The sequence below is a fragment of the Pseudophryne corroboree genome, chromosome 5 (genome assembly GCF_028390025.1).
Source record: "Pseudophryne corroboree isolate aPseCor3 chromosome 5, aPseCor3.hap2, whole genome shotgun sequence".
NCBI lineage: Eukaryota > Metazoa > Chordata > Amphibia > Anura > Myobatrachidae > Pseudophryne > Pseudophryne corroboree.
The window spans coordinates 212007344-212151522 of NC_086448.1; the positions used below are offsets into that span (position 1 = coordinate 212007344).

The 144179-nt window shown below is 45.5% G+C and overlaps 1 protein-coding gene and 1 non-coding gene across 2 annotated transcripts; both read right to left on the bottom strand.

Annotated features, from left to right (window-relative positions):
• Positions 1–3050: 3050 nt before the first annotated feature.
• KIF5B (kinesin family member 5B) lies at positions 3051–112710 on the bottom strand. Its single transcript, XM_063922078.1, has 26 exons — positions 112339–112710; positions 76957–77044; positions 73529–73602; positions 73337–73441; positions 65298–65346; positions 62281–62336; positions 62109–62196; positions 55650–55774; positions 54696–54800; positions 54322–54467; positions 53704–53852; positions 52060–52241; positions 31892–31960; positions 25491–25697; positions 24851–24994; positions 23054–23242; positions 22586–22703; positions 20029–20090; positions 11514–11623; positions 11082–11183; positions 10780–10840; positions 10620–10691; positions 10196–10300; positions 9890–10106; positions 8530–8662; positions 3051–5791 (listed from the first exon to the last, which is right to left on the bottom strand). Exons 1-26 carry the CDS (start codon positions 112462–112464, stop codon positions 5785–5787), a joined length of 2889 nt encoding a protein of 962 aa, XP_063778148.1. The 5' UTR covers positions 112465–112710; the 3' UTR covers positions 3051–5784.
• LOC134931186 (U2 spliceosomal RNA) lies at positions 16205–16395 on the bottom strand. Its single transcript, XR_010179024.1, has one exon. It is a non-coding gene; the product is annotated as a U2 spliceosomal RNA (small nuclear RNA).
• Positions 112711–144179: the final 31469 nt, after the last annotated feature.

Below are 144179 nucleotides of genomic sequence, written 5' to 3' on the forward strand. Positions count from 1 at the left end.
TGAGAGGAAAGAGTGTCACAAATGTCTAAGGAGTGAAGTATTCTGAGTAGACTAGGGTGGTCAAAGCACCAGAGGGGTGAAGTAGCTGGAGTAATTTAGAGGTAGCTGGTGACAGCAGTTTTTCTTTGAAAATTGGGGTGCATATTGTAAGTGGGAGGGGAAGGTGTCAAAAGAGAGAAAGATGAAGAGGTGCATAAAATAGAAGAAAGTGCTGAAGGGGGAGGGCTAGGCGGAGTTGCTAGGTCATCAGATTAAAGGAACATGTAGAGGTGGAAGAGGATGAGTGTACAAACTTAATTTCCAATAACAGCAGAGCACATATGAAGGATGTAAAGTAGGACTGCTTGGCAAGAGAATGTGGTAATATACCAGGAAAAATATGTAGTGCATGAAGTCAATGTTCTAGTAGGTGTGACCGGACGGTCCCGTACGAAAGCCCTCACCGCTTTCGCGTCCTGTCCCCAGTACACAGAATGGATGTTTAGGTCACACGGGACCTGGCCACATAGGGGATTCCCGCTTACCGTCAGTAACCACCTGTTACTGACTCCACCCACTGCACCGTGGGCGGGTTTATGCTGCCACCACCGAACTAACCTGCCGTGGCGTTTGGAACCACGGTTCTGCTCTGTATGTGCAGACACGCTGCCTTACCACACCCGTGTGGTGTTGACCAATCCCCACTAGTCGCTTGACTAGGCCTCTACCGGTAGCTGGCGGAAGGCGGAATTTGGAGACGTTGGGTGCTCCCTGGACAGCCGGAGACAGGGCTATTGTTGGCATAGCCCTGCAGGTCACAAGATGAAGTGGTCGTCTTTAGGCAGAAGATCTTTATTTGCCAATATACCGGCTTCCAAAAGGCTCAGCAATACAGCAAGATGTTACAGCAGAATCAAAATGGTATAATACCCTCTGGATGCTCGCAGGCCTCCTTTTTATATCAATTTTCCACACAGTACAACAGGGGGTCATGTCCCCCCTGAGTCCTTTCTATCCAATCAGGATATCTTACAAAATACAAATAAATTACATTTCAAAAGGATATAAGTGCATATAACAATTTCCTCCTTCCTGTCACACAGACGTTTGGTATCAGTTTAACATTCACTATTGATAAAGTTATCACATCGCTCCAAAATACAAATGTTTCTGTCTCATTCTCATCTCCATGCAAACCCAGTGTTTGGGATTACAACAGGAAAGGCTGCCACACAAAAACAGTCTTCCTTCCACCTTCGTTTGTATTTCAAAGATGTTTCGCCACCAAAAGGCCGGCTAATTGACACTTACTTGTACATAGCAAGTCTGGAGCTAGGACAATTACCATACGACTTCCTATGTAAAAAAAATAAAAAAAAATAAAAGTGTCTCAACTATTTTCAAGGCCTTTTTAGAAACATAATACTAGTGATGAGCAGATTCGGTTTTACTCGGTTCTCAAAACGGCATCTTATTGGCTATCCAAAACACGTGACATCCGTGAGCCAATAAGATGCCATTTTGAGAACCGAGTAAAACCGAATCCGCTCATCACTACAAAATACCTTGTGCTTTTCTCATAAGTGCCCTGTTCATGCAGTTCATCATTCTCCAACTGTGCAGTGATATAACATATGACACATTATTAAAACATTTTAAATACCCGGTGCCTAGCACCCACAATACATTTAAAGATGGCGCCTAGCTCCAGTGCACAGTTTAAGAGTGGCGTCAAGCGCCCATTGTCCTCCTAATGGCGCCGGGCACTAGGGGGTAACCCCTTCAGTGCCACGGCCGCCATTGTCCATGTGGCCACCAGGGCTGTCTGGCCACAGTAGGACTTCTAGAAATGGCTTTTTGATCCACGGGGTTGGATATCTGTTATCAGAGGAGGAGTAGTGATTGAATCTGCCCCATCTTGGCTGCAGAAAAAGTAGAGTTGTAGAATGAGCCTAATCTGGGCTTGACTGGCAAGAGATGGGGAAGAGGAGAGGTTCAAATGAGGCTTGGAACAGAAACAATATCATTTAGGAGCCATTTGGTGCAGAGAGAATTAAGAGCAAGTGTTGGTGGGTGTATCAGGCAGTGTGAGCGAAGGATAGAAGGCTGTGGTTAGAGCTCGAAGACAGACTAGGAAATAGAAAAGTGAGAAAAAAAACAAGGCTGAAGGAATGTTGGTGGTGGAAACATATCTCAGTGTGATAGACAATACAAAGAAGTGTGGGAGAAGAGTTTAGAAGTATCGCTACTGGAAGCGCAGACAATGGTGGTGAAGTCACGGAGGACGACATAGCCAGGCAAAATAATCATGGAATTGTGGGTCAGAGACAGGGGTGGCACAAAAGCACAACAGGATGGAGGTGTTGAGTGGAAAAATTCTAATGAATAGGACTTAAAAACACACTAGTAAGAAATTGAGGGAAAGGTACAAGGCTGCACAGAGGTGCACTTGATTGCACTTATTTTGTATCAGTGTGGCAGCAGTCCCACAACTGCTACTTCCACTAATTTAATGTATGTCTGTCTGTGTTCCCATCTGCCTCCATACATACCCATGTCACATACAGCTTGACTCTCTGGTAACTGTCTCCTGTAGTATACCAGGCATATGCAGGATTTTCTTGGGGTGTAAAGAAAAAAAAAGAAGAAAAAAAGGGGGGGGCGTTCAATATTTACATATTAGCTAGTGATATTGGCCCCAAATGTTCATAGTGTAGGGGTGGTCTATTAGGGTGGTTTCTGAGTACTAAGAACACCCCCCCCCCTCTTTCCCCCACTACGTGAGCGCACCAGTGCAACGGATTAAGCGCAAGCTCAATATATCCTTCAAAGAGGACACGCTTCAATTAAATGTGGTCACCTTAGAAACAGCTAATATTAAAACAAGTCTGCAAGAACCCCATTTTCTTTATTGTTCTTAACAACGGTCACATTATGAAATGCCTACAGCCATTGACTTTTCCGTGCCACCATATTCCTCTTTTACCTGAGCAGCAACCTGAGATTGGGTTGCCAAACTACACAACCTACAAGACACTAGAATAACTAATTATCCAGACCACAAAGTATGCTTGATTTGAAGTTTTTGTTGTTTTATTTTAAACACAAATACATTTACAGCATGCAGAAAGTTTGACTTCAATGGCATTTTAACCGTCCCAATGTTAAGGTGTATAAATGTATTGGAATTCATCCGCTGAAACTTCTTACTGGTACACCGTATTAATGACAGACGATGTGCAGTAATAGTCAATAGTTTTTAAATAATGCAAATAATTTAGTTGATCACCATGAATAAATAGATTTTTAACACATATATCGGATGTACTGTTTTACCATTTCCCATACAAAATGTGCCAGGAAAATACATGGAAATGAAAGACAAACTAAAAAGGAGGTTGTCATGTAGAAAAAGTTTCCCAAACAAAATGATATTCTAACAGACTAAAAGCAGTTTCCAATTCTGCTTGTTGCAGGGGAAAATAAAAACAAATTATGCTATTCCATAGTGTAGGCTTAAGGATGTTTATTTCAACCATTCAGATTCATGACAGAGCAAAAAAATAAATCCTGGTATCATGAAGTTTTGTTTAAATATTGAACATACAAATATAGAAGACAGCAACAGAGGCACAAAGGAAAATATTCTGCTTCCTGCTAGTGTGATGTGCACTGGAAGGTCCCTGTATTAGAGTGCACCTGTCGCGTACACACAGTAAGAATATAGCGCATCAATGCACTCAGAACACAGGAAACCACCACTGAGGCACTTGCTCCTATTACATTGACAGATGCTCATTTTCTATACATTGGTTCTAGTCCACAAAACGCTTGCTCCTGTAGGTCTATTATAGCTATCTCGTCATTTCGCTCTCTGTCCGAGACAAGCAGCTGGACATATATAAAAAACAAAACCAGGGAGGGAATTAGTGTTAAGTGTGTCTTACAGCGGGTCATAATGACCACTAAAGTGTTTAACTTGTCATCCCTTGTGACTGTCAAGCTAGTTACATAGTAAAACGCAGCTATGGAGTGTATCATGTGAATGAGAGGCATCCTATTATAAATCAGCAGATAACTGCAACACTGGTGGAACGCACAGACATATGACAGAGACATTCTAACACTTAGAAGCGCAGTAAAAGCAGATGCAGGCTATTACGCCTTATTTAGATTCATTTACTGCAATAGAGACTAGTTCATGCAATTACTTAAATAAAGTGACCATCTAAGGCTTACATTACACGTAGGAGACTGGCTCCTACTGTCTTTTATGAGTTGTGTGCACCATAAATTGAGGTCATTATAGCAATCCTTATAAGCCCCCTTTAAAGTGAACCCATTGCCATCTCTCAGCGGAGGCGGCCATATTGTGGGTTGAGCTAATATTCAAGAGACTGCAGTCTATCAATTCACTGGGAACTAGTCACACCATTGAGGTACATGCTCATGAATATGGCTTCAGCCCACAACATGTAAGTGATGGGCGAGTGGTTACAAGTACGTTTCAGTTCTCCAAGCTCTAGTTTTTGCGTTCTGGGAAAAAAAAAAAAATGTACATGAATAGAAAACCCATCACAATCAAAAGTAGAATGCCTAATCATTTAGGAGGTAGAGTGTCAGACTAATGACATTTTAAACAGCAAAAATATGAATCTTTTCAAGGCTTAGCTCATACTTTCCAATGAGCCTTTCCAAACCCAATGTATACTGGCAAAGTGCCTCAATAGATAATGGAAGCCAGTTTACGTTGACTTGCTGAATAATTCTAAGGTCTCAATTGTGAATTATGGAAAAGGCAGTATGATTTTCAACACGCACTGCATATAAATATATTATCATTCCATTAAACCATCTTTTCAAGGAATGTATAATCTTTAGTTGAAACGGACATTTAAAAGTGGTATAATGACAACTGAAACATCAAAAAGAAAAAAAAAAAACTATGCTACAGCCAGTGCAAGCTCTGTTTTACAGTAAAATGATTAAATAGGCAATGACGATGCCATACACATTTATTAACAGAATGAAGCAGAATGTTTTCACAGCAGTAGAGTTGTGATACATTAGTGCTTGTGAACAGGACAGTCTCCATGTTTCTTAACAGAGATCCCATTATTACCATCATACATAAAGGTTTGCTCCTGTATCTTGTACTATACATTATTTAAACAGACAGCCACTCAGTAGCAGATATAATAGAGTAGCCTCCGACATCCGTACTGAAATCTTCCGTTTGGTAAGAAAGACTTCCGATTAGTGGCAGGTATTAGAATGCACTCTTTTTAGTAGCTAGACACTGTACAAACTACAGTGTTGTAGCTTAGCATTGACGTTACATGAAGTCACTTCAGAGATCAATGTACTGCCCTTGTATAATGAAGCAGTAGTCGGTTATCGTATTTCAAAAGATTAACCTGGAAGTGTATTAAACTGTTAAAGTTTGTTCCATGTCCCCAAGACAAAGATTTACATAAATGTAACTAGGTTCTACTTGACCAGTAACGTACATTCAACTTGGCACAGAGCAGACTAAATTGAAGACATGGATAACAAACTGTGCAATAGATGGAGCTAGATCTTAAATTACATTTAATTTGCAAATACATCAAAAGTGAACTCTAGTTTTGCTGCAAATAAGAAATTGCCAAAAAAAAAAAAATTTCAAGGGCATAATGAGGAGCTGTACAGGCCAGATATAAATTACAATTTGAAAAACAATCCTACAATCCCCGAAAGATAAGTGAATCCCAATAATGACCACCACTTGACATGTCTCATTCAGAGCGGTACTGCAATGATACTTCAGCAGCTGAAACACAGGGAAAAAAAATACATTAAAAAATCATCCTTTATACACTGATCTACACAAAATATACCAGCCGTGTAATGTAATCCTTTTCTGTGCCGCATATGATGTTGGAAGAGAGGACCTTTTATCTTTAAAGTACTTTTTTTTTATTTTTTACATAAAGGTTTTTGTGGCAGAGATGCCAATAGCGAAGGGGCAAGTGTCTATTTTTGTCTTCCATCTCATGTGTGCAGCAACAGGCACCCCAGTAATCTGCAGATGTGTATACGTCTAGTTAGGCCAAACAGGAGCTACAGATGTGTCCTCATACATCTTGCCTCAATACACCACGTAGTAAGAGATGCATGGCGAGAGTGAGTCGACAGGTCCTGTGCTACTCAATTAGCGTTGGGCGTCTTTTGACGAAAATGTGTCTTATTCACATCACTGTGAATAGGAAGCACAAGCAGCTTATGCCGATTAAAATCATAAGCCGCATATCTGTAGTCCGTGTGCGTCTGCATACAAAATGCTACATTACAGTGTTTTCTAGGAAAAAACTGTAAAGTACCATTTCGTATGCAGTTACAGCCACAGATGCACACAGACTATAGACATGCCACATACTTTAACCAGCATAAGATGCTTGTGTGCCATATAGCTTCATTCTGCGAATAAGACGCATTTTAATGGTAAAAAGTATATCTAAAGAGGCTCTGCGCCACCTAGGCACGCCATGGAATGGTGAGACTAGAAGGGCTGTTTAACGTGCAGGGAGGCTGGGAGGCTAGATGTAAGTGGACACATCTGTACATGCAGATTACATCACATTAAAAAAAAACCTTAAGCTAAGAAAGCTACTATAACAATAACAAGTATTTATCCAAGATTTGGCCACTGAGGCTAATTAACCCTCAGATGCCCACAAAACAATATTAAACAAATCATATCCTGAATGAACACACTATGGGAGCAAGATACAAGTTGGGAGCAAGGCAAAACATGCAAGTAACTGTGCACCTGGACAAACCATGTTACACTGCAAGCGGTGCACATACATTGTTTTTTTTTCCCCATGCAGGATAGATACTGGCTGCCACTGCTTGTAGCTAGCAAATGCTGGACAGCTCTAGGTTTACACCGCGGCTTACATCTGAGCTAGCACACACCCCTCACAAATCGAAATCTCTGCACATTTTACATCTGCCCACCTGGTGACCAGCATGGCTTTTCCCAGGTGTTACTTGCTTTTATTTTACTCCCAACTGAGCATCAGCCCCTATACAGTACATCAGTGATGCTTTTGCTACTATAGGAGAGATGCATCTAACCTTCTAAAGAGGACAGGTGAAGAAATTGCTCCACTTCTAGAACTCATCTTATAGAATGTACTTGATAAATGACAGCTAGAAGCAGGCTGGTTGCTATGGACAACTTCTGGACTCGTCCTCTTTAGATGATTTCATACATCCCCTTCATACTCAAAATGCATGTGGATAGGTTGAGTGGGAACATTTATTTCCGGTGCTTAAACTATTTTGATTTGTTGACACCTTTATTAAAGTGTCTTACTCACTATTCCTTAGGTGGGGTATGCATCAGGATTATGTGTAATCCAGCCAATGTACCAATATATCGTACAGCCATACACACTGTACGATCTGGTGTGCAACCGTGCGTTATGGCAGTACATCCCACATTCACCTGCATGCGTTCAGCAGCACGGTCAATCCATCTGACACGTGTCCGTAGCAGTTTTTCTTCTTGCCTGATACATAGCTTTGAAAGATACATTTACATACAATTGTAATTTGTACTATGTTGCCATATGTATATCTATTAGTGTCCATGTAACTGTATACATCAGCTTTATTACTGTATCCAAGATTTTGCTCTTCAAAATTGGAATGTGTCCTCCCCCGTGATCAGCACCCTGCACAAAGTAATCCTATAGTGAACACTATGGGGTATATTTACTAGAAGCTGATTTTAAAATCGATCAAAATTTATGTTGTTAAATGGGCTAAAACACACATTTAGGGGGATATCCAATTAACATCGGGTCGTTTTTCAGACTTTTTTCCGATGTTTCACAGATTATTATTTTTTATTTATTTATTTTTATTTATTTTTACAGGCTATCCAGATGGATCGCATGTAAAAAAAACAAAAAAAAAAAAAAAACATTCTCACGAAAACACACAGGTTTAGTGAAACCTGTGTTTTTTCGTGTGAAACAACCCTGTTTTCGGACGAAAACGGTCTGTTTCCAGGGATTCTGTTTCACCTGCCGGAGGCCGCGGCTTATCGAGGCTAATTAGCTAGCCCCCGGCAGGACAATTAGCCCCGGTAATTTACCGGGGCTAATCGGATATCCCCCTTACTAACCGTCAATTTTATAAAACTAATTTTTAAATGTTAGTAAAGGTGTTTTAGCCCTGTAACACATTGATTTAGATAAAAAACGGAAAAAAAAGACCTTTGGTAAACATACCCCTATGTATTTATAAATTTATATAGGTGTGTATAGCTTAAGATAGGTAGATTAAGATAAGCATTAGTGCCCTCCATTCTTACCAAGGAACAGCCGTGTCCCCCAATATGGATGAAAGAAATTTGCTTTAAATACTTTATTTGTAAAACCAATTATATAAAATCCTAAAAATGTATCACATTTATTTTGAAAGGATACAGACCAAATATAATATAACCTTAAAATGTGAAATTATTCTGCATATAGGGAGTGAAAAAAAGCTTACATCTTGTCTGGTTTCCCACTTCCACCACGAATAGGTACTGGCTGACTATTCTGAGGGAACACAGTCCCCCCACGGATTGCATTTGGGTGTGTCGGCGAGGCAGCTGGGTGCTGACCAGGACGGATAGGTTTAGCTATTGCAAAGAAGAAGAAAGAAAAAAAAGTTTTGTTATGTGACAACTGGGATTAATATTTACAAAAGATCACGCAAACCGAAAACTTAGTAATATACATGTTTGTCACAATATTCTACTTTACTGTTTACCTACCCATATTAGGGGACTTGCACGAAATCTGTGCTACAGATAAAGGGACCTATACATCCAGAAGTATTAGGGGAAGGGAAAGAACACTCTAACCGCCCACCATTCCCCTTCCGCAGCTGCTCCACCCCAACTCTGCAGCTCCAGCTCTGAGATGACAATGCTAGTCTTCAGCTTCTGCCGCCGGCAGCAGCTGCCACCCTGCTGCTGGGAGAGCTGCTGCTGAGGCGAGTAGAATCAGTCCCCACACTGTCCACAAGAAGTCTCCAAGTCTGCCTCTGCTGCAGGAGTGCAGGTTGGGGCTGTGCTGCTACCACACGGTGGTGCGGAGGGAAAGGGCACTCAGTGGGGACAGCCAGTGGGGCAATCCTGCCAAGAGGGAGAGGAAAGCTTTATCCGGCCCTGCAGACATCAGCAAACAATTGTGGCAATTCTCTTCACCTCTGATGCCAGGGTCAGGCGATTAACAAAAACCAACATGTTGGGCAATCTTGATTCCACGATTCAGAACCAAAAAATTATCAGGACCTGCAAGTCAGTCATTTTTAACATGTTTTACTTTGCCGATGACACATCAAATGGCCGATCATTGAGGCATGGAAAATTTAAGAGTGTGAATCCATAAAATCTAGAAGTTTACTAATCATTAATGACCAGGCAAAATCGAAAGACCACTAACCGAACTTAAAATTCTGGTCCTACTAGAGATCAAAGACTCAAAACAAGAAGGGGGAGGGAAAGGAGTATAATTAGTCTTGCACCTACAGAACGCCACATCACTGGCCAGAAGTCTGACGCATCCACTGCTTGAACAACCAAAGAGTAGTAACTCATTGTTGTCAAATTAAATTTACCACTTCATACCTGGTGGTGGTTCTAGGGTCATACACAATAAAAAGAGGAAAGTTCCACAGCTCCACTGTTATGGCATTATTGACAAAAAACACTTTTATGGTGTAGCAGCTATAAATTAATGGAAATGCTGGCTTTGGGTAAACAATACATTCATTCATATGCTGTTACAACCTATAAAGTGGAGTCTACATTCTAAGTAATTAAACAAAATTAGAAAACTTTTCCTATCTACAATGGACTTACCAATCTGTGCAGAATGTCCTCTCCTAGCCATGTTCTTGGATCTCACAGCTTCTTTAATGCGATCAACCTCCTGCTGATAGCGTTTCCTATCACGAGATGCGTTTTCTTTGGCTTCTTTTAGAGCAGACTCTAAGGCTTTAACTCGCTCAGCTGTAGCTCTTAGTCGTTTTTCCAGCTTTGGAAGCTCGCACCGCAGATCTGCATTATCCCGTACCAACTACAGAGGAAATATTATGTTCATTTATGTACTTGCATACACCTTACATAAAACAGTGGATAACAACCACAGGTGGTGTCCCTACATACCTGCTTATGGACCTTTGTGAGCTGCTCAAGGTTATTCTCTAGAAAGTTTATCTTCTGCTTCTGAGCCGCACTGCCGCCAGTGTCATCAGAGTCCATTTCTGCACTCTAGAAAACATACCAAGCTGAGTCATAGGGGCAGTCAAAGATAAAGACTAGTTCCACATACACACAGTGCGACGGCAGATATTGATTATATTGTGTCCAGAGGCATGAAATCCAATATAGCCAATATCGACCCTGCTTGCACACACTATTTTTCCTTGTGATGCGGATTCCTCAGGCCCGTGCATCAGCATCGCAAGGTGTATACGCACGGTGCAATATGCACTGTGTTTTCTACCGATATGGACTATATAGTCCATATCGGTAGAAATATCCACCATGTGTAGGTCCCTTAAGACTAAGAAATATACAAAGTGGTTACCTTTTTAACTCTAGTAGTCAAATCTTGAACAAACAGCTTCCTGAGATTGTGCAAGGTCTGGAGCTCCTTAGCCTAAAATTATAGGTAGTTTAACATGAATTTGAGGTAAAATTGTGCTGTAAGAGAATGCAATACTATAAATCAGCAATGCTATGCTTACCACTGTCTCTTCCAGTCCCTTCAGATCCTGCCGTGCTTGTTCTCTTCTATCCTGCATTACCCTAGAGAAATATTGTAAAACATTAGGGAATGTAACAATCACAACAGTCTGAATGCAGGCCACGCTTCAACTACATCATGCAGACCAATAGCTGTTCTTCCTGGAGTAGATGACAAGTCTACACTGTATCTAGCCAATGTTTTCAGTACACAGATTTGGAGCTACATTGTTTCCCAAACAAAACCTCTTCTCAATCCTCAGACTATAGTAAGCACCTTTCCTGTTGCACATCAAGTACTTACGTGAGGTCATGCAGTTTTCTGCTTTTTTCCTGATCAGCATATTTTAACTTTTCATGCTCTACTCTCAGTCGCTCCTGCTCAAGCATCATCTTCTGACTTTGGCTGCAAGAAGCAAAACAAGATAAATAACCCACTCCGCCATTGTTTTGATACTACCAGAGATATAGTTTACCCACCCAACAGCTTATTACAAACTAAGTAAGAATATCTATACTATATGTGGTGTTAGGTCACCACAGAGCAATGTTAATGGTTTACAGTTTAAATAAGGGATGAATTCTATTTAGACAGCCGACAAATTTAGACATGAATCATAATAAAGAATTGTTTGTGTTTCCATTTTCACTAAAGTCATGCCCGGCTTAACAATCACCTGCAAAACTACACCCCTACTTAAACACAGAGGTGAGGTATTACAGTTAATTAACTTACTCTTGAAGCTCTGTGATCAGCTTCTCCTTAGCGTCAATCTCATCCCGCAGACTGCTCAGCTGCTTCTGGTGGGTCTCCCGATGACTCTGAATCTGCTGTTCAACAGCATGCTACATAACAAAAACATTTCTCTCATTTACCATTACAGATTACTGATAAAGAACATTAAAATTCCAATTTATCTAAAGCAATAAAGATTCTAGATATAAAAATATATAGATCTACACACAGATAGATAGATAGATACATTATATATATATATATATATATATATATATACACATATACACACATATATATACAATACATATACACACACACATACATATACATACATACACACACACACTGTGTGTATATCTAACTATATCTATCTATCTATATCTATTACACACACATACCATTAGGTCAATATATATATATTCGGACACTGACAATATTTGTGTGATTTTAACAGTTTACAAAAAAACATTCAAGTCCAGTTATATAATGAGTATGGTTTTAAAGGGCAGATTACCAACTGTAATGTAAGGCACAGATCTGGGCTATTCCTTTGTTATGTTTTTATTTATTAAGTAGGCAAAAGTTCTGGAGTTAATTCCAATTGTGGAATTTGCATTTGGTATTTGTTAAGGTGAACCTACAATATACGGTCAAAGGAGAACTCAAAGCAAGTGAAAAAGGCCATCCTTGGGCTGCAAAAATACAAAACATCAGAAAGATTGCAGGAATCTTATGAGTGTCTAAATCAACAGTTTGGTAAATTCTGAGGGATACAGTCATTAGGTTGACCACTATTGGTTGACATGCACTAGGTCAACATTGTTTTTTTTTTTGTTTTTTTTTCATACTTTACGATCCACGTGGACTACAATTGGGAATAGTAACCTGTGCCGAGCACAGCAAGGCACCTTGCCTGTAGCATGGCGCACTAATTAGGGTTCCCCATCACTTTACAAAGAAAACTACATCTCCCCCCCAAAAAAAGCAACAACAACTCGTGTCGACCTTGTCTGTGTCGACCTAGTGACCAAGTCGACCCATAGTGATCGACCTAATGACTGTCGACCTAAGTGTGGTCGACCTAATGACCCATACCCCATTCTGAGATGTCCACGGATGACAACAGTGGTGGATGATCACAATAACTCCCAGTGTAAAGAAAACCCCCTTCACACTATCCAGCCAAGTGAAAAATAGGGATTTTTGTTTACTTACCGTAAAATCTCTTTCTCTGATTCCATCTGGGGGACACTGCGCACTTACTAATGGGTTAGAGTGTGTGGGATTGGGAGTTTGGCACAGAACATAATAAAAAAAAACTAACTCCTCCCCGCTCTAACCCCTCCCATCTCCTTCCTGCTCAGCAGATTACCTCAGTTAACGTTTAGCAAAGCCGGAAGAGGCAGAACAGAATATATATACGGGAGGGATCGCAGTGTCCCCCAGATGGAATCAGAGAAAGAGATTTTACGGTAAGTAAACAAAAATCCCTATTTCTCTTTCATCCATCTGGGGGACGCTGCGCACTTACTAATGGGATTTCCCAAAGCAAGCTAATTAGAGGAGGGAGACACAGACGACATAGCAGTCTGCAAACTTTGATGCCTAACAGAGGCAGTCTCCAAACCAAAAGTATGAAAAACGGAAGAATTTCGTGAAGGTATGTACGGACGACTAGGTCGTCGCTCTACGCAGTTGCTCGACGAATACACCACTGTGAACAGCCCAAGAGGCTCCAACAGGTCGAGTCGAATGAGCCCCTAAGGAATCAGGAACAGGCAACGCCTTGAAATCTAAGCCTGCTGAATAGCAGAATTAACCCAGCACATCACCCTGTTCTTATTGGCCAGCCAGCCACGCTTGGGTGCAGCAAACAAACCCAACAAGGTAAGAGTTAAGGTTTGAACAACAACCAATAAGGCCAATTACCGACCCGCCCCGGACAAGCCTGGGACGACACAAGAAGCCCAATGTGCTTAAGGAGAGGAAAAACCAATACAACTTGTGGTTTGTAAGTAAAACCACCCTAACTGCATAAACCAAAACACTGTAAGAGAAAAGAAACCGCAACTCAACCAGAGTCCAGAGGCCGGAAAGGAGAAACAGGAGCCATTCTGGAAAGTAAATTCTAGAGCAGAACCCAGTCTGCTAAGATAAGAAGACAAAGTAGTTCTGACAACTGTGTTGTAGAAAAGATAAGAGGCGGAAAGGACTAAGAACTCCAGCTGAGTGACCGTTAAATACACACAAACGATGACAAGTGTTCTGGCACTGTGATTGGTTAGAGAGCCAGAAACGTAGTAGGGCTTGATGACATTGTTTTCCACAATCACGCCGTCAGTGGCAGAATAGACAAAATCCCGGTGATGACGTAAAGGTTGGGAGTGGAGAGCTGGCCGAAAAGGTACCCTGTAAGGAGCCCTGGTCACTCTGGGCCATAACATTGCAGAACAGAGTCAACAGGCAAATCCGAAGCGGATTAGGAAAACCGAAAGAGCCACTGGTCAAATGCGTTGAGGTACTCACTAGATGTTGCCAGAGGCAGAATAAATATGCTAGATGAAAGTGACAAGGAGCTGACACTGCGTCTACGATTGCCACAAGAGGATTCCCGAAACGATCACAGTACCAATGAAGCCCTGAGGTTTATGTCGGCTAGTTATAGACACACCAAAGCCAGAAATCCCTGTTGATTTCACATACTTTAAGGAAGAACAGCCTGAAGATTCAGGAAATCTGCTTCCCAGTTGCCCATTCTGGAACTGGAGATGACAGACACTGCCGGGATCCAAAATTCCGCCCTCTGCATGTGTTCGATACTGTTCCGATGTCTCTCCAGCTACAAGTGTCACAGAACAATTGATATAGGTCACAGTGGATAGACCCTGTAGAAGACATTGAGCTGGAGTCAAGGCGTTGTAGATCGCCCGTAGATTGGAAGTGATATTTCCACTTCGGACATCAGTTTCATAGAAAACGCCAGAGTTGAAACCAAAAAACCGTAATGTCTGAAACTTTTGACTGTGGTTATGACCCTCCATGTCGAGACAGAATGAAGTCCTATAAGTTAGATCTGGATTGTGTAGCCCAACGAAAAGATCGACCAATGAAAATATCTTGGTATTTTAATAGAGAAACTAAACTGCTGTTTACGTAAACTCAATCCTGCCTGAGATTAATAACATTTAATCTGAGATTGAAGAAACCAGGCAGGAGACCGGGGGAATGGAGCCACCTATAAAATCAACACTGTCCTGCAGAGGAAGTGTATGTCTGACCCCTGAGTCTATTCTGGTCAGTAAATCCTGCACTCCGCCAACATTCGAGATACCAGGTATCGAAAAGAATACCCATGAATAACATCTTCTGCGAAGGAAGAAATCCAGAACTAAGGTCCGTTGTAGAAAAAAAGTGCATGAGACAGCTGTTTTTTTTTTTTTTTTTTTTAACAACTGACCCAAAATGGTAGCGATGCCCAGATGACGGAAAAAGGATTGGACTGAATACTCCTGTTAGATAGCGAACAGATTGCAATGATTAGAGCCCGTCTAAGATGGGCACTAAAGATTCTTGCTTGGTACGTGTTCCCCAAGATTCAGAATATATGTTCGTGATACAAATTCAGTACATCCAACGGATCAGTGGACTCTGAGAAAGCTGGTGTCCTCCCCACTGGGAACCAGACTGTCCGACTCCGTGGCCCCTGCAGAGGGCACATTGGAAGTCCGTGTTCTAGGCATACAAATGCCTCCCAAAAGAATACCCATTTTTCTGACATAGGTTAAAATACCCATTTCTCAGCTATTATCCTCAGGATGAGAACCCACGACCTGTTATACCGCAGGCATACACCTTACTGATAGAGTTATTTGCTCCCGCCTGCAAAGTACGCTTTAATTTGGAAGCAGAATTTTACGATTCGCAACCAAAATGAATAGAAGGGTGTCATAGCCAGGGAAAAGATGAAATAATAAATAGATAGGGAATAGAGCTTGAGAGACCAAAACAGTCAATGGATAATTTGAAAAGGATCAGCTGCCCCAAGAATGGATAACTTGCATAATGCAACCGGTTTAAAGATTCATGCATAAGCCCGGAGAGGGCGTAGGAATATTCCTGTCAGAATGAATACTAATATAATAACGGCCTCACCGTTGTCTATCTGTGGTGACTGTTAAGGTCACATACTGTACTTTAGTAAAGACAGTTGCCTTAGGCTCTCCCATGATGGATGCGTCCACTAATTATTAGTGGAACCTTCATTAGATCAGTGTCTTCATCAGCGAAAGGATAAAGAAATACTGTCTCTAATACTGAGAACACCGAAATTGAACCGAAAACAGTATGTATTAGAGACAGACACATTTCCCTGGAAATATAAACTATTTCATCAGGTGTGTAGTCAGACTTCCATCAACATTCTCTCACGTGAAGGAAGAGGTGGAAACCAAGAAATTCAGTAGATTATTTCTTATTTCTATCCTGAAGGATCCTCACTGACAGGATTTATCTCACCATTTTCTGTAGATGAAGCCTCAAAAACGCCTCTGAAGTAAAGGAGCTATATTGTCTGTCAAAGACCAGACTTCTCGCTGCACAGTATGAACTGATTAAGGAGCTTTGTTCAGCCATTTGGCAAATCATAAGTACATAGTGTACAAGAAATAGAAATAGTCTGTCCTTGTTTTGAAAGGTGCACCGGTCCCGGAGGTACTGCAATACAGAGTCAATGCGTGGAGTGGACGGAGCAATCTCTTCTTCCATTTTTCTGTTCTAAACATATATTTAATACATGGCCCCCACATAGGGAACGTATCAGATATTAAACTGATAAGAACAGATACTACACTTGATCCTAGCCAAAAGGTCAAGTAGTGATCTTTTTACCAAGACTAGCGGCTAAGTAGTAAACAGAGTACCAGACCCATTACATTGACATATTGTAAGGAAAAATATACTCAAAGAATACCGGTATTTGTGGACAGGTCCTGGAACCCCCATCCCTGCAAGTGCAGGGAATATATATATATATATATATATATATATATATATATATACACACACATATATAACTTCACACAGTTAGGGGCATACACTGAACTGGGGGGAGGCAGGTTCAGGGGAAATTTAAGGAAAATATTTCCTCACAGAAGGGGTAGTGAACAAGTGGAACAGCCTCCCATGAGAGGTGGCAGAGGCCAAGACTGTAGAGCAATTTAAACCTGCTTGGTATATTCATATACTTCTATGTAAACAAGCTCATGGCTTCAGTGCTGTGAGGCAGCAATGCTAACCACTACTCCATCTGTATTATTCTGGATTGAGATGTGTCTGGCCCAGAGGCATAAACTGATCCCTGGAACCTCCCGGCTGCTCTGCAACTGGTGTCCTGGAGCATGGGGTACCTGTGTCCGTGCTACCTTTAGGAAGTCTGGAGCCACATTGTGCAATTTAATGTATATGGGAATCAAACCTGTGTTTAGTCTATCTTACTAATACACAGCATTAGCCCACAAAGCTATTGGAGCTCCTGTGTAGTAAACTACTGAACTTGTCGTTCCTTTAGGAGATTTGCCGTTTACAACCATGGAATATACAATGCCACAATCATAGCACACAATGATGTCTCATAACTCTGTGCTGTGGTCCAGCTCTACAGACTGAGCTATAACGCTCCTTTTATAACATGATGTAAACAACTGTTGTCAATTTAGAATAGCACAACACTAGTTAAGAAAAAATCCCCGCCTGTGTAATAAACAGGGTGAGGTAAAAATAACTCTATTACAGTGAGATTACCGAAATATATGTACTAAAGGATCACTAAAGAGCACTAAAGAATCCCTTAGAATAAACGAGCTCCAGAGCATATGAAAGGGCTGTGTTATACTTGCTGTTTTTGCTGCTCTCCGCCTGTACTAACAGGGTGAGACGCTGTGTTATGTGCAGCGCAGTATCCCCCGCTGACCTGACGGATGGTCTCTTGCAGAGATAGAAGATGGCGCCTATAGCTGAGTCCTGCCCCCACAGAGTGAGGACGGCGGCGGTAAGACGCTGTTGGGCGGGAGAACGGGGCGCGAACACAACATCCTCCTGCGTCCCGCCGCGGTACAGCCTCCCCACCCCCGCAACTGAGCTCCGTAAAATCATTGAAATGACTACCGCTGCTGTCTGACAAGACGCGGCTTCCATGAAATGAGAGGCGGAAGCGGGACTGAACCGCTCCGTCCGCTCTGAGCAGGGAGGGGGGTCCGCATACACCAGCGCTGCACAATAATAAATACAATTATTATAAATACCATATATGCAATAACAGCCCAACGCTGCCCAGGCAGGTTGTGGCTGTCTTACCAGTACAGTGCCTCCTAGGAAATCCATCCTGCATCAAGTAAGCCCCAGTGACTAAGAGTATGGTGGCTTCTTAGAGGCTCTGGGGAGTGGGAGACACATAACTAACTAACCCCACTCCTAGTATACGTGTCTCCTGTAAACAGGGACTAAGCACACATAAGTAAAATCAAAATAAACAACAGAAACCTAACTAAAATCTACACTGAAGGAATCTGTGCCTGTACTCCTCAGGCACAAAACTAAAACTGAGGTAATCTGCTGAGCAGGAAGGAGATGGGAGGGGTTAGAGGGGGGAGGAGTTAGTTTTTTTTATAGGTTCTGTGCCAAACTCCCAATCCCACACACTCTAACCCATTAGTAAGTGCGCAGTGTCCCCCAGATGGATGAAAGAGAAACAGTCTCCAGGAGGTAGGGATCTTTTTAAAACAAGTCTACCAGAATGAGAAGACTTCACAAGAGCAAATACAGATGGTTCAGCATAAAGTACAAACCAAGGCCAGATTACACTTTGCCAAAAAACATCTAAAAAAAAAGCCAGCCCAGTTCTGGAACAGCATTCTATGGACAGATGAAACCAAGAACAACCTGTACTACAATAAATCGGAAGAGAAAAAAAAAAAAAAAGGTTTGGAATGGCTCACTGTAAAACATGGTGGAGGCAGTGCGATGGTATGGCCATGCATGATCCCAATGGCACAAGGTCACTAGTGTTTGATGTGACAAGATAGCAACCAGATGAATGTATGGATCAAGTGTATAGGAACATACTATTTACTCATTCAGCCAAATTCACTAAAGTGGATTGCACAGCCCATCACAGTACAGATAGACAATGACACAAAACATACCACAAAAGCAAGCCAGGAGGTTTTGTTGTTGTTGGGGTTTTCTTTTTAAAGGAAAGTTAAATATTTTGCAATGGTTAGGTCAATTACCTTATCTAAACCCGATCAAGCAAAACTAAAAGCATGAACAAACAACAGCTGAAGACAGCTGCAGTCAAGGCCTGGCAAAGCATAACAAAAAACGAAACCCAGCATTTGGTGATGTCCATGGGTTCCAGGCTTTAGGGAGCCACAGCCCACAAATAATTCTTGACAAAGTATTAAAAATGAATGTTTTATTTTATGATTTTGTTAATCTGTCCAATTCGAGTCCCTGAAAATATGGAACTGAATAAAAAATGGATCCAATTCTTAAACGTTTCATTTGTTCAAACCCCTTGAATTAAAGCTGAAAGTCTGCACTTCAATTGGCTCTCCATTGTTTAATTTCATTGTGGTGGTGGTGGTGGTGTACAGAGCCAAAATTCTGAAAACTGTGTTTGTGTCCAAATATATATGGACCTAACTGCACATATACACACAAAATATACAACAAAACCGCTTTCAGGGGCACATTTTCTACATTTGCCAAAACTTTGCACCACTGCAACTATTCCACTTATTAGTGTTCTAGTAATACTCAAGTAAGAGGTGGGTCATGACATGACTGGGCTGTTCCGCACAGTAATGCGGAGACATGAGATAAATTGACAATGTTTGCTGAAACACCCTTTTTATTCATTTACACCACGTTCACACTGCACAAAAAGCCAGTTATCGACCCAGTATTTTGCCGGGTCAACACAGGTCACTGCTGAATTCCCGGGTCGCCTGACCCGGTAATTCATCCCGGGAATAAAGAAGGGTTATTCCCAGGTCAGGCGCAGTGTGATCGGGTTACCCGGGTCAATGCGACCCGGCACCTGTTCACAGCATAGAGAGAGGCGGCGCGGAGATGTCATCTCCAGCGCCGCCTCTGGCCCCGTACCTGGAGGGCAACCTGACCCAGCATGTTGCCGCGTCAGGAAGCCACCCCGTTCACATTGCTCAGGTGCAATGCTGGGTCACACCCGGGAAGCACCCGTATCCAATTCCCGGGTGTGACCTGGCAATGTGAACAGGGTAAAACGTATAGTCTCATGCCTAGATTGACCTTTTACTGGCATATGCTTTTTGGTTAAAACAAAAAACAAAAAAACAGGCGTTACAGACATTGAGTTAGCACTGATGTAGGTAGACACATTTGTCAAGTTAATATCTGCATTTTTATAATATTCCTATGACACCATGTTAAATGTGATAATTTAAAACAATATATAACCTACATCAGCACATACCTTAACTTCATTAGCAGTTTGCACTTTATTTAAATGTTCCTTCTCCATTTCATGTACTTTTTCTGTGAAAAGAATACAACAAAAAAAAGTTACAGGTTTACCAATAATGTACATATACTTTAATTTGCCATTATAATAATATCACAGTGATTAAAACCATAATTAATAAAATATAATTTACACTTGTGTTTACTCGTGGACTTTTTAGATCTTGTTTGGCCAGTAATATTCATCAGCTCAGATGAAGCCGCTTACAGTAACAGCCTTTTACATTGCGAGTAACAGAAAGAACACGTAGTGGGGAGCAGTTCCACCAGAGAGACAGAGGTGTCCAACAGCAATTAAGTTATGACTGCTCAAAAAGTGAAAGCAAATGTCTAATTGGTTTCCATGAAAAAGACAGCACATTACATTACTGGAGCTACACGGCTGCGAAATCCAGTCTGACTCCACCATAGTAATGTATGTACTAACTATATCTACATTATGTTCTATCACTTAACCACTTCATGAGTGGATGGTTCCCCTCTTCACTGGGGTATAAGAGGGTGTAGCCAGTTTAGCATTTAAGTAATTATTTCTAAGTGAACCTTCTATAGCTCCACTCCTTGGGTGCTCAGAGGAGTAGTGCCTTTTTAACAGAGCTGCACCTGGCAGCATGTACGTTCACGCAATTTATTTTTAACTGCAACAGAAGCTCCAGTCATTGCGTTAATACGGTCTCCAGGATGCAAAGAGCGTGTTGAGAAGGTACCATTCAGATTGCCACCCTGCTCACTACAGAACAGTCTTCTGAACAGCATTCATGTTTTGCAATGGAACCTGGGAGGAGTTGCTAAACCACAGACCACTTATACTTTGGTAGTCTTTTCTCACAGAGAGGAGTCCACTAATAAGGGCCCCATACACTAGAACGATAATGCCTGATTTCAACTAATTTCGGACATTCAAGCCGATATATTGGGTGAAATCAGGCATTTTGGATGCGTTTCCGATCCGCGTTCCCATGAGGGTCGGATCGGCTCCCCTAGATCGTTAGTGCTGCACTTGTGATATGTCGGTTCCCGCAGGCATGGCTGGGATCACATACGATATATCGCATGCAAAATGTACCAAACCGTATGGAATCGTATGGAACCACTCACGGGAAGCTCCCGGGAGAGTTCAAGGTAAATCGCCTCAGACTTCAGCCTCAGACATATCGTTGTAGTGTATGGGGCCCTTTAGATACAAAGGGACGTGACATCTCCAGCTGACTCTTGCTTATCTCTGCAGTAGGGCAGTATTACAGTGTGGGGAGGTTTCTTTCCGAAGTGGCTGGTCAAACTAGGCTAAATCTTTCAGGAAAAAAGGTCCCTGAGGATTGGGCAATGAGAAGCTCTATTCCGCACCCCCTCAGAAGCATAAATGAATAAGTCTGTTTATCTGAGGGTCCTTGGGCTCAGTAATGACTCTTTGTGAGAAGCCAGACTGATCACAAAGTGTAACAAGATCAGCCCAGGGTCTTGTTAAAATTTCCTAGGATTCTAGAGTCTGTACTCCCCAGAAAGCACTCTGATACATCATAGTCCTGCAAGGAAACAGACTCCGAGTACTCCTTTAATAAAGTGATGGCGGTTACGGCTCATTTAGACACGAAGGCTTCTGCATGCTTTGTTGACTAATCCACCAGACAAGATGTGGATGCTCTAGCATGCGCTGCGTGACAAGACAATGGAAGAGTCAGAGGTACCCGACAATATGCTTCCATCAAGTTGTTCATGGACAAAACCTGAATGCAAGCTTATGGTAAGCCAGCACTCTGCAGGCCCTTTTTCCTGCTGCTAAAAGCAGATGCAGCTAAATGGAAATCTTGACCAGATGTGGATGTCCCAATAATGTAGTTGTCCAAAACTGCCACTATATCACTAAAGTTAAATGCTGCAACCCTTAAAGATTGCACACATAGGTTTTGTCCTTCTGCAGTGTAGGTAAAGCAAAAGGTCATAAAAAAAGCCACATTCTGCCCATTGTGGAGGACAGTTTAGAGGAAAACCAGCATGGCCGACCCATTTGTAAAAGGTCAAAATCAGGTTCCGTGTCTTAGCAACTATAAGCTCCGGTGTACAACAAGCCAATTAGTGCTGGTAATGCAGTAGCACCGTTACACAGTACGGTCACATAAGCTGCAATGTGATAGAGCATATATAGCTGCAGTGTAACAGCAATTTGGTTTTTACACTTTCTACAATGTGAGGACATAAAGAGGATGTAATTGGGTTCCTTAGGCTGATCTATGGTGAATGCAAAAAACACCCAAACACAACCTTAAATATAAAATGCACATAGATTGGGTAAACTTCGATTACAACATTGTGCATCGCAGTCAATTTTGCAGAGAACACGAATCATAATAACTGTGGCCATTAGTGCTCAAAATTCACCACCTTTCAAAAATGAAAGTCAGATGCAACTCACTGTTTGCATAACACAATGAGCAGGTTCTCTAGACCTTCTGATCTGTTTAGATGGTTATGACTTAATTAGATGATAAAAATATAACAGTATAAAACACCACCTTGTGCTCGCAGCTTGACAAGCTCTTCATTCAGAGAATCTGCAGACTCCTCCATCTGCCGCTTCTTATGCTCCAAATTCTGAACATATTCTGTCAGTGACTTGATCTTTGCTTCATACTTTAAGGAAAAAAAATTGCAATCTATAAAACGCTCCATGTACTATACCAGAGGTTCCCAAACGCAGTCCTCAAGACACCCCAACGGGTCCTGGTTTTAAATGCATCCATGCTTGGCCACAGGTGACTTAATTAGCACCTTAGTCAATTTGATTTAACCATCTGTGCCGAGCCATGGATATACCTAAAACCTGGACTGTTGGGCTGCCTTGAGGACCGTGTTTGGGAACCTCTGTACTATACTATATTTCCTTATAAACCTCCTACAAGGTTTAGATCAGAGTGCTTAAAAAACCAAAAAACAAATACATAATAATGCCCTGGGTTTGCCATATCAGAGTGCGGATTTACCTGAGAGATACGTAGCTGGCATGCAGCAAGTTCCTTCTCGTTCTCATCCATTTTCTTATTACTCTCGGTCTGGGTGCTCTCCAGCTGCTTGCAGCGTTTCACCACGGACTTCACCTCAGACTTCATTTTACTGATATACAGTCGGGCAACTGTAAATTCCTCGTCAATCATGCCACTCACTTCAGGTTGCTATTGGATGAGAAAATGAATAGGTTTTATATATTTTGATCAGGGTGGACCATTACAACATAATTCAGCGGTTGTGAATTTCCAAAGTGAAACAAACAATATTTAGTATTGTGCCACAGCTGTACAACTGTTACCAATTTATTTATTATTATCACTTATGCAGACGCCTACCTGCCTCGGTCATCTAGTGGTATAACTAAAATGCTGTTCTTTAGCTCCCAGGCTTTACTTTAGAGTTAAACTTATCACTCAAATATGCTCAAACCCAATACAATACCCAACACAGTTTCTTTAAATCATCATTGTTTGCAGCATCCTATTGCTGTCTGCATGACTGTATGTATCATGCAGCAATGTGGCATATACAGTTTAGCAATTTTCTCTCATAGTTCTGTGGCCATGGGTTCGAGAACAACCAGGGCCCCCTCTCTGCTAGGCGCTTAGAAGTTCTCCCCCTGTTTGTGTAGAGGCGGGTGATGAGAATGATTACATATACTTTGTAAAGTATTTGGCAATATGCACTAAACAAATAACACTGGAAATAAAATAAATATTTTAGACTCAATTGGCCTTTAGAGAACATATAATACCCCTTTCACACTGCAGCAATAACCACGGTTATTGATGGATTAACTAGGGTCGCGGCTCGGTGTGAAAAGGTCCCTGAAAAATAACCCAGGTCCAGTGACCACAGAATACAAGCTGGGTAGCAAGCAGGGTCTCAGGAAGGATCCGTGTTAACGGGGCAGTGTGAAGGAGTAGCTTGGGTCATGAGAACCCAGGTCCCGTTTATAGCATAGGGAGAGCCGGATCACTCGCAGAACCTGTGTGCCGTGTAAAAGGCACTGACCTGGGAATAACCTGGGTCAAAAGATGCGGTGTAAACTGGGTATCTATGAATGGCTGTATTTCCATATGCAAATATATTCAGAAAGAAGAAATAAACCTCTTATATTAACTAGCACAACTCTCAGTCAAAGGAAACCCGAATCACACCAGCAAAAATTACTAATGTAAGACATATTCCATAGTGCTGTACAATAGGGGAAATTAAACAGATACAGTTTTGTGTAGGCAAGCATACTGGAGGTCATGGAGATAGAGAGATCTCCAATAAGCCTACGTGCATAAGAGTAACGCATTCATTCATTCATAGCTCTTTGTAAATAAAAACATGTTTACACTTTATGGCAAACTCATTTCAGAACAAGTGGAAAGCCTTTAATTTTGAAAGAAGTAAATGACTTTGTAAAGAGGAAATAAGAACTTGAGTGCTTAATATATATCAGCAAGTCACTATTAAAATTACAAATGCCAAAACATTTCCGAGCGCTTTATTAATAGATGAGCCACAATGCTGCAGACTGACTGTAATAGCAGATTTAAGGAACAATTCCAGTACAAGCACAATAGCAAAATGTGTGCCATTACAGATCTTGCAGACAGGAGATGGAAAGTAGTCATGCTTGAATTATTAATGAACACATATATATATATATATATATATATATATATATATATATATATATATATATATATATATTTATTTTTCCTACATACACACACAGAATTTTTTTCACAAATACTAATGTAAAAAGTGGGCATTACCTTTGAATCGTTATTTCCTACTGCAATCCCGATCTCCGTGAGATCTTTCAATAATGAGGTCATCATCTCTGTGGTTCTTTTCTTTTGGTGGTTGTTCATTTCTTTCAGTTTCTGGAGTTCAGAGTCAATGCTGGATAAATAGGCCTAAAAAAAACCCAAAAATAAATAAATCACTGGAATGTAAACAAAAGCTTGCCCTTTGAATAGATTAGCATGCGCCTAAAAAAAATTCTTAACCCCTTTAAAAGTGAGCAGATAAGAATGCATGTTAAGTAAAAGCTTAATCCTGACCATACCCCAGTGTAATCCCTGTGCCCCCTATGGGATGAAGAAGAAATTAAACATTATTTGCACTTTCATCAGACAAATGACATGACTCATATTTAATTACTGCTGTATGTGCTGCTGTTGTAATATTTGGTTGATGTCAAGCTAAGTACACAGCACCAACTTCTGGATATCAGGAGGCACTGCAATCAATTTTTATAGTAGACTCAAGTGCATATATTGTTGTCTTTAAACTTTCAAAAGAAACCAGCGGTCATCTTCGCCAGGTTGGATGAATAGAGACGAACTGAACAGTGAATTTCTAATTTTATAGTGATCATGTTTTAGCTGATACAGATAGCATCCCTCTCACCGATTTCTGGCTGAGCTCTTCACTCAGAAGCTCAAACTCTTTAGCTTTGTCTTCCACTTCCTGTGACTTCTGATCATAGTTGACAGCCAGTTCCTCCAGAGCTTGCAGCACTTCTTTCACCTCCTCTTTAGAGGCGTCATTTTCAGCCTGCAGGCGGTTTAACTCTGCCTGCATGTTATCTTGGTCCCGTCTTGTGGAAGCCAATAGCTGAAAGTTTTGAAAAATGCATTAAAAGTGACTTGACAATCAATACTAGTTTTACGGTCTATCTGTAACAATACAATTGTGTTCCTTGCGTTGGTGGTGGGTGCCAACAAATCAGACTCTGGCTGGCCCACCAAAGATGCCAGAAACTTGAGGAGGGATACTATGCTTTGCATTAAAAAAGTCTATATAAATAAGTAGTAATAGTTATGAGCGGGATTATAATCAAAACAAAAGACTTGTACGTCAAATTGCCAAATGAGTGAAAGTAAGTAAGTGTGTGTGTGTGTGTGTGTGTGTGTGTGTGTGTGTGTGTGTGTGTGTGTATGTGTGTATGTATATCCTTTTTAACATTACACTTTTCTCACAGATAAAGTTTACTCATGTTCTTTTCAATTCCAAATTCTGAAGTTTAGAGCTACAAGCTCCATATTAAACATTCTTAAATGAGTAATACCTAATAATAAGAATTTACTTACCGATAATTCTATTTCTCGGAGTCCGTAGTGGATGCTGGGGTTCCTGAAAGGACCATGGGGAATAGCGGCTCCGCAGGAGACAGGGCACAAAAAAGTAAAGCTTTACTAGGTCAGGTGGTGTGCACTGGCTCCTCCCCCTATGACCCTCCTCCAGACTCCAGTTAGGTACTGTGCCCGGACGAGCATACACAATAAGGGAGGCATTTTGAATCCCGGGTAAGACTCATACCAGCCACACCAATCACACCGTACAACTTGTGATCTAAACCCAGTTAACAGTATGACAACAGAAAGGGCCTCTTAAAGATGGCTCCTTAACAATAACCCGAATTAGTTAACAATAACTATGTACAAGTATTGCAGATAATCCGCACTTGGGATGGGCGCCCAGCATCCACTACGGACTCCGAGAAATAGAATTATCGGTAAGTAAATTCTTATTTTCTCTATCGTCCTAAGTGGATGCTGGGGTTCCTGAAAGGACCATGGGGATTATACCAAAGCTCCCAAACGGGCGGGAGAGTGCGGATGACTCTGCAGCACCGAATGAGAGAACTCCAGGTCCTCCTTTGCCAGGGTATCAAATTTGTAAAATTTTACAAACGTGTTCTCCCCCGACCACGTAGCTGCTCGGCAGAGTTGTAATGCCGAGACCCCTCGGGCAGCCGCCCAAGATGAGCCCACCTTCCTTGTGGAGTGGGCTTTTACAGTTTTAGGCTGTGGCAGGCCTGCCACAGAATGTGCAAGTTGAATTGTGTTACAAATCCAACGAGCAATCGACTGCTTAGAAGCAGGTGCGCCCAACTTGTTGGGTGCATACAATATAAACAGCGAGTCAGATTTTCTGACTCCAGCCGTCCTTGCAATGTATATTTTTTAAGGCTCTGACAACGTCCAACAACTTGGAGTCCTCCAAGTCGCTAGTGGCCGCAGGCACCACAATAGGTTGGTTCAGATGAAATGCTGATACCACTTTAGGGAGAAAATGCGGACGAGTCCGCAGTTCTGCCCTATCCGAATGGAAGATTAGATAAGGACTTTTATAAGATAAAGCCGCCAATTCAGATACTCTCCTGGCAGAGGCCAGGGCTAGTAACATAGTCACTTTCAATGTGAGATATTTCAAATCCACCTTTTTCAATGGTTCAAACCAATGGGATTTGAGGAAATCTAAAACTACATTTAGATCCCACGGTGCCACCGGAGGCACCACAGGAGGCTGTATATGCAGTACTCCCTTGACAAAAGTCTGGACCTCAGGGACAGAGGCCAATTCTTTTTGGAAGAATATTGACAGGGCCGAAATTTGAACCTTAATGGATCCCAATTTGAGACCCATAGATAATCCTGATTGCAGGAAATGTAGGAAACGACCCAGTTGGAATTCCTCCGTCGGAACCCTCCGATCCTCGCACCACGCTACATATTTTCGCCAAATGCGGTGATAATGTTTCACGGTGACTTCCTTCCGTGCCTTAATCAAGGTAGGAATGACTTCTTCTGGAATGCCTTTCCCTTTTAGGATCTGGCGTTCAACCGCCATGCCGTCAAACGCAGCCGCGGTAAGTCTTGAAAAAGACAGGGACCCTGCTGTAGCAGGTCCCTTCTCAGAGGTAGAGGCCACGGTTCGTCCGTGAGCATCTCTTGAAGTTCCGGATACCAAGTCCTTCTCGGCCAATCCGGAACCACTAGTATTGTTCTTACTCTTCTTTGCCGTATGATCTTCAATACCTTTGGTATGAGCGGCAGAGGAGGAAACACATACACTGACTGGTACACCCAAGGAGTTACCAGTGCGTCCACAGCTATTGCCTGTGGATCTCTTGACCTGGCGCAATATTTGTCCAGTTTCTTGTTGAGGCGAGACGCCATCATGTCTACAATTGGTCTTTCCCAACGGTCTATTAACATGTTGAAGACTTCTGGATGTAGACCCCACTCTCCCGGATGAAGATCGTGTCTGCTGAGGAAGTCTGCTTCCCAGTTGTCCACGCCCGGGATGAACACTGCTGACAGTGCTATCACGTGATTCTCCGCCCAGCGAAGAATCTTGGCAGCTTCTGCCATTGCACTCCTGCTTCTTGTGCCGCCCTGCCTGTTTACATGGGCGACCGCCGTGATGTTGTCCGACTGAATCAACACCGGCTTTCCTTGCAGGAGAAGTTCCGCCTGGCTTAGAGCATTGTAGATTGCTCTTAGTTCCAGAATGTTTATGTGAAGAGACTTTTCCAGACTCGTCCATACTCCCTGGAAGTTTCTTCCTTGTGTGACTGCTCCCCAGCCTCTCAGGCTGGCGTCCGTGGTCACCAGGATCCAATCCTGAATGCCGAATCTGCGGCCTTCTAATAGGTGAGCCTTCTGCAACCACCACAGAAGTGACACCCTTGTCTTTGGTGACAGGGTTATTCGCAGGTGCATCTGCAGATGCGACCCTGACCATTTGTCCAACAGATCCCTTTGGAATATTCTTGCATGGAATCTGCCGAATGGAATTGCTTCGTAAGAAGCCACCATTTTTCCCAGGACTCTTGTGCATTGATGTACTGACACTTTTCCTGGTTTTAGGAGGTTCCTGACCAGATCGGATAACTCCTTGGCTTTTTCCTCTGGAAGGAAAACCTTTTTCTGAACCGTGTCCAGAATCATTCCTAGGAACAGCAGACGAGTTGTCGGGATTAAATGGGATTTTGGAATATTCAGAATCCACCCGTGTTGTCTTAGCACCTCTTGAGATAGTGCTAAAGCTGTCTCCAGCTGTTCTCTGGACCTTGCCCTTATTAGGAGATCGTCCAAGTATGGGATAACTAATACGCCTTTTCTTCGAAGAAGAATCATCATCTCGGCCATTACCTTGGTAAAGACCCGAGGCGCCGTGGACAATCCGAACGGCAGCGTCTGAAACTGATAGTGACAGTTTTGAACAATGAACCTGAGGTACCCCTGGTGTGCGGGGTAAATCGGAACGTGTAGATACGCATCCTTGATGTCCAAGGATACCATAAAGTCCCCTTCTTCCAGGTTCGCTATCACTGCTCTGAGTGACTCCATCTTGAACTTGAACTTTTTTATGTAGAGGTTCAAGGACTTCAGATTTAGAATAGGCCTTACCGAGCCATCCGGCTTCGGTACCACAAATAGAGTGGAATAATACCCCTTTCCTTGTTGTAATAGGGGTACTTTGACTATCACCTGCTGAGCGTACAGCTTGTGAATGGCTTCCAACACCCTCTCCCTTTCGGAAGAGACGGTTGGTAAGGCAGACTTCAGGAAACGATGAGGAGGATCCGTCTCTAATTCCAACCTGTACCCCTGAGATATTATCTGCAGGATCCAGGGGTCTACCTGCGAGTGAGCCCACTGCGCGCTGTAATTTTTGAGACGGCCCCCCACTGTCCCCGAGTCCGCTTGAGAGGCCCCAGCGTCATGCTGAGGTTTTTGCAGGAGCCGGGGAGGGCTTCTGTTCCTGGGAAGGAGCTGCCTGTTGGTGTCTCTTCCCTCTTCCTCTGCCTCGTGGCAGGTACGACAAGCCCTTTGCTCTCTTATTTTTGTAGGAGCGAAAAGGCTGCGGTTGAAAGGTCGGTGCCTTTCTCTGTTGGGGAGTGACTTGAGGTAAAAAAGTGGATTTCCCGGCAGTAGCCGTGGCCACCAAGTCTGATAGACCAACTCCAAATAACTCCTCCCCTTTATACGGCAAAACCTCCATGTGACGTTTTGAATCCGCATCGCCTGTCCACTGTCGTGTCCATAAGGCTCTTCTGGCTGAAATGGACATAGCACTCACCCGAGATGCCAGTGTGCAAATATCCCTCTGTGCATCACGCATATAGATAAATGCATCCTTTATTTGTTCTAACGACAGTAAAACATTGTCCCTATCTAGGGTATCAATATTTTCAATCAGGGATTCTGACCAAACTACTCCAGCACTGCACATCCAGGCAGTTGCTATAGCTGGTCGTAGTATAACACCTGCATGTGTGTATATATTCTTTTGAATAACTTCCATCTTTCTATCTGATGGATCCTTAAGTGCGGCCGTCTCAGGAGAGGGTAACGCCACTTGTTTGGATAAGCGTGTGAGCGCCTTGTCCACCTTAGGGGGTGTTTCCCAGCGCGCCCTAACCTCTGGCGGGAAAGGGTATAATGCCAATAACTTTTTTGAAATTATCAACTTTTTATCAGGAGCAACCCACGCTTCATCACACACGTCATTTAATTCTTCTGATTCAGGAAAAACTGTTTGTAGTTTTTTCACACCATACATAATACCCTGTTTTACGGTATCTGTAGTATCAGCTAAATGTAACGTCTCCTTCATTGCCAAAATCATATAACGTGTGGCCCTACTGGAAAATACGTTTGAATTTCTACCGTCGTCACTGGAATCAGTGCCCGTGTCTGGGTCTGTGTCGACCGACTGAGGCAAAGGGCGTTTTACAGCCCCTGACGGTGTTTGAGGCGCCTGGACAGGCATTAATTGATTGTCCGGCCGCCTCATGTCCTCAACTGACTGTTTAAGGGAAGATAAACCATCACGTAATTCCACAAATAAAGGCATCCATTCTGGTGTCGACCCCCTGGGGGGTGACATCTGCATATTTGGCAATTGCTCCGCCTCCACACCAATATCGTCCTCATACATGTCGACACCACGTACCGACACACACCGCAAACTCACAGGGAATGCTCTAATGAAGACAGGACCCACTAGCCCTTTTGGGGAGACAGAGGGAGAGTCTGCCAGCACACACCACAAAGCGCTATATATACAAGGGATATCCTTATATTAAGTGCTCCCTTATAGCTGCTTTAATATATATATATATAGCCATTAATGTGCCCCCCCTCTCTGTTTTACCCTGTTTCTGTAGTGCAGTGCAGGGGAGAGACCTGGGAGCCGTTCTGACCAGCGGAGCTGTGACAGAAAATGGCGCCGTGTGCTGAGGAGATAGGCCCCGCCCCTTTTTCGGCGGGTTCTTCTCCCGCTATTTTTCCAGTCAGGCAGGGGTTAAATATCTCCATATAGCCCCTATGGGCTATATGTGAGGTATTTTTAGCCTTGTATAAGGTTTATATTTGCCTCTCAGAGCGCCCCCCCCCAGCGCTCTGCACCCTCAGTGACTGCCCAGTGAAGTGTGCTGAGAGGAAAATGGCGCACAGCTGCAGTGCTGTGCGCTACCTTATGAAGACTGAGGAGTCTTCAGCCGCCGGTTTCCGGACCTCTTCACGCTTCAGCATCTGCAAGGGGGTCGGCGGCGCGGCTCCGGGACCGGACTCCACGGCTGGGCCTGTGTTCGATCCCTCTGGAGCTAATGGTGTCCAGTAGCCAAGCAGCAAATCCACTCTGCATGCAGGTGAGTTTACTACTTTCCCCCTAAGTCCCACGTTGCAGTGATCCTGTTGCCAGCAGGACTCACTGTAAAGAAAAAAACCTAAACTAAACTTTCTCTAAGCAGCTCTTTAGGAGAGCCACCTAGATTGCACCCTTCTCGTTCGGGCACAAAATCTAACTGGAGTCTGGAGGAGGGTCATAGGGGGAGGAGCCAGTGCACACCACCTGACCTAGTAAAGCTTTACTTTTTTGTGCCCTGTCTCCTGCGGAGCCGCTATTCCCCATGGTCCTTTCAGGAACCCCAGCATCCACTTAGGACGATAGAGAAAAGCAGATTTTATAATCATGAAAGTTAGTGTCATACGTCTTTATACTGAGGCACTTACCTCTTCTTGATCCAACATTTGCTGCTTCAATTTTTCTACTAGCTGACTCTGTTGATTGATCTCTTCATCCTGGTAAATATAAAAGTTATTATGTTGAGCTTTACAAACTAATTATGACACAAACTAGGATCCTTCCTTAAAAAACAACATAAAAACAGCCTATTGTGTAAGCCAAACCTGCACGCATTGGTAGCCAGCTTGAAAACACATTACACTCTACAGTATGCATAAGCATTGCCATCCCAGTACTGCTAACAAGCCTAAAGAGTTTTGGAAAGCCTTTCAATTTCTTTAAAATATTGATGTGTGCCCATCACTAATTTCTAGAAACAGTGTTGCTCTAAAACTGTATAGACGTTTAAGCGCCTCTCACATCATATAGGTAAAAATTGAAAAGAATGTGAGACAAGACAATGCATCTATAAAATAAGAGTCAGGGCTTGATTCAACTATCTTGCCCCGTGAATGTGGGCGAGTAAGTGCAGCTATATACCACACTTACAGTGGCCTCTAGGGTTATCAGTGAGTCCAGGGTGAGATTGGGCCTTGAAGGGACAAAGTTCTGCTGAAATGGTCAGCGTATCTACACTGGTGCAATGGCAACTTACCTGTAATTGAATTTAGCCTTAAGTGAGAATGACAAGAGGTGCCCATTACAGACAAACTCAAATTAGACACATTTTCCTATTACCATGAAATAAACTATCCACCACTAAACTAGGCCATTATCTACAGCAGGGGTGGGTAACCTTTTTTCTACCAAGGGCCATTTGGATATTTATAAAATCCTTCGGGGGCCATACAAAAATTCTCAACCTAAAAAATTACCCTGCCCCCCAGTAGGTCTGCCCCTTAGAGGTACTGTGCCAAAACAATGGGTGTGGCCAATTAAAATGGGACGTGCCTCCAACAGTGCAGTGCCAGGTATGCAAATGCCCCCCACAGTGCCAGGTATACAAATCCCCCCCCCCAGTGTCAGGTATACAAATCCCCCCCCCCACACACACAGTGTCAGGTATACAAATGCACGCCCACCCCCCAGTGTCAGGTATACAAATGCCAACCCCCCCACAGTGCCAGGTACACAAATGCCCCCCAACCCCACTGTGCTGCTTACCGCTGCTGCTCCATCCGGCAGCGTGTCAGGGGGTCAGGACAGGGAGGAGAGCGCGGCTATGTTGGACGGCGACGGTCTGTAGGACTTCAAACCAGCCGCCGGTTCGTGAGCCAATCAGGCGGACCGGCAGCGGCGGCTCTTGATTGGCTCACGAACAGGCGGCTGGTTTGAAGTCCTACAGACCGTCGCCGTCCAACATAGCTGCGCTCTCCTCCCTGTCCTGACAGCTGAAATACGCTGCCGCCGGACTGAGCAGAGGCGTGTCTCACCGACACAAGCAGGTGGGCCGGAGCAAACTGCTTTGCGGGCCTTATACGGCCCGCGGGCCGGAGGTTCCCCACCCCTGACCTAGAGGAAAACAGCAGCTTACTTATTTTCTATGGCTGCTTTACTTATAAACAAATGTTACTGTATATCGCGCCGACTGTGAACAGCAGCTTTAGTGTACCAAAAAAAGGACTCCTCACAGGTCCCCAAATAGTAGACAAAACAAAATATGTATGGTCACCAATGCGCTAATCACACATGTTCTTAACAGATCAAAATATCTTACATCAAATGATATGTTAGAAATATTCAGTCTCTATTCCAATATTCCTCCCGAGATGGTCAGGGCACCGTGCAGAAGGGGATATTTGATAAGGAATAATCCTCTTATCCTCCCATATGTAGCTCCACCACAGGAATAGATGTGACCTTTAAAATTTCCAAAGATAAGCAAAAATAGTGCAAGTACAGTCGAATGCAAAGTTAAATTGATGTTTTAATAAATTTGCACACACAAAAAACAAATAGATAGACAGCATGTAACCACTATTGTGGGTTAGGACATTTGCCAGGCATTCGTGAAGTTACCCTCCCAGGTCTCAGATGGGATGATGTGGATCAATGGTCCGGATACACTGAACCCACTTGCAGGAAACGGTCACCGCCAGGAATAGTCCCAAGAACACCAGTCACCACGCCACGCATGATGCCTCTGATGATGCCTCTGATGAAGGACTGAGGTCCGAAAAGCTTTAGGCGTGGTGACTGGTGTTCTTGGGACTATTCCTGGCGGTGACAGTTTCCTGCAAGTGGGTTCAGTGTATCCGGACCATTGATCCACATCATCCCATCTGAGACCTGGGAGGGTAACTTCACGAATGCCTGGCAAATGTCCTAACCCACAATAGTGGTTACATGCTGTCTATCTATTTGTTTTTTGTGAGTGCAAATTTATTAAAACATCAATTTAACTTTGCATTCGACTGTACTTGCACTATTTTTGCTTATCTTTGGAAATTTAAAGGTAACATCTATTCCTGTGGTGGAGCTACATATGGGAGGATAAGAGGATTATTCCTTATCAAATATCCCCTTCTGCACGGTGCCCTGACCATCTCGGGAGGAATATTGGAATAGAGACTGAATATTTCTAACATATCATTTGATGTAAGATATTTTGATCTGTTAAGAACATGTGTGATTAGCGCATTGGTGACCATACATATTTTGTTATGGCTGCTTTACTGGCTGGATGAAAATAAGAATTTACTCATCGGTAATTCTATTTCTCGTAGTCCGTAGTGGATGCTGGGAACTCCGTAAGGACCATGGGGAATAGACGGGCTCCGCAGGAGACTGGGCACTCTAAAAGAAAGATTAGGTACTATCTGGTGTGCACTGGCTCCTCCCTCTATGCCCCTCCTCCAGACCTCAGTTAAGGAAACTGTGCCCGGAAGAGCTGACACAACAAGGAAAGGATTTGGAATCCAGGGTAAGACTCATACCAGCCACACCAATCACACCGTACAACTTGTGATAACCATACCCAGTTAACAGTATGAACAACTGAGCCTCAGTAAAAGATGGCTCATAACAATAACCCTTTTTAAGCAATAACTATATACATGTATTGCAGAGAGTCCGCACTTGGGACGGGCGCCCAGCATCCACTACGGACTACGAGAAATAGAATTACCGGTGAGTAAATTCTTATTTTCTCTGACGTCCTAGTGGATGCTGGGAACTCCGTAAGGACCATGGGGATTATACCAAAGCTCCCAAACGGGCGGGAGAGTGCGGATGACTCTGCAGCACTGCATGAGCAAACTCAAGGTCCTCCTCAGCCAGGGTATCAACCTGTAGAACTTAGCAAAACGTGTTTGACCCCGACCAAGTAGCAGCTCGGCAAAGCTGTAAAGCCGAGACCCCTCGGGCAGCCGCCCAAGAAGAGCCCACCTTCCTTGTGGAATGGGCTTTCACCGATTTTTGATGCAGCAATCCAGCCGCAGAGTGAACCAGCTGAATCGTGCTATAGATCCAGCGAATAATAGTCTGCTTCGAAGCAGGAGCGCCAACCTTGTTGGCTGCATACAGAATAAACAGCGAGTCAGACTTTCTGACTCCCGCCGTTCTGGAAACATAAATTTTCAAAGCCCGGACTACGTCCAGCAACTTGGAATCCTCCAAGTCCCTAGTAGCCGCAGGCACCACAATAGGCTGGTTCAAATGAAACGATGATACCACCCTAGGAAGAAATTGGGGACGAGTCCTCAATTCTGCCCTGTCCATATGGAAGATCAGATAAGGGTTTTTACATGACAAAACCGCCAATACTGACACACGCCTAGCCAAAGCTAAGGCCAATAGCATGACCACTTTCCACGTGAGATATTTTAGCTCCATGGTCTTAAGTGGCTCAAACCAGTGGGATTTCAGTAAATCCAACACAACGTTAAGATCCCAAGGTGCCACCGGTGGCACAAAAGGAGGCTGAATATGCAGCACCCCCGGAACAACGTCTGAACTTCAGGCAGTGAAGCCAGTTCATTTTTAGAGAAAATGTATAGGGCCGAAATCTTGACCTTTATGGATCCTAATTTTAGGCCCATAGTCACTCCTGACTGTAGGAAGTGCAGGAATCGACCCCGCTGGAATTTCTCTGTAGGGCCTTCCTGGCCTCACACCAAGCAACCTATTTTCGCCATATACAGTGAAAAAGTCTTGCTGTCACGTCTTTCCTAGCCTTTATCAGCATAGGAATAACTGCATCCGGAATGCCCTTTTCCGCTAGGATCCGGCGTTCAACCGCCATGCCGTCAAATGCAGCCGCGGTAAGTCTTGGAACAGACAGGGCCCCTGTTGCAACAGGTCCTGTCTGAGAGGCAGAAGCCCTGAGTCCTCTGAGAGCATTTCCTGCAGCTCCGGGTACCGAGTCCTTCTTGGCCAATTCGGAGCAAAGATTATTGTTTTCACTCCTCCTTTTATTACAATTCTCAGTCCTTGGGTATGAGAGGAATAGGAGGGAATACATAGACCGACTGGAACACCCACGGTGTTACTAGTGCGACCACAGCTATCACTTGAGGGTCCCTTGACCCGGCGTAAAACCTTTTTTAGCTTTTATTGAGGTGGGATGCCATCTAGTCCACCTTAGGCAGTTCCCATCAATTTGCAAACTGCGTGAAGACTTCCTGATGAAGTCCCCACTTTCCCAGGTGGAGGTCGTGCCTGCTGAGGAAGTCTGCTTCCCAGTTGTCCACTCCCGGAATGAACACTGCTGACAGTGCGCTTACTTGATTCTCCGCCCAGCGAAGAATTCTGGTGGCTTCTACCCTCGCCACCCTGCTCCTTGTGCCGCCTTGGCGGTTTACATGAACCCCTGCGGTCTGACTGGATCAGAACCGGTTGGTCGCGAAGCAGGATCTCCGCTTGACTTAGGGCGTTGTATATGGCCCTTAGTTCCAGGATATTGGTGTGAAGGCAAGTCTGTTGACTTAACCACCGACCTTGGAAATTTCTTCCCTGTGTAACTGCCCCCCACCCTCGGAGGCTTGCATCCGTGGTCACCAGGATCCAGTCCTGAATGCCGAATCTGCGGCCCTCGAGAAGGTGAGCCCTCTGCAGCCACCACAGGAGAGACAGCCTGGCCCTGGGGGATAGGGTGATTAACCGATGCCTCTGAATAGGTGATCCGGACCACTTGTCCAGTAAGTCCCATTGGAAGGTCCTCGCATGGAACCTGCCTAAGGGGATGGCCTCGTATGATGCCACCATCCTTCTCAGGACTCGAGTGCAGTGATGCACTGACACCTGTTTTGGTTTTAATAGATTCCTGACCAGTGTCATGAGCTCCTGAGCTCTCTCTATCGGGAGATAAACCCTTTTCTGGTCTGTGTCTAGGATCGTGCCATGGAGAGGCAGATGAGCTGTAGGAACCAACTGCAACTTTGGAATATATAGAATCCAGCCGTGTTGCCGTTACACTTCCAGAGAAAGTGATACGCTGTTCAGCAACTGCTCTCTTGATCTCGCTTTTATGAGGAGATCGTCCAAGTACGTGATAATAGTGAAACCTTGCTTCCGCAGGAGCACAATCATATCCGTCATTACCATGGTGAATATTCTCGGGGCCGTGGAGAGACCAAACGGCAACATCTGAAATTGGTAATGACAATCCCGTACCGCAATTCTGAGGTACGCCTAATGAGGTGGATAAATGGGGACCTGAAGGTATGCATCCCTTATGTCCCGATTCACAAGAAAGTCTCCCCCTTTTTAGGCTTGCACTGACCGCTCTTAGCGATTCCATCTTGAACTTGAACCTTCTCAGGTATATGTTCAGGGATGTTTAATTCAATATGGGTCTGACCGAACCGTCTGGTTTCGGGATTACAACATGGTCGAATAATAACACCCTCTTGTTGGAGGGGACCCTTGACCACCACCTGTTAAAGATACAATTTGTGGGGGCGTGGCCACGGCAGCAACGGAGTAGGGAGCGGATCTCGGGAGCTCCCCGAATAAACCCATCCTTTCAAAATCCTGACCCCTCTGGTGTCCCTGCCCGGGCTACATACCTCCCTCATACTGCTGGGCGCCAGCGGGCATCCTTTCTTGCGGTCTCCGGGACTCGTGGGACGGCGCCGGCTGACTTCCGGCCCTGCGGCCTGGGCCTCCTCCGGATCCCCGGCCTCAATTTCGGCGCCCTCGGCCGCGGAACGCCCGGAGCTCGGGCGGCGGGCTGTCACTGCCAACAAGCACCCTGGGACGACTGGGAGGTGGAAGCTGCCTCTCCTCTCCCTGACAGGCTGCGGCCCGGAGCCCTAACACCCGGAGAAGCATAGGAAGCAGGTACTCCTGGGGAAGGGACACTGCGGCCATTTCGGGAGAAGCTATACAGAAGGCCCCACTGCTCTGGGCTGACCTCCATGCTTGGAAGGGCTGCATTCATATGTTGTGCCCTGTGAACTGTCTCTGCACACAGGGTCTTTACTGCATACAGACCTCTCCTATTATTACTCTCCTAATGACTATGCTAATACCCACCTGAGATTGGAGACAAAGTCAGCTATTTACATTGCACGGCCCTTCCATTATATCACACAGGAGCTGCACATAGATTGGATCTGACTACACTGCTGTGCTGCACTAATATCCTACAGTGTACTGCGTACCATTATCCTACTTTGTTACTCTGACATACAAACCGGACACGGTTGGTTCCCGCCACTGATTATACGCAACCTTGCTGCAGCCGCCTTCTAATTACAATCCTATACTGTAGCCCTACTGTGGGGTGAGTGTGACTGCTCCTGTCCAATATGGTTAAGGGCGGCCAGAGTGCGGCCGCGGCCAAACTAGAAAGATTTACCAGACAACCCAATCCCAGGGCTGCACCGGCTCCTTCTCATGAAGCCTCTCCAACACACTCGACCTCCCCTCCCGAGTCAGCGGTTAATTCCCCTGAGGCAGCGGGGGCGCCGTCTATTCAACAAGTGCTGGAGGCTATAGCTGGCAGTGAACAACGTCTCTCCGATAAGATGGAGAAGGTGCAGTGCGATCTCTCCTTGCTCCGCCAAGATGTTCAACGTATCCGAGAGAGTGTGGGTGAGGCGGAAACACGGGTCTCCAATCTGGAAGATTTATGTGGCCCCCTTAAGCAGTCCGTATCCACGGTGACCCAGCAGGTTTCCTCCCTTCAGACCAAGCTCTTAGACATGGAGGGACGGCTGCGTAGAAACAACGTCAGATTTGTAGGCCTGCCTGAAAGAGAAGAGGGTTCGCAGCTGGAGGACTTCCTCGAATCCTGGCTTAAGGAGATGTATGGCGCTGAGTCCTTTACGGCCCATTTCACGGTGGAGCGAGCACATAGGATACCATCTCGGCCGCTACCTCCTGGTGCCCCTCCTCGCACCTTCATCGCTAAATTCCTGCACTATAAGGACCGTGACTCGGTTCTCCGCTTGGGTCGCACGAAGGGCCCGTTGGTCCGCAATGGAGTCAAGGTATCGGCCTTCCCGGACTTTGCCGCAGACGTCCAGAAGGACCGAGCCTAGTTTATGCCCATTAAACGACGGCTGCGAGACCTCAACATTTCATACTCCATGTTGTTTCCCTCAAGGCTCCGGGTTGTGGCGGATGGGGAGACCAAGTTTTTTAACTCCCCTAGAGAGGCGGCCCAATGGTTGGACAGATTTGCACCGGGTGCTCGGCAACTGGCTCCAGACTGATCTCCTATGTGGAAAAGCCCGGGGCCTGGTCTACCGGAGGCTTGATCACAGTTCGGGGAGCCCCCCTTCTTTGCATTGGTGGCTCAAGACTTTTACGTCCAAGTGGTGTTGGTTAGAGAGGGTTAGAGGTTCAGCTGAGAATCTAGGCCTTCCTAGCGCTTGGTAGTTTGGGTTGATTGTTCGGGATATAAGTATACCGGAGTTCGGGGTGGTGTACGGGGAGGGAATGGTTAATTGGGAAGCTGCTAGTTGCGCCTCCTTCTGCTGTTTTTGGGGGGGGGGGGTTTTCTTTAGTTTGTTATTTTTCTTATTTAAGTATTTTCTGAGGCAAGGATGTTTCATATTTCAGATGCTATGGCTTACAACGCAGGGCTCATATACGTCATGTTTTGCTGGTATTGATAATGCTTATTCTCAAGATGTATTTTGGGAGAGGTCCATCCGGGAGGTGTATAGAGCTTATAGGGGGCCATGATTAATCTGAAAATTCTGGCATGGAATGTTCGAGGTCTGAATAACAAAATCAAACGTTCTTTGATTCTAAATATGATTAAGAAATATGACCCGGATATTGCATGCCTCAGTGAGACCCACTTGGAGGGACATAGGTTGCTGTCCTTACGACGGGCCTGGGTGGGCTGGGCTTACCATGCCTCTCACTCCTCCTTTTCTAGGGGTGTCTCCGTTCTGATTAAAAAGACAGTGCAATTCGAGTTGTTATCGATTAAAACTGACCCGTATGGAAGATATGTATTTATAGAATGTAAGCTGAACTCCCAGCCCTATTACATTTTAGCGGTGTATGTCCCCCCTCCTTTCTCATATACTATGCTGCAACAAGCTGCGTCCATCATAGCTCCTTCCCCTACCACCCCAGTGATTTGCTTGGGAGATTTTAATAACGTCCTGGATTTGTCTATGGACCGATGGCACTCCCCACAGGCTGCGCTGGTGGGAGGTGGTCCTACCAAGTTTGCGGATTTTTTGAATAGTTTGCAGTGGGTAGATGTGTGGCGGCTTCGTCACCCTGCGGTCCGTCAGTTCTCCTGTTTTTCCAGCACTCACGGCTCCTTCTCCAGGATTGACCTGATGTTGGTGTCCCCCGCCCTCGTCCCTGGGATTATTGACGTCCACTACGAGGCTCGAGGGGTCTCTGACCACTCCCCTCTGATGAGGACTCTTGCTGTGGAAAGTCAGAGGGGGCACTCATATTGGAAACTGCACCCCTCTTGGCTGACCCAGCTGGGGGACTGCGGTGACTTGGAGACTCAGTGGGAGGGTTACTTTAACGACAATGTAGGGTCTGCCCCGGGTACAGTAGTCTGGGATTCGTTTAAGGCGTTCTTGAGAGGTTCATATATTGGACGAATAGCGGCTCATAAAATGTCCTCTAGGGAGAGAGAACAGGCCCTTGAAAGGGACGCTAGGGACCTAGAGTCCCAATATCTGTCTGACGGCGCCCCCGCGACAAAGACACGATGGCTGGTGGCTCAGTCAGCTTGGTTGGCCCACCTGTCTGATAAAAACTCTCGTTCCCTCCTTTTTAAAGCTACTAATATATATATGCAGGCTGATAGGACGGGGGGCCTCCTGGCCCGTCTTATACATTACGATCGTCCTGGGACCACGATCACCCAAATGTCCGGGGCGGATGGCTCTCTTGTCGACACCACACCGGACATTGCGCTGTTATTCCGATCTTACTTCTCTGAGGTTTATAATTCACAGTTGCAGTGCTCTATTCAGATCTTTCATATTACATGGGGGGTGTTCCGCTGCCCGCACTCTCCTCTGAAGCCTGTGAGCTGCTGGAGGCGCCTTTGACGCTCGAAGAGGTGACTGCGGCCATTGGTATGTCCCCTAATGGCAAGGCTCCGGGATGTGACGGAATTCCCTCCGAGGTATACAAAAATGTTGATTTCTTTGGCCCCAGGCTTCATGCCCTGTACTTAGATATATTTGCCAATAACGAACTCCCTCCCTCCATGTCAGAGGCAGTTATAATAGTGATCCCAAAACCCGGTAAGGACCCTAGATCTCCGGACTCCTATAGACCGATATCCCCGATTCCCACCGATGCTAAGATCCTGGCAAAGATATTGGCAGTACGGCTCAACACAGTGATAACCTCCCTCATTCACCCGGACCAGACCGGCTTCATGCCAGGAAAGTCCACGTCTATCAATTTACGTAGACTGCATACCATTTTACAACTCCCACACGACTCCCCTTCTGTCTCGGCTGTGGTCTCGTTAGACGCGGCCAAGGCCTTTGACAGCATTGAATGGGCTTATTTATGGGAGGTGATGGCTTGTATGGGCTTTGGACCCAATTTTATAAAATGGATTAAACTACTGTATCAACATCCGAGTGCCAGGATCTTGGTGAATGGTTATGTATCCCCATCTTTTCAATTGACCCGAGGTACTAGACAGGGCTGCCCCCTGTCCCCTACGCTGTTTGCCTTGGCCATCGAGCCCCTGGCCTGCTTGATAAGATCGCACCCAGATATTGTGGGAATTTGTACAGGTACACGTGAGGATAGAATAGCTCTTTATGCCGATGACATGTTGTTGTTTTTGCAGGATTACACCAAGTCAATGCCCACCCTGTTGCGTGTGATAGAGAACTTTGGAGATCATTCGGGTTTTAGAATTAACTGGCCTAAATCATACATTATGCCAGTCATAGGCCCCCCTCCTACTGCTTCCAAAATCCCCCTGCCATTATGTTGGACGGTACAATTTAAGTTCCTTGGAATCCAAATAACTAACGACCCTTCTGATTTTGTCCCTCTGAATCTGGACCCGACCATGCAGTGGGTCACGGGCAAATCCAAGACTTGGTGTAAGCTTCCACTGACGGTGTCTGGCAGGGTTAATCTCATTAAAATGATTATACTGCCCAAACTCTTATATATTATTCTCCAGTCCCCGGTGTATATTTATCCAATATTCTTTAGGAAATTGAATAGCGTTCTGTCCTCACTGATCTGGGCTAATAAACGACCTAGGATACAGCTAAATACCCTTACCAGACAGCGATCTGACGGCGGCCTGGCTCTACCTAACTTTCAGATGTATTACTTCGCTGCTCAGCTGACTCATATCGCTGTATGGGCACAAAACTCTGGGGCTGACTCTTTGCATTGTGAGTTTATTCGTTGTTACTTTCCCTACCTCTCTCCTATGCAGGTGTTACTGAGTGGGAGCATAGCTAGGTTTCTTCCCCCTATCATTTTTCAGGCCCTAAAGATTTGGCGGGCCCTGAGAGACCTCTTGAGGTACGATGGCCTGGACCCGGATACCCCCTTGTGGTATTCTGACTGGCTTCCTGAATTGCATGCACTTGAGGGGCGGGAGGTATGGGCCCCTAGATCGGTGATTTCTATCTCTCAACTTTATCTAGATAATGCACTTAAATCCTTTCAACAACTGAGAGATGAGTTTGACCTACCCAATTCTTACTTCTTCAGATACCTCCAGCTTCGTCACGCCCTCCAGTCCCAATTTGCTGAATCACCCCCACGAATCCTCCCATTCCCCCATCAAGACTTTTGTGACCACTTTGGGTCGGGCTAAGATGGTCTCCCTTGCGTATGGATATCTTCTTACCAAGCTCCATACGGACCCTATGACACGTCTCCGTGGAAAGTGGGAGGAGGATTTGGGTCTAATAACTGAGGAGGACTGGGTCCTCGCTTTGGAATACCCTGCCAAGGTTACCAAGTCCCTTAGATATCAGCAGATTCAATTCTTCATTTTACACAGAACATATATGACTCCAGCTAGGCTGGCTACGTTTGGGACGGGCAGATCTGGCCTTTGTCCTAAGTGTGGGGGGGCGGTGGGAACATTCTGGCATCTAGTGTGGGACTGCCCGAGGTTGAGGGTGTTCTGGTCGGGGGTCGGGTCAATTCTGGAGAGTACGGGAGTGCCTGGCGGACTGCTTACCCCACAATTCTGTATTTTGGGAATGGGATGCTTTGCTCCTGTGTCTGTTTCAACGGGTCTCTATGCTCTAAATGTATGTGCCTTGGCTAAGGTTTGCATTGCAAGGATGTGGATGGCCCCTAAAGGCCCGTTAATATCTGCACTTAAGACCTTAATTAACGACACAATAATTAAGGAAAGATATGTTTATATGAAACAAAACGCATCAGCTAAGTTTGAAAGGGTTTGGTCTCCATGGCTAGACTCCTCCCATTCTCATCTGGTTCCCCAAATATAGTGGGCACTGAAGTGCAAGCATATCAATAAATTACTATAACTGATGTATACTGAGATGTTGGCGGTTGGGCCCTGCGTGTCCACCTACTTATGTGTATGACTAATGGAGTCCTGAATCGGATGGCTCCTTCTCACTCTGCCTCCCCCCCCCCCCCCTTTTTTTGTTTTTTTTTGTTTGTTTGTTTGTTATTTTTCTTACTGTTTAGGTTACGGGTGTAAATATAAAAGGTAATGAAGACTAATATAGTTGGCTACGGTTTTTGCAGACCCTAAAAGGTCTGAACAATGGGAAATCCTTGTGTATTTCTTTTTGAAGTTGTACTGATATCTCATTGTTGTAAGCTTCGTTTAAAACATGGCTTTGATTCAAGATGATTGGTTGTACTGTTTGTGCTATGACAATGCTCTGCAATGTCTGTACCTTATTCTCCAGACTACTGAATAAAAATTACTTTATTAAAAAAAAAAAAGATACAATTTGTGAATTGCAGTTAACACTGGATCCCTCTCTTGGGGGGAAGCCCGCAGGGCCGTCGGTGAGGGGGCATCTTCTCACAGTCCAGCTTGTATCCCTGAGACACAATATCTATTGCCCAGGGATCGAACAGGGAGTGAACCCACTTGTGGCTGAACTTACGAAGGCGTGTCCCCACCGGGCCTAGCTCCGCCTGTGGAGCCCCAGCGACATTGGTGGATTTTTGTAGGGGCCGGGGAGGACTTCTGTTCCTGGGAACTAGCTGCCCGGCTCTGACAAAAAAGGACGCACCTCAGACTTTCTTGATTCATTATTCGAAAGGCTGCATTTAATAATGTCGTGCTTTCTTAGGCTGTGCAGGAATATAAGGCAAACTAGCAGAATTACCAGCTATAGCTGTGGAGACCAGGCCCGAGAACCCTTCTCCACACAATCCTCAGCCTACCATATGCCTCTTAAGTCGGCATCATCTGTCCAATGCATATTCTACAGGACACGTCAAGCAGAGATCGACATAGCTTTGACTCTAGGACCCAGTATATCATGTCTCTTTGGGCATGCTTTATAACTATATATCTATCACTTAAGACAGCATCTTTAAATAAGAATTTACTTACCGATAATTCTATTTCTCGGAGTCCGTAGTGGATGCTGGGGTTCCTGAAAGGACCATGGGGAATAGCGGCTCCGCAGGAGACAGGGCACAAAAAGTAAAGCTTTAGGATCAGGTGGTGTGCACTGGCTCCTCCCCCTATGACCCTCCTCCAAGCCAGTTAGGTACTGTGCCCGGACGAGCGTACACAATAAGGGAGGAATTTTGAATCCCGGGTAAGACTCATACCAGCCACACCAATCACACCGTACAACTTGTGATCTAAACCCAGTTAACAGTATGATAACAGCGGAGCCTCTGAAAAGATGGCTCACAACAATAATAACCCGATTTTTGTAACTATGTACAAGTATTGCAGATAATCCGCACTTGGGATGGGCGCCCAGCATCCACTACGGACTCCGAGAAATAGAATTATCGGTAAGTAAATTCTTATTTTCTCTATCGTCCTAGTGGATGCTGGGGTTCCTGAAAGGACCATGGGGATTATACCAAAGCTCCCAAACGGGCGGGAGAGTGCGGATGACTCTGCAGCACCGAATGAGAGAACTCCAGGTCCTCTTTTGCCAGGATATCAAATTTGTAGAATTTTACAAACGTGTTCTCCCCTGACCACGTAGCTGCTCGGCAGAGTTGTAATGCCGAGACCTCTCGGGCAGCCGCCCAAGATGAGCCCACCTTCCTTGTGGAATGGGCCTTAACCGATTTAGACTGTGGCAGGCCTGCCTCAGAATGTGCAAGTTGAATTGTGTTACAAATCCAACGAGCAATCGACTGCTTAGAAGCAGGCGCACCCAACTTGTTGGGTGCATACAGTATAAACAGCGAGTCAGATTTTCTGACTCCAGCTGTCCTGGAATATATTTTCAGGGCCCTGACAACTTCTAGCAACTTGGAGTCCTCCAAGTCCCTAGTAGGGGCAAGGCACCACAATAAGCTGGTTCAGGTGAAACACTGACACCACCTTAGGGAGAGAACTGGGGACGAGTCCGCAGCTCTGCCCTGTCCGAATGGACAAACAGATATGGGCTTTTTTGAGAAAAAACCACCAATTTGACACTCGCCTGGTCCAGGCCAGGGCCAAGAGCATGGTCACTTTTTATGTGAGATGCTGCAAATCCACATATTTGACTGGTTTTAAACCAATGTGATTTGAGAAATCCCAGAACTACGTTGAGATCCCACAGTGCCACTGGAGGCACAAAAAAGGGGTTTGTATATGCAATACTCCCTTGACAAACTTCTGGACTTCAGGAACTGAAGCCAATTCTTTCTGGAAGAAAATTTACAGGCCGAATTTGAACCTTAATGGACCCCAATTTGAGGCCCATAGACACTGTTTGCAGGAAATGCAGGAACGACCGAGTTGAAATTTCTTTGTGGGGCCTTCCTGGCCTCACACCACGCAACAAATTTTCGCCACACGTGGTGATAATGTTGTGCGGTCACCTCCTTTCTGGCTTTGACCAGGGTAGGAATGACCTCTTCCGGAATGCCTTTTTTCCCTTAGGATCCGGCTTTCCATCGCCATGCCGACAAACGCAGCTGCGGTAAGTCTTGGAACAGACATGGTACTTGCTGAAGCAAGTCCCTTCTTAGCGGCAGAGGCCATAAGACCTCTGTAAGCATCTCTTGAAGTTCCGGGTACCAAGTCCTTCTTGGCCAATCCGGAGCCATGAGTATAGTTCTTACTCCTCTACGTCTTATAATTCTCAGCACCTTAGGTATGAGAAGCAGAGGAGGGAACACATACACCGACTGGTACACCCACGGTGTTACCAGAACGTCCACATCTATTGCCTGAGGGTCCCTTGACCTGGCGCAATACCTGTCCCGTTTTCTGTTCAGACGGGACGCCATCATGTCCACCTTTGGTATTTCCCAACGGTTTACAATCATGTGGAAAAAACTTCTCAATGAAGTTTCCACTCTCCCGGGTGGAGGTCGTGCTGAGGAAGTCTGCTTCCCAGTTTCCATTCCCGGGATGAAAAACTGCTGACAGTGTTATCACATGATTTTCCGCCCAGCGAAAAGTCCTTGCAGTTTCTGCCATTGCCCTCCTGCTTCTTGTGTCGCCCTGTCTGTTTACGTGGGCGACTGCCGTGATGTTTTTCCCACTGGATCAATACCGGCTGACCTTGAAGCAGAGGTCTTGCTAAGCTTAGAGCATTATAAATTTACCCTTAGCTCCAGTATATTTATGTGGAGAAAAGTCTCCATACTTGATCACACTCCCTGGAAATTTTTCCCTTGTGTGACTGCTCCCCAGCCTCTCAGGCTGGGCTCCGTGGTTACCAGCATCCAATCCTGAATGCCGAATCTGCGGCCCTCTAGAAGATGAGCACTCTATAACCACCACAGGAGAGACACCCTTGTCCTTGGATATTGGGTTATCCGCTGATGCATCTGAAGATGCGATCCGGACCATTTGTCCAGCAGATCCCACTGAAAAGTTCTTACGTGAAATCTGCCGAATGGAATTGCTTCGTAGGAAGCCACCATTTTTACCAGGACCCTTGTGCAATGATGCACTGTTTTTAGGAGGTTCCTGACTTGCTCGGATAACTCCCTGGCTTTCTCTTCCGGGAGAAACACCTTTTTTTTTTTTTGGACTGTGTCCAGAATCATCCCTAGGCACAGCAGACGTGTCGTCGGGATCAGCTGCGATTTTGGAATATTTAGAATCCACCCGTGCTGATTGTAGCAGTATCCGAGATAGTGCTACTCCGACCTCCAACTGTTCCCTGGACTATGCCCCTATCAGGAGATCGTCCAAGTAAGGGATAATTAAGACGCCTTTTCTTCGAAGAAGAATCATCAATTCGGCCATTACCTTGGTAAAGACCCCGGGGTGCCGTGGACAATCCAAACGGCAGCGTCTGAAACTGATAGTGACAGTTCTGCACCACGAACCTGAGGTACCCTTAGTGAGAAGGGCAAATTTGGGACATAGAGGTAAGCATCCCTGATGTCCCGGGACACTATATAGTCCCCTTCTTCCTGGTTCGTTATCACTGCTCTGAGTGACTTCATCTTAATTTGAACCTTTGTAAGTGTTCAAAAAAAATTTTTTAGAATAAGTCTCACCTAGCCTTCTGGCTTCAGTACCACAATATAGTGTGGAATAATACCCCTTTTCTGTAGTAGGAGGGGTAATTTAATTGTCACCTGCTGGGAACACAGCTTGTGAATTTTTTCCCATACTACCTCCTTGTCGGAGGGAGACTTGGTAAAGCAGACTTCAGGAGCCTGCGAAGGGGAAACGTCTCGACATTCCCATCTGTACCCCCGGGATACTACTTGTAGGATCCAGGGGTCCTGTACGGTCTCAGCGCCATGCTGAGAACTTGTCAGACGCGGTGGAACGCTTCTGTTCCTGGGAATAGGCTGCCTGTTGCAGTCTTCTTCCCTTTCCTCTATCCCTGGGCAGATATGATCTTATAGGGACGAGAGGACTGAGGCTGAAAAGACGGTGTCTTTTTCTGCAGAGATGTGACTTAGGGTAAAAAACGGTGGATTTTCCAGCAGTTGCCGTGACCACCAGGTCCGATGGACCGACCCCAAACAAGTCCTCTTCCTTTATACGGCCATACTGTGCCGTTTGGAATCTGCATCACCTGACCACTGTCGTGTCCATAACATCTTCTGGCAGTTATGGACATCGCGTTTATTCATGATGCCAGAGTGCAAATATCCCTCTGTGCATCTCGCATATATAGAAATGCTCTATAGTCAATAAAATACTGTCCCTGTCAAGGGTATCAATATTTTTAGTCAGGGAATCCGACCAAGCCACCCTAGCTCTGCACATCCAGGCTGAGGCGATCGCTGGCCGCAGTATAACACCAGTATGTGTGTATATACTTTTTATTATATTTTCCAGCCTTGTCAGCTGGTCCTTGAGGACGGCCCTATCTATAGACGGTACCGCCACTTGTTTTGATAAGCGTGTGAGCGCCTTATCCACCTTAAGGGGTGTTTCCCAACGCGCCCTAACTTCTGGCGGGAAAGGGTATACCGCCCATAATTTTCTATCGGGGGGAACCCACGCATCATCACACACTTTATTTAATTTATCTGATTCAGGAAAAACTATGGTAGTTTTTTCACATCCCACATAATACCCTCTTTTGTGGTACTTGTAGTATCAGAAATACGTAACACCTCCTTCATTGCCTTTAACGTGTGGCCCTAATAAGGAATACGTTTGTTTATTCACCGTCGACACTGGATTCAGTGTCCCTGTCTGTGTCGACCGACTAAAGTAAACGGGCGTTTTAAAACCCTTGACGGTGTTTTTGAGACGTCTGGACCGTACTAATTGTTTGTCGGCCGTCTCATGTCGTCAACCGACCTTGCAGCGTGTTGACATTATCACGTAATTTCCTAAATAAGCCATCCATTCCGGTGTCGACTCCCTAGAGAGTGACATCACCATTACAGGCAATTGCTCCGCCTCCTCACCAACATCGTCCTCCTACCTGTCGACACACACGTACCGACACACAGCACACACACAGGGAATGCTCTGATAGAGGACAGGACCCACTAGCCCTTTGGAGAGACAGAGGGAGAGTTTGCCAGCACACACCAAAAACGCTATAATTATATAGGGACAACCTTATATAAGTGTTTTCCCTTATAGCATCTTAATATATATATAAGCATATCGCCAAATTAGTGCCCCCCCTCTCTGTTTTAACCCTGTTTCTGTAGTGCAGTGCAGGGGAGAGCCTGGGAGCCTTCCCTCCAGCCTTTCTGTGAGGGAAAATGGCGCTGTGTGCTGAGGAGATAGGCCCCGCCCCTTTTTCGGCGGCCTCGTCTCCCGCTCTTAACGGATTCTGGCAGGGGTTAAATATCTCCATATAGCCTCCGGAGGCTATATGTGAGGTATTTTTAGCCAAAATAGGTATTCATTTGCCTCCCAGGGCGCCCCCCTCCCAGCGCCCTGCACCCTCAGTGACTGCCGTGTGAAGTGTGCTGAGAGGAAAATGGCGCACAGCTGCAGTGCTGTGCGCTACCTTTAGAAGACTGAGGAGTCTTCTGCCGCCGATTCTGGACCTCTTCTTACTTCAGCATCTGCAAGGGGGCCGGCGGCAAGGCTCCGGTGACCATCCAGGCTGTACCTGTGATCGTCCCTCTGGAGCTGATGTCCAGTAGCCAAGAAGCCAATCCATCCTGCACGCAGGTGAGTTCACTTCTTCTCCCCTAAGTCCCTCGTTGCAGTGATCCTGTTGCCAGCAGGACTCACTGTAAAATAAAAAACCTAAGCTAAACTTTCCTAAGCAGCTCTTTAGGAGAGCCACCTAGATTGCACCCTTCTCGGCCGGGCACAAAATCTAACTGGCTTGGAGGAGGGTCATAGGGGGAGGAGCCAGTGCACACCACCTGATCCTAAAGCTTTACTTTTTGTGCCCTGTCTCCTGCGGAGCCGCTATTCCCCATGGTCCTTTCAGGAACCCCAGCATCCACTAGGACGATAGAGAAATATATTTATATTGCATACTAGGGTCTCATCTCTGCTGATAAGGTACCTGTCCACGCTGCCACAGCGCTATAAACCCATGCCGACACAATCGCCGGTCTGGGTAGTATACTAGAAAGTGCACGCTATCTGCAGGATCCCTGAGAATAGCAAGTGCTACCGTCTGTGCAAACAGGACACCCCAGGGGAAGATTCTCAACATATCCTGGCCCTAGTGGGGAAAGGATACAGCCTGAGAATTCTCTTGTGGGAAGCTGCCGTCTCTTGTCTGGAGATTCCCGCTCTTTTTCCTCATGAGAGGAGGGAAATTTACCTCAGCATTCTTCCCCTTAAACATGTGTACTCTCGTGTCAGGGACAGATGAGTCATCAGTGATATGCAAATCATCTTTTATTTCAATAATCATATATTGAATACCTTCTAGCCAGCTTGGCTGTAACTTTGCATTATCGTAGTCGACAGTGGAGTTAAACTCCGTGTCGATACCAGTGTTTGTTATTTTGGATAGTAAGCATTGTGAGACTCTGAAAGTCTCTGTGACATAGGGACAGACATGGGTAGATTTCCTGTCTGTTCCCTAACCTTTTGTGCAATAAATTCACCTTAGCACTTACACATATCCAAACAGGTGTCGGCGTTGTCGACGGAGACACCCTCTCACACACATATCCGCTCTATCACCTCCTTAGAGGAGCCTTTTACCTCAGACATGTCGACACACGCGTACCGACACCACACACACAGGGGATGCTCTATTTGAGGACAGTTCCCCCACAAGGCCCTTTGGAGAGAGAGTATGCCAGCACACACCCCAGCGCTATATAACCCAGGGATTAGACTACAACTCAGTGCTTACCCAGTAGCTGCTGTATATACAAATTTTGCGCCTAAATTTATGTGCGCCCCCCCTCTCTTTTCACCCTTTGTGTACCAGGATACTGCAGGGGAGAGCCTGGGGAGCTACCTTCCAGCGGAACGGTGAAGAGAAAATGGCACTGGTGTGTTGAGGAAGAAGGCCCGGCCCCCGCGGCGGGCTTCTGTCCTGTTTCTGACTAAAAAAAATGGTGGGGGTTTTACACATATACAGTCACAGACTGTATTATGTGTATATATTGCCAAAAGGTATTCTTATTGCTGCCCAGGGCGCCCCCCCCAGCGCCCTGCACCCTACAGTGACCGGAGTGTGAGGTGTGCAGTGGGAGCAATGGCGCACAGCTGCAGTGCTGTGCGCTACCTTAACGAAGACCGGAGTCTTCTGCCGCCGATTTCATCTCCTTCTTCTGTCTTCTAGCTCTGCAAGGGGGACGGCGGCGCGGCTCCGGGAATGGACGATCGAGGTCAGGCCCTGTGTTCGAACCCTCTGGAGCTAATGGTGTCCAGTAGCCTAAGAAGCACAAGCTAGCTGCACACAGGTAGGTTTGCTTCTCTCCCCTCAGTCCCACGTAGCAGTGAGTGTTTCCAGCAGATCTCACTGAAAATAAAAAACCTAACAAATACTTTCTTTCTAGCAAGCTCAGGAGAGCCCACTAGGAGCACCCAGCTCTGGCCGGGCACAGATTCTAACTGAGGTCTGGAGGAGGGGCATAGAGGGAGGAGCCAGTGCACACCAGCTAGTACCTAATCTTTCTTTTAGAGTGCCCAGTCTCCTGCGGAGCCCGTCTATTCCCCATGGTCCTTACGGAGTTCCCAGCATCCACTAGGACGTCAGAGAAATAAGCATTTATCACATCAGGATCATTAAAAAATAATAACCTTGTCATCCAGTTGTTTGTACAGTTTAGTAACTTCATCTTCACATTTCCTTCTCTCGGCATCCGTGAAGTTAGCAGCAAGTGTGACAGCTGGCTTGTCATTGGCGACCACATTATCAACTACAAACGCATCCAGGTTGGCCTTTTCCTTATCAAACTGCTCCTCAATGGGCACAGTCTCCCCTGCAAAGCATAGCTCACAGATCAGATGTACAATACCATTCTCCACCAAAAAGTCACCAACATAGAGATCTGACAACCACCAATATCGAATGGTCCCCCCCAAATAACTGAGGGACACCAAACAATGGCAAATGAATAGAAAAAATAATAAAATAAAAGGGAAGCTTGTGTGTTGATAAAGAACTACAACCTTATATTGGTCGAGTAAATTGTTTTCACCCATGGCTGACACTCGTGGGTGCCCGATGGAGCAATTCAACTATTGTTCCGTTTGGACGCAAGTGCGCAGGGGGACACATTACTTTTCGCAGTTTCCTGAGGTGGCAAGAATACATGTGCAAAAGTCTGTGGTTTGGGCGCCTAGACAGCCATTTGGACTTAAGATGGGTTGGGTGCGACAAGCACAAAAATAAATGAGCGCTTAAAGCAACTGAATTACCCCCTTATAAACTAACTCCTACTGCATTACGTTATTTTATCCTAATACCCTTATGGGGAGGAAAAGAAACCTTGACCATATAAAAATATTAGAGGTCCGGAGACAATGGGGAAAACCTCCTAGAGGGTGGAAACGTTACCCATAGCAACTAATCAAATTGTAGCTAGAATTTATCAAGTACATTCATAAACTGGCCATACTCCAGACCGGGTTGGGGTTGTGATCAGCATACCAATTCCGGGATCCCGGCTGCAGAATGTTGGGGACGGGGGGGGGGCGCGAGCACAACTAAGCCCCTTGCGGGCTCGGTGGCGAGCAGTGCTTGCCACAGGTTCTATTCCTGCTCTATGGACACCCATGAGTGGGAATAGTCCCTGCAAGTCGGCATGCAGACTGTCGGGATTTCGAGAGGATGGGATGTAGGGGTCGGTATAGTGAACGGCAGTCTCTTCATAACTACATCCGTCCAGAACAACCGTCGTCCAACCATACAACTAGTTGGCCGGTTATGAATGAAAATCTGGTAAATGTATGGGGAGCAGATGACAATCAGCAATTTGCTCCAAAACACCAGAAAACCAAAAACTGTTGTTTAGGCAAGTGGTTTAAATCAAACATTTTTTTCTGTTTTCTGGAGTTTGGGCACAAACTGCTAATTGTCATTTGATACAAGACTCAAACTAGCCAACTAGTTGAATGGATGGAGGAACGTTTTCCTGGTGTATGGACAGCTTGATATTCTAACTAGGTTGTGACTGGTTCCTATGACCAACTACTCTTTTGAAGGTTTGATACATTTCATCCAATATCTATTTAAAAAAGCAAAACACTAGCTACCAGATAACCCAATAGGGTGGCAACATTCAGAGCCTTTCAGTGGGGTTCTAGACAAACAGTACGTAACAAGTTTCAAAGTACACACTGCATATACAAATGAAAGTCAGCAATATTGAGGGCTGCAGCTCATCACTTCAATAAGTATGTCATTACCCACCAGGGTCAGGCCTGTTTGCATGCCCTCACCTTTGCGCCAGCGAGCAAGCTCATTTTCCAGCCATTGCACTGTACTCCGCAAAGTCTTTGTTTTCTCTTTTTCCTTCTCATATTTCTTCTTCCACTGCTCAGCAGTGAGCTCCACATTTACACATACTGTATTCTTAATGGTCTTCGCTCTGACAAAAGTAGAACAAAAAGGTATTAAACAGGTCCAACCAAAATTCTATTAATGTTAAAAAAAAACAAAAATGTCCAATACGCAGTATTATAACTGGTGTGCTTCATTACACTGACTCATATTCATGTGAAAACCGACTTAAGCTGAAAGCTAAACACATCTGAACACCTACAGCAGGGATATTCAACAAGCAGCCCCCCAGCTGTTGTGGAAGTAAATATCCCAGTGTGTTCTGCCGTAGTTTTACCATGCCCTATTAGCAGAACTGGCAGTGAATGCTGGGATGTGTATTAACCAACAACTGAAGGGATATATGTTGAATACAGTTTTCCTAGAGAATGGTCATTATTTCTGGACTACACCATACATATATTAGTCCATTTGATTTGATTTAACTAATCGTTATTCTGCATTTGTGCACACAGTAAATATATGAGTTTTTAATTTACATGAGACGGATTACAAACCTTTGACCAAACATAAGAGTAGACTTTGTTTCAGCCTCATTATAAGATGATGGTGAACAGCAAATAACAATAGTGGTTCTGCAATTTCCTCCTAGTGAGTCTTGGAGGATTCTTGTCATTTTACTATCACGATATGGAATATAGACCTGTATGAAGACATCAAACCAGCATTTGATTTAATTTCAATGTGACTGAATGTGAAAAAAGCCACAAAATATTAGATGTAAGTAGGGTCCTATGGTGTCACTATTCAAGGGACAGCAAAGCCATGCTATAACAACTTACATTACCCTTCACATAACAGCATGGACAGTATGTTAGTGGCACCTGACTAGCACTGTACATAGAGAAATAAAACACTGGTAATAACTCACACTGGCTTCTGCCAGGGCAGAGATGACATTGCCAAGAGATGACAAAGACTTGTTAATGTTTTTAGCTTCATCCAGCAATGCACCTTCAGCTCCAGTCTTGCTAACCTAAAATCATGGGAGGGAAAAAAAAAGCACAATAGAAATAAAATGAAAGCAGCTATATAACTAGCTTATTTGTGCACAAAAAGAGTCCTCGGTAAATATCCTGTCTCTGGCACAGTAGCTCACCTTTAAAACATTACCTATTCCAATTTGTAGGCTCAACCAAGAAGCACGAGGATGAATCCTGCCCCTTCACAAGGAACCAGTAACATGTCACAAAGTGCCGCCTTCCTACGAATACTACCTCAGTAAGATTACTGGTTCCTGGAGAGTGGGCAGGCTACAATGCCCAAACAACATTTTCCACTCAAGCAACATGTCTTAATACAATGTTTAACGGGAACATTTTTACACTAGCAAAATCAAAAAGTTTCTATACATTTCTCTAAATTTTAAATATAGGCCATCTGCATAACTTCAATAGCAGGAACATAACGTAAATAAATTAAATGTAAAAATTGGAGCTTGATAAAAATTAGGTCATCCAATTTGCACACTAGAAAATATATTGGAGCGATACATCAGGTATGTAGTGCAGCGTGTACCCACAGTATGCACGCTCCTGCGCGTTGCAAATCTCCAGCATTACCGCCTCCCCCTTCCTCCCAAGTCGACGGAAATGTCAGGCTGGGTACACATCGTCTAGTGTGTAACCAGCCTTAAGGTGCAAGATACACCTCAGATATAACCGCGTGCACGTTAGGCATGATGTGCACGTACTCACCTCAGCCGCAGTGTAGGGACAGAAAAGAACCAGGAACGGGATGGGAGAAAAGATAGGGTTGGGCCAGATGAGGTGCCCCAGAGATGCTGGGTCCATTTACTGGTAATCTAAAAATTAAAAGGGCTCACCTTTTCACTACCTGCCAAGTCAACCAGGTATAGTTTACCACTTAGCTTCTGCTCTGTTTGAGTATTTTCTTGCTTGACATTGATTAGAAAGATGCTGTGACTTCTAGAGCTGTGTTCATTCATGTCTGTAAGAAAGATTTAACATGGTTGCTTTGTACTTCATACGGAAAACATTTTCCTTTTTGTGTGTGAATGTTTTCATTAAAAAAAAAGAAAATAGGATTTTAATACCTACCACTAAATCCTTTTCTCGTAGTTCATAAGGGATATTGGGGGAAACTAGTACGATGGGGTATAGACAGGGTCCAAAGGAGCCAGTGCACTTTAAAATTTCTTCAACTGGGTGTGCTGGCTCCTCCCCTCTATGCCCCCTCCCACAGGTAGTTATAGGTAAAAACATGCCCGAAGGAGAAAGGATATAGATGAGAGAAGGAACATGATAACAAAAGGTGGTGAGATTTACACACCAGCACACCACAAACATAATACAACCAGCAACAGCTGGTAACAACAACCACAGAACAAGACCCTGCAGAAAAGTCAACGCACTGAGGCGAACGCCCAATATCCCTTATGGACTACTATGGATTTACCGGTGGGTATAAAAATCCTATTTTCTCAAGCATCCATAAAAGGATATTGGGGGAAACTAGTACGATGGGGACGTCCCAAAGCTTCTAGAACGGGCGAAAACGTCCTCTTTGGCCAGGTTATCAAACTTGTAGAATGTCACGAAGGTGTTCTTCCCCGACCAGGTAGCAGCTCGGCATAGTTGCAAGGCCGAGACTACACGGGCTGCCACCCAGGAAGAGCCCACTGATCTTGTAGAGTGGGCCTTCAGAGACTTACGAACAGGTAAGGCTGCCGACACATAGTCCTGTTGGATAGTAAGCCTAATCCAATGAGCAATGGACTGCTTTGAAGCAGGGCAACCCTTTTTCGTCGCATCATAGAGCACGAACAAGGAATCCATTTTTCTGACCCGAGCTGTGCGCTTGACATAGATCTTCAAAGCATGCACAGCACCCAATACCTCCAGAGCAGCAGAAGCGTCAGAACTGGACGGAACCACAATAGGTTGATTCAGATAAAGGGGGTCATTCCGAATTGATCGCAAGTAGCAACTTTTTACTGCTCCTGAGATCAACTTGACGCCGCCTATGGGGGAGTGTATTTTAGGATAGCAGGGCTGCGATCGCTTGTGCAGACCTGCTACGCTAAAAAAGTTTCCTGCAAAACAAGATCACATTGAGACTTACTTACCCTGTGCGACGGATCCAGCGACGAAGGTCCCGGGATTGACGTCAGAAATCCGCCATCCAAACGCCTGCGTTCGTCTCACCGCGCTTGGAAAACGGTGAGTTGACGCCCCGGAATGCCTCCCGCCTGTCAGTCTTCTTGCGATCGCCACTGCGATCACTTTTACGCTGCGTGCGATCGGGTTGGAATGACCCCCGAAATGCGGAGACAACCTTTGGCAGGAACTGCTGTCTAGCCTGGAGCTCTGCTCTGTCCTCGTAAAAGACCAAGTACGGACTTTTACACAATGAAGTCCCCAATTCTGAGACACGTCAAGCAGAGGCCAAGGCCAGTAACATCACAGTCTTCCACGTGAGGTACTTGTCTTCCACCGTCACCAGAGGTTCAAACCAGGACAACTGTAGAAAAGCCAACACTACATCCAAATCCCAGGGTGCCGTAGGCGGCACAAAAAGGTGGTTGTATGTGGAGTACTCCTTGCAAGAAGGTCTGAACTTCTGGCAACAGTGCCGAGTTCTTCTGGAAGAAAATGGAGGGGGGCTGAAATCTGGACCTTAATAGAACCCAGACGTAAGCCCTTATCCACACCAGCCTGCAGGAAACGTCCCAAGTGAAATTCTGCAGGCGGATACTTGCACCAAGATACATGTCTCCTCCAGATATGATGATAGTGTTTTGACGTCGCAGGTTTCCTGGCCTTATCCATGGTAGCAATAACCTTCTTGGAAAGGCCCTTGTGAGCTAGGATGTTCCGCTCAACCTCCATGCCGTCAAACAAGTCGCTGTAAGTCCGGGTAGATAAACGGTCCTTGTTGAAGATCTCTTCTTAGTGGTAGAGGCCAAGGGTCTTCCACAGACATGTTCAGAAGATCCGCGTACCACACCATTCGAAGAAAATCCGGGGCAATCAGAATTGCCTGAACACCCTGATTTCTGATTCGCTTTAGCACCCTTGGGAGCAATGGAATCAGAGGAAACAGGTATACCAGCCAGTACGGCCAAGGCGAGGCCAGTGGGTCTACTGCCCTCGCCTGAGGGTTCCTGGTGCGTGAACAATACCAGGGAAGTTTCTTGTTGAGACGAGAAACCATCATGTCTATTTGAGGCCAACCCCACTGGTCAATGATCTGCTGGAACACCAAATGGTGGAACCCCCACTCCCCGGGTGGAGATCGTGATGACTCAGGAAGTACGCCTCCCAGTTGTCCACATCCGGAATGAAGATTGCCGACATTGCTCTTGCATTTCTTTCCACCCAGAGGAGTATCCTCGACACCCATAACATGCAGGCTCTGCTTTTTGTCCCTCCTTGTCGATTGATATACGCCACTGCCGTGGCGTTGTCCGACTGTACCTGGATCGCGTGATACTTGAGTAGAGGAGAGGCTTGAAGCAGAGCATTGTAGGATTGCCCAAAGCTCCAGAATGTTGATCGGAAGGAGGGCCTCGTGGGTCGACCATCGGCCCTGGAACTGCGTCCCCTGGGTGACAGCTCCCCATCCCCGTAGACTGGCATCCGTCGTGAGGAGGGTCCGATCCTGAATCCCGAAACTCCGGCCTTCCAGGAGATTGAAGGACTGTAGCCACCACAAGAGGGAAATCCTGGCCTGAGGTGACAGCTGAATCATCCGGTGCATCTGGAGATGTGATCCGGACCACTGAAACGTTCTGGCATGGAACCTCCCATACTGGACTGCCTCGTATGAGGCAACCATCTTTCCTAACAATCTTATGCAAAGATGTACGTACACTCGAGTAGGTCAGAGCACCATGCGGACCATTTCCTAGAGAGTTTTCGCTTTGTCCTCTGGTAGAAACACCTTCTGGGCCACAGTATCCAGCAACATCCCCAGGAACAGGTGCCACTGAGTTGGCTCCAGGTGGGACTTCTGGAAGTTGAGGATCCACCCACGGTCTGACAGAAGATGGATGGTGCGGTTGATATGGAGCAACAAAAGCTCCCTGGATCTTGCCTTTAACAGAAGATCGTCCAGATAAGGGACCACATTGACCCCCTGGACCCGGAGTTGAAACATCATCTCCACCATCACCTTCGTGAATACCCTCGGGGCTGTAGACAGGCCAAAGGGTACAGCCTGGAACTTGAAGTGATCGTCCAGCAGGGAAAACAGCAGGTACACCTGATGAGGCAGCAAATCAGAATAGGGAGATAGGCATCCTTGATAGCCAAGGAAACCATAAATTCCTGTTTCTCCAGGCCCGCAATCACTGCTCCATTTTGAACTTGAACACCCTCAAATAAGAATTCAAGGATTTCAGATTCAAAATTGGTCTGACCGAACAGTATGGCTCCGGCACCACAAACAGGTTTGAGTAAAGCCCCTTGCCGCATTGCAGTAGTGGTACTGGAACAATAACGTGGGACTGGACCAACTTTCGGAGCGCCATTTGCAACGTAAGTTGCATATCCCCCAAAGCTGGTAAGCTTGATTTGAAAAATCGTTGGGGGGGAGGAGTACTGTCTAACTCCAGCTTGTAGCCAGACACGGCTGAAGTGACGCAGTCGGGCTCCCACCTCGAGGACCCCTCAGGGTGGGTGGGCACCGTCATGCTGAGACCTTAGTGGAAGCAGTACCGGAGGACTATTCCCCAGAACTGGCACTTGCAGGTTTTCTGGACTTACCGCTGGTGCCTTTAGCCGCATTGGAGGCACCTCTGGCCTTTGATCGAAATGTGCGAGACAGAAAGGACTGGACAGAAGGCACCGGATAGGAGCGACTCGCCGGTGGGGCCCCAGAGGAGAGAAATGTGGATTTCCCAGCTGTAACTTTGGAAATCCAGGCATCCAGTTAAACCCCAAAAAGCCATTCCCCAGAAAAGGGGAGGGATTCCCCACTACGTTTGGATTGTGTCCACAATCCACTGACGCAACCACAAGGCCCTGCCCACCGACACTGCCATCACAGACGTCCGAGCATTAATGGTCCCCATCTCCTTGAGGGAATCACAGAGGACACAGGTAATGTCCTGAGTGTGCTTCAGGAGGGTTACCATAGTAACTAAGGGCATATCCCCCGAGTGGCCCAAGAATGAATAGCATGGGTCATCCAGCAACCCTCAATGACCGAGTCTTTGTGAAAGGCCTGCTGCAGTGTATATAGACTTTAGGGTAGTCTATCTTCCGATCCTCAGGATCCTTCATGGTAAAGGAGCCTGGAGCAGGCAGCACCGCTTTCTTAGACAGGCGAGAGACAGACATCCACCCCAGGGGGCTCCTCCCAAAATTTTCTACCTTCAGGAGCAAATGGGTAAGTGCGCAAACACTTTTTGCAAACTTGGAATTTTTTGTCTGGATTTTTACAGGCCTGTTTGAATAAGTAATCTAACTCTGAGAATCAGGGAAAGTGACATTGGGCTTGTTTTGGACAAAGAAAAACGACTGCTGAGACAGCGTCCTCTAGAGGCGTCCTTATTGCCAAAATGAGGGGTTCAATACACTCAGTAGAATCGGGATCCATGTCATCCCCATCATCTTGTAGATCATCATCTGTATCAGATGGCAGAGCAGGTAAACCACGCTTCTGTGGACCTGCATGAGAGAGGGGGGACTGTGCACCTGCCCTAGCAGCTAAATCTGCAACAGCTTGTTGTAGTAGCTGAGTCTTCTGCACATTAGCAGTGAGCTGGGAAGACATATCTGACATCATAGTCTTAAGAGACCCTAACCAGTGGGGCTCTGGACCCTCTCCCCCAGCACCTTCACTGATTTGTGAAGATTGAGAAATATGGTATTTTATTGTTTTATTACACAGGCCTAACCCAATAAATTATTTTAGCTAACTGCGAGTGATTAAACTTTCAAAGTGGAGAGGAACAATGAAAAAATAATTTATGTCCTATGGGCATAGTCTCATTTTTCTGCCATAAAACGTCTTCCTGCTGTAGCAAATACACTAGTTTTAAGCTATGAAATGTGAAACTAAATAAAAGCAAAATAACTAAAAACGGTGTGCGCCTTAAATCCTAATTCTGGCTGCCATTTATACTTAAGTGAGAAATACTACAGTCACGCTTTAAACCCCTCAGTATCATCTTGCCAACTTAGGTGGCAGATGCATTTATAAGCAATGAGACCAGTCTGAAGATTGTGAATTGGCAGAGCCATACACAGGAAGGCCATAGTTATAGGGGCAGGAAGAAAGATGGACAAGTTCGTTTTAAAGGATTTAATTGTTCCTTTTTACAATGCACCTCTGTGCATAAGTTCTAAGTTTGGAGGAAAAGGGTCATGTTTGGGAAGGCTCAAGAGGTTGTGTGTTAATTTGGAATGCTTACGTTTCACAAAATTTGCATGATGTAGTAAAATGGTAAGGCGGCGCGCTTTTACAGGTTTTGTTTTTTTAAGTATGTAAAGAGTGAGTTTGATTAAAGCTTTTAGAAGGCCTGATGCTGCATTCGGCACTTGTCATTGCTAGCGACATCCCCAGATTGAGCTGCATGTACAGACGATGGAGGACATAGCTAGCGATGTAGTGGGTACACACTGGATGATTTAAAGAAATTTTCGTAACAAATGCAAATTCATTTAAAAATACCAAAGATAAGAAGAGCGCTATATAGTAGATGATGTACGACAGTCTGCATTTAAGCTGCTGAGCACTACAAGGGCTGGTCATATTATATACATTAGTTTAAGTGGTCGTCTAGTGTGTACCCAGCTTAAGGGGCAAGAACAGCATTTACCTTCAACTCACTGACAGCTAAGACCAATGATGAGTGGTGCCCTAGAGGGCATGCAACCACATTAAGAAGTGCTACTTCTAAAATAAAAAAAAAGTTGCACCACAGTTAAGGCTACTGCGGCAGGTCGCAAAGTTATTATGTAGTGGCAAAGTGCAGAGTAAGAAGGATAAGGGTCACTCACTTTTATACCCTTTAGTGGTTGAATGGCATTGTGCCATGTAATAAAATAATTACGCCACCCCAATGGTTGCTTTAATTTGATCATTCACCTATGGTCTATTGCATCAAAGACCTTAGCATCATAGCTGGAATGCACCCAGATCCAAGGATTACTGATCCATGGGAAAGCCTGCCAGACAATACACAACCGTATCATTTCCAGCAACTACTAGCATTGCAAAGGTTCTATGCACTTTACCTGCAGTGCCCGTAAAGTGCTCTACAGTTGGATCTTTAGTAAATGACAAATATTTTATCTATAAATGTATAACTTACTTGTCACAGCTACGTGTCTGTTAGATTTTCCTTCATCTATAGTATCCATTACTTCTTCAGGACTACATACAAAACGTTCAGTGCAACCCTTTTAGTGAGAAAAAGGAAAGTAATACACTATATACACAACACAAAGCCAGTGGAATTAGAAAACATTGACGGTAACACCCACCTTTACATATGGTACTCTGTTTTTGTCCTCATGAACAGAAAGGTTTATTTTAGAGACTGGAATAAATGAGAATAAGGAATTAACACTTGTCCAAGTAAACCAGCTGTAAAGTCAGTATGCAAGCATTAGACTAGTACACTGCAGCCAGCGGTGCAAGTGGGCGGGTATGCGCAGGAACGGCGTATCGTTAAGAATTTAGCTGTGGGTACGCCGTACCCACCGCCACTCATTGCACTCACCAGTTGTGTGCCGTTACCGCTGCAAAGCCTTCGCCTCGGCACCTCCCCTTCCCAGCCTGCTGGGAGCGTGATCGTGATGTAATCGTGCTCCCACGGCTGGGGCGGTGGGCGCGCACAGGAACCTGGGGGTTGACGTGCAGTGCTCTTAATGCGGCTCCCCCTGAGTGACCCCGGCCCTGCAAGTTGCCGCTGCGCTAGACTCCTCCCCTCACACAGCAGCAACAGACTATGGCAGCGATGAGCGGCACAGTGGGGGGCCAACGCGTATATCTGGCACTGTGGGGGGCCAACGTGCATCTGGCCTTCGGCGTGCGCACAGAGTACCTATAACACATTTTTTTCTACTTGCACCACTGACTGCAGCTATAGTGGCAGCAGGTCTCCGTGCAAGCAGAGGAAATGCCTGTGACTTCAGAACAAAGTAAAATAGTATTTTAAAGACTGTAGAATTATCATCAATCTAATATATAAAAATGAAAATCTGTCCTTCTGTTCTTATGTCTTTCTATACAAATCCACAGTTTACAAGCGAAGATCGTGAAATTTCATATATAAGCGTATTAAAACAAGGCGGAGGCAACTAAAACAATTTTAAATCCTTAGCAACCCTGGGGGGGGGGGGGCAGACAGCAGCACAGAGTAAATCAGGACACAGCATAACTTCGGAATTGCTGGAGCAATGTACTCAAAAATTGGTCCACATATGCCTTCCAATCTGGCAACAAACACTGTGGGAGGAAGACACCCCTAGAACCCTTAGGGGTGAGGCAGCAGCACTGAGTATTTCAGCAGACAGCATAACTCTGGAATGCCTGCAGCAATTTACAACAAATTTGGTACACATCTCACTTACAATCTGGAAACAAACTATTGGGGTCAGACACCCCTAGCACCCCTAGGGGTGGAACAGCAGCACAGATTATTTCAGGAGACAGCAAAACTATGGAAGGCCTGGAGCAATTTACACCAAACTTGGTACACATCTGACTTACAATCTGGGATCAAACACTGTGGGGGTTAGACACCCCTACTACCCCCCTAGGGGTGGGACAGCAGCACAGAGAATTTCAGGAGACAGCATAACTCCAGAATGAATAGACCAATTTACAACAAACTTGATACACATGACTTACAAGATGGGAACAAACACTGTGGGGGTAAGACACCCCTAGCACACCTAGGGTTGAGGCAGCAACACAGAGTATTTCAGCAGACAGCATAACTCTGGAACGCCTGGAGAAATTTACACCAAACTTGCTACACATATTACTTACACTCTGGAAACAAACACTGCGGGGGTAACAAACCACTAGCACCCCTAGGGGTGGGCCAGCAGCACAGACTATATCAGGACATGCATGATATGTCAGTGATGACAGGGCTGCATGTGACAGGGGCAGTGACATGATGTGAGGAGGGGAATGGAGGTAGCACAAACCCACACACAGAGTTATATAGTGGAAGTAGCACAGTCCCCCAGCAGCACATTGGGTTTTCATTTTATTGAGGTGTATAACATTTTACATGCTTTTTTATACTATGTTATTTATACTGTGTTTAATATTTAAATTAACTTTTGTAAACAAACATTCTTAAAATCCCGGGCAACGCTGGGTACTGCAGCTGGTATTCAAAATACAGAAATGGCAAAATCTGCCAACATGTAGACATTGATGTCACGAGAGAAAAATATTTTGGCATGACTCGTCAAAATCCTGTACATTAAAAACACTGACCAGCAGCATTTCTGCCTACCGTCAACTAGATTCTCAACTCCCTGATACACAGTTTATGGTTTTCCTCTACATGACTAGGCTCCCTATGCTTTCCTGGCTTGTTCATTTGCTACCTGTGTAGCCTTTCCTAGGGATTATACACTGTTTTTGGCTATAGGCCAACTCAGATGGCTTGTACCTAACACTCATTTGCTAGCAATTCTTGTCATTTTTTGAACTTTCTGTATGAATCCATGGCCCCAATAATGTCCAGCACTAGTCCCAGTTATGTCACATACCACTGGTCAGTAGACCATACCCCCTACAATAATTATCAATCATTAACATGAATAGAAAAGCTCTTGGAGGAACTTTATTATGGAGAATAGAAGTAAAACACTTCAACTGTACTGAATGCGGAGCTCTGCCAGAAGCCCCATTATGTACACATTGATTTCCCTGCACGGTCACATGGGTATACAGAACACTATATTAGACAGAAAACAACATCCTAATAACTAATTGGCCTCTCTCTCTGGGCAACAGAAAAATAGATCACAATGAAACCGGACTAGAATCAATTATCCGCAATGAAATGAGAAGTCTTCGACATACCCCATTACCAAAATCAGAAATAATGAAACAGCAAACAAAGAACAGTGATTAATTAAAACATAACGGGAATATAAAAAAGTTATTGTTGGTAGGTGTTGAATTTGGGGAGTGAGAGCTACTAAAAGAGCAGCATACGGTATCTACTCTGACCAATCAGTAATGAATCAGAGCATGACCCAACTCACTTGGCCGTCAACATGCGAATGAGGTTCCTGACAGGATGAGAGGGCAAGTGAACTATTGTGTAAGTGTATAATGTGTCAATGCCACACAGTAATTAATAACCACTTTATTTTTTTCTTCAGCATCCAGTAGGTCCAATGAGGAGATATGTATACAGTCAAATTAAACTGACTAAACTAACGGTTGGTTGGTTGCTTGAATGAATCAATTAATCCACTGCAACACATCTCAGGTAACCTATCCATGGAAATTGCAAATCACTCACCATCCAGAAGATCCCTTATCTTGTCCAAATAGATTTCAAAATAGGACACCTAAACAAAAAATAAGAATTTACTTACCGATAATTCTATTTCTCGTAGTCCGTAGTGGATGCTGGGAACTCCGTAAGGACCATGGGGAATAGCGGCTCCGCAGGAGACTGGGCACAAAAGTAAAGCTTTAGGACTACCTGGTGTGCACTGGCTCCTCCCCCTATGACCCTCCTCCAAGCCTCAGTTAGGATACTGTGCCCGGACGAGCGTACACAATAAGGAAGGATTTTGAATCCCGGGTAAGACTCATACCAGCCACACCAATCACACCGTATAACTTGTGATCTAAACCCAGTTAACAGTATGATAACAGAGGAGCCTCTAGAAAAGATGACTCACAACAAGAACCCGATTTAGTTAACAATAACTATGTACAAGTATTGCAGACAATCCGCACTTGGGATGGGCGCCCAGCATCCACTACGGACTACGAGAAATAGAATTATCGGTAAGTAAATTCTTATTTTCTCTGACGTCCTAGTGGATGCTGGGAACTCCGTAAGGACCATGGGGATTATACCAAAGCTCCCAAACGGGCGGGAGAGTGCGGATGACTCTGCAGCACCGAATGAGAGAACTCCAGGTCCTCCTCAGCCAGGGTATCAAATTTGTAGAATTTAGCAAAACGTGTTTGCCCCTGACCAAGTTGCTGCTCGGCAAAGTTGTAAAGCCGAGACCCCTCGGGCAGCCGCCCAAGATGAGCCCACTTTCCGTGTGGAATGGGCTTTTACAGATTTTGGCTGTGGCAGGCCTGCCACAGAAAGTGCAAGCTGAATTGTACTACAAATCCAACGAGCAATAGTCTGCTTAGAAGCAGGAGCACCCAGCTTGTTGGGTGCATACAGGATAAACAGCGAGTCAGATTTTCTGACTCCAGCCGTCCTGGAAACATATATTTTCAGGGCCCTGACAACGTCTAGCAACTTGGAGTCCTCAAAGTCCCTAGTAGCCGCAGGCACCACAATAGGTTGGTTCAGGTGAAACGCTGAAACCACCTTAGGGAGAAACCGAGGACGAGTCCTCAATTCTGCCCTGTCCGTATGGAAAATCAGATAAGGGCTTTTACAGAATAAAGCCGCCCATTCTGACACGCGCCTGGCCCAGGCCAGGGCCAACATCTTTAAGTGGTTCAAACCAATGTGACTTTTGGAACCCAAAAACTACATTGAGATCCCAAGGTGCCACTGGAGGCACAAAAGGAGGCTGTATATGCAGTACCCCTTTTACAAACGTCTGCACTTCAGGGACTGAAGCTAGTTCTTTCTGGAAGAAAATTGATAGGGCCGAAATTTTAACCTTAATGGACCCCAATTTCAGGCCCATAGACACTCCTGTTTGCAGGAAATGTAGGAATCGACCCAGTTGAAATTCCTCCGTCGGGCCTTACTGGCCTCGCACCACGCAACATATTTTCGCCGAATGCGGTGATAATGTTTTGCGGTTACATCCTTCCTGGCTTTGATCAGGATAGGGATGACTTCATACGGAATGCCTTTTTTCTTCAGGATCCGGCGTTCAACCGCCATGCCGTCAAACGCAGCCGCGGTAAGTCTTGGAACAGACAGGGTCCTTGCTGGAGCAGGTCCCTTCTTAGAGGTAGAGGCCACGGATCCTCCGTGAGCCTCTCTTGAAGTTCCGGGTACCAAGTCCTTCTTGGCCAATCCGGAGCCACGAATATAGTGCTTACTCCTCTCCATCTTATAATTCTCAGTACCTTGGGTATGAGAGGCAGAGGAGGGAAAACATACACTGACTGGTACACCCACGGTGTTACCAGAGCGTCTACAGCTATTGCCTGAGGGTCCCTTGACCTGGCGCAATACCTGTCGAGTTTTTTGTTGAGGCGGGACGCCATCATGTCCACCTTTGGTTTTACCCAACGGTTTATAATCATGTGGAAGACTTCTGGGTGAAGTCCCCATTCTCCCGGGTGGAGGTCGTGTCTGCTGAGGAAGTCTGCTTCCCAGTTGTCCACTCCCGGAATGAATACTGCTGACAGTGTTATCACATGATTTTCCGCCCAGCGAAGAATCCTTGCAGCTTCTGCCATTGACTGCTTCTTGTGCCACCCTGTCTGTTTACGTGGGTGACTGCCGTGATGTTGTCCGACTGGATCAACCCGGCTGACCTTGAAGCAGAGGTCTTGCTAAGCTTAGAGCATTGTAAATGGCTCTTAGCACCAGGATATTTATGTGAAGTGATGTCTCCAGGCTTGACCATAAGCCCTGGAAATTTCTTCCCTGTGTGACTGCTCCCCAGCCTCGCAGGCTGGCATCCGTGGTCACCAGGACCCAGTCCTGAATGCCGAATCTGCGGCCCTCTAGAAGATGAGCACTCTGCAACCACCACAGGAGGGACACCCTTGTCCTTGGTGACCGGGTTATCCGCTGATGCATCTGAAGATGCAACCCCGACCATTTGTCCAGCAGGTCCCACTGGAAAGTTCTTGCGTGGAATCTGCCGAATGGGCTTGCTTCGTAGGAAGCCACCATTTTTCCCAGAACCCTTGTGCATTGATGCACTGAAACTTGGCTCGGTTTTAGGAGGTTCCTGACTAGCTCGGATAACTCCCTGGCTTTCTCCTCCGGGAGAAACACCTTTTTCTTGACTGTGTCCAGAATCATCCCTAAGAACAGAAAACGAGTCGTCGGAACCAGCTGCGATTTTGGAATATTGAGAATCCAACCGTGCTGTCGCAACACTACCTGAGATAGTGCTACACCGACCTCCAACTGTTCCCTGGATCTTACCCTTATCAGGAGATCGTCCAAGTAAGGGATAACTAAAACTCCCTTCCTTCGAAGGAGTATCATCATTTCGGCCATTACCTTGGTAAAGACCCGGGGTGCCGTGGACCATCCAACAACAGCGTCTGAAACTGATAGTGACAGTTCTGTACCACAAACCTGAGGTACCCTTGGTGAGAAGGGTAAATTGGGACATGAAGGTAAGCATCCTTGATGTCCAGAGACACCATGTAGTCCCCTTCTCTTGAATTTGAACCTCTGTATGTAAGTGTTCAAAGATTTTAGATTTAAAATCGGTCTTACCGAGCCGTCCGGCTTCGGTACCACAACAGTGTAGAATAATACCCCTTTCTCTGTTGCAGGAGGGGTACCTTGATTATCACCTGCTGGGAATACAGCTTGTGAATGGCTTCCAAAATTGCCTCCCTGTCTGCTTGTAAAGCCCCAGCGTCATGCTGAGGGCTTGGCAGAGGCGGGAGAGGGCTTCTGTTCCTGGGAACTGGCTGATTTCTGCAGCCTTTTTCCTCTCCCTCTGTCACGGGGCAGAAATGAGGAACCTTTTGCCCACTTGCCCTTATGGGAACGAAAGGACTGCGCCTGATAATACGGCGTCTTCTTATGTTGAGAGGCGACCTGGGGTAAAAACGTGGATTTCCCAGCTGTTGCCGTGGCCACCAGGTCTGAAAGACCGACCCCAAATAACTCCTCCCCTTTATAAGGCAATACTTCCATATGCCATTTGGAATCCGCATCACCTGACCACTGTCGTGTCCATAACCCTCTTCTGGCAGAAATGGACAGCGCACTTACTCTTGATGCCAGTCGACAAATATCCCGCTGTGCATCACACATATATAGAAATGCATCTTTTAAATGCTCTATAGGCAATAATATACTGTCCCTATCTAGGGTATCAATAATTTCAGTCAGGGAATCCGACCACGCCAACCCAGCACTGCACATCCAGGCTGAGGCGATTGCTGGTCGCAGTATAACATCAGTATGTTGTGTAAATACATTTTAGGATACCCTCCTGCTTTCTATCAGCAGGATCCTTAAGGGCGGCCATCTCAGGAGAGGGTAGAGCCCCTGTTTTGACAAGCGTGTGAGCGCTTTATCCACCCTAGGGGGTGTTTCCCAGCGCACCCTAACCTCTGGCGGGAAAGGATATAATGCCAATAACTGTTTAGAAATTATCAGTTTTTTTATCGGGGGAAACCCACGCTTCATCACACACCTCATTTAATTTCTCAGATTCAGGAAAACTACAGGTAGTTTTTCCTCACCGAACATAATACCCCTATTGGTGGTACTCGTATTATCAGAAATGTGTAAAACATTTTTCATTGCCTCAATCATGTAACGTGTGGCCCTACTGGAAGTCACATTCGTCTCTTCACCGTCGACACTGGAGTCAGTATCCGTGTCGGCGTCTGTATTTGCCATCTGAGGTAACGGGCGCTTTAGAGCCCCTGACGGCCTATGAGACGTCTGGACAGGCACAAGCTGAGTAGCCGGCTGTCTCATGTCAATCACTGTCTTTTGTAAAGAGCTGACACTGTCATGTAATTCCTTCCAACAGTTCATCCACTCAGGTGTCGACCCCCTAGGGGGTGACATCCCTATTACAGGCAATTTGCTCCGCCTCCACATCATTTTCCTCCTCATACATGTCGACACAAACGTACCGACACACAGCACACACACAGGGAATGCTCTGATAGAGGACAGGACCCCACTAGCCCTTTGGGGAGACAGAGGGAGAGTTTGCCAGCACACACCAGAGCGCTATATATATATATATACAGGGATAACCTTATATAAGTGTTTTTCCGCTTATAGCTGCTGTATTGTTTATACTGCGCCTAATTAGTGCCCCCCTCTCTTTTTTAACCCTTTCTGTAGTGTAGTGACTGCAGGGGAGAGCCAGGGAGCTTCCCTCCAACAGAGCTGTGAGGGAAAATGGCGCCAGTGTGCTGAGGAGATAGGCTCCGCCCCCTTCTCGGCGGCCTTTTCTCACGTTTTTCAGTGTAATCTGGCAGGGGTTAAAATTCATCCATATAGTCCTGGGGGCTATATGTGATGTATTTTCGCCAGCCAAGGTGTTTTTATTGCTGCTCAGGGCGCCCCCCCCTAGCGCCCTGCACCCTCAGTGACCGAAGTGTGCTGAGGAGCAATGGCGCACAGCTGCAGTGCTGTGCGCTACCTTGGTGAAGACAGGATGTCTTCTGCCGCCGATTTTCCGGACCTCTTCTTGCTTCTGGCTCTGTAAGGGGGCCGGCGGCGCGGCTCTGGGACCGGACTCCATGGCTGGGCCTGTGTTCGATCCCTCTGGAGCTAATGGTGTCCAGTAGCCTAAGAAGCCCAATCCACTCTGCACGCAGGTGAGTTCGCTTCTTCTCCCCTTAGTCCCTCGATGCAGTGAGCCTGTTGCCAGCAGGTCTCACTGAAAATAAAAAACCTAAAACTAAACTTTTCACTAAGCAGCTCAGGAGAGCCCCTAGTGTGCACCCTTCTCGTTCGGGCACAAAAATCTAACTGAGGCTTGGAGGAGGGTCATAGGGGGAGGAGCCAGTGCACACCAGGTAGTCCTAAAGCTTTACTTGTGCCCAGTCTCCTGCGGAGCCGCTATTCCCCATGGTCCTTACGGAGTTTCCAGCATCCACTAGGACGTCAGAGAAAAAGATAACATTACCATTTGTACAGTGACACCATATTAGCAAGTGCTGGACAGACTCAACTGCAAAACAAATGTAAACTAAAACTAAAGGGGGGTACTCACGGGAGAGATGTGTGCTGAGCGATCTTAACACAGACCGCTCAGCACACATCTCTCTCCCCGCTCAGCACAGCGCGATGTGCTGAGCGAGGGGGAAAGCCGACGGGGGGGCCGCTCACTTCACACAACGGTGAAGTGAGCGACCCGCTAGATTGAGCCTGCATGCAGCTCAATCTAGCATCGGCGATAGCGATGCGTGGGGCCGCGCATCGCTATCGTTGGAGGGCATACACACGGCAGATCCGTGCTTAAAATCTAAGCAATCTAGCAAGATTGCTTAGATTTTAAGCACGGATCTCTCCGTGTGTACCCCCCTTAAGTTCTGTAAAGATATGAGGGATTTTACACATGTACTAAGAATAATATTGGGAGCTCTACCTGAGGGTAAATGTATGTTAAGTCCATTAGTGCTCTCACATGTAATCTAACAGACACTATGCAAAAAAAAAAAACACAAAGTGTCGGAAGCTGCCATCTTGTCGGTAAGGACGGCAGCTTCCAACAGGTTTAGGTCGGAAGGGGTAGGGATGCGGCCGGAGGAGAAGAACTCGAGGCGGCCAGAGGAGTCGGGGAGCAGCGAGCATGTGAGGAGAGGAGCAGGGACGGGCGAGTATTGGCAGTGGTAGCACGGACCGGCGCTCAGTAGCTAACTGACAGTTGTCGGGAGCGTCCAAATCAGACAGTCTGATTTAGCCGCCCCATTGAATACTCACCTGTCGGGTCCTCTCCGTTGGAAAGGACCCGACAGGAATTGAATACACCCCAAACTGTATAAAAACTAAGGCTGGGTACAAACTTGACGATGTGCACCCGATATATCGTCCGATCCGACGGATCGGGCGATATATCGTACATATCGGCAATTGTGTATTCCCTATATCGTTAACTATGCTTGCTCCAACGGGTCGTTAACGATGTACAATAGCTTTCGTTTTCAACTTGAAATCTATAGATATTGTACAAGACAGTATGCACCTGGATGTGGGTGCATGCCGTAACTGATGACATGCAAACAATATTGTTCAGTGTGTATGAACAACACCGTTTGCAGAGGGATCTTGCGCGATGTCACATCGGCAAGTGTGTACCCAACATAACAGATTTTCACTTCAACAAGAAAGATTGGACAGATAATCTTATAATGTATGAGAGAAAATGACAATCAACCATTTGCTCCCAAAAGCCGACAGTTTGTGGATTTAAGGATTCTTCGGTGTATATTTACTAACAGTCGATTTTAGTTTCTTTTTGATTGATTTTGTGTTTCAGGGTCCAAATTCCACATTAACTAACACTTCTATTTTTTTTTTTTTTAAAGTCAAAAATCATCTGTTGGTAAATGTGTGATTTAGACCTTGAAACAAAAAAAACAAAAAAATTCATAAATAAAAAAAATGTTGGAAAAAATAAATAAAAATCGAGCTACTCAATTGACTGCATCGCACCCGCCACTTAAGTCAGGAGATGTAGTTTACAACGACTAATGCCAGGGGCTTGGTCACGGTAATCTGCATTTTCCAATTAAACTATTGGACGCGACCGTACCACCACAACTAGCCCAGAGGCATTAGTTAACGTAGATTTCCTCTAGTCACAGGTTTACAGGGCGTGCAATTGAATAGTTCTGTGCACTCAACCCTGGGAGATACATACCCATGCAGAGAATTTAACGTCTCAGAAACCCAACTTCTGTTAGCCCAGAGGTGCTCAACCACGACACTCAAGGCACACCAACGGTCCAGGTTTTAGGAATGTCCATGGCTCAGCACATATGGTTGAATCAAACTGACTGAGGTGGTAATTAAGTCACCTGTGGCCAAGCATGGAAAACTTACAACTGGGACCGTTGAGGTGCCTTGAGGACTGCGTTTGAGATCCTCTGTATTAGCCTGATGAGGTCAGCTTTTAAGAATCAATGTAACATATATACACACACAATAATTTAATTTTTTCTCCATCACTCTCCCCTGTAACTTTTTTGCCCACTACCAGCACCCTTACTACTCTCCCCTGTGATTATCCTCACGTCTCCGCCATCTCCAATTATCAAGATCACTTCCTCTGTAATTAAATTTCTCCCCTAATGATTCCCTCTCACCCCTGTAATTTCATGGTGTAAAACCCTGTAATTCATTTCACCCCAAAACCCCTCCTGTAATTCATTCTATCCCCACCATACAATCTACACCACTCTCCTGCAGCTTTATACCTCACTGACACGCAATGGACAGTGAAGAGCTGTCCCTGACATCAGACACCATGCTGCTGCCCCGGGTCATTGATCATGTGTAAACACATGCCAACGTGGTGACGAGGTCACTGGAGAGCACCCTGCTCACAGCCAACTGGGAGCAGCAACATGAAGTAGCGTGTAGGCAACAAGGCCACGTTCACAGCTAAGTGGTTAGTAATATTGCTAACAGTTGGAGCAACAAGGTTAAATCTGAAATGCAGCTTGCCTTACCTTTATATGAAACTCCAGATTCTCATCCATGGAGTAAATGTAGTTAAATATATCTTGCACTATTCTGGGAATAATGCCCATTCCATCTGGATCATGTAATTTACCCTGAACAAAAAAACACAAATATATTCCCATTAGCGCTATAGCAACATACCATTAGAGCTATACGAGCGTGAATAACACAAAGATTACCTCCATAGTATGGGTCTTTCCAGAGGATGTCTGTCCATAAGCAAATATTGTACCATTGTATCCTTCAAGTACATCTAGAATATAAAACATTAGTATAACAGAAAAATGTACTGGGTTAGTATTGCTACACACACTATTATAGGTAGCATAAGTCGTGTACTCAAGAGTCTGACTTATAATTACATCTTACTTTTATATAGCAGTTTAACTACTGCAAAACTGAATTACTTGCCAACAAAACACAAGCCTTTATCATTATAAAAAACACTAATAATGATCTCCCGTTTAAATACTCGAATAATAACACTCGTTAAACAGATGTCACTGACATGTGAGCCATTACTTTAACACCGTATCATCTATTTACCAGAATAAAATATGTTCCAAAATCTAGCAATAATTGGATGAGGCCTTAGATACGGACGTCACAATGAATAACTACACAGCATAATGCAGAAAGCCAGGCAGGATGATTTTCTCTCTCCAGCAAATTGGCTGAAACATCATTCTTCAAACATCAATCCTACCTAACTTTTTCTATTTACAATAGAACTCCACAAATGCATAGACAAATTACATGCAAATTAATTCTTTCTAACTTTAGTATTACTTTCAATTCCTATAAGAAACGTGTTTTAACACCACAATCTTCCTTCAGTACTCTGGTAGGAGTCTCACATCAGAGATGGACCACACAAAAACACTCTGCTTTCTGGTGGCACACACTACCCTCCTAGCATCATGCCACTGCCCCTGCAGTATGCAGCCCTGTCCTCACAAATCACACAGATCACTACCAGATCAGCCTAAAACACATTGGGGGTCATTTAGGTGCGGTTGCTCTTGCAACAATCGGCGCAAAGTACCGAGGACACAGCATCAGACTGCTGTTTTGGCGGCGGGGAATGGGTGGCGACGGCCTCAGTTTGTGAAATCAGGCATGTCACCGCCATTTTGGGGGTGGGAAAAGGCCAGGGATCTCAGTCATAGGCTGGTGAATTCCTGCCCTCTGCGACGGGCGGCATGCGCGGTACTATGGGTGCCGTGAGCTGCCCGATGGTGGGTTGTTTGATCTGATGCTGCATCCTAGGACTCAGCATCGGATCACCAGTGCAGCAGGAGGCGTCTGAATGCAATAGAATGCAATAGACGCCTCCTGCAGCATCTACATACAGCGCTATCACTGTTTCTTCCAAAGAAGCAGCAGTGCAGTGATAGCTAAACCAACTGCACCCGAATCACCCCCACCGTGCAGCTGGTAACATTCCAATCTACTGAATGACAAGTTCTTTCACCCCTGGGAGATGAAGCTACAATAAGATCATAAGATCCTAGTCAAATGTACCTTTAAAAACAGGACTACTATTAGGAGAGTTTTAAAAAAATCAAAAACAAGATTATATAATTCTGTATTTCTCATTGTATTACACATACTTGCTCTGTACACATAGATGTTACCTGTATCTTTTCTTTGGAAGAAAGTCCACATGCAGACAGACACATGCAGAGTTATTAACCACTTAACTGCCGATCCCCCCCCCCCCCAAAAAAACTGCTCCGAAATTGTTGGTTTTTTTTTTTTGGGGGGGGGGGGGGGGGGGGGGGGGTTTATGAGTGAATCAGGTGAAGAACATGAATTTAACCCTATCCAAAATGATTTTAGTTAAAAGCAAATTATTATTATTTTTTTAAATATTTTTTTCCCGAACATCGATCGGAAACATTGCGGGACAGCCTCCAGGTACACGGGCTTGGGGGGGTTAATTTACACTCCCCAGCGGCTGCTATTGTCTGCAGCCACTGGAGGGGGGTTCTTGTCGTGATCGACAGCAAGGCAATCAGTGGGGGGGGGGGGGGGAGTGCAGGGAGGCAGAGGGACCTTCCGGTCCCTCTGACAGCAGCAGCGGAGGGAAGTTTCCCTTCCCTGCCGCTGCTATCACTGTTTATCTGACAGGATGCGACCAGGTCAGATAAAACACTGCCTGGTGTAGTCACATCTGATGTGACCATACCAGGGCAAGTGGTTAATGGGTGCCTAAACACTATGCAACTCAGTACACGTACTCATATGTGAAAGTTGTAAAGACTATGGACCAAATTTGATTAGATGGAAAATCACAGTAATTTACTGCGATTGCCGTTTGCCTTTTTCACGGGTATGCGTGCTCCACGATTCGCCTGTTCAGTTACAAATTCACGAAAATTGGATTATTGTAAAAAAAATTGTTGTCGGCAGTGAAAAGTTAAATATGGGTAAATCATGGCGAAAACAACTTTTCGGGGTTAATTCAATTGTTTTGGGGATCTAAATATCCTGTCTAAACGGGACGGTTTAGACGCCCAAACAATAGTCACTATTCAAATGTTTTTTGGGTGCACTTCGTGCATATTGCACCCGAACAGACCGGTTGAGCCATCTAAAATGGCTAAACCTGTCTAAACTCCTGCTTTGGGTGTCCAAATTTCTGTTTGGACCCAAAGTGCAGAGTTTTCACACATTTTTTTCCTTGCTCCTCAGGAGGCTGCAAGAAAGAAAAAAAAATGTACGCCGCGTTTGCTGGGCAAACAGCAGAGCAATTGAATTGATGCTGTCTGGCACCACCTAGTGGCGACTACAGGGGAAAAAAATCAATCGGCCTAATAGTATCCATGAGAAGTCATGGCCCTCTATATTTTCACGGACAAGATTGGGGAAAAAAGGGCATCTTATTGCAGATTTGATTTCACTTGCCTAATCAGCGCCAGCATCAAGGCTAAATGGATAGTCCCAGGCAAGGTAATTAGCAGCAGCTAAAAGGATACCACCCATACAGTATGTTGCAATGCGGTTTAAAAGAGTAACGATTACAGCCATAACAAACTTAGATCTTTCATGGCGACCTGTAAGCTGGTTGAGGTATTATTAAAATATGTGGACATTCAGAATACGGACATGGACATATTGACATGTCCCATATCGCCAACAGACATGTCGACATAATGTTTTTAAGCCCAAGAACTAAACTAACATGTACTGTTGACATTATGACTGCCAACATTCACAAAGCCGACATAATGACAACGTCAACATAAAGTCTATTGTGAATGTGGAATGTCGTCATTTCAACCATGTCGACATAACGACTACATACTCTTAGCAGTGTGTATACCAACAGCAGAGTATGCTGTCGGTATACACACACGTTAGTGGCAGAAACACAGCCCAGTTATCACTGGTTGCACTTGCCGTTAAATTTCGTTTTAAAATTGCAGCTATTTTCTGCTATCATGTCCCAAAGTTTTGGGTGCCTTTCTACCGCACAATGTTGTACATAATATAATGCCTATACTCTATTCTTAAAATAGAGAAAAATACATGTAGCTACATTTGGAAGAAATACATTTAACATATATACATTTTATAACCATTGTAATTGAAAAAAAATTACCTTTAACAATTGCTTTTGCACAGGCATTGTAAACTTGTTCTTGTGATGCGCTCGATTGGAACACACGGTCAAAGGCGTAAGGTTTGGACTGAAAGAGAAAAACCCAGCACATAGATTACAAAAGAGAGCATTAAAATATAGACGGAAAATTAAAAGCTAAGTCCCACGTATGCCCTGAAAGTGTCTGATCAATGGGTTACAGTAGTTATACAAGATGCACTCATATGGGCCATGGTGACAAAGTGCCACATATGCAAGATGCAGCCTATGGGGTATATGCAATTGCGGTCGAATTCCGGCTGGAATTCGACCGTTTTTTAATTCGACACAATTCGACAGTCAGACACCCTGCCGCCAGGACCCGAATTCGACATATTCCAAAAAAAATAAACGGATTCAACAGTCCCGATGACGAAAAACGGACCAATTGACGATGGCTGTGCGTCCTGGATTCGACTTTTTGGACGGCACAAAAGGGTTTAAAAAAAAAAAAAACCAGAAAAAAATTGCGTGGGGTCCCCCCTTCCTAAGCATAACCAGCCTCGGGCTCTTTGAGCCGGTCCTGGTTGTAAAAATACGGGGAAAAAATTGACAGGGGATCCCCCGTATTTGTACAACCAGCACCGGGCTCTGAGTCCGGTCCTGGTGCAAAAAATACGGGGGACAAAAAGCGTAGGGGTCCCCCGTATTTTTAACACCAGCACCGGGCTCCACTAGTCAGAGAGATAATGCCACAACCGGGGGACACTTTTATATCTGTCCCTGCGGCACTGGCATTACCGTATATACTCGAGTATAAGCCGACTTTTTCAGCACTTTTTTTTGTGCTGAAAAAGCCACCTCGGCTTATACTCGAGTCAGTGCACAGTGACAGGGAGTGCAGTGTGAAGGAGGGACACAGAGCGCACAGCGCGCGGCTCTCCTGTGTCCCTCCTGTATCTCCGGCGGCAGCGGCGGGTTTATTAAAGGAAGTACCCGTTCGTGACCTCTGATCACGAACCGGCACTTCCTTTAATAGACCCGCCGCGGCCGCCGGAGATGCAAGAGGGACACAGGACAGCCGCGCGCTGTGCGCTCCGTGTCCCTCCTTCAGAAGACAGCGCGGGATCGACGGAGGGGTAAGTAACAGGCACTGGGGGAGCATATTTGGCACTTGGGGAGGGGGCACATCTGGCAGCAGCATGAGGGGCACATCTGGCAGCAGCATGAGGGGCACATCTTGCACATCTGGCACTGTGGGACATATTTGGCAGCATGAGGGCATGCGTGTACTGTGTGCGGTGTGCGTGTACTGTTTTTATTTGGGTATTTTTTTTTCAGTAGAACTACAGGTACCAGCGGGCCCGTTTCCCCCCCGCATGCTGGTACTTGTGGTTCTCCAAGTACCAGCTTGCGGGGGAGGCTTGCTGGGACTTGTAGTTCTGCTACAAAAAAAAATATTCTTTTATTTGACACAGGGACCGGTATAAAAGTGTCCCCCAGCTGTGGCATTATCTCTCCAGCCAGTGGAGCCCAGTGCTGGTGTTGAAAATACGGGGGACCCCTACGTCTTTTGTCCCCCGTATTTTTTGCACCAGGACCGGACGCAGAGCCCGGTGCTGGTTGTAAAAATACGGAGGATCCCGTCAATTTTTCCCCCGTATTTTTACAACCAAGACCGTCTCAAAGAGCCCGAGGCTGGTTATGCTTAGGAGGGGGGACCCCACGCATTTATTTTTTCAGGATTTTTAACCCATTCCCACCCCTTCCCACTGAAAAACATGCTCTGATCTCTCCATATTATTTTAGTCAATAAAAAAAAATATTCTTTAAAAAAATATATTAAACAATACTTGTGGTTCCTAATAGACAAACCAAGTAGATAATCCCTTCTAATATAAATAGATATGCTATTAGCAACAAAAAACAACACACACAAAAAACATGTTTTAAATTTTTTTTATTAGATTCTGCCAGCAAAATGAGGCGGACTGAAATGGACGAAATGACTGTCGAAAAACACTGTTGTCGAATCGACATTCTTCAATTAAATATACTTTTGTCGAAAAGCCGCATTTTTACCATTGCAGACATGTCGAATTTCAAAAAGTCTAATCTGAAAAGGCCGTTTTTTTTGTCAAAAATTACTGTATTGCATTGTCGAATCTTTTTTTTGTGTCGAAAATGCCCCGTTTTTCGACCGCAATTGCATATACCCCTATATCACCCATTTCTATTACATGCACTCCAAGCTCGAGTAACTACTTGTTTGACATGGTCACATCAGATGCAACCACACCAGGCTGGGCTTTCCCCGACATGGTCGCATTTGATGCGACCAAATGCCCATTGTGTGGTTGCTGGAAAAGTACTTCCAGCAGCTGCTTTTCAAAGAGGGACCCTCCAGGTCACTCCGATTCCTAGTTTCCTTCCCCAGTGCCTGCTGTACAGCCTATCGGGGCACCCGACAGCACCAACCACAAGGCAGCTGCAGAGATCAGCAGCCGCTGGGGAAATGTAAAACGGCAGCATTCAGCTTTCCCTGTGAACGCCCAACGGCTGCTCTGCAGTTGGCGGGAAAATGTAGAGTCACGGTAGTCTCAATGATACAGATCATCGATGGTCATATTAATAGCCCACCGATGTTTGTACCAATGTTTATTTCAAAAAATATATATATTTTTAAATCAAATTGTGTTGGATAGGTTTTAAATAAATATTCTTAACCTAATTCAATTATGAAAATAAAAAAACCACAACAACATTTCTTGGGAAAAAATATTAGCCTGTTAAGTGGTTAACGCAGTGGAGACGACACATGGTGAGCTGTCAAGGTGAGTAGGATCTACTGCACTATGCTTTCCCATACAAACAACTTTAACAGGCATAATGTAATAAGATTATGTGTAGAGTACTGTGGCACTAACCATAAATCTTAACACTGGCAATTGTTGAATTTGTATGAGCCAAACATTGAAGTGCACATACTTAGTAGAGAAGTACTGGTAAAGGTTACTATTTGTAACATTTTTGGTAAATTTTTGCAAAAGCAAAGTGACACTTTAAAATAAAACATCTTCCTAATATTGCTGTGTAAGGTTAAGCGTGTCTAGGAGTTGGGTATGCGTCACCGCCGTTGGGGATTCCAGCGGTCAGCATACCAACAGGCGGGATTACGGCAGCGGGTTTGGGGGGGCTGGTGCATCGAGCGCAACAATTCACTTGCAGGCTAGGTAGGTGTCGTGGACGCCCACGAGAGGGAATAGTATCTGCTAGTCGGCATGCCGACTGTCGGGATTTAGAGGGGGGCGGGATGTAGCCGTTGGCAATGTGACCGGCGGTAATGTCTCCTGACCTCCGGTCACATAACTACATCCCGTGTCTAGGTATGCTACCTCAATGTAGGAGATGATTTCAGAAAGGAGGAGCGATGTGCCCACCCACATTTGCAGAAAAAAAATAAGAATTTACTCACCGGTAATTCTATTTCTCGTAGTCCGTAGTGGATGCTGGGGACTCCGTAAGGACCATGGGGAATAGACGGGCTCCGCAGGAGACTGGGCACTCTAAAGAAAGATTTAGGACTATCTGGTGTGCACTGGCTCCTCCCCCTATGACCCTCCTCCAAGCCTCAGTTAGGAACTGTGCCCGGAAGAGCTGACACAATAAGGAAGGATGTTGAATCCCGGGTAAGACTCATACCAGCCACACCAATCACACCATATAACACGTGATAGGAACCCCGGTTAACAGTATGATAACAATTGGAGCCTCTGAAGAGATGGCTCACAACAAAACCCGATTTTTTGTAACAATAACTATGTACAAGTATTGCAGACAATCCGCACTTGGGATGGGCGCCCAGCATCCACTACGGACTACGAGAAATAGAATTACCGGTGAGTAAATTCTTATTTTCTCTGACGTCCTAGTGGATGCTGGGGACTCCGTAAGGACCATGGGGATTATACCAAAGCTCCCAAACGGGCGGGAGAGTGCGGATGACTCTGCAGCACCGAATGAGAGAACTCCAGGTCCTCCTCAGCCAGGGAATCAAATTTGTAGAATTTAGCAAACGTGTTTGCCCCTGACCAAGTAGCTGCTCGGCAAAGTTGTAAAGCAGAGACCCCTCGGGCAGCCGCCCAAGATGAGCCCACCTTCCTTGTGGAATGGGCTTTTATTGATTTAGGCTGCGGTAATCCTACCGCAGAATGCGCCAGCTGAATAGTGCTACAAATCCAGCGCGCAATAGACTGCTTAGAAGCAGGAGCACCCAGCTTGTTGGGTGCATACAGGATAAACAGCGAGTCAGTTTTTCTGACTCCAGCCGTCCTGGAAACATAAATTTTCAGGGCCCTGACTACGTCCAGCAACTTGGAATCCTCCAAGTCCCTAGTAGCCGCAGGCACCACAATAGGTTGGTTCAAGTGAAAAGCTGAGACCACCTTCGGGAGAAACTGAGGACGAGTCCTCAATTCTGCCCTATCCATCTGGAAAATCAGATAAGGGCTTTTACAAGACAAAGCCGCCAATTCTGAAACCCGCCTGGCCGAAGCCAGGGCCAACAGTATGACCACTTTCCACGTGAGATATTTTAATTCCACAGTCTTAAGTGGTTCGAACCAATGTGATTTCAGGAATGCCAAAACCACATTGAGATCCAAAGGTGCCACTGGGGGCACAAAAGGAGGCTGAATATGCAGAACTCCTTTGACAAAAGTCTGAACTTCAGGCAGTGAAGCCAGTTCTTTCTGGAAGAAAAATCGACAGCCGAAATCTGGACCTTAATGGACCCCAATTTGAGGCCCAACGTCACCCCTGCTTGCAGGAAGTGTAGGAATCGACCCAGTTGAAATTCCTCCTTCGGGGCCTTCATGGCCTCACACCAAGCAACATATTTCCGCCAAATGCGGTAATAATGTCTTGCGGTGACATCCTTCCTGGCTTTGATCAGGGTAGGGATGACTTCCTCCGGAATACCCTTTTCCTTTAGGATCCGGTGTTCAACCGTCATGCCGTCAAACGCAGCCGCGGTAAGTCTTGGAACAGACAGGGTCCCTGCTGCAGCAGGTCCTGTCTGAGCGGCAGAGGCCAAGGGTCCTCTGCCAGCATCTCTTGAAGTTCCGGGTACCAAGCTCTTCTTGGCCAATCCGGAACCACGAGTATGGTTTTCACTCCTCGCATTCTTATTATTCTCAGTACCTTGGGTATGAGAGGTAGAGGAGGAAACACAAACAGACTGGTACACCCACGGTGTCACTAGAGCGTCCACAGCGATCGCCTGAGGGTCCCTTGACCTGGCGCAATATCTTTTCAACTTTTTGTTGAGGCGGGACGCCATCATGTCCACCTGTGGTCATTCCCAACGGTTTACCCGCATTTGGAAAACTTCTGGAAGAAGTCCCCATTCTCCCGGGTGTAGGTCGCCCATCGGAGAATCCTTGTGGCTTCTGCCATCGCCATCCTGCTTCTTGTGCCGCCCTGTCTGTTTACATGGGCGACCGCCGTGATGTTGTCTGATTGGATCAGTACCGGCTGGTTCTGAAGCAGGGGCCTTGCTTGGCTTAGGGCATTGTAAATGGCCCTTAGCTCCAGAATATTTATGTGAAGCGAAATCTCCTTGGAAATTTCTTCCCTGTGTGACTGCACCCCAGCCCCGAAGGCTGGCCTCCGTGGTCACCAGGACCCAGTCCTGTATTCCGAATCTGCGGCCCTCTAGTAGATGAGCCCTCTGCAGCCACCACAGCAGCGACACCCTGTTTCTTGCCGACAGGGTTATCTGCTGTAGTATGTGTAGATGGGACCCGGACCATTTGTCCCACAGGTCCCACTGGAACGTCCTTGCGTGGAACCTTCCGAATGGAATTATGCTTCGTATGAAGCTACCATTTTTTCCAGGACTCGTGTGCTTCCACTGGAAGAAACACTCTTTTCTGGTCTGTGTCCAGAATCATTCCCAGGAACAGAAGACGTGTCGTCGGGACCAGCTGTGACTTTGGAATATTGAGAATCCAGTCGTGCTGTTGTAGCACTTCCCGAGAGAGTGCTACCCCCACTACCAACTGTTCTTTGGACCTCGCCTTTATCAGGAGATCGTCCAAGTACGGGATAATAAAAACTTCCTTCTTGCGAAGGATTATCATCATTTCGGCCATTACCTTGGTAAAGACCTTCGGTGCCGTGGACAACTCCAACGGCAGCGTCTTGAACTGATAGTGACAGTCCTGTACCACACATCTGAGGTACTCCTGGTGAGGAGGGTAAATGGGGACATGCAGGTACGCATCCTTGATGTCCAGGGAGACCCTGTAATCCCCCTCGTCCAGGCTCGTAATAACCGCCCTGAGCGATTCCATCTTGAACTTGAATCTTCTGATATAAAAGTTCAAGTATTTTAATTTTAAGATGGGTCTCACCGAACCGTTCTGTTTCGGTACCACAACCATTGTGGAATAGTAACCCCTTCCTTGCTGAAGGAGGGGCACCTTGACAATCACTTGTTGTGATTATAGTGTTGAATAGCCACCAACACCGCCTCCCTGGCAGAGGGAGGTGCCGGTAAGGCAGATTTTAGGAAACGGCGGGGGGAAGAACGTCCCGAACTCCAGCCTGTACCCCTGAGATACTACTTGAAGGACCCAGGGATCCATGTGAGAGAGCCCACTGGGCGCTGAAATTTCTGAGACGGGCCCCCACCGTACCCGGGTCCGCCTGAGCAGCCCCAGCGTCATCCTGTGGACTTACCGGACGCAGTGAGGACTTCTGCTCTTGGGAACTAGCTGTGTGCTGCAGCTTTTTCCTCTACCTTTGCCTCTCAGCAGAAAGGATGAGCCTCTAGCCCTCTTGCTTTTCTGGGGCCGAAAGGACTGTACTTGATGATACGGTGCTTTCTTTTGTTGTGGGGTAGCCTGTGGCAAAAAAGTCGATTTCCCAGCAGTAGCTGTGGAAACGAGGTCTGAAAGACCATCCCCAAACAGTTTTACCCCCTTATAGGGCAAAACTTCCATGTGCCGATTCGAGTCGGCATCGCCTGACCATTGCAGAGTCCATAACCCCCGTCTGGCGGCAATGGACCTAGCGCTTATTTTGATGCCAGCCGGCAAATATCCCTCTGTGCATCACGCATGTATAAGACCACGTCTTTTATATGCTCTATTGTCAGCAAAATATTGTCCCTATCCATAGTTATTTTCCGTCAGGGAATCTGACCACGCAGCGGGAGCACTGCACATCCATGCCGAAGCAATGGCTGGTCGCAATATAATGCCCAAGTGTGTGACTATATCTTTCAGGGTAGCCACCTGCTTTTTATTAGCAGGTTCCTTCAGGGCAGCCGTATCCGGAGACGGTAGTGCCACCTTTTCTGATAAGCGTGTAAGCGCTGTATCTACCCTATGGGGTGTTTCCCAACGTGACCTATCCTCTGGCGGGAAAGGGTACGCTGCCAATAACCGTTTAGAAATTATCAATTTCTTACCGGGGGAAGACCACGCTTCCTCACACACCTCATTTAATTTCTCAGATGCAGGAAAAACTACTGGTAGTTTTCTCTCACCAAACATAATACCCTTTTATGTGGTACCTGGGGTATTATCATAAATGTGTAATACATTTTTCATTGCCTCAATCATGTAACGGGTGGACCTATTTGGAGGGTACACTTAGTCTCATCGTCGTCGACACTGGAGTCGGTATCCGTGTCGACATCTGTTTCTGCCATCTGAGGTAGCGGGCGTTTTTAGAGCCCCCCATGACATTTGAGACGCTGGAACAGGCACAAGCTGAGTAGCCGGCTGTTCTGTGTCGTCAACCTTTTGTGTAAGGAGTTGACACTTTCACGTAATCCTTCCATAAGTCCAACCACACCGGTGTCGATCCCGCAGGGGGTGACATCACATTTACAGGCATTCGCTCCGCCTCCACATCATTATCCTCCTCATACATGTCGACACAGCCGTACCGACACACAGCACACACACAGGGAATGCTCTGACAGAGGACAGGACCCCACAAAGCCCTTTGGGGAGACAGAGGGAGAGTATGCCAGCACACACCAGGGCGCTATATATCACAGGGATATCACATATAAAGAGTGTTTTCCCTTAAAGCTGCCTATATATATTGTATACTGCGCCTACATTGTGCCCCCCCTCTCTTTTTAACCCTTTCTGTAGTGTATTGACTGCAGGGGAGAGCCAGGGAGCTTCCCTCCAACGGAGCTGTGAGGGAAAAATGGTGCCAGTGTGCTGAAGGAGATAGCTCCGCCCCTTTTTCGCGGACTTTCTCCCGCATTTTTATGGATTCTGGCAGGGGTTAAAAAGCACCTATATAGCCTCTGGGGCTATATATGGTGCCAGTTTGCCAGCCAAGGTGTCAGTATTGCTGCTCAGGGCGCCCCCCCCCCCCCAGCGCCCTGCACCCATCAGTGACCGCACTGTGTGGTGTGCATGAGGAGCAATGGCGCACAGCTGCAGTGCTGTGCACTACCTTGGAGAAGACAGAAGTCTTCAGCCGCCGATTTTCCGGACCACCTTCTTGCTTCTGGCTCTGTAAGGGGGACGGCGGCGCGGCTCCGGGAACGGACGACGAGGTCGGGTCCTGTGTTCGATCCCTCTGGAGCTAATGGTGTCCAGTAGCCTAAGAAGCCCAAGCTACCACCACTTAGGTAGGTTCGCTTCTTCTCCCCTTAGTCCCTCGATGCAGTGAGCCTGTTGCCAGCAGGTCTCACTGAAAATAAAAAACCTAACAAACACTTTCTTCCTAGGAGCTCACGAGAGCCCCTAGTGTGCATCCAGCTCAGCCGGGCACAGAAATCTAACTGAGGCTTGGAGGAGGGTCATAGGGGGAGGAGCCAGTGCACACCAGATAGTCCTAAATCTTTCTTTAGAGTGCCCAGTCTCCTGCGGAGCCCGTCTATCCCCCATGGTCCTTACGGAGTCCCCAGCATCCACTAGGACGTCAGAGAAATAAGAAACTGAAATTTTCACACAATAAGCAATTTACAAGAAAAATCACACTATAAAATATTGAAATTGTCCATTTTAGCTACCACAAGAACTGAAAATAAAGAACAGATTGCTCCCGTTTTATTTCTGCAAGCCACCACACTCTAGATCTCAGAATATATTAGGATGGCACAATTCTCTTTTCGATAATGTGGTCAATTAACTAGTTTGAACAGAAGAAAAACAGGTCAAACAGTGAGGGGGCTGTGCATTTTTCTCAGAGAATGGCAAACACCATGAAATAGCATAATCGATTACAAAAGGTCAAAAAACAGGACATTATACGGTTTTGTAATTTACAGAAAGTGAGGTTAGCTGCATGCAAGCTCATCCAATATTCATACGATTCCAGACAGCTTAAAAAGCACCCGATTCATAAGACATCACCAACCAATGTCTCAGACAGACTCTGGAGGGGAGAGAATTAATGGCAAAGAGCCACCAAGCGTCACCAAAATGCTCGGCTGGACAGTTGTCAGACAGTTGTGGTACCCCGACATTACACCGCTATGGAGTGTGAGGGAAGGCTTGCAATGTGCCAGTCCGGAACAGCCAAAAGCTGACCTTTATAAAAGCTGTATACAGCTCCTACAACCAAAAGCTGAATATCAAAGGATCCCCAGCAACGACCAATCAATGATTTATTATGCATTTATTTCTTTACTTTAAATACTATAAGATAATAGATTTTTATTTATTCACTGCAACCAATTAGGACTTAAAAAATAAAATCCAAGATATGCTGCAGGGTATTTTTAGAAACACTATTAGAACACACAGCTAACTTGTTTTCACCAAAGACAAATGGTGAGCTATAATTACACAATCACTCATTATATAAAGCGCAGGCATATGACAAATGTTTAACAACCACATACTGAAATGCTGAAGCAGTCTGATTACCAGACCTGGGATTGAGAGTGCAACAACCAACCTCAGAACCTCTGTGACATAAGCTCTAGAAAACTGGAGCCCACCCAAAGTATCTAGAAGTCTATTCCTTAGCTCATTATAAAAACTGCAAGATATTCTGTAATATTTGTGCTCCATAATATGCAACTGGAAGACAAACAGCCACATAATACAGACTGCTTTACAAACAGAACTGCAGAGAAATTAATTGCTGAATTTTACAATCTGCTTGATCCAGGAGGTACATCACTAATTACCATTATAAATGTATAATTATCGTTAACTATTACATCTCACCAAACATATAAATGCGGTCTAGTCTCCTTTATTCAGTGAATTTTTCATAAGCTACCTGGGTGCGGCCATATACAAAGCCTGACATTCTGTAGTTATATGCTTTTCTATACTACTAAAGTATACTTTATTTTACAAAGCGCTTTATAAATTAAGGCTGATGATTTCTGAAAGTCTGACGCTCAATCCAAATGAGGATTTAAGAGTAAGTATAACACTGCAATAATTGGGAGGAACAGAATTTCCAGCAACTCTGATCATTGCACAGGGTGTACGCAACACCCAGGGACAATTATTTAACTACAAAACAGACAATTTTTTCCCCCACAAACCTGCTCTGATATTGTCTGTATTTTATTTATTTATTTTTTTATTTTATTTTTAATATGAGTGAATTAAGTGAAGAACATGTTTTTAATCTTATACAAAATTTTATTTTGTTTAAAAGAAAAAAACTTTTTTAAATATATATTTTTTTAATAGTTTTTTTCAAACATAGTAACATCGAAAACCCTGCGACTATCGCAACTTTGATTTTAATAGCCCAGGAAGCAACCAGGTACACACGTTGGGGTTTAATTTACACTTCCCCAGCGGCTGCCATTGTCCGATCGGCAGCACGGCAAACACTGGGGGAGGGTCCCTCTGAGTGCTGCAGCAGCGGGAAGTTTCCCTTCACTGCAGCTGCACACGATGTCTGACTGGTCACAACCTGTGCAACAAGGTCAGATATGGCACTTGCTGGTACGGTGCATCTGATGAGACCATGCCAGGCAAGTGGTTAAAAACCAGTTGAAGCTACTCAATTAATGTTTCCTGTTACATCACAATTATCCAAAATTGATGAGCCAAGACCATGCACATTTTGTAGTGTGTACACTCTGGGTCAGATTCAACTGTTTTGCACCCCCTCCTGGGCATCTTTAGCAATGGCCATCTATCGTAGCTATTCAAATGTTGCTTCAATCAGATGCCCTTAGCTAAATAAGGCACCTGTTAGCTGCGCAAAGCCTGAATGGGAGCCTAAAGTCCGGGAGCTTTGGGTGCCCTAACTATTGACTAACAAAAAAAGCAAACCAAAAAAAGAGAGTGTCTGCTGCGGCTAATGGGCATCTATTGGAGCAACAATGGAATGGCTCTGATAGACACCCATTCCTTCAGACAGCCATAAGGTGCGCGCCACAATGGAATCATCCCAAAAGTTCATTTAAACGGTCACCTGTGACAACCTTTCAGTTATGTAGTAGCACAGTGGTACCCAAACGGTGTGCTCTGGGGTGGTGGTCCATGACCAATTAAATCTATTTAAAGTCAATGTAATAAGCAAAATCAATGCTTGTGTATTCCCATCATACAATGTGGACAAACAAGCAAATTCTGTCCCTCACCATATAACAGAACCTAAGGATGACATATAAACAATCTATTTAATTTTATATGTTTTTCTGACTTTCGCAATAAGAAACTTTTGGCCTAGGGTTGCCGTGAGAAAAAGTCTGATACTGTAGGGCAACGTGATTCAAAAAACTTTAAGAACCACTGACATAAGATTGAGAAAACTCACAGGTTAAATGAATTTACAAGGCTAAAACATATTCTTGCTGGTAGCATATACAGAATATGCCTTGTAAACCCAAGTGCCAGTTTAAAGAGTCATGTCTACATTCAGCATCCCTATAGTGTAAGAAACACATGTAGCACTCAAATGACAGCTGTGTTCTCTTCCCAGAATGCCAATTAATCTGCTTTGGCCAGGCAAACTAGGTGCGCCATTCCTGGAATGCAGAACTACTGGCCAGCTCATCATTAGAGAGTGTAGCTCAATCAACACTATCAACTGTTCTCCGATAAGTGCTGCTTTTCTCCTGTACTCCCATTGATGTTACTCCTACACCGGGGGGAAAGAAGGCAGAGGATGTCATGAATACAAGGACGGGGAGGGGGGGGAAGGGATATAAAATCTATTTTAGGGTCTTTTGATTGTCCAAATTACAATATATAAAATTTTCTTATTCAGTACACCAGCTAAATAAAAATAGTTGGCAAACACTGATTTAAGAAAACTGGTCCAGTGTATCCAACTGCCAAGTGGGAGGAAGAATACTATAAGAAAAGGGGAACCAAACAGACATTTCCTTCAATGCACTGTACTTGTGGCTGGGTCCCAGCATAGAGCCAGCTCCAAAACGTGGCCCAGATGGTGGCTGCAGCACTGAAGGAATTAACCCACGTGCTATGAAACTTTTTTTAAAAGGGCAAACCATCGTTGAGGCACCATTTTAAAGTGTTTGACTGGTGCCAGGCACAGTTTAATAAAATGTATTTTATTTTTTACATCAATACATTTTTATTGAATAAACTGCAATAAAAACAAACAAGCATATTTAGTGAAAAAACAAAATAGAAAAAAAAATAAAAATAAAAAAAGGGGAAGGGAACATGGAATAAATATAAGGAAATAAAGAGGGGGGGGGGGAACAGGACATCCATAAACATCAGACGAATAATAGATCAGTAGGCACATGAAAAATGAGTACTTTGGGCATCCAAATCTACTAATGGAGGCTCGTTTAGGCTGAAATGAGGAGAGGCGCTACGTGGGTTAGGGTGTAACATAAAGATGACAAGGGTACCATTTCACAGTTGGGGAGGAGGGAGCCACAGAGTAAGTAGTCCCTCTCATCTCTATTTCAAAATGTACTTTAGCAAATTGGCAGGGGGGGGGGGGGTTCCAATGAACGTTGATCTATAGTAGATATATCAAAATGTGACCAAGGACACTGTGGGCAGATTTAGGGACAGACATAGGATATGAATGTAGAATGGCTAGAGAGGCGTCTAGGAGGTAGGGCGAGGCCTAGAACATCTTGTATAAGAGTAAACAATTCTTCCCAGAAAGTACCTACCAGAAAGTACCTAAACAGGGCAGTCCCAAAACATATGAAAGATAGTGCCATTAGAGTGGCAAAGGCATCAGCAAAGTTTTGAAACTGTGGGCCATATCTTATGCAGTTTATAATGGGTCAGATATAGTCTATTTAAAAGTTTAACATGCATTTGAGTGTGGTTAGAGCACTTAGATAAGGAAGAGAGATGGATAATCTTCCATTGTTTAAGGGTGAAAGAGCATTGAAGGGCCATTTCCCACTGAACCTGAACAGAGCATTTGGTTGTTAAATCCGCAAGGGACAATAGGGAATACCAGTAAGATATAGCACCGCGGGAGGAGGTTTTAAAGAACTTACTAAATATTTGACACGGCGGTGTTTGAAAAACAGTGGGACCAGTACTCATCAGGGTGAACCAGTGTTTAAGTTGGAGACCGTAAAACCAGGCCAAAGGGCTAAATGTATACTTAATGCAGAGGTTAGGAAATAAGACGAGGAAAATAAATAAAAAAAATAAAAAATTATAATAATAATAATAATAATAAATAATTCTGCCAATAGGCATATCCAATAGGACAGGGGTGGCCAACCAGTCAGTGACAAAGAGCCAAAAAACCTTGTTAGGTACGTCAAAGAGGCGTCATCGAGCCGATGGCGCGCATGCAAAAATGGAATGTGGCCCTGTGCCTGATAGACCTCGCCCCGGTATAAAATACATTGAAAAAGCCAGAACAACATAAAATAAATTTTTTAAAGCCAGATCCATTGAAAAACCAACTTTCACAAAAAATAATTGAAAAAGCCAGATTCACATAATAAACTTCAGCTCCCCCATGTGTCACTCCAGCCAGCACCCTCCTGTCACTCCAGCCAGCTCCCCCATGTGTCACTCCAGCCAACACCCTCCTGTCACTCCAGCCAGCTCCCCCATGTGTCACTCCAGCCAACACCCTCCTGTCACTCCAGCCAGCTTCCCCATGTGTCACTCCTGCTAGCACCCTCCTATGTCACTTCAGCCAGCTCCTCCATCTCGCTCCAGCCAGCTCTCCCATGTGTCACTATTGCCAAGACCCTGCTGTGTCACTCCAGCCAGCTCCTCCATGTGTTACTCCAGCCAACACCCTTCAGTCACTCCAGCCAGCTCCCCCATGTGTCACTCCTGCTAGCACCCTCCTATGTCACTCCAGCCAGCTCCCCCATGTGTCACTCCAGCCAACACCCTCCTGTCACTTCATCCAGCTTCCCCATGTGTCACTCCTGCTAGCACCCTCCTATGTCACTTCAGCCAGCTCCCCTGTGTCACTCCTGCTAGCTCTCCCATTTGTCACTCCATCCAACACCCTCCTGTCACTACAGCCAGCTCTCCCATGTGTCACTACTGCCAAGACCCTGCTGTGTCACTCCAGCCAGGTCTCCCATGTGTCACTACTGCCAAGACCCTGCTGAATCACTCCAGCCAGGTCTCCCATGTGTCACTCCAGCCAGTACCCTGCTGTGCCACTCCAGCCAGCTCCCCCATGTGTCACTCCAACCAACACCCTCCTGTCACTCCAGCCAGCTCCCCCGTGTCACTCCTGCTAGCTCTCCCGTGTCACTCCAGCCAACAACCTCCTGTCACTCCAGCCAGCTCCACCATGTGTCACTCCTGCTAGCACCCTCCTATGTCACTCCAGCCAGCTCCACCATGTGTCACTCCTGCTAGCACCCTCCTATGTCACTCCAGCCAGCTCCACCGTGTCACTCCAGCCAGCTCTCCCATGTGTCACTGCTTCCAGCACCCTCCTGTGTCACTCCTGCCAGGACCCTCCTATGTCACTCCAGCCAGCTCCCCCATGTGTCACTCCAGCCAGTTCTCCCATGTGTCACTCCAGCCATCTCCCCCAAGCCAGTTCTCTCATGTGTCACTCCAGCCATTTCCCCCATGTTTCACTCCAGCCAGCTCTCCCATGTGTCACTACTTCCAGCACCCTCCCGTGTCACTACTGCCAAGACCCTGCTGTGTCACTCCAGCCAGCTCCCCCATGTGTCACTCCAGCCATCTCCCCCATATGTCACTCCTGCCAGTTCTCCCATGTGTCACTACTTCCAGCACCCTACCGTGTCACTACTGCCAAGACCCTGCTGTGTCACTCCAGCCAGCTCCCCCATGTGTCACTCCAGCCATCTCCACCATGTGTCACTCCAGCCAGTTCTCCCATGTGTCACTACTTCCAGCACCCTCCTGTGTCACTCCTGCCAGGACCCTCCTATGTCACTCCAGCCAGCTCTCCCATGTGTCACTACTTCCAGCACCCTCCCGTGTCACTACTGCCAAGACCCTGCTGTGTCACTCCAGCCAGCTCTGCCATGTGTCACTCTAGCCCACCCCCATGTGTCACTACAGCCCCCCATCAACTTGTGCCGTTGCAGCAGTCCCTAATGTGTCCTCTGTTTGCTTGTGGGTGTCTCACCTCTAGTATCTGGCCCCTTCAGTTTTCAGTCCCTGTAGTGCAGCTGCGTGTCTGGCTGGAGTGCAGCGGTTTCTGTATCTGTTGTGGTCACATGATTTAGAGTGTTGGGAGCCACATTTGAATAAAGTAAGAGCCACATGCGGCTCAAGAGCCACAGGTTGGCCACCGCTGCAATAGGACATATGGAGATTGGGTATGATTTATCTAACGCTTGGATGGAAAGTTTGAAGGGCAAAATTAAAACGAGTTGAGAGATTAAGGTCCCATGTTTTCAGAGTATCAAGAACTGCTTTATGGAGGAATGGGGTGTGTGGTTGAAATTCGTGTGGTACGCAAAGGTGGTCTGGTAGGGAAAATCCTCGAAGAAGGGTGCGTTCCATGTCCACCCAAGGCTTAGAACAAGGGGGAAGGAACCAGTCACATAATTGAGAAAGCAAGGCTACTTCATGGTATCTAGTCAGATCGGGAGACTGGGGCCCCCCTGTGGTTTAGACCAAACCATACGGCAATAAGCCATTCTATGAGTTTTACGTTTCCACATGTAGCAGAGCATCAATCGCCGCATCTGACGGAATAATTTATGGGGAATTGTATATGGAATAGCTCCAAATAGGTACATCAATATAGGCAATATCATCATCATCCTGAAAGCCACTAAGAGGCACAACCAGGAGACCTCATGGTTTATCCAAGCAGTAGCCAAAGATTCACTTGAATCAATAAGGGGACATAAATTACATTAAAAACATTTTGAATAGAAATTCCTAGATAAGAAAAAAAAAAAAAGGGAAATGTCCTTTTAAAGACCGAAGGGTCAGAGGAGGACGTTAATGGGAAAAGCTTCATTTTTCAAAGCATTAAGTTTATAATAAGAAGCAACACTGTAGCAGTCCAAAATATTATGTTGGGATATCAACAAGGTCTCCTGGTCAGTCACAAATAACAGATCTTCAGCAAAAAGGCAGTTTGTATTATAAACTGAGAGCCCAGGAAATTCAGCAGATAACTGGAGCTTTTGGGTCAGGGATTCTATAGCAAACATAAATATTAACAGGGAGAGGGGGCAACCATGCCTAGTACCATTACAAATCAAGAAAGGAGAAGAGAGAAAGCCACTGCTTAAAAACTCAGCTGAAGGGCCATTATAAAGAGCATTTATGGATCGAAGACTGTCACCCTGAAGACCAACCTGGATAACATCTGGCGCATATAATCCCAATGGAGTCTATCAAACACTTTTTCAGGGTCAAGAGAGAAGTTACAATTTGTGATATGATACACATTGAACTAAATCCAGAACTCTACAGATGTTGTCAGGAGCCTGACGTCCAAGAACGAAGCGCACCTAGTCAGCATGTATCAATTGTGGAAGCAGAGAGTTCAAATGATGCGTAGATGATCAGTTTAGCATAGATTTGGGTCAATCCCAGGCTTCAGAATAGTGACAATTTCAGCCTCCTCTATTTCAGCTGGGAAAGATCCAGTGGTACAAGTTTCTGCATATAATCGCAAAAGAATTGGGCAAAGGTTCCACTGAATGCCAAGTAAAAGGAGTTCATAAACCCATCAGGGCAAGGGGCCTTACCCTTAGATAATTGCTGAATTACTAACTGTACTTTCTCCAGGGACCAGGGGGTGTACAAGGATGCCAGGCTATCAAAATCTAGAGAAGGTAAACAGGCCATCCAAAAAGGTAGTAATAACGTCAGCAGAAGGATAGTCACATAAATTATACAATTTTGCCTAATAATCTGAAAACAAATTAGCAACGTTGAGAGTGTTAAGACACTCCGAACCAGAAGGAATAAGAAGCCATTTGATCCTATTTCAGGCTCAACGAACCCGAAGATTACGTGCCAGAAGGCGGGAAGCTTTATTTCCAGTAGAATAAAATTTGTGGTGAAGGAGAGCAAGAGCTGAATGCATTCTTAGCATGAAAAGTATCTGAAGCTGTTGTTGCACCTCTTGGGAGTTTTTTTTTTTTTTACATAGTGTCCTAGGTGGGTGAGCCCGGTTCTGATTCCAAAGACCGTAGAGTAGACTCTAGGTCGCCCGGCGTTTTTCGGGAACAGACTTTAAAGCAGAGACCCCTTCTGAATGGAAGTACCAGAGGAGACCAATATGTGAAAATCGAGGTGTCAATAGGAGAGTTAGTCTGGGTGTACAGCATGAGAGTGCAAGGGCCTTTAGAGTCTCAGGATCATTTAATTGGTACTCTGAAAAACGCCAATGATGAGCAGTCGATAAATGAATGTGTGTATCCCATGTCCATAAAATAGGGGCAATATTTTCCCTCTCGGCCGGAAAATGGGTGTGCCAGGTGTCATACAGGTCAAACTCTCCCAATAATTTATTAAAAGTAAGGGTCCTACATTACGAGGAGAAAAAGGGTGACTACGAGAAGAGTATCTAACTTGGGGTCAAGGACTAAATTATAACCACTCAGCAATATAAGCTCCCCTTGATGAACGTTAGAGATTTCTTCAAATGTTTCACATAAAAAAAGGGATTTGGCGGGAATTAGGGGCATATAAAGGAACAAGGGTGACGGATTTCCTCAACAGCACCAGTGAGAATAATGGGCCCTACACAACTGGCGATTGGCTGCTGAGGTACCCGATGGCCAATATGGCGGCAGGTGACCCCCTGTCACCCCCCGCCGCGAGTGAAGTTTCTTCACTCCCCCCGTCACCCGGCCCTATAGCCCAGTATGCTACAATGGATGAGACTATCCATATAGGCATGCATGAGCAACCCTGCACCAACGATGAAGAGCATCATTCATCGTTGGTGCATACACACTGAAAGATATGAACGAGATCGTATCATCTCTTTCAGTGTTATCGCATAGTGTGTTGGGTCTGTAAGATACCTGCTGCTTTTACCCAGAATTTTCTGATGCAAAACAAATGGGGTATTCGTATGGCAACACCATTAGTAAAAAATTGATTTTTTTGTGCTGCAGGCTAATACCCTGTGGTGGCTGGTGCGGGACATCGGGTTAACTCCCAGTGCTCTGCACTGAGGAAACTATACAAAGAACCACTTTGTGCTGCAGGGCTACATGTGGACCACTGGGGACTGGGAAAGCCAGCTCAGTGATGTAGGGATTAAGGAGCCACTGTCCAGGGCTGCAGGACTTAATGTGAGCAGTCTCGCCTACTAGGGGACTGGGACAGCCGCCTCCCAGTGCGGCGATTCCAGCATGAGGAAGTGCTTTAGACCATGGGTCCTCAACCTGCGGCCCTGCAGCTGCTGTGGAACTACACCTCCCAGTATGTCATGCCACAGTTATGCTATTAAGGCATGCTAAAACTGAGGCAGGGCATGCTGGGATATGTAGTTCCACAGCAGCTGGACGGCTGCAGGTTAAAGACCCATGCTTTAGATCATCAAGTTTTGTACTCTGACTATAACTACATATGTAGTCAAGCTCATCTTCGCTGCGTTGCGGAGTGCTGCATGGATGCATTTGTATATGCTGCAATACCCCCAAACACAAACTGTTAGAAGTGTCTTCAAGACATTGGGCCTGATTCATGCAAGCAACTGAGCAAAAACATGATGCACTGTAACATGTGCAGAGATTTATATTTGGGTGGGGTGTGTTCAAACTGAAATCTAAATATAAATGTATTTGCTCCCCTTGCATTGCAACATGGTTTATTCCAGACACAAAGTTACTTTTTTTGCTTTATTTCTAACATGAATCAGGGCCTTTGGGCAATAAACATATTCCTTTAAGACAGGGCTGAGGAACCTGCGGTCCTCCAGCTGTTGTTGAACTACACATCCCACCGTGCCTTGCATCAATTTTAGCATGGCCAAATAGCAAAACTGTAGCAGGGCATGCTGGTATGCATAATTCAACAACAGCTGGAGGGCTAAAGGTTCCCCACCCCTGCTTTAAGATAGCTGCACCTGTATCCTTTGACCAACAGAATAGCGCAAAGGTTATTTTGTTCTCCGGCTGTTCTGGATTGAGCCCAGTGGGAGATATTAAATTGTTATGCTAAAGTGACGGGAAATCGTCAGGCGCAATTCAAATTTGTTTCCCCCCCGCACTGATCGTGCCCATAAAGGTCAGGTTTATCCACGTAAAGCAGCTAAACCCGATTAAAGTACTGGGCACGATCACGAAAACTGCAGTTCGAGCGCCCCAAACGGGTTACTTTCTCGCGCATTTCAGCTCACCACCGCCGGACGCCAGCAGCCTTTAGTGCACAAACGGAGCTACAAGTGAATATCTCCACTGGGCGCCATGTGCTGGCTGCTGGTGGAACAATTCAATTCTGCGTAGTGTCTCCAAGCTTAAGTTCTCAGCCAGGTACCCTGCAGAGACTGGTCCGTGGAGCTAGCCAACACCAACCAGGTGGTGACGCAGCAGCGTGTCCACACATATGGAGAAATAGGCATCTACCATCGGTACCTGAAATGGCCTGAGTGGAAGTAAGCAGTTCCAAGTGACAGTATAGGAGCTTGGTGGTTGGCAGCACCACCCATCCACTACGAAGTGGGAGGAGACCGTAATAGGCGGTTACTGGTGGTAAGAGGAAATCCCTAAGTTCCCAAATCCAGCGAGATCAACATATCTGATCGCCTGGCGAAGTGAGGTGCATTCGGTCACAGTACTTTTTAATGTACTTAATTTTCCAATTCTAAATGAAAAATACAAGTCACTTTGAAATGGGTGTGGTTCGTTTTATCGACAGTATCTAGGTCGACAATGTTTAGGTCGACCACTATAGGTCGACAGTCACTAGGTCGACATGGATGGAAGGTCGACAGGGTTTCTAGGTCGACATGTGCTAGGTCGACAGGTCTAAAGGTCGACATGAGGTGTGTGTTTTTGTGTCGTTTTCTTCGTAAAGTGAGCGGGATCCCAAATTAGCGCACCGCGTCCCCTCGCATGGCTCGCTTCGCTCACCATGCTTCGGGCATGGTGCCTTCGCTCCGCTACCGCTTGGCACGCTTTACCGTTCCAATCGTAGTCCACGTGGATCGTTAAGTATGAAAAAATCCAAAAAAAAAAAAAATGTGAAAAACTCATGTCGACCTTTAGACCTGTCGACCTAGAAACCCTGTCGACCTTCCATCCATGTCGACCTAGTGACTGTCGACCTATAGTGGTCGACCTAAACATTGTCGACCTAGACACTGTCGATCTTCAGACCGGATCCCCTTTGAAATATAGGGGGGAATTAAATTGTTTTATCACGCATGATCTCCCGTCTAAAGTGACGGGAGATCGCGGGATAATATTCAATTGTAAACACTTATCATGCCCATTAGAGACGTGTTTAGGCTTGCAAGGCACCTAAACGAATGGGTGCGAGTGTGAAAAGTCCCGTTTGGGCACCCAAACGGTCCTCTTTACGCTCATTTCAGCTTGCCACCTCCAGGGGTAGCAAGCTGAAATAACTTCTTACGCCCATCAGCATTAACATTTGAATATCTGCCAAATAATCCGACCCATAGGATCAATAATAAGATTTTAAGCCTACCGGTAAATCTATTTCTCCTAGTCCGTAGAGGATGCTGGGGACTCCGTAAGGACCATGGGGTATAGATAGGCTCCGCAGGAGATAGGGCACCTAAAAAGAACTTTGACTATGGGTGTGCACTGGCTCCTCCCTCTATGCCCCTCTTCCAGACCTCAGTTAGAGAACTGTGCCCAGAGGAGATGGACAATACAAGGCAGGATTTAGAAATCCAAGGGCAAGATTCATACCAGCCCAAACCAATCATACCATGTAACCTGGATCATACATAACCAGTTAACTGTATGAACAACAGTAGTAACGGTCCAAGACCGATGTCAACTGTAACATAACCCTTATGTAAGCAACAACTATATACAAGTCTTGCAGAGTTTCCGCACTGGGACGGGCGCCCAGCATCCTCTACTGACTAGGAGAAATAGATTTACCGGTAGGTTTAAAATCTTATTTTCTCTTAAGTCCTAGAGGATGCTGGGGACTCCGTAAGGACCATGGGGTTTATACCAAAGCATCCAATCGGGCGGGAGAGTGCGTATGACTCTGCAGCACCGACTGAGCAAACGCTAGGTCCTCATCAGCCAGGGTATCAAACTTGTAGAATTTAGCAAAAGTGTTTGACCCCGACCAAGTCGCCGCTCGGCAAAGTTGTAATGCCGAGAAGCCTCGGGCAGCCGCCCAAGAAGAGCCCACCTTCCTAGTGGAATGGGCCTTAACCGAATTTGGTACCGGCAATCCAGCCGTAGAGTGAGCCTGCTGAATCGTATTACAGATCCAGCGAGCAATAGTCTGCTTCGAAGCAGGTACGCCAATCTTATTGTCCGCATACAGGACAAACAGAGCCTCTGTTTTCCTAATTCTAGCCGTCCTGGCTACATAAATCTTTAAGGCCCTGACTACGTCCAGGGATCTGGAATCCTTCAGGTCACTTGTAGTCACAGGAACCACAATAGGTTGATTCACTTGGAATGAAGAAACCACCTTAGGCAAAAATTGCAGACGTGTCCTCAATTCAGCTCGATCCACATGAAAAATCAACCAGGGGCTTTTGTGTGACAAAGCCGCCAATTCTGATACTCGCCTTGCTGATGCCAAGGCCAACAACATGACCACCTTCCAAGTAAGAAATTTCAACTCAACCTTGTTAAGCGGTTCAAACCAGTGTGATTTTAGGAACTGCAACACCACGTTCAGGTCCCATGGTGCCACTGGAGGCACAAAAGGAGGCTGGATGTGTAGCACTCCCTTTACAAAGGTCTGGACTTCTGGAAGAGAAGCCAATTCCTTCTGAAAGAAAATCGAGAGGGCCGAAATCTGAACCTTAACAGAGCCTAATTTCAGGCCCATATCCACTCCTGTCTGTAGGAAGTGGAGAAAACGACCCAGATGAAAATCTTCCATAGGTGCATTCTTGGTCTCACACCAAGACACATACTTTCGCCAGATACGGTGATAATGCTTAACCGTCACCTCCTTTCTTGCCTTTATTAAAGTAGGGATGACCTCTTCCGGAATACCTTTTCGCTAGGATTCGGCGTTCAACCGCCATGCCATCAAACGTAACCGCGGTAAGTCCTGAAATACACAGGGCCCCTGTTGCAACAGGTCTTCCCTCAGAGGAAGAGGCCAGGCATCTCCTATGAGCATCTCTTGTAGATCTGAGTACCAGGCCCTTCGAGGCCAGTCTGGAACAACGAGTATCGTCTGTACTCTTCTTTGCCTTATGATCCTCAACACTTTTGTGATGAGAGGAAGAGGAGGAAACACGTAGACCGATTTGAACACCTACAGTGTTATCAGAGCGTCTACTGCCACTGCCTGAGGGTCCCGAGACCTGGCACCATACCTCTGAAGCTTTTTGTCGAGGCGTGACGCCATCATGTCTATTTGAGGAGTTCCCCAAAGACGTGTTATGTCCGTAAAGACTTCTTGATGAAGTCCCCACTCTCCCGGATGGAGATCGTGTCTGCTGAGGAAGTCTGCTTCCCAGTTGTCCACTCCCGGAATGAAGACAGCCGACAGAGCGCTTACATGATTTTCCGCCCAGCGAAGAATCCTGGTGGCTTTCGCAATCGCGACTCTGCTTCTTGTCCCGCCTTGGCGGTTCACATGAGCCACTGCTGTGACATTGTCTGATTGAATCAGAACCGGTAGGTTTCGAAGAAGACTCTCCGCTTGTCGAAGGCCGTTGTAAATGGCCCTGAGTTCCAACACATTGATGTGTAGACAGGACTCCTGGTCTGACCAAAGTCCCTGAAAATTGTTTCCCTGTGTGACCGCTCCCCATCCTCGGAGGCTCACGTCCGTGGTAACCAGGATCCAGTCCTGAATTCCGAACAGGCGACCCTCCAGCAGGTGAGCACTTTGCAACCACCACAGGAGAGACACTCTGGCCCCTGGGGACAGAGTTATTTTCCGATGTAAGTGCAGATGGGACCCGGACCACTTGTCCAGAAGGTCCCATTGAAAAGTCCTTGCATGGAACCTTCCGAAGGGAATGGCCTCGTAGGCCGCCACCATTTTTCCCAGAACTCAAGTGCATTGGTGAACTGACACCCTTTTCGGTTTTTGCAGGTCTCTGACCATGTTCTGGATGTCCTGGGCTTTCTCTATTGGGAGGAAGACCTTCATTTGTTCCGTATCCAGTATCATACCTAGGAACGGTAGTCGAGTTGTCGGAATCAACTGTGACTTCGGTAGATTTAAAATCCAACCGTGTTGCTGGAGCACTCGCAGAGAGAGCGCCACACTGCTCAGCAATTTCTCCCTTGATCTCGCTTTTATCAGGAGATCGTCCAAGTATGGGATAATTGTGACTCCCTGCTTGCGCAGGACCACCATCATTTCCGCCATTATCTTGGTGAAAATCCTCGGGGCCGTGGAAGGTCCAAACGGCAACGTCTGAAATTGGTAATGACAATCCTGTACAGCGAATCTCAGGTATTCCTGATGGGGGGCATATATGGGGACATGAAGGTACGCATCCTTTATGTCCAGAGACACCATAAATTCCCCCTCCTCCATGTTGGCTATTATCGCTCTGAGTGATTCCATTTTGAATTTGAATCTTTTTATGTACAGTTTTAGGGATTTCAGATTCAAAATAGGTCAGACCGAACCGTCCGGTTTCGGGACCACAAACAGGGTTGAGTAGTAACCTCTTCCCTGCTGGTGCAGGGGAACCTTGATTATCACTTGCTGTATACACAGCGTTTGAATTGCAGCTAACACTACATCCCTTTCCGATGTGGAATCTGGTAGGGTCGATTTGAAAAATCGGCGCGGGGGCACCTCCTCGAATTCCAGTTTGTACCCCTGGGAAACTATTTCCAACACCCAGGGATTCAGGTCTGAACTGACCCAGGTCTGACTGAAAAGTCGAAGACGTGCCCCCACCGGTGCTGACTCCCTCAGGGGAGCCCCAGCGTCATGCTGTGGGTTTTGGAGCAGCCGGGGAGGACTTTTGGTCCTGGGCACCCGCCGAAGCAGGTGCTCTTTTGCCTCTGCCCTTACCTTTGGCGAGGAAAGAGGATCCCCGACCTCTTCTGGACTTGTGCGACCAAAAGGACTGCATCTGATAGGGTGTTACTTTCTTTTGCTGTTGGGGAATATATGGTAAAAAATTTGATTTACCTGCTGTGGCTGTGGAAACCAGGTCCGTCAGCCCATCCCCAAACAATACCTCACCCTTATAGGGTAGTACTTCCATATGTTTTTTGGAATCTGCATCACCGGTCCATTGGCGAGTCCATAAGGATCTTCTCGCCGAGATAGACATGGCATTGGCCCTAGAAGCTAGCAGTCCAATGTCCCTTTGAGCATCCCTCATAAATAAGACTGCTTCTTTAATATGGGCTAGAGTTAGGAATGTAGTATCCTTATCCATATTATCAAATTGATCTGTCAGCTCATCTGTCCAAGCTGCAATTGCGCTACACACCCATGCCGACGCAACTGTCGGTCTTAGCACAGCACCCGTATGAAAATAAATACACTTTAAGGTAGTTACTTGCCTGCGATCTGCAGGGTCCTTAAGGGACGCTGTGTCAGGAGACGGTAGCGCCACTTTCTTGGACAAGCGCGTCAGGGCCTTGTCCACAGTGGGGGGTGATTCCCAAATCTCCCTGTCCTGCTTAGGGAAGGGGTATGCCATATAAATAATTTTGGGGATCTGCGGTCTCTTATCCGGAGTCCCCCAAGCTTTTCCAAAGAAATCATTTAATTCATGAGATGTGGGAAAATTAATAATCTGTTTCTTTTCCTTAAACATGTGTACCCTTGTGTCGGGGACCGAGGGTTCATCCTCAATATGCAACACATCCGTTATTGCCACAATCATACACTGAATAGTTTTAGTCACCCTAGGGTGCAATTTTACTTCGTCATAGTCGACACTGGAATCAGAATCCGTGTCGGTAGTAGTGTCTTGTGTTAAGGGGCGCTTTTGAGACCCCGACGGGCCCTGTGAGTCGGTCCAATCCGAGGATTGACCCCCTGATGTCCCCCCTAATTCAGCCTTATCAAGCCTTTTATGTAAAGATGCCACATGTCCATCCATTCCGGAGTCGGCACAACCGACGGGGACACCACTCATTTGCTCCACCTCCTCCTTGGAGAAGCCTTCCGATTCAGACATGTCGACACCACGTACCGACACCCCACACACACAGGGATTAACCTACAAGGGGACAAAACCCCAACCAGGCCCTTAGGAGAGACAGAGAGAGAGAGTATGCCAGCACACACCCAGCGCTTAATAACACTGTGGAAACATATGACCAGATAGCGCTTTTTTATATAATAATATTCCAATTCCCACTCACTGCGTCGCCAATGTGCCCCCCTCCTCTTTTTTCCAGCCTGTGAAGTTCAGCAGGGGAGAGACCAGGGAGCCAGCGTTCAGCATGCAGCTTCTGTGGAGAAAATGGCGCTGGTTAGTGCTGAGGATCAAGCCCCGCCCACCCGACGGCGGGCTTTGGTCCCAGTGCTTTTTTTATTAAAATGGCGGGGATTCTTGGATTTACTGCCTCCGCAGCCTAATCCATCTTAACATGCCCAGAAGTGAGGAATATTGCTGCCCAGGGCGCCCCCCCCAGCGCCCTGCACCCTTCACCCTTCAGTGCTGCTCTGTGTGTGTATAGTGGGAGCAATGGCCTCATGAAGATCTGATGTCTTCTGCCGCCTGATGTCTTCTGCCTTCTCATACTCACCCGGCTTCTATCTTCGGCATCTGTGAGGAGGACGGCGGCGCGGCTCCTGGACGAACCCCAGGTGAGACATGCGTTCCGACACCCTCTGGAGTTAATGGTGTCCAGTAGCCTAGAAACAGAGCCCAACCGTAAAGCCAGCCCTGCTTCTCTCTCCTCGGTCCCACGATGCAGGGAGCCTGTTGCCAACAGGACTCCCTGAAAATAAAAAACCTAACAAAATTCTTTTAAAACAGAAAACTCTGGAGAGCTCTCTGCAGTGTACCCTTTCTCCTCTGGGCACAGAATCCAACTGAGGTCTGGAGGAGGGGCATAGAGGGAGAAGCCAGTGCACACCCATAGTCAAAGTTCTTTTTAGGTGCCCTATCTCCTGCGGAGCCCGTCTATACCCCATGGTCCTTACGGAGTCCCCAGCATCCTCTAAGACGCAAGAGAAAAACAATTAGAGGCTATTTAAGATAGGGATAAAATAGACACCAATAGAAACTTCCAGCAGAAATGCAATGAAAACAGGTAAAAAAGTTTTGGTACTTAACCATGCAAGTCAATAAGCAAGGAGGTTCCTATAAACAGGTCTCCTAAATAGTGTGGGTAATGTGAAATGATACTTCTATAACTTAAAATCACTGGCAGGACCAGGTCCAAAAAAAATAATCTGACAAAACAATATATTGCATACAATATAAAATGGCAACTACACAGCTTCAATGGAGTCATCAGGCTAAACCCATGCTGTGTGACACCCAACACATTATGCCACACTGTTCTAAGTAAGAAAGACGTGTTTCCTTACAGGTCATTCCGACATGTGTTCAGTTTTCACATGGTCATAAATTATTCCATTCCAAACACATAAGAAAGCAGAACTATGTATGTGTTCAACCATCAGTTTCACATTATCTTTACGCTACATTTCCAACTCTGCTTTTATTTTATTCCATGGTTTGGTGTAACCGAACCACAAACAATGAAACAAGATGTGGGTTTTATGAATGACTAAATAAATCAACGGATCATCTAGGTATGTAGACACCACTGAGACCTGCAATGTACATGAAGTGGAGAAGCCCATAGGCTTCTATAGGGCATCGCCATAAAAAGATAGCGATACCCTCTGCATCATTAAGTGGGTGGCCGGGGTTAGTACATTTGAAAATGGGGGTTTTACCGCATTTTTTCTTTAGTACATCCCATCCAACATCTGCCCAGCACTTCTTAAGGTGCATATACACTGGGTGTTTTTGCCCAGTGTGTACGCATAGCGATGATCGCCGACATCGCTGGGCTGAAAAGCGCTCAGTGCATACACACTGAGCGCTTTTCCCCCCTGCCCGGCGATGTCAGCAGGGGTGAGCGGCTTTCCATAGCAGGACGCTATGGAAAGCCGCTCACCCCGCCGTTCATCTACTGGTAATACCAGTAGATGAACGGCAGCCGCCAGCGATGAAGCAGGAGCGCGCACCAGCGCTCATCGCTTGTCCATACACACTGGGCGGCTTTGAGCTGAAAGCAGCTCAACACACCAAAAGTGACCTGCTTTCAGCTCAAAATCGCTCAGTGTGTATGGGCCTTTACTGTTATATACAGGGAGGAGCCTCTGGTTCACAACATACAACATTTTCCTCAGGAATATACTTAAAATCAGAAATGCAAAATGCGTTATAAACAGAGACACTGGGCAGCCATAGAGGTTTTACAAATCGAAAATGCCCTTTAAAAAAAAAAAAATTTTTTTACAAGACTAGTGGTTTAAAAAAAATAAAAAAATAAACACATGGTATTGCAGTTCAGATTCTGCAGCTGGAATTCAGGTCTACAAATAATGCCAATGTCAGTTGCTTATGCACATAGGAATAAGTGTTTCTCATCAGGAGTAAGGGGAGCGTGGAAGAAAGGGTTAAGAAAAATTATGTTTCCTGGTCCCTTAATGGTTTATTCCATTTTATACAATTCTAAGATATAGGTTTGCTTTTTCCTTATATGCTGAATGACCAGTTGCCAGAGAATGTTTCAAGAATTATGGAGTTAGACTAAATGGACTCATTCCAACAGCATCAGTAATGGGCATCTTGAAATGCTATTTCTACCTGCTACTTATAAATGGGAAAGACTTCACTTTTGGCAAGCATTTAAACAAACTGCACTTTAAATCACATAACTGCAATAACAATCAAACTTGCACAAAGTGGAATACAATTTTGAAATCTGAGAGTGCTACTGCGCAGTATACATATTGGCTTCTTTTTTAGGGAGACTTTAATCTGTAACCAAGGTGGCCACCTTCTGTACTTCTGCACATATGTGGCACCATACTGTGTTAGGAGTAACAGACACGTTCCACTTAGCTTGGTAAGATCCACTTGGTCATTAACACTACAACCGCTGGTACCGCTTGTATCCTGCACAGCTACACACAAACAGTCAGCAGTGGTGATCTGTATTCTCCAGGGACCCCGGTGTCTGTAACCAAGACCCCAGTGTCTGTACTCACCACTCCAGCTTCTTTAGCTCTGTTAGGGGTGGCAGCATGCTGTTGGAGTGCACGCACACCCTGAGGGTAATGCGAAACACCACCTCAGGAGCTATGTCCTGTCAGCGGAGATACGGACCATTAACACTTCAAGAGGTTGATCCGGTCCCCCTCCCCAAGTCCCACAACGCAGACAGACTAGTGCCAGCCATTGCTGCCTGAAAATAATAAACTAAAATAAAAGTTTTGTAGAAAACCTCTCTGGAGCTCCAGAGAATGCACCCGGCTCCTTGGGCACATTTTTCTAAACTGAGTCTGCAGGAGGGGCATACAGGGGAGGAGCCAGCACACTGAAGAATTTTTAAAGTGCTATGGCTCCAATGGACCCCATCTATACCCCATGATAACTTACCATCCCCAGTATCCCCTAGGACGTAAGAGAAAGTGTTCCAAGCAAGGACAACTGGTGAACTGACGACAGGGTCATGGGCACCTAATGCTCACTGATGCACGTGGGAAGTGAAGGCTAGCCCATCTCGTCTAATCCCTATGGAGAGCTAATGTAGTACAAATTGCTGAAATAGTTAATGCTGGCTATGATAGAAGAGTGTCAGCAGCAGGTGTGCCAGAGTCTGGCGGTGGGGTCCAGCTTGAGGTTGGGGGGGGGGGGGGGGGGGTCAAGTGCTGTGGAGCAGCAATAGCAAAGCCACTTCCACAACGGTTATCAATGGCCAGTGACAGTGATGTCACGAAGTCAGGTAACGTCGTGACATCACAGTAGATCCAAAAATTCTTGATTATAGAATTACAGATAAGGGAGACCTGACTTGTATATAAAGAGAACATTTTGAAGGTTAATGTACATTGATAAAGCTTTACAGACTACTCTTCACACCATTTTTTTGCAATGTAATGCTCCAAGCAATCAGCAATTACGTAAGAGAGAACATAAACGCTGACTAGGTGACGTGTTTCAGTAGTATTACACATAGACGTGCTTAGTCAGGATTTAGTAGACAAAATCACAATCTAACTCATAGACACACCCTCATTCTAACACAAAGACACACCCTTACCTTAATAGAAATATCATCAACAAGGTTAAACTGATTGTCCCGACTTACCATATACACACTAAATTTCCATTAATAGACAACCTTCCCCCTTAAAATAGCACCAAGTACTTCTAAAGGCAGGAGCCAACTACAGAAATATCTAGTGGACTACAGCTTGTAGAAAAGAGAGAAGAGATTGGGAGCCAATACACAAATAGGCTACACAAGGACAGGGGGAAAGTTTTCAGTAGAGATGAAAGATCACAAGACAAAACTTATACATCTGATAAAATCAGCAATAATATATCCTTCACTGCTTCTAAAACCTGTGCCTGTGTTTGTGTTATGGTGTGTACACATTGTGAGATATTTTCTTACAATTTTGACTATATAGTCAAAATTGTAAGAAAAGTTAGTGCAGATCGCAAGGTGAAAGTCACCTTGCGATCCTGATTCGATGCGCGGTCGGCATCGCAAGTCTAGATAGTCTGTGCAGGCAAGTCAATTTTGACTATCGTTATAGAAGAGATAGTCAAAATTGACACTTAGCCAAAATCGCACAGTCAGTATCGCAAGCACAGTCATTATGTTCTTGCGATGCTGACCTAGCCCCTGTCGCATAGTGAGAATCGGGCACAGCCCTGAATCTCACCGTGTGTATGGCCTTTACTGCTTAATAAAGTCCTTCACAACAGTATTTACAATGTACTTGTAACAATATACAGATTTATCAAAATAAGGCACTTCAACATGGATTGGCAGAAGGATATGTACATATAACTATAGTGAACAGAGTATATGCATCTTTCCGCACAGAGCAGCTGCCATAGAACTCACTGCCAACTGAGACCAGAGTGCTACTAGCCACAGGCAAAGGACGCCCATACTCCACAATAAGTACTCGAGAAACAGGTACATGGTCATATTTTTCAGACTTTACGCAAGAGACATTTAGATGGGAAAACATAAGTAATTAACACAGAGGCAGGTTCAATTAGCCACAGGGCTGCTTGCTTGTTGACAGCAGGTCTGTAACTGAATATAGCTGCGGACACTTTACCAGGGAGAACAAACCACCGCAAACTGGATCAGCACTATAACATTTCAGCAATTATACCATGTCACTTTTCCTGACAGGATGGTGCCCGGTAAAAATGCACAATACAGGGTCAACATATGGTACCACTGCCAGCATACACTGTGGGGTCGATTCAATTCAGCGACAGTTGAATAGCGCCGGGAGTTAGCTCCTGGCACTATTCAATACAGCGCCAAGTGACACTAATTGTCGGGAATTCTTCTCTCACCCCCGGAAGATGAGAGAAGAAATCCGACAAAAGTGCCGCTGCGCGGTCGGCGCGAGGCTGAATCTGTTGGGAATCAGCATCGCGGCGGGTAGTTAAGTCGGAGAATGCCCGTTCTCCCGACAATCCAATCTGTTAAGTCGGCGAGAACGGGCCTTCGCCGACTTAACATGAGCTGAATTGAATAGCGACGGGAGCTAACTCCCGGCACTATTCAACTCACTGAATTGAATCGACCCCTGTGCAGCTATAGCGTCATGGTAGAATTACAAGGTTTGGCAGAGTATGCCTTTTATTCTCATAAAAATTTTATATTAAAACAGCCAAAACAAGACAATTATAGCACAAGCACCTTGCGTTATTCGAGTAAAGTAAAATCTGTGCACAGAACAGTGTTTCCCAACTCCAGCCCTCAAAGATTACAAAACAGTGCATGTTTTCCAGATCTCCTAGTTAGCGCACATGTACTCATTACTGGTTGACACATTTAGAAGCAGATACTGTGGAGTTCTGTAAACCATGCACTGTTAGTGGTCCCTTAGAATCAGAGTTGGGGAAAACTAATGGCATAAAATTTGCTATACAGGTTGAGTATCCCATATCCAAATATCCGAAATACGGAATATTCCGAAATACAGACTTTTTGAGTGAGAGTGAAATAATGAAACTTTTGTTTTTTGATAGCTCACTGTACACAAACTTTGTTTAATACACACAGTTATTAAAAATATTGTATTAAATGACCTTCAGGCTGTGTGTATAAGGTGTATATGAAACATAAGTGAATTGTGTGAATGTAGATACACTTTGTTTAATGCACAAAGTTATAAAAAATATTGGCTAAAATTACCTTCAGGCTGTGTGTATAAGGTGTATATGTAACATAAATGCATTCTGTGCTTAGATTTAGGTCCCATCACCATGATATATCATTATGTTATGCAATTATTCCAAAATACGGAAAAATCTGATATCCAAAATACCTCTGGCCCCAAGCATTTTGGATAAGGGATACTCAACCTGTATAAGCAATGTTGCCATAACCGGTTCTGTAAGTAAGGATAGGAAAATGTCTTCTAGAGATGAAGACATAAATATGATGTACAACACAATGGCGTGCAGATCAAAACGCACAATGTAGCAGACAGCTTTCACAAGGAACTAAATATTCTGTTTCTATGTATATAGCATTTTACAAATGTAATCTTGCTCTTTGCTTATATCTAGCCTAAAGCAGGAATAGCTTGGATGGCATCACCTTAGGCTCGGTTGCCATATAAAACAATGTCAGACACAGCACACAGGCAGCACACAACATTTTCAGTATACACCTTAGGGATAATATACTGCACACTATATTACAAGCAGAGCTTTTGCTTTTCTGTAAATAGTTATGACACAAATATCCCATCTTCAGTCCAAATTTGACCCAAGTCACTTCCTTGAAACAAGTAAAAGGAAGTGTGTTTTAACAAGCAATAAGATTTAAACACACATAGCAGCAATATGGGAGCACTTGTTTTATACGGTTACTTGCGTCTTGTTTATATACAACTTCATTATAAAAAGGCCCTTAAAAGCTGCATGACAAATACGAATAAAAAATAAAAAAACGACACCTACATACACTATAAGCTATGCCACATCATAGAACATCACACCTAAACATCAAAAACAGCATGCTTAAGAATTGCTACCATCGCTACAGGCAAACTTATGATATCATTCACTTCCCCACGGGGCAAAACTCCTCATTTTGTTTTCAAATGAACCACAGCCCTATCTTATAATATTACTCCTCAAGTTGGAGGGATGTGGCAAACTCTTCAGGGTGGAGAAAGATGGAAGATACTGCAATTTCAAAGTAAAGGGTGGGAATAAAATGCATTATACTGCTTGGGAAGCACAAGTCAGGTACAGCTATTGAAAAAAAAATGTAAGAAAAAAAAACCAACAGCAGCATTTACTGACTGGATGCTTTACGTCAATCAGATCCAGTCATGGTGTAGAACTGGATGGCAAACGGAAGTCAAATTTGGTGGGTATGTACCCATACACAGCACAGACCACATATCAGAAGCACAATGTAAAATTACAGTAAATAGTGTACAATAATCACATTGATAAAAACAAACATACGCACTCTGTCTTGTCAGTTATCAAAATAAGTTATCCTTAGAAATGCTGCGTTACATAGAGAGTGCTGGTCCCCAAGTAGCAGTTACCAGTAGTGCTGAGTAACCACAAACATCCCCAGATGCAGAGTTCTTTAAGTTACAGCCACCATCAGCTCTAGAATTACTTCCAGAAGCTAAGCACAGTGTAAGGCTTTCAGAATATGGTCTAAAAGAATAAGCAAGATGAGAGAGAGAGAGATGACTAACAAAGAGAACACACCCAGATATTACAGCTCATCAGCTTTCCGAACTGTGCAATGAAAATAAAGAGGGATCATAAAATCCCACGGGTGACACTTCCTATTCACAGGCTAAACAATGACGTAATGTAGACATGTCTTATTAAAGAGTTTACCAACGCTACATGAAAATATTTCATAATCCAACTTTAAAAGGATTGTATATTAACTGTATACTAAAGCAATGTTATTAATTTCCCACAGCCAATGCTTCTGCATTCAATGTAAAAGTTTTAGCAATCACCATTACTCCTGCATACATCAATAACACTCACACACACGTGTGACATCAGAACGATAGAGTCCGCAATTAGAACATACATTTTATTTGAAGACCTCAGTCTCCCTGTCTTTTCCAGAGCACTGGGCCTGATTCAACTACAGATGCAAAGGACGATATTTACGCAAGGGGAGCGACCGTTATCCATTGCGCAGCGATTGATTTGCGATGCTGCTTGCACAGAGGAATCACGCACAAAGTGAGTGACAGGAAGCCAGTATTCAGGGAAAATTATGAGGGGTTGGTCAGATGTACACGGGCAGGTTGGAACCGCTGAAACACTTACATGGGCATCCGTAAATTAGCCTCTGCGATCTCCCTTGCAGCATGAGAGCTCTTTGCCCGTCAGGAAAGCCGCAGAATATGAGACAGGTCATACTCTCTGAGGCTGTGAAACTGCCTGTTCTGTGTCCATATTACAGATATTCACACTGTTGTACATCATCTGACAGATATGAGAAGGCACCAGACATTAGCATTTGCGATCCGTGAGAAATTACGCCCACTATTTTTTCTTCGTCTGAGCAAACAATTGCTTTTATGACACAAACAAAATGAAGATAAAGAATTAGAATCTCTTTTCCCACATAAATAGGCGATGGGTTAATTAAAAAAAAAATCTAAAAAAAAAAAAGGGACCCATTCATTACAAACTGTCACAGTTCAGCCTGAATATGGAACTACTTGTATTCTGGATTGATGCATATATCAGACAGTAAAAGTTAACATGTATACACAGGCTTCTTGCTGTGGAAATAAAATAAAAAGTATACAGGCTAAAACCAATCATTAAAAAAAACTTTTTGCATTCAATTATATATTTACTGACCACACTTACTATTTGTATTCTGTTCCAGAGCATATGGACTTGGCACAGCCTGGTTTCCTTGTGTGCCCCACTTAATGACCTATTTATTGGTGGTGTAATCAGAAAATGGATCTAGGAAAGAGAATACTTGCCGCAGAACTTTCACTAAATCCATGGTAAGTGAAGGGGAGTGCTCACTCAGATTGGAGATCTCAAACACTAATGATAAAAGGATAGTAGTGCTTGCTCAGACAAAACACTATGTAACATTATGGAGTGAAAACAGTTTCCATCAAAGGATTTATTCTTAAAAGCAGCCCATAGGCAACCAGCGTATCTCCAGTGCTTCTGAAGCAACATCTTCCACTGATGAAGCAGGTTATACAGAAAGTCATAAACTTAATATAAATTCTTCGAAAACACAATATGATATTGTTGGAAGTGAATTCACACTGAGCCACAATATGGGTGGGGAGCATACAACAGTAGCTCTGGTCAGCAGATGTTCCTCTCTCCCAGGTAAGACAATCACTGACATTTAGGAAGGGGGGGCACCAGGGGGTGAGGGGGCAGAATTAGTAAACAAGGTGGGGGCTAAATAGGACATCTTCTGGTGATGACACTGTTTACTATACAACGCATGGGAACAGCATAGCAAGGAAAAGGTCAGCAATCACTGCAAAGGCTGGCTCAGTATGGGTAGATGGGGACACCAGAATCAGAAGAGCCACAGTGACCCCTTTCCCTGCTATCGGGGGGCCACAGGGAGCCGCAGGGTGTGTGGGAGTGTAGCGCAGGCGCTGCCTAGGTACTGACCGTGATGATCACCGTGTCCTCCCCTTGGAACTTAGCCACGTACTTGTCGCCCCGCACCACCTCGGAGTCGTTGAGAGGCCTGATGCGGCACATCACTTTGATGCTGCACTCCGCCGGGTCGGCCATCTTGTCGGCTCTCTCCCCCGCCTCAGGCCCGGGAGGTGGTATGTGTGAGAGGCTGGCGGCGGCCGGGTGATGTGTGTTGCAGAGTCAGTGAGCCGGATCCGCCACCAGTCTCCAGCCCCCGTCTGTGCGCCGCCAAGCTCAGTGGGCGGAGGGATGAGGCTCACTTCCCATTCAATATGGCAGCCATGGCGGAGGCCGGTGGTGACGATCCAGGCTCCGCCCCCCACCTGCCGGCTATGGAGTGGCGCTGACGTAATGCTCGCCTATGCTGGGATCGCCCGTATGCGTGTGACACGCATGCGCGGCTCGGCCTAGTGAGGGTGGAGAGCGAGAGAGGGTGAGACACTAGAGACAAAACATTCACTATCTGAAACATGCGTCGAAAGTTTCAATGTCAAGTATCAGCCGCAGCGGCCATCTTTTCAGAGACCAAATCTCGATGCTAACGTTACACATAAGTCTACGGTAACATGTCTGCTGTTATGAGTGTATGGGAGGAAAGCTCTTTTAACTTTTGACATGGAACGAGTCTAGCGTCTAGTTACCCTTCGTCTAGAGGACCTTTAGCAGCCAGGTGATTAGGGACCAAAGCAAGTGCATACATAGCCCATGTCTACCAGCAGCACGTTCCTCAGTGACAGACAAATTGCAAGTTTAAAAAATATATTTGGGTACATTATGAAGTTGTTTTGAAGGTTAACTGGAACAAGTACTAAGCAGTGATACAAGTGGAGAGGTGAGCCAGTGGAGAAGTTGCCCATGGCAACCTATCAGCATTGACGTAACATTTATAATTTGCGTACTATAAACATATACAGAGCAGCTGATTGGTTGCCATGGGCGGCTTCTCCCCTGGCTCACTTCTCCATGTTTATCACTGCTTAGTACCGGGGTGGGGAACCTTTTTTCTACCAAGATCCAAGGGCCATTTGGATCTTTATAAAATCCTTCGGGGTCCATACAATAATTATCAACTAAAAAATTAGCCTGCCCCCAGTAGTTATGGCCCAGTAGATATGCCCCCAGTAGTTATGCCCCAAGTCAGTAGTTATGCCCCCAGTCAGTAGTTATGCCGCCAGTAGATATACCCTCGATCAGTTGTTAAGCCCCAGTAGATATGCCCCCAGTCACTTGTTATGCCTCATTAGATCTGCCCCCAATCAGTTGTTATGCCCCATTAGATATGCCCCCTAGTAGCACCGCTTACACACACATTAAAAGGAGAAAAAAAACGCAATACTCACCAGCCCCGCTCCTGCTTCTGGACCGTTGGCCACCGCCTGGCCGCCCGCTCCTCAGAACTATGGGAGAGACGTCATGACATCTCTCCCATAGCAACACACAGCCGCAAACACACACACTGCCAAAGCCGGAAGCCAGAGCTCAAGAGTGAGCTCGTGCCTCCGGCTGCTGCTGAGGGGAAGGAGCCGGAAGCCCGCTAGTAACAAAATCTCAGCGGGCGCCCGGCATCTCCCTCGGTTAGGTGAGCCGGGCCGGATCAAGTGGCTCTGCGGGCCTTACACGGCCCGCGGGCCTGAGGTTCCCCACCCCTGGCTTAGTACATGTCCCCCTAAGGCATTTATTTCTATGTATTTTGTTTGCTTTTTGTGCCATCTTTGTTAACTGCTTTATTATGACGTTATCCCTACCTCCCAACATAACCCATTCCAAGGGGGACGATGACAAAATGGTCTCTTCCTGGACTTCCCTCTTCATTTATGGTTGCAATCACCTGTGTTGAAATACCTTTCTTATCAATTAAATCGTTCAACACAGGTGACGTCAATCATATTTTAAGAAGAAAGAGAGCATTTTGCACACACTCCAACATTTTACACATAAAAATAGATACAAATTAGGAAAGGGGGCGTGACCACGGGGAAAAGGGGGCGTGGTTACACCCCTTTTCCTATACTTTCAATGGAAGTTTGGAGAGCCAAAAATCGGTACAGACCATAAAAAAAAGGTACTGTACCTGGCAAAAAGGTACAGTTGGAGGGTATCTATTTTGTCCCTCCTGGAATAGGTCATGTTGGGAGGTAAGCTTTATTCCCTAAGGCAGAGGTTCACAAACTGTGTGCCATGGCTCCCTGGGGAGCCTCGGGACACTTGCAGGGGTGCCCTGGGTTGGTGGTCCAGGACCAATTCAAATTATTCATGGTCAATATAATAGGCAAAACCAGTGCTGGTGGCTGCCATTCATAAAATATGTGGCCAAACAGAAGCAAATCTTGTCCCTCACCACACAACTGACCCTAAGGATGACATATAAACGCGATCTACTTAATGTAATATTTCTTTCTAAATTTCTCAATAAGAAATTTTTGGCAATGGGGTGCCGTGAAAAAAATTCTGATGTTCTAGGGCGCCGTGATTCAAAAAAGTTTGGAAACCACTGCTCTAAGGCCTAAAGTGTACATGGAATAAAATAATGGGATTCTCCAGTGTACCTTTTTGGCAGGTACAGTACCTTTTTATTATGGTCTGTACCGATTTTTGTCTCCCCAAACTCCCATTGAAAGTATAGGAAAAGGGGCGTGACCACGTCCCTTTTACCCATGGCCACGCCCCCTTTTCTTATTTGTACCGATTTTTGTGTGTAAAATGTTGGAGGGTATGTATGTTGTTGCAGAGTCTTCTCTCCTTTCCTGTCACTACATCATTATGTAATTACAGCATAACAGCAATTTCAGCACCGGCTGTGCGCCACCGAACAGAGCAACACTTGAATTGCTCTGTTGGGCACCATCTAGTGGCCGCCGCATGTAACAACAACTCCATAAACCAGGCATTCGGTTCTCAAGGCACACTAACGGTCCAAGTTTTAGTGATATCCATACTTGAGCACAGGTAACTTTATTAGTACCTCAGTTATTTTAATGTAACCATCTGTGCTGAGCCTCAGATATTACTAAAACCCGCACTGTTACCATGCATTGAGAACCAAGGTTGGGAATGCCTGCCATAGACCCTTATACTTTGTACTGTATATGGCGCTGTAGAACACTTGTGATGTCTAATAAATTAAAGATAATTGTAATAAAACGTTGCCATGCATGCCATCAGTGGCAGGATGTATCTCATTCAAAATGCGATGCTTGATAAATCCCTACCCAAAGTGAGTAAAGAAGGAGGTTGTTCATTAGACAAAGTTCTGTACAGGGTATTATTTATCCACATTTAGGGTGATTACGCAAAGTTACATTTATACACACTAAAGTCAGTGCCGATGTGAAGTAGGTACCATGAAAATATATTTTCCTTTGTATCCCCTATCAATGTATATTCCATATGACGCATTGTATTTTTAAATAATATGTCAATTGCAATTTTGTAATCCACCAGGGAGCATCTGGTGATCTGTACTCATCCGAGGCTGTAAAGAGAACTGTGTGTACTATACACCACAGGGGGCTGTGTGTGCTAGGGAAATCTCACCTTTTTACTTTGGGTACAGACTGTGTGGCTGCACAAGTGACAAAAATGTCTTAAGGAGAAGGAATCTGAGAAACCTTCTACCTGATAAATCCATAAATCTGTCCATTGGAGTGATAAGAGACCTGGTACCGTAACAGGTAGACTCTGTGTTAAAAGAACAAAAGAGGATATATAGACATGCATCAATTAATTTTGGTACTGAGAGAGTAAAAACTAAAGGTGGGGGCTGTGGAGCTGCTGCTAGAAGATAAGAGTGAGATTCTCCCAGCACAAAGTGTCCAATACCTGAAGAGAAGTCATCTTTGAATGATTTCTGTGATCTCCCCAGTGGCAGAAAATAGGCATTGTTAGTAAGTAACCTTATTCTGATTTCCTCACTTTTATTTTTCTGAAACTACTTGCACTATAAACAGTATGTCTATATAATGTCTTGTAACCAAATCTTGGAAATATTTTTCATTTAATCTAGCATGTTTCTTGTTGAACTTGCCAGCCTTTGAGGTCAATGCTGCATACCTATGTGTAATTAAGTGTGAAATATTAATATTTGTGTCACTGTGTAGAGAACGTAAAGACTCCCTTAAATTCGTTAATGGTGGCAGAGTGAATTTGTGTATTTATTCTGTGATCGAAGTGTGCACCGTCACAACCCAGCTGTGCTAAATTGCATTATCTGAGTACAGGCTGGAATTGTGACACCCGTAGAATATCTTGTATTGTAACCTGGGTTCAATGGCACCTGTGGTGCACTTAGAACAAAAGGTGTGACTAAGGGTTGACGCTGAAACCTAGAGAAAATGTTCTCATATACCTTGGCATTAAATGACCTTTTTACCCATAAATCGTGGAATGCAATAAAGAACATAAATATTTAAAAAAAAACAATGTACATTACATACAACACAATTGCATATATAAAGTAGTGATGAGCGGATTCGGTTTTACTCGGTTTTACTCGGTTCTCAAAACCGAATCATATTGGCTCACTGATGTCACGTGTTTTGGATAGCCAATAAGATTCGGTTTTGAGAACCGAGTAAAACCGAATCCGCTCATCACTAAAAAAGTAGCATACATGAATAGGTACTTCAATGCCAAAATACAAAAAAATGGACAGGATAATCTTCTTCTGCTTTTCACCCTCTTTCTGTATTATGGTGGCTATGCTAATGTAGCAAGATAGCGCTGAGCTATGTGACTGGGACTATCAGAGATGGCATAGATTTCTGGGTCTGGGCATCTGGTATAGGATTCCCTTAAGCTCTCAGCATAGTTTCCATGCAACACATTTTGGATCACAGATATCCTTCCATAGGTACCTGAGCCATAACTGCATACTTCCTGTTGCTCTGTTTTCAGCGGGACAGTTCAATTTTTCTGGGACTGTCCCACCCACGGGTGTGGAACGGTTAGTGGGAAACTCTGACATTGATGCAGAGCAGTGGAGAATGGATGACAAACATCCAGAATGACAAAATCCCCACAAGGCCATGCCACCTAATTTTGGGCACATGCATTTATCCAGACCTCCACTGCACATAAGTTGGAAGGTATGCAACTGCTTCCTATGGAAGCCATTCACAAGTGACAAGTCCACTACAGACTCACAGGAATGAATGGGTCACAATGTGACAGCTCCAACGCTCTGACCAATCATATCTATTTCTATTAACACTCATCAGCTCATCTGAGAAGTTTGGAGGTTTTAGTCATGTGTTTGCGTTTTATAATTTTTATTAATGAGAAAAAACTGATAGCCAGCAAGTGTATTTCAGCACATAGAAGGCTTTACAGTAATTTTAAGTAAATAAATAAATTATTGATGGTATTTTTTATGTTTAAATATGTTTGTAAAAGGTCAGAAACCCCTTTGCAACTCCCACCTGGAAGATCAAAAAACTGTTTCCCCTCAATGCAACATTGCTGTACTGTTTAGTATGCCTGTTACCTAGATTGTTTGATTACTATTCCTGACTCATACACGTATTGCACAACACTGTGGTTGAAGGTGGTACCACAGTAATATATTTTTTCATACTCATCTCATACACGTATTGTGACACTGAAGGTGGTATATTTTTTGTACAAATTGTGCTGTATCCCACTTTGTTTGTGGATAGATATGGAGGATGAACAATTGAAAGAAGAGCAAGAGGCACATATTAGTGCTGCAGGTGCTTCCACCAGTCATGACGATACAAGTTCATCAACATCATCTACTAAAGCTGATGCCCAAGGGCTAAGACTGCTTAAGTCAGGGCATGTCAAATCAAAGAAGCAATATAATTTTACAGTGGATAAAAAAAAAAAAAAACCATCAAAAATAAAGTTAGCTACAGAGATAGATAAAATTGGCAATATGCCATCCACCACACAAAGTGGCAAGGAAAGGCTTTATTTGTGAGTGGTGGTTCTGCCACTTATGATGATGTAAGTCCTTCTCTCTGTAGAAGTGTCAAAAAAATGAAACTCGTTAAGGCACAGGAACCAACTGTGTACACTCAGAAAAATCACAAATTCCTCAGGATAGTCTAATTGTGTCCGCAGGTGCCACGTGTGAGCCGGACCTTTCCAATACTGTACTCGAAGAGGAGGCTCCTTCCACCATTTGTGCTACCTCTGCAAATGTGGGGATGAGTAGCACAAATCAACATGCTGACATAGAAATTGAGGATGCTTCTGTGGAAGTGCACCAGGATAAGGAGTATATTTGTGTAACTGGTGCTAATAAGGATGTTGATGATGAAGATGTTATTTGTGTAAATCAGGCACCAGTGGAAACAGTTCTTAAACCCTGTGAAGTTACTTCAGACACTGCAGCTTGAGTCTGGTCATTCCTCTTATTAGACTCTTAGAAAAGAAGGTGGACATAAGAAGGAGCTGATAGGAAGCGAGTACGCTAAGCATGTCGGACTTGTAGATCAATCCCTTCATTAGCTTCGCCAGGATTAAAGGGTCGTCAATCTCTTGAAATCAGATCACTATATTTTGGCAACCATACTTGATCCTAGGTTTAAGTCCTACATTGTATCTTTCTTTCCGATGGACACAAATCTGAAGAGATTCAAAGAGCTGTTGGTGAGCAAATTGCCAGCTCAAGCGGCACGTGACACGGCAACATCTCCTTCATTTTCTCCGCAACTGCGGCTACAAGGAAAAAAATATATTTTTCTAAGAGACCCACTGGCAGTGATGCAGATCAGTAAGGAAAAACTTTTGACATCTGGTCTGGACTGAAGGAGCTGCCTACAATTACTGACATGTCGACTGTCACTGCATATGATACGGTCACCATTCAAAGAATGGTTGATGATTATTTCAGTGATAGCATCCAAATAGGCATGTCAGACAATCCGTTTCAATACTTGCAGGAATAAAAGGCCCTTGCACAAACTGGCTTTGCTTTACTTAACTTGCCCACCCTCCAGTGTGTACTCAGAAAGCGTTTTCAGCGCAGCCGTGAACCTTGTTAGCGATAGGCGTAGGAGGTTACTTTCCCAAAATGTGGAAAAGATGATGTTCATCAAAATGAATTTCCAATGCCACAAGGAATACCTTTACCGACAATTACTTCCACAAAAATTTAGAGTCACCTGATATAGTGGATTCCAGCGGGGATGAATTAATATTGTGTGAAGAAGAGTGTCACACACGCGGCGCTGCGGCCGCTGCGGCCGCTGCACTTACCGTTCCGTGCGCGCTGGGTCTCCCGGCGGTCGTCGCCTCCGGTGGGCTCCGGGTCCTTGCGTCTTGTCAGCGCTGTTCCTGGCAGGCTCCCGGAGTGTGGACGCTGCCATTACACTCGGCGTCCACGAGAATGCAGGGAGCGGGTGACGTCATCAGCCCATTCCGCCAATCAGGGCAGGGGATTCAAAAGCAGACGCCGGGCAGAGCCCCGGCGCCTGAGTATCGTCTTTCTGAGTGATCACCAGTGCTACCAGCGTTCAGCGTGTCTCCAGGCTGAACGTCTCCTGTGCTTTCTGCATTACAGTTTGTCACTAAGTGGAACGTCTCCTGTGTTTCCAGCCTTTCAGTTGTCTCTAAGCTGAAAATCTACTGTGCTTCCAGCATTCAGTTAGTCTCAAAGCTGAACGTCCCCAGTGCTTCCAGCGTTCAGCGTGCTTCTCCGTCGAACAGATTTCTTCAGCATCGCTCACAAGTTCTTCATTTCTTCTGTGTGCTTCAACATCGTTTCCAGATCTTCACACATCGACTTCTTCAGCATCACTCACAAGTTCTTCATCCTCCAGTGTGCTTCAACATCGCTCCCAAACCTCGTCACATCGATTTCTCCAGCATCGCTCACAAATTCTTAATTCTTCTGTGTGCTTCAACATCGCTCCCAAACCTCGTCACATCGATTTCTTCAGCATCGCTCACAAATTCTTCATTCTTCTGTGTGCTTCAACATCGCTCCCAAATCTCGTCACATCGATTTCTTCAGCATCGCTCACAAATTCTTCATTCTTCTGTGTGCTTCAGCATCGCTCCCAAACCTTTGTCACAACAAGTTCTTTAGCATTATACACCAATTATAACTGCTAAGTTCTGCATGAGGAAAACCTATATCCGGCCATCTCTACTCCGGCCCAGCTGTGGTTCCTCTTCCCGATCATCGGAAGAACCCCCGAGTTCTCAACACTCTCAACCCAGGTCAGTGACAGTATACTCAGGCCACATGGACCCGGGGGATCGGAACCCAGAGTCAAGCGCCATCCAAAACTTGGATTCAGGAGACGGCACAGGGCCAGGTGATGCAGTATCTCCAGGAATTATCTGGACGTCTGGATCAAATTCAGGCCTCCCTGGCTTCAGTAGTTCCGGCTCCTGCTCCGGTATCCGCTCCAGTAGCTGTTTCCAGTAATGTTCAACCCTCGGCTGGAACCAGGTCACGCCTTCAGCTTCCTACTCCTTCTCACTATAATTCGAATCCAAAGAATTGCCGTGGTTTTCTCAACCAGTGCGAGGTGCACTTTGAACTTCTCTCACATAATTTCCCCACGGATCGGTCCAAAGTGGCATACATTATTTCTTTGCTCGAAGGTTCAGCATTGGATTGGGTGTCTCCGTTATGGGAATGATCTGACCCATTGTTTTCCAATTACACCAATTTTATCTACGTCCTTTCGAAGGATCTTCGATGAGCCCGGCAGAGCGACCGCTGCTTCTTCAGACTTGCTCCGTGTCCGTCAAGGCTCCCATTCCGTGGGACAGTACGTGGTTCATTTCCAGACCATTGCCTCAGAACTACGCTGGAATAATGATGCTCTCAGGGCCGCTTTCTGAAACGGGCTCTCTGACCGTCTGAAGGATGAGCTGGTCACTAGGGATCTGCCGGATCCTTTAGAAGAGTTGATCTCACTCTGCGTCAAGGTGGACCTTCGCATGCAGGAGCGTGGTGGCGAATGTAGTTGGTCAGATCGATCCAGGTTCCGGCTCCCCCCTCCTAAGCAAACGGTTGTACCGAGTCCGGACAAACCTATGCAAATCAACCGATCCCGGCTGTCTCTGGAGGAACGACAGCGCCGTTGTGAGGGTAAACTCTGCCTCTACTGTGGAGCCGCGGATCACTTTATCAAGTTCTGCAAATCCCGTCCGGGAAACGGGCAGGCCTAGCTTGTTCCGGAGGAGTCAAGTTGGGGGTTACGTCCAAATCTTCTCCGACAATGGATTGTCTACTCTCCGTGTCTTTGTTTTCCGAGTCAATTGCCAAACCTTTTAATGCCCTACTGGACTCTGGGGCTGCAGGGAATTTTGTTTCTCTTTCTTGCGTTCAGAGTCTGGGTTTAAAGCTGCAGTCTATCAAACGACATATTACGTTGACCGCTATCAACGGTACCAAAATATCCAATGGTCTTATTACAAGTCGCACAGAGCCAATCAAGCTGCAGGTCGGAGCTCTGCATCAAGAATATTTGGAGTTCCTAGTAATTCCGGAGATGCCTCACGATCTTGTTTTTGGATTGCCTTGGCTCAAAATTCATAACCCCCACGTCGACTGGAAGTCGTCACAAATATTGTCCTGGAGTTCGTTTTGTCACTCTAGTTGCCTCACTCCCATTTACCCGCTCCGTGCATTTTCCAGGTTGGATGAAGAGCTCATTCCGGAGGCTTATCGGGAGTTCACAGATGTGTTCTCTGAGCAGGCGGCCGATCAGTTACCACCCCATAGACCCTGGGACTGTCCCATTGAGCTTATCCCAGGGAAGATGCCACCCCGGGGTCGCACATATCCCTTGTCATTACCTGAGACCCAAGCTATGTCGGCTTATATTAAATCTAATCTTCTGAAAGGGTTCATCCGCCCCTCTACCTCCCCGGCTGGAGCAGGTTTCTTTTTCGTGAAGAAGAAGGACGGGGGGTTAAGACCGTATATCGATTATCGTGGCTTAAACGATATCACCGTTAAGAATAAATCCCCCTTGCCGCTAATCACAGAGCTATTTGATAGGGTTCGTGGAGCCCACGTCTTTACTAAGCTCGACTTAAGAGGAGCCTATAATCTTATACGCATCCGACAGGGGGACGAATGGAAGACTGCCTTCAATACCAGGGACGGGCATTACGAATACCTGGTAATGCCGTTCGGCCTCAGCAATGCTCCTGCTGTTTTCCAGGGATTCGTAAACGAAATCTTCCGAGATATGTTATACCAAAGTGTAGTGGTGTATTTGGATGACATTCTGATATTTTCCAAGAATCTTGCGGAGCACAGAGTACAGGTCAAAGAAGTACTTCTCCCTCTACGAAGGAATCGTCTCTACGGCAAGATTTCCAAATGTACTTTTGAGGTCCCTTCAATTCCGTTCCTCGGTTATGTCCCTTCAATTCCGTTCCTCGGTTATGTCCCTTCAATTCCGTTCCTCGGTTATGTCATCTCGGGCTTCGCATGGATCCGGAAAAACTCACTGCCATTTGGGATTGGACTCAGCCTCTCTCTTTGAAAGCAGTACAAAGATTCCTGGGCTTTGCAAATTACTACAGGAAATTCATTAAGGGATTTTCCACCATTGTTGCACCCATTACTGCCTTGACCAAAAAGGGGTCAGACCCAAGTCTCTGGTCTTCCGAAGCTGTAGTAGCGTTTGCCCGGTTGAAATCAGCTTTTATGTCAGCTCCGGTACTCCAACAGCCGAATTTCTCAGAACCATTCTTCTTGGAAGTCGATGCCTCCTCAGTCGGCATCGGTGCCGTTCTTTCTCAGTACTCTTCTGATGGGAAGTTGCATCCATGTGGTTTCCATTCTCGTAAGTTCTCTCCTGCTGAACGAAACTACACTATTGGAGATCAGGAACTTTTAGCAATAAAATCCGCCCTAGAAGAATGGAGGTACTTATTGGAAGGTGCTAAACATCTAATTACTATTTACACCGATCACAAGAATTTATTGTATATCAAAACTGCCCAATGCTTAAACCCCCGTCAAGCTAGATGGGCGCTCTCCTTCACTCGGTTCTCGTTTGTTATTAAGTACTGGGCTGGGACTCTCAATGCTAAAGCTGATGCTCTGTCTCGTTCTTTAACGGCCTCGGATGAAGAGAATTCCTTTGAAAAGAGTTTGATTCTCAGTCCAGTTTCTATTTCAGCAGCTCCCACTTCTCTAGGCCCTCCTCCTGGGAGAATGTCTGTACCAGTTGAATTTCGACCAAAGTTACTGCAGTGGGTCCATATCTCCAAGTTCTCCGGTCACCCTGGAGTCCAGAAAATGTGCGAATTTCTGCGAAGGTCATATTGGTGGGACACCATGAAGAGAGATATACAAGATTATGTTAATTCTTGTCCTCAATATGCCCAGCACAAAACTCTTCGTCTGCCTCCTGCTGGTTTGCTTCGTCCACTGTCCATTCCTAGGAAACCTTGGACCCATATTTCTATGGACTTTATTACCGAGTTACCCCTCTCCAAGGGTTGCAATACCATCTGGGTGATTATTGACCACTTTTCGAAAATGGCACATTTCGTTCCGTTGACCGGTCTACCAACGGCTCCCAAGTTGGCGTACTATTTATCCGAGAACACTTCCGCCTGCACGAGTTACCTCAGGAAATAGTCTCTGATCGAGGGGTACAGTTCACTGCAAGATTTTGGAGGGCTCTCTGCTCAGCCTTACAAATAAAACTCATGTTCTCGTCTGCTTACCATCCACAAACCAATGGGCAAACCGAACGTGTCAACCAGGATTTAGAGACTTTTCTCCACGTTTACCTCTCTCCTTCACAGGACGACTGGGTAGAACTGTTACCCTGGGCTGAGTTTGCCCATAATCATCTATATCACTCCTCCACTGGCGAGTCCCCATTCTTCATTAATTATGGATTCTATCCACGAGTTCCAGAATTACCACTCCTTCCTTCGGAGGATGTTCCTGCTGTAACTTCCACTCTACGGCACTTCAGTCAAATCTGGAGTAGGATTCATGCTAATCTCAAGAAAATCTCTAGCCGATACAAATTCTTTGCGGACAAAAAACGGCGGGCAGCTCCTCAATACAAAGTTGGCGACAGGGTATGGCTCTCTACCCGCAATCTTCGTCTAAGAGTACCCGCTATAAAGTTTGCTCCAAGATTCATCGGTCCTTACCCCATTTTGCAAGTCCTGAACCCTGTTGTCTGCAAATTAGGGTTGCCTTCTCACTTTCGGGTACCAAATTCTTTCCATGTTTCTCTTCTTCGTCCTCTCATTTTAAATCGTTTCGATTCGGAGTCTCCTAGCCCAACCTCGGTGGAGACCGAAGCTGGAACAGAATTCTAAATCAAAACATTTCTTGACTCTCGTTACTTTCACAAGAATCTACAATATCTGGCAGAATGGAAGGGTTATGGACCTGAGGAGAGAAGCTGGGTTAAAGCTTCTGAAGTCACTGCTCCTCGACTAGTTCGGATCTTTCATTCTAGGCATCCAACGAAACCAGGAAAGTGTCCAGGGGCCACTCCTAGAGGAGGGGGTACTGTCACACACGCGGCGCCGCGGCCGCCGCACTTACCGTTCCGTGCGCGCTGGGTCTCTTGGTGGTCGTCGCCTCCGGTGGGCTCCGGGTCCTTGCGTCTTGTCAGCGCTGTCCCCGGCGGGCTCCTGGAGTGTGGACGCCGCCATTACACCCGGCATCCACGAGAATGCAGGGAGCGGGTGACGTCATCAGCCCCTTCCGCCAATCAGGCCAGGGCGGGGGATTCAAAAGCAGACGCCGGGCAGAGCCCCGGCGCCTGAGTATCGTCTTTCTAAGTGATCACCAGTGCTACCAGCGTTCAGCGTGTCTCCAGGCTGAACGTCTCCTGTGCTTTCTGCATTACAGTTTGTCACTAAGTGGAACGTCTCCTGTGCTTCCAGCCTTTCAGTTGTCTCTTAGCTGAACATCTCCTGTGCTTCCAACATTCAGTTAGTCTCAAAGCTGAACGTCTCCAGTGCTTCCAGCGTTCAGCGTGCTTCTCCGTCGAACAGATTTCTTCAGCATCGCTCACAAGTTCTTCATTTCTTCTGTGTGCTTCAACATCGTTTCCAGATCTTCACACATCGACTTCTTCAGCATCACTCACAAGTTCTTCATCCTCCAGTGTGCTTCAACATCGCTCCCAAACCTCGTCACATCGATTTCTCCAGCATTGCTCACAAATTCTTCATTCTTCTGTGTGCTTCAACATCGCTCCCAAATCTCGTCACATCGATTTCTTCAGCATCGCTCACAAATTCTTCATTCTTCTGTGTGCTTCAGCATCGCTCCCAAACCTTTGTCACAACAAGTTCTTTAGCATTATACACCAATTATAACTGCTAAGTTCTGCATGAGGAAAACCTATATCCGGCCATCTCTACTCCGGCCCAGCTGTGGTTCCTCTTCCCGATCATCGGAAGAACCCCCGAGTTCTCAACACTCTCAACCCAGGTCAGTGACAAGGAGGATATACACATTGATGGGGATGAGGAATCGTATGCTGATAACGATATCTTGCCTTATGTAGAGCCAGTTTGTACACTGCCCATTGCCAGCTTGTTTTGCGGGGGCCCAAACAAACCAATAATTTCAGCCATAAGTGACAGTTCCTGTCGCTGAAAGGAATGGTTTGTTAAACTGTGCATGCCCTGTTATATATATATATATATATATATATATATACACACACACAACTTAAGGATGGGTGGGAGGGCCCAAGGACAATTCAATCTTGCACCTCTTTTCTTTGCATTATGTGCTGTTTGGAGCATTGCTGACCGTCATTGTAGACGACAAACATTTGTATAGTTTATTAAACTGCCACCCAGTCTGCCACTGCAGTGCAATTCTGTTTCCTAGATGTACCATGTTGGAAGTTTAAGTGCCACCTGTTTGTGCCGTCCACTGCTGTTGCTAAGTTTAGTCATCCATCTACCTCGGTCCAAACTTTTGGCCTAAACTGGATGAAAGCATATTGGGCCTAATTCAGATCTGATCACTAGGGTGCGTTTTTTGCATCCCTGCGATCAGGTAGGGTGCGTTTTTTGTATCCCTGCGATCAGGAGACTGCACAAACAGAAGTTTGTGCAGTCTCTGCACAGACCAGGACTTACTCTTCCAGTGCAATGATCGGGCCGGAGCTGACATCAGAAATCCTCCCTTCAAATGCCTAGTCCCTCCGGCGTTTCTCTGGACACTCCTTAAAAACGGTCAGTTGCCACCCACAAATGGCCTCTTCCTGTGAGTCACCTTGTGATCGCCCATGCGATCGCTTTTCCAGCACCATCCCGCCGCTGCGGACCGACGAACCTGCGCATTGCGTTGCATACACATGCGCAGTTCAGACCTGATCGCAGGCAGTACGAAAACGCAGCCTAGCGATCAGGTCTGAATAAGGCCCATTGTGAGCTGTGAGGTGGCCAAAATTGACTGGAAATTAATGTTATTGAAGTTAATAACACTGGTGGGACAAAAACAGGCCCAAATCCTGTGATTTAGCTTGTTTTTATGATTTAAAAAAAAAAATACAGACCCCAAACCAAAACACGCAAGGGCGGTTTTGGCAAAACCAATACAGATCCAAAACACGAAGGAGATACAGATCCAAAACCTGAGATTTGGCCCGGCGCACATCTCTACATTTAGGGCCTAATTAAGCAAGGATCGCAAATCAGCAAAATTAGCAAAAAAAAAGCGTAAAAACGCAAATTCTGCAACTTAAGTAGCAAAAACTGAGAGAAAAAAAACATTTCTGAGACTTAGCAAAAACTGCGTATGCACTACAAAAAAGTAGGCATGTAGGGGGCGTACTAAAGGGCTGGACTCGCAAAAACTATGAGCAGGGGCGTGTTGCGGGCCGTGTTGTGGGCGTATGCTGATGGTCGGTGGGCGGTGCATTCGCAATTTTTACAACAGATCGCACATTTCTGATGTGCAGTTTCTGAGTGACTACAGGTCTACCTTAAAAATTGCACAAGCTGACCTCAATTGTAGATTGCATGTATACTGCAATCATTGCTTCATCACACCCAGCTGAAGAAGCTCACACCTCAGACCACAAATCACTTCATTCAGCTGTATTGGAACTTAGAAACATGTAAGGTATTGTTTAACTCTGTAACACATGTTGATTGTGAAAATATATGTTACTAACCGATTTGTGTTTACACTTACTAACAATCGAGGTTTGACAACCACACTATTTGATAGAAGCAAATGTAAAATAACCTTTACAAGCATTTTGCTTAAGGCCCATACACATTAGACGATGTCGCTCTGTGAGCGACATCGTCTAATGTTTCCTCCTCCCGGGCCGGCCGGCCGGCCGGCGGCCAACTATACACACTGAGCGATATGACTGCTCATATCGCTCAGTGACGTCACGCCCCCGCCAGCCCTGCATGAAGGTCGTGGACGACAATCCACATCCTTCATGCATGCCCTACCGACAGCGACGATCGTTGCCGACCCGCGGGGCCGCGCATCGGTCGTCGCTGGCGGCATACACACTTGACGATAAAATGAGCGACGTCGCTCAAGGAGGGGGAAAATGAGCGACGTCGCTCATTTTATCGTTAAGTGTGTACGGACCTTTAGTAGTATCTGCTGAATGACATTTAGCTTCCTAACATTTTTTTTTTTTTAAACAACCAACATTTTTTTGTTAAACAAAACATACCCACATAAATTTTTTTCAATTTTTTTCATTTTTTAAATTTTATTTGTGCGCTACACACTTAAACATATGTTGAAGAACAGCAACACCATCTTTTTATTTTCAAGTTTTGCAAATTCTGCTCCATTTGTATACTTATTGAAACAAATATTTACACATAATTCCTTAAGGCCCATACACACTTGACGATAAAATGAGCGACGTCGTTCATTTCAGCCCTCATCAACGACGTCGCTCATTATATCGTCAAGTGTGTACGCATCCGAAGACCACCGATGCGCGGCCCCGCGGGACGTTAACGACCCTCGCTTATCTGTGGAGCATGTATGCTCAATTTCCACTATGGTCGTTACCAACCAGAGACGTCGTTGAATGTGTATGGTGTCAACGACCAACGACCAAGCCACTGTTCACCAGCCCTGTTCCCAGATCATTATTTTAATAAACTGTTCAGCTTGGATGCTTCAACGATGAATGGTCTTTGGTCTTTGGTCGTTGGTAGTGTGTATGCTCATGTCGTTTGCTCAGCTGTTCAAGGGAAGTTCAAGGGAAGTCGTTAACGACTGTCGTTAACGACGTGTGCATCGTCAAGTGTGTATGGGCCTTTAAAGTAAGGTATGTAAATACAAGCAAAGAAACAATAATATGTAATGTTTGACCACTTCACAATCAAAAAAACACTATATATTTTTTTTATAAAAAATGTTACTGTTGTTTCCGAATTAAAATATTTTGACTCCAAAAAAAGTATGTTTGTTAAAACATATACCAATAATTGCTGTTGTGTAGGGTTTAGAGGCTAGAAATCACACTCTCTCTAGTTGAATATATTTGAACACAGTTATGGGCATTAGTCAATGTTTGAAGAAAAACACTATGGTGTCTTTAAGATAATAATTGCTAAATTACCACAAGACCATTTGACCAATTAAGTGATGATTGAATTTATTTACAATTGTTGAGTAGTTTCTTTAATTTGGGTTCAGGAAAGTAGGTTGTGCAATTTTTAAGGGAAAAACACTGTTGTTAGCAAAAAATGCAACATCAGAAACATGTACACAAAAATTGCGTACATTTATAATATGTACGCAAAAATTGCGATTATTAGGATGTTTTTTGCAATATTTGCACATTTTACAAGACCACCTTCTTTTTGTTAAATTAAATTAGTGTTGCATTTTTTCCGTTTGGGCGTGCTTTCGCAATTTTGCTTTTGCTCGCAATTTTTGCTAATTTTTTAATTTTTGAGAAAATCACCTAAAAATGTGCATGTCTTTATTGGGCAGATTTTACTAAACACCTCAAGGTGCGTTATTAATTGTTGTGATGGGTGACTGTACTATGGGGGTAATTCCAAGTTGATCGCAGCAGGATTTTTGTTAGCAATTGGGCAAAACCATGGCCCTCATTCCGAGTCGTTCGCTCGGTAATTTTCTTCGCATCGCAGCGTTTTTCAGCTTAGTGCGCATGCGCAATGTTCGCACTGCGACTGCGCCAAGTAATTTTGCTATGAAGATAGTTTTTTTACTCACGGCTTTTTCTTCGCTCCGGCGATCGTAGTGTGATTGACAGGAAATGGGTGTTACTGGGCGGAAACACGGCGTTTTATGGGCGTGTGGATAAAAACGCTACCGTTTCCGGAAAAAACGCGGGAGTGGCTGGAGAAACGGAGGAGTGTCTGGGCGAACGCTGGGTGTGTTTATGACGTCAAACCAGGAACGACAAGCACTGGACTGATCGCAGATGCCGAGTAAGTCTGAAGCTACTCTGAAACTGCTAAGTAGTTTGTAATCGCAATATTGCGAATACATCGTTCGCAATTTTAAGAAGCTAAGATTCACTCCCAGTAGGCGGAGGCTTAGCGTGTGTAACTCTGCTAAAATCGCCTTGCGAGCGATCACTCGGAATGAGGGCCCATATGCACTGCAGGGGAGGCAGATATAACATGTGCAGAGAGAGTTAGATTTGGGTGGGGTGTGTTCAATCTGCAATCTAATTTGCAGTGTAAAAATAAAGCAGCCAGTATTTACCCTGCACAGAAATAAAATAACGCACCCAAATCTAACTCTTTCTGCACATGTTATATCTGCCTCCCCTGCAGTGCACATGGTTTTGCCCAATTGCTATAAAAAATCCTGCTGCGATCAACTTGGAATTACCCCCACGGTTTTGGCAAACTGCTAACAAAGTTCCTGCTGCGATCAACTCAGAATTACCCCCTAAGTTCTGCCATTTTACCTTAAAATAACTTTATAATTGAATTGCAAAACATCACAAAAAGACTTTTACCTGTGATTTTAGGGCCTTGTTCAGAGATGGATGCTGTTTGCACGCAGGCTCACATCTAAAGAGTCTGTGCATGCGCAGTGGCTGTAGTGTGAGTGCGCGACCCTTCACTATGCGATCGAATTATAGGAGGATGCGATCGCATAGCGATTGACAGGTGGAAGGCGTCCGGGAGCAGCGACGCGGCATGGGGGGGGGGGGGGAGCAGGAAACGCAGGTATGTCACCCCCTTTTTTGGTGCTGGACGATGATGTCTCCTGTGTTTCCTGCGATAGGAAATATGGCGGTAGTGCCCCTACCTACACAGCCATGCTGCGTAGGCAGGAGTTAACCTTTATTCAATGCAATCGCAACTGAATTGCGATTGCATCTTAGGGCAGTGCCACACATGCTGGGCATGTGAGTAGTATGGTTGCAAGATCTGAGGCCATCTCTGAATAACCCCCTTAGATATTGGGACCCAGCTCAACAAAAATCACTCTTAATTGAATTGCCCCTTTGGTACAAACATTTAGACAAAGGGGTAAGACTTAAAGGCATAGGAATTTCTTCAGAGGAGGAAGCCTGTGTGGAGTTTCCGTGCAGGCCTCCCTCAGGCAGATGAATATGCTTTTGAAGACTGAGGACTGCACATATGTACAGGAAAATGGCACTGGTGTTGCCATTTTCCCAGTGATTTCTTTACTGCACATGCTCATATATCTGGGTAAATACGAAAATCAGCTGTCTCAACAAATTTTTTCACTTCTACTTTTGTAGCAGTGAAAAAAATTGTCAGGACTAGCACTAGTGCGCCTGCGTGAACCAGGGATCACGAAGGTGCACAAAGCCCCCAGCATCCGGTGGAAGAAGCCAGGCAGGGGGGGGGGGGGGGAATCCAGAAGCCAGGACTACTTCCAAGCAGGGGTGTGGGAGCATTCGTCATCTGTAGATGGTGAATGCTCCCGCAATCAAGCTCCGAAAATATTGAGTTCCCCATACGACAATAGGCCAGCTCGGTAGGGAATGGTAAGTAGAAGATATCTGTGATATCTCCTGTGTTACCTTCATGATGAATGGCCCCAAAACTTAATTTTTACAAAAGGAAGTGAAAATGTTCATTTTCACCTACTTTTGTAGACATTAAGTGATGAATATGCCGATGTATCACTTAGTTTTACAAAATATGTAAGAATAATATTAAAATTACAAAAGTATCATCACTATCACATTTGGATATATATAACATTTCTATTTAATATTTCACTCTAAATGTAAAGGTCCTATATTAACAGGCTGAGTAACTTATATTACATTTTGGGAAGTTTTCTAGTAGATTTGAATAATGTGTTGAATTTAAATGTGACTGCAGTTACCTAATATGTTATATAACATGATAGGATGCAATACGCGCCTTGAGTCCTATTGGAGAAAGAGCGCTATATAAATAAAATTATTATTAATTATTATTATTAATACATCTCTATCATGATAATTTATGTGATATATGTAATGAAGGTCATTAGTGGACCCTCATTCTCTGTGGAAAACAGTAAGGGTAACTGAACCCCAAAAGTAGAGCGCAGTAAATGTGCCTAAGTGAGCAGGTAGAGATGGCTGCAGTGCAGATTAGCTGTGTGCCCTCCCTGCCGTCTCCTCACTGTTATACGGTCACTTGTAGTTGGTGTTGGCTGTGGCAATTGGCAAAGTGGTGCTGAGGAAAAATTATTACACTAGGACTGGGTTAGAAGATCTCCTGTCTGCCAGCTAAGTACAGCTGCTGTACCAAGCCACTTCAACTGCCATTGCTGCTGCTGCCACCTCAGTGTGGGTGGGATGTACTAAATTACATCGCTGCCCATCACCGCCATTCGTCACAATGCTAATTGCATATGTACTTACATATGCGATTAGCATTGCGAAGGACAGCTCTTCCGATAAGAGCTGTCCTTCGCGATCTTCTGCAGCTCCCAGACTTCCGGGTTTCGTCCACGGGGCATGCTGGGAGGGATCCGATCGGATCCCTCAAACCAGCACGGTGGATCGAAGCCCATAGGCTTCTATGGGGTTTTACCAGCAAAAGCTGGCAATCCCCTCCGTAGCGCCGACCTGGCGGCCGGGGGTTAGTACATTAGGAAAATGTCGTAAAAGGGGGTTTACAGCATTTTCCGTTTAGTACATCCCGCCCTGTTTCAGTTATATCCCTTTTCCACTGCTGCAATAACCAGGGTCACAGGGGCAGATGTATTAAGCCTGGAGAAGTGATAAAACCAGTGATATGTGTAAGGTGATAACGCACCAGCCAATCAGCTCCTACCTGCCAATTTACATATTGGAACTGATTGGCTGGTGCGTTATCACCTTCCACTTATCACTGCTTTATCACTTCTCCTGGGTTAATACATCTGCCCCACAGTTACCTGATGCAGGTAGCTGCCAGGGTAGGACCTGTGTAACGGGGTAGTGTAAACGGATGACTCAGGTTCCCTTTACAAGCATAGGTAAAGCCGGCTAACTGGTACTTGGAGATTATGTAATTTCCATGTGTCGGCAGAACAGGAACACACTGCACGTGGGAGGGGCTGACCTGGGAATAACCCAGGTCGAAGCGACGTTGTAAACAGTGTGTGTCCCAGGTCTAACCCAGGTTGGAACCATGCTCAAAAACTCGGGTCAGACATGGGATTTAGGTGGAAAAAGGATATTAGTGTTCTTATACAAATGTGTTTTTAATTAGCGTTCCTCCCCACTACTAAAGAAAAAGTAACTGGAGTGACACTCAAATTAGTATATTCATTTATACCAGGTAGGCGCTCAGAACCACAGAGGCAGCCTTAATAAAAACACAATTTTAATATCAGACAATAACAACAATAAAAAAATTATTAGAACAATTAGATCTCAAATGATGAGCTGAATCATAAAGATCTGTAATAAGTGGACATAAATTGCATAAATGAGGGGAATCCCTGGAAGTCCCAAAATGCTATGAATAATCAAATCATATATTCAATTATAGTTACCACTGGTGGTAGTATTAGGTGGAGACTCTCAGAAATGTTCAGTCAGTCTCTGACACCTTAATCCATGTAGGTAACCCGTGATGAAAAGGTATATGAATCCGCTGGCTGGGCGATCCGAATAATTTCAGTATGCAGTAAGCAATGTGAACTGTGTAAGCTGATGCTACAGAGTTCGTCCGTTCACTGTGCTAGCTGCTGGTGAGGTGGTGTAAGCAGTCACTGAGTGCGGCTTCTATGAGCCAGAATCTGGCTGTAGGGGATCACTGCACAGAGCCGCTGGTGGCTGTGCGGAAGGTACGTCAGTGCAGGAAGCTGCAGTGTAGCACCGTCAGCCTGGATGCAATGATGTTGGTGGCACAGTGAGAGTATGAGGAGCCGGATGTAAGGCGCTGTCAGCCTGAGTGTAGTGGTAGCAGCGGCACAGTGAGGTGAGGAGAACCAATTAAGTTCTCGGTTGGAAAAGAGCAGTGGGCTTCTCCTGTGCACATTGGTGGTCCCAGGGGTCCATTTCTCCGTGTCCTCAACGCGTTTCTCTGCACACAGGGCGACTTTGTCAAGAGCAGCATCAGCTTACACAGTTCACATTGCTTACTGCATATTGAAATTATTCGGATCGCCCAGTCAGAGGATTCATATACCTTTTCATCACGGGTTACCTACATGGATTAAGGTGTCAGAAACTGACTGAACATTTCTGAGAGTCTCCACGAAACATTGACCTTGGAAATGAATAGCCTTTTGCTGCAATTTTGTCTCTGAGTGCCATTCTTTGTTGGAACTTATATATATATATATATATATATATATATATATAGTGTTTCACAGGATATACTACCTTGGTATTTTTCTCTGTGTATTTCAGTCACCGTATGCCACTTAAATCCTCTGTTTGTGCTCTGCATTTGCAGTCACATTACATAGGGGATTTTTGGTCAGGTACTGTGTCTGGCTATATTGTACTGTTACGCCCTAAGGCTGCATTCACACATAATGTCTGCTACATGGGGTGGGAGATCCATGGCTGATCCTGCGTCATGCAGTGCTGATGCCGCAGATGCACCTGAGGAAATTATTCCAGCTGAGGGTCCAAGTACCGGGGGTTCAGTAGGGGGTTCAGTACCCCTCAGTCAGCCTGCAGTGCCGGTGGCACACCAAGACCCACCCTGGGCTGCTTTTTCTAATTTGCTGACTATGCTAGCAATGAGACTTACGCCCCCTGTGGGACCTCCTGGGTCATTACAGCCACATATTGTCCCTGCAGTTAATCCGCCATGGGCAGATAATCTGTCAACTCAGTTACAGCAATGAAATCAGTCTTAGGTTAAACAAAAACCTAACCCTCTCCCTTCTAGGACCAAAGGGTCATCTAAGCGGGCGATTACTTCCTCACAATCCACGCATGTTACAGATACTTCATCCGATGAAGATGGCGTATACACTGATCCCTCAGACACTGATGCAGATGCTTCTGATGGGGAATCTATTTCACAGGTGGATGTTCCTGACCTCTTGTCACGATCCGGACTACTTGACATTATTTCTTACCCTCCAGGTGTCTTCTGAGGTTGGCTCAGTGTTCCAGGGCTGGGTCTCAGTCATGTCATTAATGTCCTTATTTCATATTTTCTACTTATTAATATGTAGGTGCCGTTACAGGGAACTCTTATATGGAATGGTGCTCCTGGCTCAGCGTGGCCTCCGCCGCCATTACTGGACTCTCAGCATTGGGACGGCTCTGCATAGCATTCACTGACGATTGCGGCCCCTGCCGCCTTTACTGCGCTCCCAGTGTGAGGACGGATCTCCTGGCGTCTCCTGTCAGCCGCGGCCGCTTACCGCGATCATGATGATAAGTGCTGCGGCTCTGTGCGGCGCCTCTCACCTGCTGTAGCTGTTGCCGCTGGCGCCGGGAGCATACTGTATAGTTGTGACATTCTCTGGGTTCTGCGGCCGCTGCCGCCATTACTGTGAAAGTTCCATATAGAACTACAAGCCGGGTTTCCCTCCAAGAATCAGTATGGGCGCAGCCATGTTGGTTCTGATCATGTGATACTGCTTCTACCAATCCATAGTCCTGCTGAGCTCAGCCTGATTGCTGATCCAATCCCTGCACTGCTGAGGGTATAAAGAGACTGATCCTAGACCAGGAAATCGTCAGTGCTTTGGTTGTCATCACCAAGTGTATCCTGTCTCTGCTGAGTTTCTAACTGTGTTCCAGGTATTCCAGCTCCTGAAGTCTCCAGTTCTCTAGAGACCTGCACTAATCACCACCCTGCGGTGCCAGCCTGACTTCATAGCAATCCAAGTGTATTCTGCAGTGTTCAGCTACCTATTATCATTGGTGCTCCGTCATCGGTGTTCAGGACATTTACAGTATCAAGTCATCTATTTCTCAAGTCTTCGATCTCTAACATCTACAGTACTATTCAACTTCATTGTCCGTTACATCCGGATCTGCATTTCTTCACAGTTCTTCAAACATCCGTTTCATCCGTCAAAACCGGCAGTTTACAAACTCCTTTTATTCTGCAGTACGTTCAGCCTTTGTATTCCATCTGCTGACCAGTTCCAGCTCTCATCTATTCTACAGCACCCAGGTGTTGGTAAGGACTGACCATCTCCTTATTCCCGAGCTAGTCTTGTGCGGATACCACACCTAGGGGAAAGTTACAGCTACTACTGTTGTGGGACTATGTACTGTTTTTAATAATTTCTCATACCATACTATACAACTGCCGGTGTATCATCAGAACTGTGTTTGAATAAATAAGACTTTATTTTATCTCTGTTGTCGTGGTCACATCTTCGGGCATTGGTGATAGAAGTCCTCTATGTCTAGGAGTCCTATTCAGCCACCCAGATTCACCTTCACACCAGCCCCTACAACTGAGGTAGCCTCACACCAACACCAGCCCTCAGTTGTGACATATTGATGATGAATCTTAACCTCCGTCTAAGAAACCCGATAAGTTCAAACATCAGAAGGTCACTAAATTAGTTTTGCCCCATTCTGACCATTTAGTTGACATACGTCAGGAATCCTGGGAGTATCCAGGAAGGAAATTCTCCCTGTCTAAGAAGATGCTAGCTCGTTATCCCCTCGCTGCAGAGTTAAGTAAAAATCGGGAAACACCACCGCTGGCGGACTCACATGTCTGGTGGTGTCCTCTACTCTGCTTGTCACTACCATCACTTCTCTGAAGGAACCGACGGATAAGGGTGTGGAGGGTTGCTTGAGCTCTATTTACACCCTTGCAGGTGCTGTGCATTGACCCACTATAGCGGCCTATTGGGCTGCGAAGGCTATTGAAGCCTGGGTTCAAGAAGTTGAAGCGGAGCTACCTTCTAATTTTTCTGATAATGCCAGACAGTGTCTTTCATATATTATCACAGCCACTCATTATATACAGGAGGCGGCCTCTGATGCCGGTGTCCTGGCAGCCAAAGCGTCTACTATGTCCATTTTGGCCCGCCGGATTCTGTGGTTGCGGTCCTGGCCTTTGCATCTGGACTCTAAAAAGACCTTGGAGGTTATCCCCTTTAAGGGAGACATCCTGTTTGGGGAAGATCTGAACAAGATTGTTGCTGACTTAGCATTTGCTAAAACTGCATGTCTGCCGAGTACTAATCCTTCAGTTCAGAAGGCTAAGAGTACCTCCTTTAGTTCCTTTTGACCTCCAAATAAAGCAAAGGGTCAGGCGTACCCGAAACAGGCTCGCACTTCCAAAACCTCTAAACGTTCCTGGGCTGCCCGTCAGCCTGCTTCCAAACCAGACAAGCCTGCTGCATAACGGAGCATGCCTCCCCTGGGGGATCCCAGGGTGGGAGGCCGACTTCTACGGTTTGCTCAGGTATGGTTACAGACCACTTCAGACGTCTGGGTAAGGGAAGTCGTCACTCACGGATACACCGTCTTTTTCAAGAAGTGTCCCCCTCGCCAGTTTTGTTTGACAAATATCCCTTCGGATCTGGTAAAAGCAAAAACTCTCCATTTGGTGGTACAATCCCTCCTGGACACAGGAGTGGTAGTGCCGGTGCCTCTGGCTCAGAGAGGTGGGGGGTACTATTCAACGCTGCTCCTAGTTCCGAAAGCGAATGGTTCCTCCCGACCCATTCTTAACCTCAAGTCTCTGAACAAGTTTGTGTAGGTTTCCACGTTCCGTATGGAAACTCTTCGCTTTATTGTTCTGGCCTTGGAGCCCATGGACTATATGGTATTCCTGGACATACAGGATGTAAAGGGACATCACAAAGAGTAATCAGAGGAATTATTTATTAAAAGAACACAGTTTAAGACACGTGGGCACTCACTGCGGCTGGAGGAGAGAAAGTTCCGAACGCAACGGAGGAAAGGGTTCTTCACTGTTAGGGCAATCAAGATGTGGATTCACTGCCAGGGAAGGTGGTAATAGCGGACTCTGTAATTGGATTTAAAAATGGAATGGATACATTTCTAAATGAAAATGATATCCAAGGTTATAATACTTAAAATATCAACGTGGTTAATCCGGGGGTAACATGTGTTATAGTAGTTAACTAGTCATAAAACATTATTCAGCAAGTATGTAGAATCATCACAACTTAATACAGGTTGAACACGATGGGCAATTTGCCTCTATTCAACCTCAATTACTATGTTACTATATTACTATGTATGTTACATATACCTATTGCCATATCGCATCAGCAATACCTGTGGATTGCTATTGGCAACCTACATTATCAATTCCAGGCCTTGCCTTTTGGACTGACCACTGCTCCGCGAAACTTCACCAAAGTCAGCTCTGCTCCGCCATCAGGGTATCAGGATCCTGCCGTATCTGGACGACTTGTTGATCCTGGCGAACTCCCCAGAGGTTCTCCTCCGTCATCTGGAACTGACGGTCCAATTCCTGCAAGCCCACGGGTGGCTCATCAACTGGAAGATATCAGCCCTGGTCCCTGCTCAGAGCATGGTGCACCTGGGGGCATTGTTGGACACACACACAACCAACGGTTGTTCTTGTCCCGAGAGAAGGTCCTGAAGCTTCAGGACAGGATAAGATGCTTCCTTTCTCGTCCGCGAGTGTCGATACACTCGGCGATGCAAGTACTAGGTCTCATGGTGTCGGCTTTCGACATGGTAGAGTACGGTCAATTTTATTCTCGCCCTCTGCAGAAGCTAATCCTTGCCAAGTGGGACGGCCTGCCTCACCGGATCAGGTCTCACATGATTTCCTTGACTCCGGGAATTCGTCTGCCACTGAGCTGGTGGCTACAGGACCAACAATTGAGCAGGGGTCGTCCCTTCTGGATCTCCAACTGGGGCCTCCTAATGATACATGCCAGTCTGCGGGGATGGAGCAACACTCTCTTCAGGGTCGGTGGACCAGGGAGGAATCTCTCCTCCCGATAAATATTCTGGAATTGCAGGCAGTGTTCAATGCTCTGAAACTGGCCCTGCCTCTGGTACAGAACAGGCCTGTTCAAGTACAGTCGGACAACGCCACCACGGTGGCATACATAAATCATCAAGGCGGCACTCGAAGCTGCATGGTGATGTTGGAAGTGTCAAAGATTCTTCAATGGGCGGAACGCCATCTGCCAGCCATATCGGCAGTGTTCATTCCAGGGGTCCTCAACTTGGAAGCGGACTTCCTCAGTCATCAGGACATACACGCTGGAGAGTGGAGCCTTCATCCAGAAGTATTTAAACTCCTAGTGGACAAGTGGGGCCTACCAGATGTAGACCTGGTGGCATCTCGACACAATCACAAGGTTCCAGTCTTCGGAGCAAGGACAAGAGATCCTCAAGCAGCATTCATGGACATCCTGGCAATTCCATGGAACTTTCGGCTGCCGTACGTGTTCCCTCCGGTGTCACTCCTGCCCAGGGTGATGAGGAAGTTCAAGCAAGAAGGAGGATTCCTACTTCTGATTGCTCCAGCGTGGCCCAGACGACATGGGTTCTCAGACCTACAGGGTCTCTCGATAGAGCGTTTTCTTCTACTTCCTCAATGCCCAGACCTCCTCGTTCATGGCCCCTGTGTTTACCAGGATTTGGCCCGACTGGCTTTGACGACGTGGCTCTTGAAGCTTCAATTCTGAGGGCCAAAGGTTTTTCTGAGGCGGTAATTCAAACTATGTTGAAAGCCCATAAACTGACTTTGGCTCGGATTTATTATAGGGTCTGGAATTCTTACTTCACCTAGTGTGCGGCTGAGAATTTTGATGCATGCAAGTTCAGTACTGCCAAACTACAGGCATTTTCTGCAACAGGGCCTTCATCTGGCCTCTCTCAAGGTTCATGTTTCAGCCTTGTCGGTGTGGTTTCAGAGAAAAATTGTGACTCTGCCTGACATTCATACCTTCACTCAGGGTGTTTTATGGATCACACCTCCCTATGTTCCTCCTGTGGCTCCTTGGGATTTGTCGGTTGTTCTGGATGCTCTACAAGAGTCTCCGTTTGAACCTCTTGAGTCTGTGGACCTTAAATGGCTTTCGCTTAAGGTCTTATTTTTGCTGGCTATTGCCTTTGCTAGACGGGTTTCAGACCTGGGTGCCTTATCCTGTAGGTCTCCCTTTCTGATTTTTCACTGTGACCGTGCGGTTCTTAGAACTCACCCTGTTTATCTACCTAAGGTGGTGTCATCTTTCCACCTTAACCAAGAGATTGTGGTTCCGGCCTTTATCTCTCCTGATTTGTCCTCCAAAGAGAGGTCCTTGGATGTGGTACGGGCTCTCCGTATCTATGTGAAGAGAACTGCTTCCCTTAGGAGATCTGATTCTCTCTTTGTTCTTTTTGGTTTTCACAAACAATCTAAATCCATACATCCAACTTGCTTATTGTTACACAACCCACTTGTGTGTAAATGTTTATGAGATACCCTCTAATGCAGAGGTGTCCAAAACGTAGCAAACACAATGTGACAAATAGTAGCAAATTATACTTACCGATAATTTAATTTCTTTGAGATACTCCATGGCAGCCATTACTCTGGGATTTATCCCTACTCCTAGATGTTAGACAGGAAGTTTTTTTTCTATTTTAGGCTCTGCCCCTCTGGGAATATAGGTCCGACCACCCCTGGCTTCCCCAGTCTTTTGAGTGTCTCCTTGACGGAGCCTAAGAAAAAACAAAGATATATCGAGGTGGGAAAACTAGGCTGCCATGGAGTATCTCAAAGAAATGAAATTATCGGTAAGTATAATTTGCTACTTTCTTCTACGCTACTCCATGGCAGCCATTACTCTGGGATATACCAAAGCATCCTAGTAGGGAGGGAAATAAACCACACAGAGCCCAAATGATGCTTAAAGTAAAATTTTATGCAGTTGCTTCCTTCAGTACTGCTTCCCCAAAGTGACCACCAGAGACATCTAAGCCATAGTGTCCGGTGAATGTATGGATGGACGACCATGTTGCTGCCGAACATATCTCTTTTATCGACACCTGCGCTCTTCTTGCCCAGGATGTGGCCACAGCCCTCGTAGAATGTGCCTTAATGTGGTCTGGAACTGGTCGGCCATTTTCTTGATATGCGAATGCAATCAATTCCGTAATCCATCTAGCAATCGTGTTTTTAGAAGGTGATTCACCTCTTTTGACTCCAGAGTGTAAAACAAACAGATTTGTAACCTTCCGGAAGTCTTTCACTCTTTCTAAGTATATGGAGACTGCCCGTAAGACATCCAACATATGCAATCTTTCTTCGTAATCATCCGTTGGGTATGGGAAGAAAGATGGAAGAATGATCTCTTGGCTCATATGGAAGTTTGAAACTACCTTTGGCAGAAATTCTGGATTATTTTTTAGTATTACTCTATCTGGAAGAATATTCAAATAGGGCTCCTCAGCCAGAGAGCCTGTAGTTCTCCAACCCTTCTCGCTGAAGTTATTGCTGTGAGGAAAACTACCTTCCAGGTAAGCATTTTTAAAGAGATTTCCCGCAGAGGTTCAAAAGGTGAATCCATCAGCGTATTCAGAACAAGGTTCAGATCCCAGGTTGGTATAACTGATCTGACTCTAGGACGCTCCCTCTTGATGGCTTGACAGAATCTCTGCACCAGGTTATCCTCCGACAACTTTCTATCCAGCAATATACTTAAGGCTGATATTTGCACCTTGATGGTTGATACTGCAAGACCCATCTGAAAACCTTCGCTTAGAAACTGCAGTACCTGCGGGACTTCAACCTTAGAGATTTCGGCGTCATCTCCTAACCAATCGCCAAACTTTATCCATACTCTATAATAGGACTTTGAAGAGATATTCTTCCTTGCTTTCATAAGTAAGGTAACAACCTGTTCTGAAAGGCCTTTACTTCTCAGGATTGACCGCTCAACTTCCACGCCGTCAAATGGAGACTCTGTGGGTTCGGATGGCAAATTGGTCCTTGTCGCAGTAGCTCTGGTTCTATTGTTAAGGTCCATGGACCCTGTATCGCCATTCTGAGGACTGTGGGAAACCACACTCTGTTTGGCCAATGGGGTAGAACTATTATAACTACCGCTTTCTCCTCTCTGATTTTCCGTAGAACTCGAGGTATTATTGGTAATGGAGGGAACACATAACTGAGGCTGAAGTTCCATCTCTGGGAGAGAGCATCTGTCCCGCTGGAATTTGGGGACTGGTACCTTGATAAGAAATGTTTCACTTTCGTATTCTGAGATGTGGCCATCAGGTCTATCTGAGGGTACCCAAACCTCTGTGTTATCAAGTGGAACACCTGAGGATTTAACTCCCATTCTCCCGGTAATACATCGTGTCTGCTCAGGTAATCCACCACTAAGTTGGATTCTCCTGGGACATGAAGGGCTGTTATGGACTTTAGGTTTTGTTCTGCCCAATCCAAAATCTTTGCTACTTCCACCCATAGATCTCGACTCCTGGTGCCTCCTTGCCGATTTAAATATGCCACAACTGTCACATTGTCCGAGAATACTCTCAGATGAGACTGCACCAGCAGCGTCTGAAAATAACGTATCGAGTTCCACACTGCCCTCATTTCTCGCTTGTTGGAAGACATGAGTTTTTCTTGGGTGGACCATGACCCCTGGCAGGTGTGACTTAACAGATGACCTCCCCAACCTGTGGCACTTGCATCTGTTGTCAAGACAGCGTACTTGGGTTGCACTAAGGACACTGACCTTTGGCTTAAGCTCTGGTCTATCAACCAATCCAGGGACTTCTTTGCTCCTTGAGTAAGGATTATCTTGTGGTCTAGGTCTCTGCCTATATGGACTTCTCTGATTATGTCCCACTGGAACGTTCTCATTTTCCACCTGGCCCAGGGTACTACTTCTATCGTAGAAGACAACATCCCCACAAGACGTAGGCTTAGGCGGAGTGAAATGCTGTCCTCTACCTGAGCTAAGGATGAGAGATCTTGAATTTTTTTGCATCGGTCTTCCGACAATACCACCGTGTACTTCTTTGAATCTATCAGAACTCCTAGGAACTGTAGGCCCTGTGTTGGATCTAGCTTGCTCTTCTTCCAGTTCACTAGCCAACCACGAGCCAGAAGAATCTGAAGAGTCTTCTGTACCGCTGCTATTAGAGTCACTTTTGTACTCGCACAGATCAGCAAGTCGTCCAGGTATGGCCACAATGCTATGCCCATCACTCTCATATGTGCCACTAGAGCTAGGAGGACTTTCGTGAAAACTCTTGGTGAGGAAGACAGGCCGAACGGCAGACAGGTGAATTGAAGATGTTTCCTGAGGACGTAGAACCTTAGGAATCTCTGGTCGTCTTTGTGAATTGGCACATGAAAGTAGGTGTCTTTCAGATCTATAGAGGCCATAAAGTCTCCCTGCTTTATCCCTAATAGTATGGTCTTCAGCGTCTCCATGTGAAACCGTTTTTTTAATAAGGAATTTGTTTAAACTTCTTAAATCCAGAATTGCCCTGAATTCCCCCGATGGTTTCTGAATCAAGAACATCCTGGAATAAAAACCTCTTCTTTCGTCTGCCACCGGTACCTTTTTGACTGCATGTGCTTTGAGAAGGTTTTTTATAATATCCTGAAAATCTATTATGTGTTCTTCTGACGTTGGAACCTTTGATTTTACAAAATTCCTTCCCGTCGGTTTCTTTATAAATTCTATATGATAACCCTGGGAGATTATCTCTAATACCCAGGCTTCCTGGGTTGACTGTTGCCATTGATCTGCAAATTTAATTAATCTGCCTCCTAATGGCGCAGCATTCTGGGGCATCATATAGTCAGAATTTTCTATTGCCTCTTCTGCCAGACTGACGAAAGGACTGCCTAGTAGTTGTTGGAGTATATCTACCATACTGTCTACCTGGCCTGTATGACCTGGCCTCCTTAAACTGTTGCTTGGGTGAAGAAGCTCTAAACCTTGATTTTCTATCATATGGCAGCTTCGCGCACTTACCGCCTGACATGATTATCGATTCCAGCTTACTTCCGAAAAGGCGAGAGCCTTCATAAGGAAGAGCTACCAATCTGTTTTTTGAGTGGACGTCTGCCGTCCAGGTACGCAGCCACAGTGACCTTCTAGCCGCTACACCTGCTGCTAATGATTTTGCTGCATATTCGACTACCTCAAGAGAGGCCTCACACAGGTATTCCACCGCCTTCATTATCACAGCCAGGTCTTTCTGCAGGTGATGTCTGGATACCTGATCTTCCAAATCATGATTCAGGTTGTTCCCCCACAACCTCAGGGTTCTGGTTGTTGACGCCATCGCTACCCCAGCTTTTAGCGTCACCACTGATGCCTTATGGACTTTCTTCAAGGAACTTTCAACCTTCTTGTCCATTGCATCTTTAAGCACCGCGCCATCTTCCAACAGGATAGTGGTTTTAGAAACAACTTCTGCTACTGCAGCATCCACTTTAGGCAATTCACACCACTTAATGAATTCTTCATCCTG

Excerpts from the sequence above, each read along its gene's own strand:
- KIF5B (XM_063922078.1), bottom strand. The coding sequence starts at position 112,464 with ATGGCCGACCCGGCGGAGTGCAGCATCAAAGTGATGTGCCGCATCAGG. Across the intron at positions 25,698-31,891 it reads AAATGTTGGATCAAGAAGAG|CTATTGGCTTCCACAAGACG; the intron begins GTAAGTGCCTCA and ends CAAAACTTTCAG. Across the intron at positions 23,243-24,850 it reads TAGGAAATAACGATTCAAAG|CAACCTGAAGTGAGTGGCAT; the intron begins GTAATGCCCACT and ends CTCATCCAATAG.